This window comes from Pelophylax lessonae (genome assembly GCF_965119305.1).
Source record: "Pelophylax lessonae genome assembly, chromosome: 13".
NCBI classification, from domain to species: domain Eukaryota; kingdom Metazoa; phylum Chordata; class Amphibia; order Anura; family Ranidae; genus Pelophylax; species Pelophylax lessonae.
The window spans coordinates 199,661,892-199,806,070 of NC_138780.1; the positions used below are offsets into that span (position 1 = coordinate 199,661,892).

Below are 144,179 nucleotides of genomic sequence, written 5' to 3' on the forward strand. Positions count from 1 at the left end.
TAAAGGGAAGAAGACTGTGCACTCTGCAAAAGCAGTTGCTCCAGAGCTTAGTAAATGAGGGGAAGCTCTGCTGACTTCCATCATCCAATCACGTGCAAGCAAAAATTCATTTTGCATGGGATTGGGTACTCATTGCAAAGTGAAGCTTCCCCTCATTTACTAAGCTCTGGAGAAACTGCAGTCTATTTGCCATTAGTATATCAACCCCAAAGAGTTCAATAGCTCAAGGTGAAATTTACACACGAAACTGAATGACTCCTTACGATGGCTTTTCCAATATTAGAAGAGGGGTCAGTGATAGCCTGCAAGCAGACAAATACAGCTGTGCTTGCTATTCAGCTAACCCATTATGCTGCATGCATTCTTTACTTTACCTACTTCAGATGTAAAGTAGAGATATTGGGGTTGATTTACTAAAGGCAAAAAAACTGTGCACTTTGTAAAGTGCAATTGCACTCTGCAAATGCAGTTTCTCCAGAGCTTAAAAAGTAAATATCCAAAATATTGCGCTAAGACAAAAATAATAATCCAATAAAATATCAGATCTGAAAAAGAAGAAGAAGTGCCATAAATAATCAATATAATAAAACAATCCCAAGCAGCTAGCACATAATTCTATTGGTAACGGATGGTAGGCAATTCAATCAAATCAGCAGCAGTGCTCAAATAACAGTCCAAAAGTCCTCCAGTGACGTGAGACATATATATGTGTGATAAAAGGAATAATAGATCCACCACCAAGAGGAAGAAACCCACTGTCTCTTACCAGATTCGGGTGACTGCTGGGTTTAGCAGCAGTCAAAATAAGCTCTTTGTATAATTACTTGATAAATGAGTCCAGACTCCTTGGAAACATGAGGAAAGATTCCAACAGTGTGTAGATATGAAAATAGAAAACGATCATTGCGCAAATATCACTAAAAAACAGTTTTATTTGTGATAAAAAGAAGCTACACACAGGGTACTTACAACCTCTCCACAATGACGAGCATGTAACTGCCTCACGTGGCTGAGCTCCTCCCGACACGTTTCGTCATATGTGACATCAGGGGCGCCTGATGATGTCACATATGACGAAACACGTCAGGAGGAGCTTAGCCACGTGACGCAGTTACAGCACACCACTGGAGGTCGGCAATATTATTGGTTGGAAACAAGTCTTAGCCAGCACTTTTGTGAAACCATGCTCGTTGTTGTGGAGAGATTGCGAGTACCCTGTGTGTAGCTTCTTTTTATCACAAATAAAACTGTTTTTTTTTTTTAGTGATATTTGCGCAATGATCGTTTTCTATTTCCATATCTACACACTTGTTGGAGTCTTTCCTCATGTTTCCAAGGAGTCTGGGCTCATTGATCAAGTGATTATACAAGAGCGTACTTTGACTGCTGCTAAACCCAGCAGTCACCTGAATCTGGTACACACAGGGTACTCACAATCTCTCCACAACAATGAGCAAGGTTTCACAAAAGTGGTGGTTAAGACTTGTTTCCAACCAATAACATGCAGACCTCCAGTGGTTTGCTGTAACTGTGTCACGTGGCTAAGCTCCTCCCAATGCGTTTTGTCATATGTGACATCATCAGACGCCCCTGATGATGTCACATATGACTATACGTGTCGGGAGGAGCTTAGCCACGTGATGCAGTTACATGCTCTTTGTTGTGAAGAGATTGTGAGTACCCTGTGTATAGCTTGTTTTTTTATCACAAATAAAACTGTTTTTTCAGTGATATTTGCGAAATGATCATTTTCTATTTCCATATCTACACACTGTTGGAGTCTTTCCTCATGTTTCCAAGGAGTCTGGACTCATTGATCATGTGATTATACAACAGCGTATTTTTACTGCTGCTAAACCCAGCAGTCACCTGAATCTGGTACACACAGGGTACTCACAATCTCTCCACAACAATGAGCATGGTTTCACAAAAGTGGTGACTAAGACTTGTTTCCAACCAATAACATGGCCGACCTCTAGTGGTGTGCTGTAACTGCGTCATGTGGCTAAGCTCCTCCCGTTTTGTCTTATGTGACATCATCAGACGACCCTGACGATGTCACATATGCCGAAACGCGTCGGGAGGAGCTTAGCCACGTGATGCAGTTACATGAATACCCTATTCCATGCAAGGAAGGAAAAAAAAAGCATTTTTGCTTGGGCATGATTGGTTGATGGAAGTCAGCAGAGCTTCTGCTCATTTACTAAGCTCTGGAGCAACTGCACTTTGCACAGTCCAAAGTCTATTTGCCTTTCGTAAATCCACCCCATTGTATAGATTGATAGATTTTTTTTTAAGCATTAACTTTAAAAATATATAAATAAATATGACTGAAAACCATTATAGATTCCCTTGAGCACCGTCAGCATATATTTCTCTGACAGGTTCCCTTTCTGTACTTTGCCTAAGCGGGACCCTCCTCTACCCACCTTTACATCTTGGCTTTGCATCCCCGCCACTCCATCCAGCCACAGAGAATAGAGAGAAATACCCAATACTTGCAAGTATGGGAAGCATGTGAACTCCCTCCCATTTGGACCATGGTATAGAACTGGTGCTTGGCCATTGGTTGCTCAGGCTCCAATGCTTTTTCATGGGGTAAGAGCAACCTCTAAGTCCCAGTTCACATAAGGCGATTTGAAATCGCGGGCAGAATCGCTGCGATTCCAAATCAGCGACGTGCATTTGGCTGCCATTATTCTTTCATGGCACCTCAAACACAGCACAAGTGACAGAATCGTGCGGCAAAACACGTGTTTAAAAACCGCGCTAAGCTTGTCGTCCACAAAGACGCTTATTTTGGGCAACAAACGCAGCCTATTGAAGTGAATGGGCTGCCCTATGAACTTTAAAAATTGCGAGGGGGAACACTCATTCCCACTGCGTGAGGTCTAATTGGGACCTAAGGCACAGGAAAGAAATTCGCTCTATTCCCCTATCAGTACCAACAGTGTTGATGCGCGAATCCCTCCTGCTGGTCCATTGTCTTCTCCCGGTCAGGGGGTGCCGTCCCTGCTGGGAGAATACAGTGATTATAATTGCAAGAGAAACTGGGAGGCTGGTTGTACCCACGTTGATTGATTGATCAGCTTGGTACATTCAGCCTACCGATTATCGATTCGAATCTCAGCTGGTTCCTGCTGAACTGGCTGAGATTCAAACCATGTATGGATGGCCTTAGTCTTCTCCTTGCTCTAGGAGGCCAAATGGAGTGGCAGGGGATTAAAAGGAAGGTCATTAGAAGCATCTGAGAAGGGTGGCAATTGAGTCAATCTGTTGATTTGACTTTCATGGCCAAAGCAGAGGTCCTCTTTACAGAAATAATTAAAGATTCAGCAATTTGCAAGTTTCTAAACCGCATGTCAGTTGCAAGTGGTGATAAGTGGCTGGAGATCTAGAAGAAAAATGCCCAATTACACAAAAAAAAAGAAAGAAAAGTTTGCAAATATGTTGAGAGTTGCAGATTCTTCACTAATAAGGCGTCGTTCAGCCTGCCATCGATTTTTATTTTTTTTCCCCGCCGCGTGCATAAATTGTCAGCTGGCTCCTTCAGGGTATTTCTTTTCCATCTTCCGGACCATCAGTATTCGAGCCATAATACAAACAGAATGAAGGCGGCAATCATTTTTCTGCCTTCCGATGCTTCTACGTAAAGTACAGCAGCTTTTTCCATCTCTGTAGGCAAGGAAGCGGCCGGTACCCCTGGGCTCCGCAGAGTGTGACCGCCGCGCGTTTTAGATTATTTACACTTCACAATGAACCGTCGTTCCCGAGTGTTAAATGTTTCATGATCATTTTCTTTTTAGGTCTGACAGGGTTTAAATAATGAACGCGCTATGTACATAAATAAAAAATAATGTTTGTCTCTTGGAGCGTCTGGCATTCTCGTCTTCTTAGAAAGTGAAGGCGTAGACCACGCCGACCACCACAATGTTCCCGATGGTGGCGATGATGGCAATCCATAGCAGTATGGCGTCGTTGGAGGAGCGGGTGGGTTCTTCGGGGGGGCTCTGGGCGGTGGAGGCCGCGTGGACATTGGCAGAAGAGTTAAATAAGGAATATTCTGTTCCAAATTCCTCGTTAGGTGAATCCATGAAGGCCCCTCCCATTACGGGGAGCTGTAGGAAGAAACAGAAAAGTCAGTTTAAAATCTTTTAGAGAAAAACAAAGGATATTCAAACAGTTAGATGTTGTCTACAGATTATTCATTTAAAGTTTAAATGAACTGTGCCCCAAAAAAGTCTGGCAGAGGACAATAGGTGCGTGCACCCCAAAGCTTAAACACACATGCATATGTGTGCGTCTACATATACACAGGGCCGGTGCTACCACTAGGCGAACTAGGCAGGCGCCTAGAGCGCACTGCCACCTAGGGTGCAGCCATGGCCAGTGCCACATTCCTCTCCTGTCACCTCCTCATCCCCAGTGGACGTCACCACTAGAGAGGGGGTGTATACAGGAAGGGGGGTGTAGGGTTAAAGGGGGGCAGTGTGTATAGGAAGGAAGGTGTAGGGTTAAATTGGAGCAGTGTGTATAGGAAGGGGGGTGTAGAGTTAAAGGGGGTGTAGGGTTAAAGGGGGCCAGTGTGTGCAGGAAGGGGGTGTAGGGTTAAAGGGGGCAGTATGTATAGAAATGGGGGTGTAGGGTTAAATGGGAGCAGTGTGTAAAGGAAGGGGGGTGTAGAGTTAAAGGGGGTGTAGGGTTAAAGGGGGGAAGTCTGTGCAGGAAGGGGAGTATAGCATTAAAGGGGAGCAGTGTGTGCAGGAAGGGGGTGTAGCATTAAAGGAGGGCAGTGTGTGCAGGATGGGGGTGTAGCATTAAAGGGGGCCAGTGTGCGCAGGAAAGGGGTGTAGGGTTAAAGGGGGGCAGTGTGTGCAGAAAGGGGGTGTAGCATTAAAGGGGGGCAGTGTGTGCAGGAAGGGGAGTGTAGCATTAAAGGAGGGCAGTGTGTGCAGGACGGGGGTGTAGCATTAAAAGGGGCCAGTGTGCGCAGGAAAGGAGTGTAGGGTTAGAGGGGGGCAGTGTGTGCAGGACGGGGGTGTAGCATTAAAGCGGGCCAGTGTGCGCAGGACGGGGGTGTAGCATTAAAGGGGGCAGTGTGTGCAGGAAGAGGGTGTAGGGTTAAAGGGGGGCAGTGTGTGCAGGAAGGGGGTGTAGCATTAAAGGGGGGCAGTGTGTGCAGGAAGGGGAGTGTAGCATTAAAGGAGGGCAGTGTGTGCAGGACGGGGGTGTAGCATTAAAGGGGTATAGGGTCGGGGGGCATAATGTGCAGGAAGGGGGGCAACGTGTACAGTTTTTTTTTTTTTTGGGGGGGGGGGTGCAATTGGCTGGTCTTGCCTAGGGCACAAAATTGTCTAGCACCGGCCCTGCATATACACTATATGAATGCAGAGAAGTGCGATCTGGATGTAACATCAATGTGGTGTGCCTCCATCCCAATATGCATACAAAAACAGAAAAGCCACCGAAGTGGCTACATTTGCCCGGGGGGACTTTATATGAGGGACACTTATATTTATAAAGACAAAGTAGAATTGCATACTATAAAAATTGAATGATTTTATTGCACAAATAGCAAAAATTACATTTAGAAATTGACCCATGAGACATGTTGGACTGATCCAATAAAGCAATGATAAATTACCAATATAAGCATACACATGAAAATCATAATAAAACCCTGCATCTTAATGCACTCTACGCATTTCGCAAAGTAAGATTCGCTTCTTCAGAAGTGGATGCATGTCATGCATCTAAAAAGTAAAACAGTAGTATAAGTATTGTATATATATTATATTTTATAGGTATCTAGACTGTATCAATATCATGGGTATTGAGTCAAACATTGGACAATGAACTATCAAAGCTCTATACTCACTGAATCAGTCTGCTCAGGACAAAAACTGGAGAATGCGGTCGGCTGGGAAGTCTGACCCGGGAGCCGTGGGGGGGACCAACGAGCAAAGGGATGATGAGGAATGCAGGGCAAGTGATGCAGTGTATAGCAACTGTGTTTGGGTGTAGATGGGAGGGGGGGGAAATAGGGGAAGATCAGTATGCCAATCAGAGACCAAAAAAGTATATAAGTCAAGTATAAAAAAGTATGGGTGACCAAGAAGTAATGATAGCTGACTGGCAAAGTAGGATATGTAAAGTGTACAGTGAGGTGTGTCATTCAACAGCCAAACACTGTTGTATAATGGTGAAAATAATTACTTTTGTATATACTTTATAAGTGGGATCTATAAAACGAGTGGAAAAAATTATACGGAATTGAAATTGAAAACTTTAATTAATAAATGATATTAATTAATATCACAGCAAGTGAGTTCAGAATTTTTTCAATTTCAATTATTATAATTTTTTCCACTCGTTTTGTAGATCCCACTTATACAGTATATACAAAATTAATTATTTTCACCATTATGCAACAGTGTTTGGCTGTTGAATGGCACACCTCACTGTACACTTTACACATCCTACTTTGCCAGTCAGCATTACTTCTTGGTCACCCATACTTTTTTATACTTGACTTATATAATTTTTTGGTCTCTGATTGGCATACTGATCTTCCCCTATATTTTCCCCCTCCTAGCTACACCCAAACACAGGTGCTATACAAATTCCTTTAAATAGTGCCTGGGGGGTCCCCTAATGTGGCACATCGGTAGAATGCATTAAACATACTACAGCAAAAATTAAATTTCTAAAGAAAAAAAAACGAGTCAAATCACATTTAAAATTACTCGTGGTTACAATTGCCGGCAACCGGATATCAAAAAAATTTAACAAAAAAAAAAAATGGCGTCCCCCCCAGTCCACACCAGGACCTTATCCGGGCACACAGCCTGGCAGGTCAGGAAAGGGGAGGGGATGAGCGAGCCTCCTGAACCATACCAGGCCACATGCCCTCAACATGGGGGAGGGGTGCTCTGGGCCCCCCCTGGAAAGGATGGTTCAGAAGGGGGGGGCGCACACTCACTCGTCTCCTCCCCTTACCTGACCTGCCAGGCTGTGTGTCCAGATAAGGGTCTGGTATCAATCCAAAATGGTAAAATCTGGTGTGCTGATTCAGGCTATAGATACTCCAGCACTGCGATGTCCCTGACATAATTCCTGATTCTGTGTTTGTCCACCTGAGAGTTCTGGATGTTCTTGCCCACCTTGGTGTGTCCACGATCATCCTGTTATGTTCTCTTTGGTATAAAACAAATACAATTTCCAGAAGGGGTGCTGGGAACCCCTCATAATGGGCACAGCAGGTGTAAAGACCTGGGAACTCAGCACAAGGATAATGGGAATCCCTCATAATGGGCACAGAAGATGTACAGACCCGGGAATTTAGCACAGGGATGGTGGAAACCCCTCATAATGGACACAGAAGGTGTACCGACCTGGGAACTCAGCACAGGGATGGTGGGGACCCCTCATAATGGGCACTGCAGGTGTACAGATCCAATAACTCAGCACAGGGATGGTGGGAACCCCTTATAATGGGCACTGCAGGTGTACAGACCCAAGAACTCAGCTCAGGGGTGGTGGGGACTCCTCATAATGGGCACTGCAGGTGTACAGACCCAAGAACTCAGCTCAGGGGTGGTGGGAAAATCTCATAATGGGCACTGCAGTTGTACAGACCCAAGAACTCAGCTCAGGGATGGTGGGAACATCTCATGATGGGCATAGCAGGTGTCCAGACCTGGGAACTCAGCTCAGGGATGGTGGGAACCCCTCATAATGGGCACTGCAGGTGTACAGACCTAGGAACTCAGCTCAGGGATGGTGGGAACGTCTCATAATGGGCACAGCAGGTGTACAGACCCGGGAACTCAGCACAGGGATGGTGGGAACCCCTCATAATGGGCACTGCAGGTGTACAGACCCAAGAACCCAGCTCAGGGATGGTAGGAACATCTCATAATGGGCACTGCAGGCATGAAAAACCAGAGAACTCAGCAAAAGAATGGCAGGAATCCCTTAATACAGAGTACAGCAGATGTACAGACCTGGGAACTTGGTATAGGCATGGTAGGAACTCCTTATAATAAGCACAGCAGGTGTGAAAACCCAAAGGGGTGGCCTTTTAGGAAAATAGTAATAATAATAATAATAATAATAATAATAATAATTAAGAAAACACACAGCTATCTCTTACTGGGTCACCCTGGAATATTCTTGCAATAAAAGCTCTTTAAGATAGAGTATAATATGGGATGGAAATGAGCCAGACCTCGGGGTCAATTTAATAAATGGCCATTTGAACTCTATGGAGGAATCGTCCTGCACGCAGCTGAATGTCTACAAATTGCTTTGCAATAAGTGTCAGCAGTGTTTTATGTTGGTCGGTACATTCACATATCGCAGCGCATACGGCCGGCTACAAAATCCAATCACTGGTGGGGGAAAAAAAAAGTAGCTCTGAGCTGAGCGTGAGATCAATGATTCAAATTAAGCTCTTTATTATGGGGAACCATGCCTCTATTTTTCACGATATCCATGACACTTCGGAGCCATTTGGCAGTTACTGTGCACTTGGTGGATATATAAAGTATAGAGATCCGGACTGTACTGATGTGACCTCAACAATAAGTGCTCTATGATCATAAATGGTCCATCTAGCCAACAAATCTGAACTTTGACTGTGTTCACAGTAATGGTGAGTATATAGAGAGGCAGAGATACCCTGGCCATATGCAACACCTCCCACCCATCTTTGGGTTCATTCGATAAGCTGGCTATATGCTCAAACTTCAGCCGATTTAACAGGTCGGCATGACCGCCTCAACAAAAGCTGATATTTCAATAGACTTTTGTTGAAGGAGCCAAGTGGAAAATTGTCACCCAAACAGTGACTGCATCCAATCAGATGTATCATCCTATGTAGGAATGAACAGAACTGCCCTGGATTCGGTTTGTCTGCAGGGTTCGGCAAACATCCAAAACGTTCAGATGCCGAACCTGAACCTCAATAAAATGAAAAGAGGCTGCCTATGTCGGACCCTTAATCCAAACATGCAGCCTGGTTTGCCAGGAAAGGGGCGGAGGGAAAGATATGCAACCACCCCCCCCTCCTCCTGAAGCATGCAAAGCCACTTGTGCCCTCAAAATGGAGAGGGAGCAGTGGCGGCCGGTGCGTTGGGGGCACAGGGGCGCCGCCCCCCCTATCCATGCGTCCGGCCCCCTAATCTACATGCGGGTCGCCAGACACATGGAGTTCAATGGGGTTTTTTTTTTTTCTTTTAAAGCAGGTGATTAGAGCCAGAGGCTCTAATAGGCTTCAGAAAGTGGTGGACACGGGGCGCAGAGCACTGCGTCCTCAGCGCACCCATTGTGTGACAATGGCGAATGAATATTCGCTATTGTCACACGGATCCTCCTCCTGGCCAATCAGGAATTGGGTCCGCGACCCGTTTCCTGATTGGCCGAAAGGCGAACCTTTGCCATTGGCCAAGAAGGAGGAGGAGGACTCGGGAGACGCGGAGGACTGAGGAGAAGCCACCGCTGCATCAGGTAAGTGTACTGGTCTCTCTGCATGCTGTTCACTCTGCATTGAAGAGGGCACGCTGTTGTCACTCTACATTAAAGGGGGCAGGCTGTGGTCACTCTACATTGAAGGGGGCAAGCTGTGGTCACTCTACATGGAAGGGGGCACGCTGTGGTCACTCTACATGGAAGGGGGCACGCTGTGGTCACTATACATTGAAGGGGGCACGCTGTGGTCACTCTACATTGAAGGGGGCACGCTGTGGTCACTCTACATTGAAGGAGGCACGCTGTTGTCACTCTGCATTGATGGGGGCACGCTTTGGTCACTCGGCATTGATGGGGGCACGCTCTGGTCACTCTGCATTGATGGGGGCACGCTCTGGTCACTCTACATTGATGGGGGCACTCTGTGGTCACTCTGCGTTGAAGCGGGCATGCTGTGGTCACTCTGCATTGAAGGGGGCACGCTGTGGTCACTCTGCATTGATGGGGGCACGCTGTGGTCACTCTGCATTGAAGGGGGCACACTGTACTTTGATCACTGAAGGCCCCTTTCACACTTTTGTGACCTCAAAGTCATGCAATGTTTTGCCGCAAAGCAATGCCTATTACATGAGCACCAGCCACCACTGAGAGGGAGTACTCTGCCAAGGGTGCCCCATGGTCAAGAACCCTGTCCTCATATTAATAAGGACAAGGACCTCATCCCCTCATCCCTTCAACTCTGGCCTGGTGGTTGTCTGTGGGCAGGGGGCTTATCAGAATCTGGCCCCCAGATGCCACAACTTTCCTCACGTGAATGAGTAAGGGGGACAAAGTACCCCCCTACTCATTCTCAGAAAAAAAGAAATGTAACCTGGAAATAAAGACACCCAAACATTTGTCAAGTCCTTTACCACCTGCCAACCATCTAACTGGTAAAATATGTTAAATACCGTGGTTATGGCTGCAGCTAGATGCCATAACCCCAGTTTTTTGTTTTCCCTTAGGCGCAGCTCTTTCAGATAAAAGCGATCCCTGCAGCGCATTTGCCGCAGGATCACTTTTAGAAGCGGCGGGGAAGCCACTCGGCTGTTATTACAAGTAGCCAGAGGGGATGCCCCCCTCCTGGTGGTTCCGGGCTTACGTTACCGATCGTTGACTCCGGGAACCATCTGCCTTCGGCAGCATTGTGCCAGAGAGATAAGGGATGGCAAGATGGCCACCACTCATCTCTATGCTCCTCAAGGACCAGAGTGACTTTATGACATCACTTCCAGTTCTCTGGCCATGCAAACATGTTTTTTTTTCTTAAAGCAAAAGATTTTTTTTTTTTTTGATCGTTTGCTTTTAAAATGGTTTTAAATCCACTTTGATGACTTTTACCTGTAGGTAAGCCTATAATAAGGCTTACCTATGGGTACTGTAAATATCTCCTAAACTTGCACCGTTTAGGAGATATTTACATTGCATGCAGCCGATGAGCTCTGTAGAAACGGCCGCCTGTGCGCTGATGAATTGCGGACAGTGGGTAGGGATAACAGTGTCCCGGGACCATAGTGTTGAGAAAGGTGGTATTATGTTAATTATCCATTATAGAGACAGGTACAGTTATATGGAGTTCCACTTTAAGCACCTAACTCAAACCAGTAAGGTAATTTTTTACTGGAAAAAATGATTAGCTCCTCTAGCAATACATTTTTGCTTAAGTAGTCAATTTTAATTTAGAATTGATATTTAAAGTGCTCTGTCAGTGTTTCACACCGCCGAAACGCACGCCATGCAAAACAGTTTCGCCGGTCTTGCCTGATGTGCTAATAATCTACTCTCTGCTGGAGGATATTAATATTTCATCGCCCCGATAGCAGCTAACCATCTTCTACCGGCATACATAAATTACTGGAATATGACAGCCAATGCCGCGACCCAACGCACTCCTTCCTTTACACAACTCATTTGCATAGGGTTTTAATTAGAGAAAAATATGTAACTGCAGGAAGTATAAAGTCCTTCACATATCTAATATATATATATAAATATATATATATATATATATAAATATATATATATATATATATATATATATATGTATATATATATATATATGTATATATATATATATATATATATATATATATATATATATATATATATATATATATATGTATATATATGTGTGTGTATATATATATATATATATATATATATATATATATATATATATATATATATATATATATATATATATATATATATGTGTGTATATATATATATATATATATATATATATATGTATATATATATATATATATATATTTATATATACATATATATTTATATATATTTATATATATCTATCTATTTATTTATATATATATATATATATATATATATATATATATATATATACTGTATTTTCTGGCGTATAAGACTACTTTTGAACCTCAAAAAAATCCCCCAAAAATGGGAGGTCGTCTTATACGCCGAGTATAATATCTCCAAGGTAACCTAAGTATAAGTATTACATAATAGGGGGGTCGTCTTATACGCCCAGTCGTCTTATCGTCTTATACGCCGGAAAATACGGTATATATATATATATATATATATATATATATATATATATATATATTTATTTATATATATATATATATATATATATATATATATATATATAAACTGTATATATATTGGAAGAGGATACATTTACGAGAAGGGTTCAGTTTTCATCAATGAATAATTGAAGGCTTAAAAAAAAGCAGTCTCTTCAGAGTGAATCCGAAATGTAGGAATGGAAACTGAGAGAAATAAGCACAAATGTAAGAAACAAAGTTACAAAAAAGGAAGTTATTTTATAAATAATATATATGATGCTAGCTACTGTAAGTGATGCTATTAGAAGGCATGAGATAAGTTATAGCAACTGGAAAAAAGGAAGCGCTTCTGGTTGAGGCTATCATGTAGAATAATAAATAATAAAAAACGTAAATGGTGATACAAATGTAAGTGGGGTATCCTGAGTAAAGGCTCCACACCAGGAAGATCCAAGGTAAAACAGTTTATTAGTTAAAACGCTAGACATCAAATGATACAATACTGGATGACACTTGTTGGAGTGTCAGGTTGAGCCTGTGTACTTGCACCACTGCTGCCAGATCCTTCATAGCCGTAACACCATGAAATTAGATAAGTTATACCATAGGGACTTGTTTATTAGGGATGAGCTGGACTGCCCTGGGTTTGGTTCCATGAACTTCAAAACAGTTTGGATGTCAAAGTCCGAACCCCTGTTATCTTGCCATTAGGGCTTTATTGCTTCAATCTACACCAACAATGGGGTACTATTTCTTCCACTAACACCAGAAAATAGGACAATATTCCTTCCACTGACAATATAGATGGGGCACTATTTCTCCCACTGACACAAATGATGGGGCACTATTTCTTCCACTTATAGCAATGATGGGGCACTATTCCTCCCACTGATAACAATGATAGGGCACTATTCCTCCCACAAACACCAATGATGGGGCACTATTCCTCCCACTGACACCAATGATGGGGCACTATTCCTTCCACTGACACCAATGATGGGGCACTATTCCTCCCACAAACACCAATGATGGGGCACTATTCCTCCCACTGACACCAATGATGGGGCACTATTCCTCCCACTGACACCAATGATGGGGCATTATTCCTCCCACTGACACCAATGATGGGGCACTATTCCTTCCACTGACACCAATGATGGAGCACTATTCCTTCCACTGACACCAATGATGGGGCACTATTCCATCCACTGACAATATAGATGGGGCACTATTTCTCCCACTGACACAAATGATGGGGCACTATTTCTTCCACTTATAGCAATGATGGGGCACTATTCCTCCCACTGATAACAATGATAGGGCACTATTCCTCCCACTGACACCAAGGAAGGGGCACTATTTCTCCTACTAATACCAATAATGGGGCACTATTTCTTCCACAGAAACCAATGATGGGGCACTATTCCTCCCATTGACAACAATAATGGGGCTCTAGTCCTCCCACAGAAACCAATGATGGGACAATATTCCTCCCACTTATAGAAATGATGGGACACTATTCAACTAACACCAATGATGGGGCATTATTCTTTCCACTGATAACAATGATGGGGCACTATTCCTCCCACTGATAACAATGATAGGACACTATTCCTCCCACTTTAGCAATGATGGGGCACTATTCCTCCCCCCTCCCCAATACCAATGTTGGGGCAGTATTCCTCCCACTTATAACAATGATGGGGCACTATTCCTCCCACTGACACCAATGATAGGACACTATTCCTCCCACTGATAACAATGATGGGGACTATTCCCCCAATTATACCAATGATGGGGCACTATTCTTCCCACTAATATCAATGATGAGGCATTTTTTTCTCCTCCTACTGCCCACGGCATTATGATTTTTACACCCACTAACCACCAAGTCTAAGGTGTATTCCACCCCCGCTGGCCACAATCCAGTCCTCCCTTAGTCTGTAAGACAATAAACTGGCCCTTTGCCTAAAATGTTTGGAGACCCCCTGACCTATAGCAATGTCACAGGCCAGACAACTATTATACCCTTTGCAACAGGGGTAAACAAGAGCAACAATCATTGATATACTTCTCTATTAGGCCTGTACTCACAGTCTTCCCAATACGTGAATGCCTCCCTCAGACTCCACAGGCAGACTCCTTTGTGAAGCTTCCAGGGCAGATCCTCAGTGGCACCCTTTTTTAATTTGAAAGGGAGTTGTGCTGTATAGACCCCCAAGATTAGCACAGCTGGGATCTCGAAGGCCATGCTGGACCTTCAGCAGAATGGCCAAAAAGGGCTGGCAGCCCTTCTGGCTGGGAACCTCTCCTCCATGGAAAATAACCCTAGTCTCTTGGGTTCTGGATTATTTATGCACTGCCCAGCCAAAATCTGGGCACACCCCCCCAGGGATTGGCTGGAGCTGCATAAATATTCAGGCTGCTTATTTAATCCTCCCACCCACTATGTTCTGGAAATCTCCAGAAAAAAGGGGGAAGCAGTCAAACTTGCAGACAGCAGAACCCAGAACAGCCCAAAGCAATCACACACATTGCTCTGCTGATTACAGGAGAGCCACAGAGCAAAATTGGCCTAACCAAAACCCAGCAGCCTAGCTAGGAGGGTGCTACACTAAGATAAGTTACAGTATCAGGAGAGACAAGATTAATTAAATGTCAGAAAAAACATTTATTTTATTTTATCTGCAGCCTTGTATGGGACTAAGCCAACCAATGTTGCTCCACATTTAGTGTCCTAAAAGTGCCCTCTAAATTACTGGTCTGTGATAGTTTTAGACAAGCAACTGTAAGCAAAGTGATGCTGTAAGAAGATATGATAAATTACACCACAGGGACCCATTTATGATTTTTTTTATCTGCAGCCTTGGTTCCATTCTTTGCTAAAAATGTCAAACCTGTTCCACAAAAGATGTTCCAAAGGTGTCTTAAATGACTGGTCTGTGAGAGTTTGCAGGCCAGCAACTGTAAACTAAGATAAGTCATTAGAACAGGGGTCTCCTAACTTTCTAAACAAAGGGCAAGTTTACTGTGGGCCGGACTGTTGCCAGTGGGAGTAGAAAAGTTCCCAACGTCTGTGGGAAAAATTATATTAAGAAAAATTGCCATAAGATATGAGCCACACCCCTATGGACTGCAGACAAAATATAGGAGAAAAGTGGGGCTTTGGAGGCTCAGATGAGGTCGTCAGAAGACTTAAACGCCACACAAAATATATAAAAAAATGCATTTTATTAAGTATCAATTAAAAAAAGGCAAAAACCATGCCTAGAGACACACATATATAATGAACACATATATTAAAAATCAGAACACTACGTAGGTAACCAGATGGTACAAGTCTCAAATAAGTTGGATATGGTCCCTGTGTTTTTCCAACGCGTTTCGCTTGACTTAGCTTCTTCAGGGCTTAGGCAGGCAATCCTGTATGGATGGTATATAATATGCCCGAATATCCAGGTCTACAGGCTACGCTGTGAGAGGACACGTAAAGGGGCAACAAGTCCCTTCCATATAGTTATGGACACCCGGGATCGTGATATATAGCGTCCTGAGTTTACACAAAAATACGGAAGACCTGGATATTCGGGCATATTATATACCATCCATACAGGATGGCCTGCCTAAATTATTTTGCCCTAATGTGAAGGAAATAACACTATATAGTAGATGTACCGATACGTCTTATAATATAATTTGGATATATGGTCCATGTCTATTTAAACATATTATCTTCTACACATTGTGTCCGGATCGTTGATCTGCACCAATTCGGAACACTAGCTGGTTCTCTGGTCTCTGCCCTAAGCCCTGAAGAAGCGAAGTCAAGCGAAACGCGTTGGAGAACACAGGGACCATATCCAACTTTTTTGAGACTTGTACCATCTGGTTACCTACATAGTGTTCTGATTTTTAACCACTTAAGCCCCGGAAGATTTTACCCCCTTCCTGACCAGGGGGTATTTTGCTATTCGGCACTGCGTGACTTTAACGGACAATTGCGCGGTCGTGCGACGCTGTACCTAAACGGATTTGACGTCCTTTTTTTCCCACAAACAGAGCTTTTTTTTGGTGGTATTTGATCACCTGTGCGATTTTTTGATCATGCGCTATAAACAAAAAAAGAGCGTAAATTTTGCAAAAATATCAATATTTTTTACATTTTTTTATATGAAATTCCCCAAAAAAAAAAAAAGTAAAAATCTAATTTTTTTAACATTTTCATCCAATTTGTTTTATGCTACATATGTTTGGTGAAAAAAAAACGCAAAAAGCGTATTTTGATTGGTTTGGGCAAAAGTTATCGCGTTCACTAACAAAGGGAAAGATTTTTGTCATTTTTGTTGGGTTTTTTTTAACGCGTAATGGCGGCGATCTGCGATTTTTTTTTGCGGGACTGCGACATTGCGGCGGACAGATCGGACCCTTGACTGACATTTTTGACACTTTTGGGGTTACCAGTGACATTACTACAGTACAGGCACGCGCTCGCTCCCCAGAGCCTCACAGGCTAGTGACGTATATATACGTCACTTTGCCTGTGAGGGGCTGACCGCCGCAGTATATGTACTTGCGGTGGTCGGCAAGTGGTTAATATATGTGTCCATTATATATGTGTGTCTCTAGGCATGGTTTTTGCCTTTTTTTAATTGATACTTAATAAAATGCATTTTTAATATATTTTGTGTGGCGTTTAAGTCTTCTGACCACCTCATCTGAGCCTCCAAAGCCCCACTTTTTTCTTATATTTTATCTGCAGTCTGTGGGAAAAATAATGCCCCATTGTTGGTTTCACTGGGAGTAATTGCGCCCTATTATTGGTGTAAACAGGAGGTATTGTGCCCTATCGCTGATGTCATTGGGCCCCATCATTGGTGTCATTGGAAGGGATTGTGTCCCCTGCATTGGAGACCACTGCCTTAGAACATGAAGTGTTTAAGCTCTTTTGGTCCTACCTCTCCTGTGGGTCACAGGAGGAGTGCACTACATACTGCACTCCTATGACTCGTATTCAGTCCCACTGTCGGCTGCTGTCAGGGCTCATTTACACCACATTTGTTGGGCCACATTGGTAAGTTCAGTCTCAACTCATGAACAAGGCAAAAAGCCTCATGTCAAAAAGCTAAAGTGTTCATTGACACCAAAAATCGGCTTCAAAATAAAAAGAAAAATTTGGTTAGGTTAGACTTAGTTTGACTTTAATAAATTCTAATATCTACTATGTTCTTTTCCAGTATATGAAGTTTTTGAGATCAGAAAACCACAAATTGTTTTTTTTGGCAAGATATGACAGCCCTTATTTCACCCATTGTAACTGTTTAACTCTAAGGCCAGGGTCACATACACTAAATTGCCCAAAGTGCCCAAAGTATTGGGATGCCTGCCTTTACACACACATTACATTTATTGGCATCCCAGTCTTAGCCCATAGGGTTCAATATTGAGTTGGCCCACCCTTTGCAGCAGTTATAAGAGCTTCAACTCTTCTAGGAAGGCTGTCCACAAGGTTTAGGAGTGTGTCTATGGGAATGTTTTACCATCATTCCAGAAATGCTTTTGTGAGGTCAAGAATTGATGTTGGATTAGAAGGCCACAAAGTTGGGAGCATGAAATTGTCCAAAATGTTTTGGTATGCTGACTCCGTAAGAGTTCCCTTCACTGGAACTAAGGGGCCAAGTCCAACCCCTGAAAAACAACTCTACACCATAACCCCCCCCCCTCCCCACCCCCCACCAAATGATTCTGACCAGTGCACAAAGCAAGGTCCATAAAGACATGGAGGAGCAAGTTTGCACTGGAGTAACTTGGCTGGCCTGCACTGGATGGAACATTTTTGGGATTAATTAGAGCAGAGACTGCGAGCCAGGCCTTCTTGTCCACATCGGTCATCAATGCCTGACCTCACAAATGCGCCTCTGGAAGAATGGTCAAACATTCCCATAGACACACTCCTAAACCTTGTGGACAGCCTTCCCAGAAGAGTTGAAGCTGTTATAACTGCATAGGGTGGGCCAACTCAATATTACATAGTTGCATAGTAGGTGAGGTTGAATAAAGACAATAGTCCATCCAGTTCAACCTGTGTAGGTGTGTGTGGCTGTAATCATCTCACATAGCCCTTAATGTCCTGATCCTTGAGATGTAAGTCTAAGAGTCTTTTGAAAGCCACCATACTTCCCGCAGAAACCACCTCTTGTGGTAGAGAATTCCACAATCTTGTAGCCCTAACAGTAAAGAACCCCCTGCATTGCCTGAGGTTAAAACGCTTCTCCTCTAATCGCATTGTATGTCCTCAAGTCCTCATGCAATTCCTTCGAATGAACAGCTTTTTTTCTAAGCTGAGATCCCCATTAAGATATTTATAAATTGCTATCATGTCCCCCCTCTGACGTCTCTTGCCAGGGAGAATAAATTGAGCGATTGCAGCCGCTCTTCATAATTAAGGTCCTCCAATCCCCTAATTAGTTTAGTTGCCCTTCTCTGTACTCTCTCCAGCTCCAACACATCCCTCCTGAGGACTGGCGATCAGAACTGGACAGAATACTCCAGATGCGGTCGGACCAGAGTTTTATAAAGTGGAAGGATTATAGTCTTATCTCTGGAATACATCCCTTTCTTTATGCATGCTAATAATCTGCTGGCTTTGGCAGCTGCCGCTTGACATTGCATGCTATTGCCTAATCTATCATCAACCAAGACTCTCAGATCTTTCTCCATTTTTGATTCCCCCAAGGGTTCCCCTCCTAACGTGTATTGTGTTTTTATGTTTTTAGTCCCCAAGTGCAAAACCTTACACTTCTCCACGTTAAACCTCATTTGCCATGTCGTTGCCCACTCCGTAATTTTGTCCAGGTCATTCTGTAGGATATCTGCTTCATGCTGTGCAGTTATTGCCCTGCCCAATTTTGTGTCATCTGCAAAAACTGATAAGGAACTACTGATCCCGTCCTCAATGCTGTTTATGAATAAATTGAACAAGGTTGGTCCCAGGACTGAGCCCTGGGGCACCCCGCTTACTACCTCAGACCAGTCTGAGTATGCGCTATTTATTACCACCCTTTGGACATGGCCTTTTAGCCAGTTTCGTATCCAAGAGCAAACCCTGCTGTCGATACCTGCAGACCTTATTTTATAAATTAAGCGCTTATGGGGAACTGTATATTGAACCCTATGGACTAAGACTGGGATGCCATTAACCACTTGCCGACCAGTCACGTTGACTGTACTGCGGCAAAGTGGCTCGTTATCGTCTGGCAATGTAGACCTACGTCACCAGACATTCCCCTCTCTCGGCGGCGCGCGCGCTGCAAGAGGCTCGCTCCCGCTGTATTCAGTCACAGCGGGAGTCGGGCCAGGGGAGGAGCAGCGGTGATACACAAGCGGGCGGATCTCCTAAATGACAGGCAGGGTCAGATTGCAGGGTTCAGCATTGCTGAACCTGCGATCTGTCCCTGTGTCACTCAGTCACCTCCCCCCACACACGTCAGTAAGCACCAGGCATACATTAACCCCTCCCTCTCCAATAAAAATTAACCTCTTCCCTGCCAGTGTCATTTTTACAGTAACAGTGCATATGTATAGCACTGATTACTGTAGTAATGTCACTGGTACCCCCAAAAGTTTCAACAATGTCAGTCAAGGGTCCGATCTGTCCGCCGTAATGTCGCAGTCCTGCAAAAAAAATCGCAGATCGCCGCCATTACTCGTTTAAAAAAAAACACCAAAAATGACAGAAATCATTCCCTTAGTTAGTAAACGCAATAACTTTTGCGCAAACCAATCAAAATACGCTTATTGCTATTTTTTTTACCAAAAATATGTAGCAGAAAACAAATTGGCCTAAAATGATAAAAAATTTAGATTTTTACATTTTTTTGGGGGGGGGGGGATTTTATATAAAAAAAATGTGAAAAATATTGTTATTTTTTCAAAGTAAGTTTGAATCCTGAAGTGGTCACCTTCTTGGATTTATTTATTAAAGTTGCAGAAACTCATAGCAACCAACTGGATTTCAGACTAGGTGCTTGGTTGCTTTGTTTGAAGGAAGCTGTTTGATGGTGTCCTATGGTTCAAGGCAATGGAGTCCTGAAAGTGCACTTAGGAGGAGGCGATGTGTGAGACTAGTCTAGGTCTGATGGTGGCAATTTAGTAAAATGTTTGAATATTGATGCACTAGTCATATGGCATCCCATGATATTAAAGCTCTAATTCTGAGAACCACTTACCATTAGAGTCAATGCCCTTGTATGTGTGCCACTGAGCTAGCAAATAAATGATTGTAAGCTTGAATCCTCAGGGGGCTAACCTTTCAGATTTCGTTATTAAAGTTACAGAAACTTTATGCAACTAATCAACTTTGAGATGAAGTGTTCTTCCATATAAGTTTCTATGTGCTATTGCACTTTTTAGGCAGTAGTTGAGATAGTGCCCTGTGGTTTGTGGCAATGGACTCTTGAAGGTACAGTTTTACCAGATAGGAATTTCCTCTAGGCAGAGTGAGAGATTTGTCTAGGTCTGATGGTAGCAGTTTATTAAATTGTGTGAAAAATAATCCATGAGTCATATGGTATTTAATTAAATTAAAGGTCTAGTTTTGAGCACTCCCCACCATCTGCATCAGTGGCCTTAAATGTAAGACATTAGGCTAGCAAGCAAACTGGTTGCATGTTTGAATCCCCAAGTGACCACCTTTTCAGGTTCGTTTATTGAAGTTGCAAAAATCTAAAGCAACCAATCAACTTTGAAAGTGTCCTTTCTTATTAATTGCTGTGGATTATTGCATTTTGTAGGCAGCAGTTGAGATAGTGCCCTGTGCTCCATGGCAATGGATGTACAGTTTTACCAAAAGGGGAATTTCCTGTAGGCCAAGTGTCAGACTAGTCTAGGGCCTAATGGTAGAAAATTAGTAAAATATTCAGCCCCTAGTCATGTGTTATTTCATGATAAATTAAGCTCTAGTTTTAAGCCACACCCACCATCTGAAGCAATGGCCCTGCATGCTTGCTGCTGATCTCACAAACAATAAGTTTGCAAGTTCAAATCCTCAAGCAACCACCTTTTCATGAATAATTTCCTAAAGTTACATAAACTGAAGAAGCCCACCATAACCAATCAACTTTCACACTAGGTATTATTTCATTATAGTTGCTTTGGGTTATTTTACTTTGAAAGCAGCAATTTAGATAATGCTCAAGGTAAAGTTTTACCAGATGGGAGTCTCCTTTGGAAGGTCAACTTGGAGACTAGTTTTGTTAGATGATGGCAATTTAGTACAACGTTTAAACATTATTCCACTGATCATATGGTATGTCATGATATTACAACTCTGGTTTGCGGTTCCACCCACCATCTGAGATTATAGCCTTGGGGACATGTTGGTGATCTCACAATCAACATGATCATGGTTTCAAATTCTCAGGCGGTCACTTTTCCAGATTTATTTATTAACGGTGTACAAACTGCTGAAACCAATAGCAAACAATCCTCTTCATATTGGTTGCTATGGGTCACTACACTTTGCAGATTGGATCTTGGTTGAATTTAGGATGTATAGGCACTACTGTCAGGCATAGTCGACAGGTCTGTGGCGCAGCATGTAGGTAGGAGAAATTGAAATCTGAAGGCCATGAGTTCAGTTCCCAAAGCAGATCAAATGAGTGTCTGCTCAGAGCTGTTTGGGGGCGGAACAGCAACAATGTGCTTGGTGGCAAAGGGGCATCTCTGTGTAATGAGAGGTTAAGGAGCAGACCTTCTCACTGTGTGACCTTGAAACCATGTCAATGAAATCCAGTTATGTAACCATCAAGTGGGTGTTCTTGAAACCATGTGAATGAAAACCACAAGCAGTGGGTTCTGTGCCGCAGTGGAACAAATGGGAACTTGAACATCAAAAGTACAGGACAATTGGTACTGAAAGCTTAGGAAAGAATTCAAAGCACAACTTGTGTGAAGCAAGCATCCTAAAACCAAGGAAGGATATTATTTTTTTTTGGGCATTTTAACAATGAATCTCACATTTTTCATCAACATGCCCTTCTCCTTTGCAGGATTCCTGCCCCGGCTTTAGGGTCACTCAATCCTAACCAATGGGGGTCCACACCACCAACTTAGCCAAGTCTTGACCACTTCATTGCAGTCTTTACAATTTCATCCACCCATCACACAATTCCCAAAGACTTGATGCTACTTTGAGGAACCATCTTTGCTCACTCATGGGAATTGAACCTACAGGCCTCTGATTCAAACTTCAGGAGCTTACATGCTGCACCACAGGACATGAGGACGTGAGGAGGTGAGGAGGTGAGGAGGTGAGGAGGTGAGGACGTGAGGACGTGAGGAGGTGAGGAGGTGAGGACGTGAGGACGTGAGGACGCGAGGACGTGAGGACATAAAGACATGAAGACATGAAGACATGAGGACATGAAGACATGAAGACACAAGAACATGAAGACATAAAGACATGAAGACACAAGAACATGAAGACATAAAGACATGAAGACATGAGAACATGAAGACATGAGGACACGAAGACATGAAGACATGAAGACGTGAGGACATGAGGACGTGAGGACATGAGAACGTGAGGACATGAGGACATGAGGACGTGAGGACATGAGGACGTGAGGACATGAGGCCATAAAGACATGAAGACATGAGGACATGAAGACACAAGAACATGAAGACATAAAGACATGAAGACATGAGGACACGAAGACACGAAGACACAAAGAAGATGAAGATAAGAGGACATGAGGACATGAAGACATGAGAAATAGTTACTAGTGAACCTATATCATGTATCTAGATTCTCTAAGCATTTGGAACATAAAACTATTACCACACGAGAGTCAAGCTAAGAAATCCACAGCTTTCTGCATTTAACAGGAGCACACCAACAGCATGCACCACAGGCTCTAGCCAGCATTATAGCTTATCTGTAGAGCTATATTCCAAGAATGACATGATGGGAACAATCGAAAAACATTTAGTGGCCCTTACCACATCAGATTCAAACTAAGAAATCCAGGGCTTTCAGCATTCAAAAGCAGCGTACCAACACCATGCACCACAGGCTCTAGCCAGCAATGCAACTTCTCTGTAGAACTTTATACCAAATATGACATGATGAGAGCAATTGAAAAACATTTGGTGGCTCACGAAACACAAAGCTGTGTTCTAAGCATGCAGATTTTAACACACAACCTTTAAGCTACAAAACAAGCACTCTACACTTTGAGCTACATTAAGAGATTGCAGGCAGCCACTTGCAGACCTTTCTATTTTGGAGGACTTCCTAAATACAGTGCTCATTTTATTTGCGGCAAATTAGTGCAGGGTTGGGGATTCACTAAGCAGTAAAGAAAACGGTAAGGTTTACAGTTTCCCTAATTAGACACCAGTGGTGGCTACCTGGCAGGTTATCTTTATGGGTACAGGCTCAGTTAGGAAGCATGCTGCACATGGACATTGGATGCGAAGCATATCCAGTTTATTTTGGCCAACAACCAGACTTATTTGATATTGCTTCCCTAGCAGAAAGCTATTGGGATAAGTGCCTAGCTCAGGCCAATAAATGCATGTGGCGTTCAGAATAACACAGCACTCTGCAATACCTGACGAACATACAGGCTTTCCAATCTGAAGGTCCGTGCTTTGCAAACGCTGAAAAGCTGAGCAATCGGGAAGCCTCTGATCCCAGATTGGAAAAAAATGAAAATGTCAACTTTACCACTGATTTGGAGAATGTGCAGTGAAGCTCCCACTCTGGAGGCAAACACAGGCACCATATACTGAGCACAGGGACCCCATGGAACATTCATATCTAAGAGTACATACAGTAGGGAAAATAATTATTTGATCCCCTGCAGATTTTGTAAGTTTGACCACTTACAAAGAAATGAAGGGTCTAAAGTTTTTTTATCATAGGTGTATTGTAAATGACAGAAACAGAATATCAACCAAAAATCCAGAAAAAACACATGATACAAATGACATAATTTGAGTTGCAGTTCAATTATTTGATACCCAAGTAAAACATGACTTAGTACTTGGTGGAGAAACCCTTGTTGGCAAGCACAGAGGTAAGACACTTCTTATAGTTCGAGATGGGCTGTACAACCCCCTGTTCGGTTCGCAACAGGACTTTCGGGTATAATGAACCCCATTGAATTCTTAATATCCACTAGAGGGTATCGGTATTCAATCAGTTCCCGCTCACTGTCTATTGGCTAAAGTTCCCACTCTGGAGGTATATAAGGAGACGAGACCGAGTTTAGCACGTGATCCCTGATGACGTCATACGTTGAATGACGAAACGCGTCGGATCCCGTGCTACGCCCTACGTCACTTCCGGTTCCCTGGAACGCAGCCGGAACGCAAACCGGCTGCGGCGATACTGCAAGCTGTTCCTTGTAAACCTGAATGTAAGTGGCTACATTTTTATTTAAAATATGGAATATACATATTACACCATGAGCTTCCTCTGTTTCCTTATGGCTTGATCGTATATGGCTTGAGTGAAGTATCTAGCGGAACCCACACCAGCCCTTCTCACACAGTGGAGAAACTCCCGAGTTTTTTAAAGAGAGTGGAGAGACGAGAGTCTGGCCGAATACCGGGACTTCTTTGAAAGCTACCACTTACCCATGCTAGACCCCAAGGGGTCATCTGGTAAGTGAGTGGGGCACCTGGTGACGGATTCCTTTTTTTCCCTCATTTGCATGAAGGATGCTATTTTTCTGAACACCAAGCACTGCAATCACTTTGATTTGTTTGCTGCACAATTGTACTTGCACTTTCAAGTTTTAAGGACTATAATTTGTACTCATATTTATTTATTTATAGTTGCACAGTCACTTTATGTTTTATCACTTGGGGCAACCCATAATCAATTATTATTGCGATTTGTGTTTTTATGTATTGAATTGCACAGATATTATTGAGCGCTGTCCCCTTTTGTTTCACATTTCACAAACACATTGTTGTTTTTTGACTAGCAGCTCATTTTTCTAAATCAACTTTTATTAATTTTATTAATTTAGAATTGACACTCATTAGTCCTAGGCGCGATCACGTGAGTAACAATTAGTTACTCACACCCACTCCTTTTTCCAATTAATTACCGATGCTTAAAGCGAAACCATAAAAATGAGAAATAAAAAAAAATAAAAATGAAAAAATCCTTTTAAATATAGTGCTTGGGGGTCCCCTTAGTCTGCCTGTAAAGTGGCACATCTGTACCATATATAGAACATGCTGCAGCAATATTGACATTTTTAAAGCCAAAAAAATGACAATTCCATTAAAGCTTTCTTTATGTTATAAAAAAAACGGCTTTGGGAGCCAATATATATGATGAGGCCACAATGTAGTGCACTGGGAACAAGATTAGAGATTTTTTTAGATAAATTCTGGTGTCTCTAGATCCTAACACATTACTCAGTCCATACCAGTATAGATCCTAACACATTACCCAGTCCATACCAGTATAGATCCTAACATATTACCCAGTCCATACCAGTATAGATCCTAACACATTACCCAGTCCATACCAGTATAGATCCTAACACATTACCCAGTCCATACCAGTATAGATCCTAACACATTACCCAGTCCATACCAGTATATATCCTAACACATTACTCAGTCCATACCAGTATAGATCCTAACACATTACCCAGTCCATACCAGTATAGATCCCAACACATTACCCAGTCCATACCAGTATAGATCCTAACACATTACCCAGTCCATACCAGAATAGATCCTAACACATTACCCAGTCCTACCAGTATAGATCCTAACACATTACCCATCCCATACCAGTATAGATCCTAACACATTACCCAGTCCATACCAGTATAGATCCTAACACATTACCCAGTCCATACCAGTATAGATTCTAACACATTACCCAGTCCATACCAGTATAGATCCTAACACATTATCCAGTCCATACCAGTATAGATCCTTACACATTACCCAGTCCATACCAGTATAGATCCTAACACATTACCCAGTCCATATCAGTATAGATCCTAACACATTACCCAGTCCATACCAATATAGATCCTAACACATTATCCAGTCCATACCAGTATAGATCCTAACACATTATCCAGTCCATACCAGTATAGATCCTTACACATTACTCAGTCCATACCAGTATAGATTCTAACACATTAACCAGTCCATACTAGTATAGATCGTAACACATTACCCAGTCCATACCAGTATAAATATCCAACATGAGATTTTTCGCCATTCAGATCTGATGTGTTTTCAATGTGTTCCATTAATTTTTTTGAACAGTGTATATACTTACACATGTATGTTTGAGTTTTAGGGTGCACACATGTGACTTTAGGTCGTTTTTTTAACCACAAGTACAGATTTTAACATGTGTGGGAAAAAAATGAAAATGTTACTGCTCTTGAGCACAGGAATATTCCCTTTATTTCTTTATACTGTACGGATGGATGGATAAATGGATAGATGGATAGATAGATGGATAGATAGATAGATAGATAGATAGATAGATAGATAGATAGATAGATAGATAGATAGATAGATAGATAGATAGATAGATAGATAGATAGATAGATAGATAGATAGATAGATAGATAGATAGATAGATAGATAGATAGATAGTATATTTTATATGTATATTTTATATGTTTGATAGCACTGTGGGCCCTTCCATGGATAGGAAATTATGGAAATAGTTCATGGTTCCCAGTAAAAGGTTGATGAAATTGTGTCTCCATTATATAAAGGTGTAAAATAAATGTATATTTCTCAGTGATCCGGTGTGGGAGTCTATTTCTCGGAGCCCCCCTGAGCACGCACTCATAGATCATCGGCGGTGGAGGCCGATAATAATGTCTGGTACATCCCCCCTAATTAGCCGAGCCGGCTTTCAATGTATCTGGGGCACTCGGGCTGCAATCTCGCCTCCCAATCACATTGGATAACGCCACCGCCTCGTACGTGACCCATTGTACGGCTGTATTATCCTGATTGAATCTCCAGCGGGGCGCTGCGTGAGATGGTTGGATGATTGTATCATTTTGCTTTTTTTTTCTATCTTCTTTTCTCCCGAGGACAAAACCAGAAACCAGAGAGTGCAGCTCCTCCACTAATAATCTGCAGATTATTAATTTACAGCTCTCCGAGGGGAACTTACACGGTGCACATGGAGTGGCTTTTTTCTAAAAGGGACAGACAACTAAAATCCTGCAGCTGTGCTAAAGTTTGAAAATCTGTACGGTGAAGTCCAGCCTTGAAGTGGCTCTAGCACCAGATGTATATTTTCCATGTTAAGTACATTCATGCTAAGCAACACTTCCAGGTATTTATTACCTCTCACAGAGATCACAGGACTCCCCTTTGCCATCTTTATTTAGGCATCTTCCAGGGTTACAATTAGAGATGAGCCAATGGTTAAGACCAACACCTGAACTTTTGCCTGCTTAGCGTGAGCCAAAAATCACATACCCTGTTTCCCCGAAAATAAGACAGTGCATTATATCAATTTTTGCTCCCAAAGATGCGCTAGGTCTTATTTTCAGGGGATGTCTTATTTTTCCATGAAGAAGAATACGGTACACATTTATTGTTGTACAAAAAAAAAGGAAATGTATTAGCTGTATACGGTACGGTAGTAGCTGCCATCAGAAACCAGCAAATTACATCCTCCTGTGTCATTTTGATCCCCCCCCCCTTCTGATCCTCTTGTGTCATTTTGATCCCCCCTTCTGATCCTTCTGTGTCATTTTGATCCCCCCCCCCCCCCTCTGATCCTCCTATGTCATTTTGATTGCCCCCTCCCGATCCTCCTATGTCATTTTAAGTCTTCCCCCTCCCCCCACCCCTGTGCCAGTGGACACCTTCACCAGACATCCCCCCCCCACCCCTTTATTAGACATTTCCCCCCTACGTCAGTCAACCCTGTGTGTCCACACAATGTGCCCGACTCCTGCCCTGCACGACTCACTGTCTAATTGTGAGTCAGCCAGACTCCATCAGTGCAGAGCGAGCAGCAGGCGGCAGCTTGTCCTGGAGGCGGCGCGGGCTCTCTGATAAAAAGAGACCTCGCACTTCCTGTCTGCTCCGGCTGAGCTGCAGCCAACAGTGAGATGCGCGGCGGTGCCCGCCGCTACGGGCCAGAGTTACGGTAGCTTTGGGGGGCCTTATTATCGGGGAGACCTTATGTTTGGGGGGAGGCCTTATTATCGGGGAGGTCTTATTTTCCTGGGGATGCCTTATATTTCAGCGAGAGGCAAAACTGTAAGTAGGTCTTATTTTCAGGGGATGTCTTACTTTTGGGGAAACAGGGTATATACATACACTCGACAGCCACTTTATTAGGTACACCTTGCTAGTAGTGGGTTGAACCCCCTTTTGCCTTCATTCTTCGTGGAATAAATTCAACAAGGTGTTGGAAACGTTCCTCAGAGATTTTGCTCCATAGTGACATGATAGCGTCACGCAGTTGCTGCAGATTTGTCGGCTGCACATCCATGATGCCAATGTCCCGTTCCACTACATCACAAAGGTGCCCTATTGGATGAGATGTGGTGAGTGTGGAGGCCATTGGAGGACATTGACCTCATTGTCATGGTGAAGAAACCAGTGGTGAGATGATTGGTGCTTTGTGACATGGTGCATTATCCTGCTGGAAGGAGCCATCAGAAGATGGGGACACTGTAGTCATAAAGGGACTGACATGATCAACAACAATAGACCATGCTCAATTGGTACTAAGGGGCCCAAAGAGTGCCAAGAAAATATCCCCCACACCATAACACCACCACCACCAGCCTGAACCGTTACCCCCCTCCCCTCCTCCCCCCACACCATTGCACCACCAGCCTGAACCATTACCCCCTCCCCCTCCTCCCCCACACCATTACACCACCGCCACCAGCCTGAACCGTTACCTCCCCCCCCTCCTCCCACACACCATTACACCACCACCACCAGCCTGAATCATTACCCCCCTCCCCTCCTCCCCCCACACCATTACACCACCAGCCTGAACCGTTACCCCCCTCCCCTCCTCCCCCCACACCATTACACCACCACCACCAGCCTGAATCATTACCCCCCTCCCCTCCTCCCCCCACACCATTACACCACCAGCCTGAACCGTTACCCCCCTCCCCTTCTCCCCCCACACCATTACACCACCACCACCAGCCTGAACTGGTGATACAAGGCAGGATGGATATATGAGCCAAATTCTGACCCTACCATCTGAATGTCGCAGCTGAAATTGAGACTCATCAGGCAATGTTTTTCCAATCTTCTATTGTCCAATTTTGGTGATCCTGTGTGAATTGTAGCCTCAGTTTCCTGTTCTTAGCTAACAGGAGTGGCACCCGGTGTGGTCTTATGCTGCTGTAGCCCATCTGCTTCAAGGTTGGATGTGTTGTGCATTCAGAGATGGTATTCTGCATACCTTGGATGTAACGAGTGGTTATTTGAGTTACTGTTGCCTTTCTATCATCTGGAACCAGTCTGCCCATTCTCCTCTGACATCAACAAGGCATTTTCCTCCACACAACTGCAGCTCACTGGATATTTTCTCTTTTTTCCCCACCATTCTCTGTAAACCTTAGAGATGGTTGTGTGTGAAAATCCCAGAAATGCTCAGACCGACCCGTCTGCCACCAACAACCATGCCGCATTCAAAGTCACTTCAATCCTCTTTCTTCCCCATTCTGATGCTCAATTTGAACTTCAGCAAGTTGTCTTCACCACGTCTAGATGCCTAAATGCATTGAGTTGCTGCCATGTGATTGGCTGATTAGCAATTTGTGTTATTAAGCAATTGAACAGGTGTACCTAATAAAGTGGCCGGTGAATGAATATATCAGTGGTCCCATATATCCATAGGGACCACTGATGTCACCAGAAATCCCCACTTTTTAAGCAAAGGAGCAGGCATAGCAGTGACATCATTGCCCAAATTTAGCCACTGACCAATGATGTCACCACCATCCCTGTCCCTTCTGTTATATAGCTGATGACAGTTTAGGGAGGACTGTAGGGATTTGTTGTGTGCGCTAGATTATTATTTTTTTTTTTTCATTTTTTGTGGCGAGTCGCCAGGCGTTATGATTGTTGATGGATTTACAATCAGGGACAATTTTTTTTTTGATTAGTTGTCTTTATTCCTAGGTTTTTTTGTGAATGAGTAGGGGTTTTCATGTACCCCTACTCATTCATGTGGGGTTGGGTGGCATCTGGGGGCCCCTTAACTGCTTGCCCGCCTACAGTAGATTTACTGTGGGAGAACACCACAGGAAGGCCGGGCAATGTACTGGTTTGTTGCCGGCTTGCTTCCTGGTTTGGAGCACGCGTGCGCGCCCCCTGCAGTGCTGTGCTGTGATTGGGAACAGCACAAATTTGGCAGCTGATTTCAGCAGAAGATTTTGGCTGAAGTCAGCTGATCGACTGGCCAATCACACACAGAATTCTATATCTACAAAAACACAGAACTCTGTGTACTCTGAAATACATATGAATTGTTAAATGAAATGTTATAATGCAATATGTTAGTTTTGAAGGTTACTTCAATATGTCTTTGTGAAGGACAGAGAAACCATTTTGCAATGTATGTATTTATATTCTGAGTTTCTATGTCAATATGTTAGGTGGAGTTATGTGTCTTACTATAGACTTAAACCATATATGCAAGAGTGGGTGTTACTTTTATATTTAGAATTACTACCTTCTTGGGATACACTTTTTGCTGACATCATCTTTACTTACAGTATAAAAAAGACAACTATATCTACAGATCAAGCATAGATGAGAAAAGAACGCCCTACACTCTGAAGACACGTAACATCTCTCTCTCCTTTAAACCACTTTGAGACTGGAAGATTTGACCCCCTTCCTGACCCGGCCCTATTTTGCGATTAGGCTCTGCGTTACTTTAACGGACAATTGCGCGGTCGTGCGACACTGTACCCAAATAAAACTGACGTCTTTTTTCCCCCCACAAATAGAGCTTTCTTTTGGTGGTATTTGATCACCTGTGCGATTTTTAAATTTGTGCGCTATAAACAAAAAAAGAGCGACAAATTTGAAAAAAAAAAACAATATTTTTCACATTCTGCTGTATAACATTCCCAAAAAAAATTAAAAATCAAATTTTTTTTAACATTTTAGGCCAATTTGTTTTCTGCTACATATTTTTGGTTAAAAAAAATCCCAATAAGCGTATTTTAATTGGTTTGCGCAAAAGTTATCACATTTACTAACTATGGGAAAGATTTATGTCATTTTTAAATTTTTTTTTTTCTTACTAGTAATGGCGGCAATCTGTGATTTTTTGCGGGACTGCGACATTGCGGCCGACCGGTCGGACCCCTAACTGACATTTTTGACACTTTTGGGGGGACCAGTGACATTACTACAGTAATCAGTGGTAAAATATGCACTGTTACTGAAATAATGACACTGGCAGGGAAAGGGGTTAACACTGCGGGTGATCAAAGGGTCAAATGTATGCCTCATGCTTACTGACGTGTGTGGGGGGAGGGGGGTTCTGTGACAGAGACAGAGATCGCAGGTTTAGCTATGCTGAATCCTGTGATCTCTCCCTGTCTGTCACTGAGAAGATCCGCCTGCTTTGTTTACATAAGCAGACGGGTCTTCTCACCATTTGCACAACGATCGGGGGAGGGAGGCGGCGATTGCTGCCTCTCCTCCCCTGTCTCAACTCCCACTGTGTTTATACCGAGCACCACCGAAATCACTAGAAGTCCAGCGATGTAGGTCTACGTCACTGGACCCAGGGGAGCCGCACTGCCACAGTAGGATTACTGTGAGCAGTCGGCAAGTGGTTAAAGCGTGAAATCTTTCTGTTGTGTTCTGCTTCGTATGTTTTGCTATACTTTAGGAAAATAAACAACTTTCCTGAAGTATCGTGACAGCTGAAAGGTCTATTTCGAACATCGGTCCCCACTATTTACAGTATAGCACCTATGGCTGTGTAAACTCTAGTATATGTACCATAGTTTGTACCCACTATAACTTTCTCTAACATCCACCAGCTCTGTGATGTCATCATGGAGGAGTTGAAGAGGACTCCAGTGGCAATCTGTGAAGCTCTGGTGAACTCCATGCCCAAGAGGTTTAAGGCAGTGCTGGAAAATAATGGTGGCCACACAAAATATTGACACTTTGGGCCCAATTTGGACATTTTTACTTAGGGGTGTACTCACTTTTGTTGCCAGCGGTTTAGACATCAATGGCTGTGTGTTGAGTTATTTTGAGGGGACAGCAAATTTACACTGTTATACAAGCTGTACACTCACTACTTTACATTGTAGCAAAGTGTCATTTCTTCAGTGTTGTCACATGAAAAGATAGAATAAAATATTTACAAAAATGTGAGGGGTGTGCTCACTCTTGTGTGTGTGTGTATATTGTGTGTGTGTATATAGACATATACATACATACTTATATATATATATATATATATATATATATATATATATATATATATATATATATGTATGAAAATTCCAGTATCTACACCATAGTTTGTAGACGCTGTAACTTTTACATAAGCTAATCAATATACTCTTTTTGTTTTTTGTCTTTTACCAGAAATATGTAGCAGAATTCATATTGGTGTAAATTTATGAAGAAATTTGATTTGTTATATTTTTTTATTGGATATGTTTTATGCAGAAAGTAAAAAAAAAAATTCTTTTTTTTCAATATTGTCGGTCAGAGGTGATCAAATACCCCCAAAAGAAAGCTCTATTTGTGGGAAAGAAATTACATAAATCTTATTTGGGTACAGTGTTGCATGACCGCGCAATTGTCAGTTAAAGTAACGCAGTGCTGTATAGGACAAAATGCCCTGGCCATGAAGGGGGGGGGGGGGGTAAACTTTCCAAAGCTGAAGTGGTTAAAAATCAAATAAATTAATAAAAAGTCCCACATTTTGTAGATGCTATCACTTTTGCATAAGCCAATCAATATACTCTTATTGTTTTTTTTTTTTTTTTTTTAACATAAATATGTAGCAGAATTTTTTTAATTTTTTTTATTGGATATGTTTTATAGCAGAAAGTTAAAAATTTTTATTTTTTCAAAATTGCCTTTTCTTTGTTAATAACCAAAAAATAAAAATGCAGAGGTGATCAAATACCCCCAAATGAAAGCTTTTTTTGTTTATTTGTGGATAAAAAAAAACATACATTTTTTTTTTTTTTTTTGGGTACAGCGTTGCACGACTGAGCCATTGTCAGTTAAAGTAACGCAGTGCCGTATCGCAAAAAAATGGCCTGGTCATGAAGGGTGGAAAATAAAATAAATAAAATTTCAGTATATGTCCCATAGCTTGTAGACGCTATAACTTTTGCGTAAACCAATCAACATAGGCTTATTGGGATTTTTTTTTATACAAAAAATATTTAGCAGATAATATATTGGCCTAAATTGATGAAGAAATATGTTTTTTACATTTTTTTTATTGGATATGTTTTATAGAAGAAAGTAAAAAAAAAACTTTTTTTTTTTTCAAAATTGCCTTTTCTTTGTTTAGAACACAAAAAATAAAAACGCAGAGGTGATCAAATACCCTCAAAAGAAAGCTCTATTTGTGGGTAAAAAAATAACACAATTTTTGTTTGGGTACAGCGTTGCAGAATATCTATTTGCCTAAATTGATGAAGAAATTAGATTTTTTACATTTTTTATTAGATGTTTTATAACAGAAAGTAGAAAAAAATATATATATATTTTTTTTTTCAAAAAGTAAAAAATATTAATTTTGTTTTTCAAAATTGTCCTTATTTTTTTGTTTGTATCGCACAAAATAAAAACCACAGAGGAGATCAAATACCATCAAAAGAAAGCTCCATTTGTGTGAAAAAAGACACAAATTTTATTACTTTGTTTGTTCTTATGCATTATGGGATGTGGCATAGAGAGAGGTCCTCTAAGTGTTTTTAAAAATTGTCGTTTTTTTTTTTTGTTTATAGCACAAAAAGAAAAAACAAATTGCAGAGGTGATCAAATACCACCAAAAGAAAGCTCTATTTGTTTGTGTGTGTGTGTGGGGGGGGGGGGGGGGATAACATAATTTTTTATTTGGGTACAGCATCTCAGAATATATATTGGCCTAAATTGATGAAGAAATTACATTTTTTACATTTTTTTTATTGGATGTTTTATAGCAGAAAGTAATATATATATACAGTGTATATATATATATATATATATATATATATATATATATATATATATATATATATATATATTATTTTTTTAAAGTAAAATATATATATATATATTTGTTTTTTCATAATTGTCCTTATTTTTTTTGTTTATATCGCACAATATAAAAACCACAGAGGAGATAAAATACCACCAAGAGAAAGCTCCATTTGTGGGGAACAAAATTACATAATTGGTATTTGGGTACATCATTTCAGAATATATATTGGCCTAAATTGATGAAGAAAATAGAAAATTTACTATCAAATACTTACCGTAATTTTCCTTTCCTGATGGACTCCATGGCAGCATACGTATGGGTTAACCCCGCCTCCACTCCTCCCTTATAGGACCCTACTCCCATAAATCTTTGCTCTGAGCCAGAGGCCGCGTTCCGTAACTAGCTTACTCATGACTCTGGGTGGAAACTCCTGCTGCCATGGAGTCCATCAGGAAAGGAAAATTACGGTAAGTATTTGTTAGGAAATTTTCAGTTTTTCTGACAGACTCCATGGCAGCATACGTATGGGAAATAACTCACTGTACACATCCGGGTGGGCAATTGCAGAACCAAAAGATAAGGGTTTAATTAACACTTTCCACCAACAGGATTTGTAAACCAAAAATTAACAGAAGATAAAGAGGCCGGCTCTACACAATAATGAGCCATACATGAATTGATCAGGGACCAGAAGGTTATCCTACTGATTACATTGACAACCACATGCTGCAAAGCCACCCAAGATGTGGGCACACTCCTGGTCGAGTGAGCGGTCATCATCCCCAAAGGAGCCAAGCCTTCGGCTCTATGAGCATGTCGGATGGCCCAGACAATCCATGCCACAATCGTCCTTGATGAGGCACGTTTCCCTTTGTCTTTTCTGGAAAAAAGGATGAACAGGCCTTCTGAAGCCTCAAGGTAGCTCTAGCTCGTAGATATAACTTCACAATATCTGAGAGATTCCTAGAACCAAAGGAAGGCACTGCTGAGAGTCAAACTCAGGATTCCCTGTTTATTAGACATTTGCTTAACCAACTAAGCCACAGCGTGACCTCTCCCATGTCTAAAGGACGCAAGTTAGTACGCCAAAGGGTGGCAGAACAATTTCTTGGTTCCCATGAAAAAACGGATGTACCAATGGGTATTGAGTCAAACATAGGTAAAAGCACGGCTCGAACTGGAAGAACGTTAAAAAAAGTTCTCCATGACCAGTGAATCCATCTGAGGTTTTTTTTTTTTTTTTAATGCCGATGTGATAACCAGGAGAAAGGCAAACATGACAGAGAGGCCTTTAACGGAGACAGTCCTAGAACACTCCACTCCAATTCCCGAGAGGGAGTTGAGAATAAAGAGGGAGATTCCATTTGGAAAACTTCTGCTTACTCTGAGGTCTGAACCATTCTTGTCTTTGGGAGGACAAAAAAGGAACGTTGCCTCTGGCTCAGAGCAAGGATTTATGGGAGTGGGGTCCTATAGGTGAGGAGTGGAGGTGGGGTTAACCCATACGTATTCTGTCATGGAGTCTATCAGGAAATTTGATTTTTACATTTTTTTTATTGAATGTTTTATAGCAGAAAGTAATATATATATATATATATATATATATATATATATATATATATATATATATATGTGTATACACATATACAGTATTTCACAAAAGTGAGTACACCCCTCACATTTTTGTAAATATTTTATCTTTTCATGTGACAACACTGAAGAAATGACACTTTGCTACAATGTGAAGTAGTGAGTGTACAGCTTGTATAACAGTGTAAATTTGCTGTCCGCTCAAAATAACTCAACACACAGCCATTAATGTCTAAACCGCTGGCAACAAAAGTGAGTACACCCCTAATTATAAATGTTCAAATTGGGCCCAAAGTGCAACATTTTGTGTGGCCACCATTATTTTCCAGCACTGCCTTAACCCTCTTGAGCATGGGGTTCACCAGAGCTTCACAGGTTGCCACTAGAGCCCACTTCCACTCCTGCATGGTGACATCATGGAGCTGGTGGATGTTAGAGACCTTGCGCTCCTCCACCTTCCGTTTGAGGATCCCCCACAGATGTTCAATAGGGTTTAGGTCTGGAGACATGCTTGGCCAGTCCATCACCTTTACCCTCAGCTTCTTTAGCAAGGCAGTGGTCATCTTGGAGGTGTGTTTGGGGTCATTATCATGTTGGAATACTGCCCTGCGTCCCAGTCTCCGAAGAGAGGGGATCATGCTCTGCTTCAGTATGTCACAGTACATGTTGGCATTCATAGTTCCCTCAATAAACTGTAGCTCCCCAGTGCCGGCAGCACTCATGGAACCCCAGACCGTGACACTCCCACCACCATGCTTGACTGTAGGCAAGACACACTTGTCTTTATATTCCTCACCTGGTTGCCGCCACACACGCTTGACACCATCTGAACCAAATACGTTTATCTTGGTGTCATCAGAGCACAGGAGATGGTTCCAGTAATCCATGTCCTTAGTCTGCTTGTCTTCAGCAAACTGTTTGTGGTCTTTCTTGTGCATCATCTTTAGAAGAGGCTCTCTTCTGGGACGGCAGCCATGCAGACCAATTTGATGCAGTGTGTGGCGTATTGGTCTGAGCTCTGACAGGCTAAACTCCCACCCCTTCAACCTCTGCAGCAATGCTGGCAGCACTCATACATCTATTTCCCAAAGACAACCTCTGGATATAACGCTGAGCACGTGCACTCAACTCCTTTGGTCGACCATGGCGAGGCCTGTTCTGAGTGGAACCTGTCCTGTTAAACAGCTGTATGGTCTTGGCCGCTGTGCTGCAGCTCAGTTTCAGGGTCTTGGCAATCTTCTTATAGCCTAGGCCATCTTTATGTAGTGCAACAATTCTTTTTTTCAGATCCTCAGAGAGTTCTTTGCCATGAGGTGCCATGTTGAACTTCCAGTGACCAGTATGAGAGAGTGAGAGTGATAACACCAAATATAACACACCTGCTCCCCATTCACACCTGAGACCTTGTAACACTAACGAGTCACATGACAGTGGGGAGGGAAAATGGCTAATTGGGCCCAATTTGGACTTTGTCACTTAGGGGTGTACTCACTTTTGTTGCCAGAGGTTTAGACATTAATGGCTGTGTGTTGAGTTATTTTGAGGGGACAGTAAATTTACACTGTTATACAAGCTGTACACTCACTGCTTTACATTGTAGCAAAGTGTCATTTCTTCAGTGTTGTCACATGAAAAGATAAAATATTTACAAAAATGTGAGGGGTGTACTCACTTTTGTGAGATACTGTGTGTATATATATATATATATATTTTTTTTTTGTTTGTTTTGTTTTGTTTTCAAAATTGTCCTTATATTTTGTTTATATTGCACAAAATAAAAACCACAGAGGAGATCAAATACCACCAAAAGAAAGCTCTATTTGTGTGAAAAAAAGACACAAATTGTATTACTTTGTTTGTTCTTATGCATTTTGGGATGTGGCATAGAGAGAGGTCTTTTTTTTTTTTTTATAATAGCCCAAAAAAAAAAAAAAAAAAACGCAGAGGTGATCAAATACCACCAAAAGAAAGCTTTATTTGTGGGAAAAGAAAATGACATAATTTGTATTTGGGTACAGTGTTGCAAAATATATATTGGCCTAAATTGAAGAAGAAATTCATTTTTTTTTACATTTTTTTTTATTGGATGTTTTATAGCAGAACGTAAAATATATACATATGTATATATGTGTATATATATATATATATATATATATATATATATATATATATATATACATATGTATATATTTTACGTTCTGCTATAAAACATCCAATAAAAAATAGGCTATAAAATATCCAATAAAAAAATATAAAATTCTAATTTCTTCATCAATTTAGGCCAATATAATATATTCTGAGACGCTGTACCCAAATAAAAATTATGTCATTTTTTCCCCACAAATAGAGCTTTCTTATGGTGATATTAGATCTCCTCTGTGGTTTTGCGTGATATAAAAAAAAAAAAAAAAAGGAGAATTTTGAAAAAAAATATATAGATATTTTTTACTTTTTTAAAAATAAATAAATAAATAAATAAATATATATATATATATATATATATATAATTTTTTTTCAAAAAGTAAAATATATATATATATATATATTTTTTTTTTTTTATTTTTTTATACCGCACAAAATAAAAACCACAGAGGTGATCAAATACCTCCAAAAGAAAGTTAGATTTGTGTGAAAAAAGACACAAATTCTATTTCGGTACAGCGTCACACGACCGCGCAATTTTCAGTTAAAGTAATGCAGTGCCGTAATGCAAAAAATAGCCTGGTCATGAAGAGGGGTAATTCTTGCAGAGGTCGAGTGGCTAATTGGGATGTGGTTTCTATTTATCATCATTAATTGCCACCAATTTTTGGCCATATTACTTCACAAATTGGTAAACGGCAATTCTTTAAAGCTTCTCTCCGATTGGCTCCCTTAATCAATACTCTACTGGTTGCCCTAATTTCCCTCTTTATCCCCCGGCTCGATAATTCCGGCGTATCCGGAGGATATCGCTTAACAGAATATAATGCAGAAGCAGGGCGAGTGTTGGAGGAAAACGCTGTGAATTATGTATGGAGGCTCAGAGGATCTTTTCACATTGCATTAAATCAGTGCGGGGACTCCGCCGGATCCTGGTAAGGAGCGGTAACGTGAGTTTAATCGAATAAAACAGATGGCTGGTTATGCATTTGAAGTCGGAATAAAGCTAAATTTCGGAAGGTGATCTGCTAATTGTAGAAAAAAAAAAAATGCATCGCTGAAGGGGACCTCTGATCTTTAAAAAGCGTTTTATTTTTTAATATAAATGCAAAATTCATCAGCTTGAATCGAGACCTCTGCCAAACAACTAAATGCACAGCTAAGCCACGCAGATGTATATTACTTTTCCCGTTTATTATTTTCATATCTGTAATTCTGTTCGGCCAGTCATGTGATTTATGCTCCCCCCCCCCCTTCTCCCAACACGAACTGCAGGAGCAGCTGAAAACCTGACACAACTGGACTTTCAGTTTAAATTAGCTAAATATGTCCCCCAGGTGTATTAACCACTTCTGGACGGGAAGATTTTCCCCCTTAAAGCGGAGTTCCACCCAAAAAAGTGGAACTTCCACTTTAACCACTTAAGGACCGGGCCCATTTCTGACATTTGTTGTTTACAAGTTAAAATATTTTTTGCTAGAAAACTACTTAGAAACCCCAAACATTATTTATATATAATAGAGATCGACCGATTATCGGCAACACCGATAAATCTGCACTTTTCCCGATATATCGGAATCGGCCCCTGAGGTTACCGATATTGCCGATATTTCGGGAAAGTTCTTTGCAGCTAGAGGCATCCCCCCGGTACCGGCGTTCATAGCCAACGGTCGGCTGACTTGTAATGACAACCGAAGTGGCTGAGAAGCTGTCATTACAAGGAGCGGGAGGGGACGTCCCCCCCCTCCCGCCACCTTCCACGGCTCATCCGGGTCTCCCGTCCCACCAGGAGACCCGGGCATCCTACCTCCACTGCCGCCGCTGAAGAGAAGACCCGGTGTAGCATGAAGAAGCCAGTATCCCTGCCGCAAGTGCGCATGCGCCGGTCTCCATGTAAAAAAAACAGAAGTGATGTCATGACATCACTTCCGGGTACTCGGCGCCGAATTAAAAAAAACTGACAGCATTCAAAACAGCCAAACTTGGCGTTTTGAATGCTTTTCAGTGCCGAGGAGGGGTTTGGGGTCTTTTAGACCCCCAGATCCCTCCACAAGGAGTACCTTTAGAAAAAAAAAAAATATCTGCCGATACTGATATCCGATGACCAAAATATTGGTATCGGTATCAGCATGAAAAAAACGATATTGGTCGATCACTAATATATATATATATATATATATATATATATATATATATTTTAGCAAAGACTCTGGAGAATAAAATGGCAGTCATTGCAATATTTCAATATTTTTTGTCACGCGGTATTTGCGCAGCGGTCTTTCAAACGCCATTCTTTTGGAATTGCATTTAAAAAAACTAAACAGTAAAGTTAGCCCATTTTTTTTATATATTGCGAAAGATGATGTCACGCCGAGTAAACAGATACCTAACATGTTACAGTATAAAATCGCGCACATCCGCGGAATGGCGACAAACTACGGTCAATAAAAATCTCCATAGGCGATGATTTAAAAATTGTTAACGGTTACCAGTTTAGAGTTAGAGAGTAGCTCTTTTTGTAAATTATTGCTCTCACTCTGGCGATCGTGGCGATACCTCACATGTGTGGTTTGAACAGCGATTTCATTATTTTTTTCCTATTTATTTTATTTTTTTTTTAAATTTTAGCACAGGTTTTTAAAAAAAAATAAATCTGATCACTTTTATTGCTGTAAACATCCCTTGTGACAGTAATAGGCAGTGACAGGTACTCTTTATGGAGGGATCGGGGGTCTAAAAGACCGCAAGCCCCTTCACTGCACTTCCATGTATTCAAAATGCCGAAAACTGTATTTTTGAATACTGTCACTTTTTAAATTCGGCGCGTTTAGCAAGCGAGCAACCCGGACGTGGCGTCATGAACGCCACCTCCAGGTTACGTCATTGGAGACCCGATCGAAGCTGCATCCGGCTTTGATCGGGACTCCAACCAGCCGGCAGATGCGCCGGCTGGTTGCTTGGGTCTCCCGGTGGGACGGGAGACCCGGGCAGAGCCGCTGAAGGCGGCGGGAGGGGGGCGTCCTCTCCCGCTCGCTGGGGTAACGGTCGAGCGGCTCCCGAGCGCCATCAGTCATTACCGCCTGAAAGCCAACAGCCGGCTCTAAAAAATGGTACCAGGATGATGCCTCACCCCGGTACACCCACTTCTTGCAGCTGATGTACAGCTACGGCGATTTGTGGTAAGTGGTTAAATACTCCTGACCCCAAGACATGCCACATTTGGTATGTCCTAATTTTGGGGGGGTACCTAGATTTGACAGGTACCGGCTCCCACTTCCGCTCAGGCCACTTAGGCGGCTTGACCGGAAGTCCTCCTCTCCCCCTCCCCCCCCCTGCAATCTTCTGGGACACGTCACAGGACCCAGATGATTGCCCGGCCATTCGCAACGTGCAGCGCGACTCGCACATGCGCAGTGCACACCCGGCTGTTAAGCTGCAATCTGTCACAGCCGGGTGCCCACACTAGGGATGCCGAGAGAGGGAGAGGAGCGAGGCTTCGGGCGGCCCCATTGCTGGACCATTGGACAGGTGAGTGAGTGTTTATTAAAAGTCAGAAGATACACTTTTTGTAGCTGCTGACTTTTAATAAACACAAAAATGAGTGGAACCCCGCTTTAATGACCAGGCCATTTTTTTGCGATTCGCCACTGCGTTACTTTAACGGAAAATTGTGACGCTGTACCCAAATAAAATTGGTGTCCTTTTTTTCCCCACAAATAGAGCTTTCTTTTAGTTGTATTTGATTACTTCTGAAATGTTATTTTTTTGTGCTATAAACAAAAAAAATACCATTTTGAAAAAAAAATGTTTTTTTATACTTTCTGCTAGAAAACATATCCAATAAAAAAAATGTAAAAAAAAATAAAATTTCTTTATCAATTTAGGTCAATATATATTCTGAGATGATGTACCCAAATAAAGATGAGGTCCTTCCCCCCCCCCCCCCACAAATAGAGCTTTCTTTTGGTGGTATTTGATCACCTCCTGCATTTTTTATTTTTTGTGCTGTAAACAAAAAAAAGACCACTGGTCAGCAAGTGGTTAGGATAAAAGGTGGGCAAAGTCTTAAAGTTGATTTTATTTAAAAAGCAGCCACAATCTGAGCTGAAAAGCCTGTCCCCTGCCAGCATACTATTTAGAAGGGCCCTGGAAGCAGTGACCTCTCTGCAGAGGTCTGAAAGGCCCCCTCCTAAGTGAGAGCCGGAGCTTTCCAATCAGCTGGGAGAATGAGAGGCCACTCTGCAGAGGTCTGACACTCCCCCTCCTGAGTCAGAGCCGAAGCTTTCCAATCAGCAGGGAGAATGAGAGGCCACTCTGCAGAGGTCTGACACACCCCCTCCTGAGTCAGAGCCGAAGCTTTCCAATCAGCAGGGAGAATGAGAGGCCACTCTGCAGAGGTCTGACACGCCCCCTCCTGAGTCAGAGCCAGAGCTTTCCAATCAGCAGGGAGAATGAGAGGCGTCTCTGCAGAGGCCTGACACGCCCCCTCCTGAGTCAGAGCCAGAGCTCTCCAATCAGCAGAGAGAATGAGAGGCCTCTCTGCAGAGGTCTGACACGCCCCCTCCTGAGTCATAGCCAGAGCTCTCGAATCAGCAGAGAGAATAAGAGGCCTCTCTGCAGAGGTCTGACACGCCCCCTCCTGAGTCATAGCCAGAGCTCTCGAATCAGCTCGGAGAATGAGAGGCCCCTCTGCACAGGTCTGACACGCCCCCTCCTGAGTCAGAGCCAGAGCTCTCCAATCAGCTGGGAGAATGAGAGCCATCTCTGCACAGCTCTGACACGCCCCCTCCTGAGTCAGAGCCAGAGTTCTCCAATCAGCTGGGAGAATGAGAGCCATCTCTGCACAGCTCTGACACGCCCCCTCCTGAGTTAGAGCCAGAGCTTTCCAATCAGCAGGGAGAATGAGAGGCGTCTCTGCAGAGGTCTGACACGCCCCCTCCTGAGTCAGAGCCAGAGCTCTCCAATCAGCAGAGAGAATGAGAGGCCTCTCTGCAGAGGTCTGACACGCCCCCTCCTGAGTCATAGCCAGAGCTCTCGAATCAGCAGAGAGAATGAGAGGCCTCTCTGCAGAGGTCTGACACGCCCCCTCCTGAGTCAGAGCCAGAGCTCTCCAATCAGCTGGGAGAATGAGAGCCATCTCTGCACAGCTCTGACACGCCCCCTCCTGAGTCAGAGCCAGAGCTCTCCAATCAGCAGGGAGAATGAGAGGCCTCTCTGCAGAGATCTGACACGCCCCCTCCTGAGTCAGAGTCAGAGCCAGGGCTCTCCAATCAGCTGTATGTGTGTATATATATATAATGTTTGGGGGTTCTAAGTAATTTTCTAGCAAAAAATACTGATTTTAACTTGTAAACATGTGTCAGAAATAGGCCCGATTCTTAAGTGGATAAAGGATAACTCCACTTTTGTGGGGGAAAAAATAGCAAATAAAGAAAAAACAATATAGTGTATACAATTGTGACACAAATCATATTGTAACTGAACGTTATTAAAAATGACCTTTCCTTTTCAATCTGCAGCTGTTGTTATTTTCTGAAAATACAATATGGCCGCCTGGAGGTGTTCTGTACACAGAATGTATACTGACCACACCCCCAGAAACATCATTTCCTGCTTGTGTGATTGGCTCACCAATTTTCCCAGAAGTCTGCACTAAGATACAAGTCAGATTTCTGGCATCCCCTGCAACAGAAATGTCATTTTTGGTGAGATTCTCCCAATAGGAACACGTCTAAAGGGATGCAGGCCCAGCAGATTTCCTCATTGGAGCCCTGCAGCTGCCACAGCTGATAGATAATTATGAAACCACTCCCATTAGACCCACTCAGCACAGAGGAACAAACAATGATTTCTTCAGAATAACAAAAGGTAGGAATCTGAAACAAAGTTTGTTACAATCCCTGCAATGTACAGAGATCACCCAGAGGGGAATGTTTTTTTTTTTTCCTCAACAAAAGTGGAGTTACGCTTTAAGGAATTTTTATATTTGCATAGCTCCTCCCTACAGTAGAGCCAATCCACTGCTTACATCATGCCTGAGGACTCATGAAAGGAGTACTGAGGCGGGTGCTGTGATGTTTTCAGGAAGTTAGGTACAGCCCCCTGCTGGCCCCTCCCACCTGCCAAGATTGCATAGAGAAGGACAGAGACTCAGTGATGACATCACAGGATTTAAAATAAGGTATGCAATGAAAATAGAAAAAGTTTTATTTTTAAACATTTCCTCAGCATGTTGAAGAAGGGGGACGGGAATTCCCAGGGAAGGAAAAGCACAAGCATAGTAAACTTCAAATGTATTAGGCAGTAATAGGAATGAATTGCCATCAACACAATCAGCAAGAGATAGAAGGTGATCAATTTGTAATTAAATAAATGAAGTGTAGCAGAGCAGCAAAGCCAGTTAATTGCATTTCCTTTTTTTCTTTTTTTTTTTTTACTTTTAGTGTTTCACTATTTTGTATCAAATAAAACACTTTTATGTTTTATGGTCAGGGCCACTGATAGGGGGGGACCACCAGTCCTCCTGTAGGGGGCCCGGGCACACAGGGGGGCCCCAACAGCACAGGTAATTGGTGGAGTTGGGCAGAGCTGCAATAAAAGAAGGAAGCCCTGTGCAGCTCTCTGCAGTAGCTGAAAACCAGTTTCTCCCCTCCTGCCAGCTTTCAGCTGCTTCAGGGAGAGACACAGGCACAGGGAATCGTTCCTGTAATTCCTTCTCCGACACCGATCCCCCCTCCCTATTCTGCCTGCTCCTGACCCCCCCCCCCCCTCCCGTGTGCCCCCCTTTCAGGAAGCTACAGGCTTCCTGCACTGTAAAAAAAAAAAAAAAATGTAAAAAAAAATAATCATCAAACATTGTAATAAATAATTAAAAAAAAAATGTAAATAAAATAATTGTAAAAATGGTTACTATTTAACCACTTCCCGCCCGCCCTATTACAAATTGACGGCGGGAATGTGGTTGTGTTATCCTGACCGGACGTCATATGACGGCGGCAGGATAACACAGCTCTGGGCGCCCCCCGGGGGCGCGCAGAGCGGCGATCGGTGATGCGAGGTGTCAGCCTGACACCCTGCATCTCCGATCTCGGTAAAGAGCCTCTGACAGAGGCTCTTTACCATGTGATCAGCCGTGTCCAATCACGGCTGGTCACATAGTAAATAGGAACAGCCGTTGATCGGCTTTCCTTAGTTCGTGCCTGACAGGCACGAGCAAAGGAGCGCCGATCGGCGGCTCCCCTGACAGGGGGGGGGGGGTCAGCACTGGTAATCAGATCATTGATTACCAGTGCAGACCCTCGGGGGGGGGATGCCACTAGATCCACCAGGGATGCCCACTATGACCCCAGGGATGCCCACTATGACCCCAGGGATGCCCACTATGACCCCAGGGATGCCCACTATGGCCACCAGGGATGGCAATCAGGGCTCAGGGAGCCCCCCATTGCCCTCCCCATCAGTGATGCCCACCAGTGTCCTCCCTATCAGTGCTGCCCACAAGTGCCCATCATTGCTATCCTTTAGTGTCGCCCACCAGTGCCCATTATTGCCCACCAGTGCCGCCTATCAGTGCCCATCAGTGCCCATCAGTGCCGCCCGTCAGTGCCACCCATCAGTGCCCATCAAGCTCTATTTGTGGGGGGAAAATGACATAAATTTGGTGTAGGTACAGTGTTGCATGACTGCGCAATTGTCATTCAAATTGCAACAGCGCTAAAAGGGGAAAATTGGCCTGGGCAGGAAGGGAGGGAAGTGCCCTGTATTAAAGTGGTTAACCACTTACCGAGTTTTTCTGCGGCAGGCTGGCTCGGCTGTGCAAAACGACGTACTTCTACGTCAGTCCTGTGCGTGGTGCTGGAGGAGCGAGCGTGTGCCGCCGGCAGTGCACTCCTGCCACTACTAGACAGCAGGGAATCCCGATTCACGGGGCCGGAGGCCGTGATTGCCACCTGACACCTGCGATCGTTCCCCGCTGAGAGAGAACACCAGTCAGATGTTGTAAACACAGCTGACCGTTCTTCTCCTTGGAATGATCACAGAGCTCATGTGATCCTTCTATATAGGAACACAGGTCTCTATGATCATTTCACAAGCTCCTCCCCCCACAGTTAGTAAACACCCCCCTAGGCTTACCCCCTTCCCTGCCAGTGTCATTGTTACAGTAACAGTGCATATTTATAGCACTGATTACTGTAGTAATGTCACTGGTCCCCCCAAAAGTGTCATAAATGTCAGTTAGGGGTCCGATCTGTCCGCCGCAATGTCGCAGTACCGCAAAAAATCGCAGATCGCCGCCATTACTTGTAAAAAATAAATAAATTAATAAAAATGACATAAATCTTTCCCTTAGTTTGTAGACGCGATAACTTTTGCGCAAACCAATCAAAATACGCTTCTTGGGATTTTTTTTTTTTACCAAAAATATGTAGCAGAAAACAAATTGGCCTAAAAGGATGAAAAGTTTTGATTTTTACATTTTTTTTTTGGAAATGTTATATAGCAGAAAGTGAAAAATATTGTTTTTTTATGTTTTATAGCAGAAAGTTAAAAAAAAATATATATATATTTTTCCCCAAAATTTTCTTTTTTTTTTTTTGTTTATAGCGCAAAATGTTAAAAAAATTTAGATTTTTACATTTTTTGGGGGGAATTTCATATAAAAAAATTTGAAAAATATTGTTATTTTTGCAAAATTGTCGCTCTTTTTTTGTTTATAGCGCATGATCAAAAAATTGCACAGGTGATCAAATACCACCAAAAGAAAGCTCTGTTTGTGGGAAAAAAAGGGACATCAATTTTATTTGGGTACAGCGTCGAACGACCGCTCAATTGTCCGTTAAACTAACGCAGTGCTGAATCGCAAAAAATGGCCTGGTCATTAAGTGGGAAAATCCTTCTGGTCCAGAACTAGTTGAAAAGAAAAAAAAAATGTTTGTAAAAGGATACATTCAAAGTGTTATTAACCACTTGACCTTCAGAAGATTTACCCCCCTTTATGACCAGGCCATTTTTTGCGATACGGCACTGCGTTAACATAACTGACTATTGCTTTCATGTCGGATTGTACGGCCTATGTTCTGTTTTTCTTTGTCTTCTTGAAATTTTTTCAATAAACAGAAATTAAACAAAAAAAAAACATAACTGACTATTGCACCGTTGTGCAATTAGAGCTTTCTTTTAGGCTCCTTTCACACTTGTGCGACTTGGGACTGCCAAGTTGCATGACAAGTCGTACTCCATGATTTCCAATGAGTACCATTCATATCTGTACGACTTCAAGTCGCAACGACTTCAAAGGAGTCCCTGCACTACTTGGGGCTGATTTTAATGCGTTTTAAGGTCTGTAGACATAGGCATTGCTTCAAGTGCTGTCAAAGTCGAGGCACAATCATGTCAAAATCGCGGCAAAAAAAATTGAGGCAAAATCACAGTAAAATTGCGTGACTTTTAAGTTGCATAAATGTGGTATTTGATCGCCTCTGCGTTTTTTATTTTTTGTGCTATATACAAAAAAAAAAAGGTCAACAATTTTGAAAAAAAAAAAATGTTTTTTTACTTTCTGCTAAAAAATATATCCAATAAAAGATTGAAAAAAAAAAAAGTTTTCTTTTACATATACTTCTAATTTGATATAATATTTATTGAATTTTATAATATTTAATTTGTCATTAACCACTTGCCAACCGCCGCATGACTATTTACGTCGGCGGTCAGCCCCTCACAGGCGGAGCGACGTAGGGATACGTCGCTAGCCTGTGAGGGTCTAGGGAGCGAGCACGCGCCGCCGGAGGCACGCTTCCGCGTGGTTACGGACCCCCCCCCCCCGCGCGCGTGTGACCGTCAGACCCGATGTCCGCCGGTCACTCGCGATCGTCGGGTGGAGAGGGAGAAAGGCAGGCGGCTAATGTAAACAAACCGCCTGTCATTCTCCCCTGTGTAGGAATGGTGATCATACGGTTCTTCTATGTAGGACCGTGGATCTCTGTTCCTACCCCAAAGCCACAGCCAATCACAGTTAGAATCACGCCCCTAGGGATACACATAACCCCTCCCTCTCAAAAAAAGTTAACCCCTTCCCTGCCAGTGTAATTTTACAGTAACAGTGCATATGTATAGCACTGATTACTGTAGTAATGTCACTGGTAACCCCAAAAGTGTCAAAAATGTCAGTCAAGGGTCCGATCTGTCCGCCGCAATGTCGCAGTCCCGCAAAAAAAAACGCAGATCGCCGCCATTACGCGTTAAAAAAAAAACAACAAAAATGACAAAAATCTTTCCCTTTGTTAGTAAACGCAATAACTTTTGCGCAAACCAATCAAAATACGCTTTTTGCGATTTTTTTTTTTTTACCAAACATATGGTAAAAAAAAAATTGGCCCAAAATGTTAAAAAATTTTGATTTTTACTTTTTTGGGGGGGGGGGGGGGAATTTCATATAAAAAAATGTGAAAAATATTGTTATTTTTGCAAAATTGACGCTGTTTTTTTGTTCATAGCGCAAAAAGTAAAAATCGCACAGGTGATCAAATACCACCAAAAGAAAGCTCTGTTTGTGAGAAAAAAAGGACGTCAAATTCGTTTAGGTACAGCGTCACACGACCGCGCAATTGTCCGTTAAAGTCACGCAGTGCCGAATCGCAAAATAGGCCCTGGTCAGGAAGGGGGTAAAATCTTCCGGGGCTTAAGTGGTTAAGATATGTTTATTGCATTATGATTCGTGATGTATACTTAAAGTGGTTGTAAACCCTCCCATATACCCAGTGAAGTGACCGGCCTCAGGTGATACGCAGAGATAAAACAAATCCTCCTACATAAGTTATACCTGTTTACCTAAATAAATAAACAGTGCTGCGCGGATATATAATTAAGAATTACACTACAAATATAAAATCCGTATATAATATACAATATTAAAGTGCTAAATAGTGCCAATAAATATATAATAGTATTTATATAAAAAAGTGCAAAAAATATATATAAAAAAAGTCCAGAGTAAGATGATAAATAAACGTGCTAAAAATAAATGGATGCAGTCCAAACAATCATGAAAGTGCTCTGTGCTCCCAAAGATGTGTTACTAGAGTGTCACAGTGGATAGCCACAACTGTGCACCCCCTTGTGAATGGGTGCTCACCTCAGCTCTTTATATAAAACACATGGATACAAAGATTCTATATAAAGAGCTGAGGTGAGCGCTCATTCACAAGGGGGTGCACAGTTGTGGCTATCCACTGTGAAAACATTCATTGTACGAATATCAATTGTATTCCTGCAACCTGAATGAAATGCCACCGTATTTTTTTTCTAAGTAATAATTTATTAAATTCATAAATAAATAAATTAATTTAATTTATTAAATTAATTAGGTTAATTTATTTATTAATAGCTCCATCTAGTGGCTAAAATGCGGTAGTTTTCTCATTGAGGCATTTCAGAAAACAATACCGCATTTTGGACACTAGATGGCGCAAACTATGTTTCTATTGTGTGAGCAATAAAACATAGACAGGGGTTCTAATTCATTTTCAATGCATCCAAAACTAAAAAAAAAAAAAAAAAAAAAAGTGTTGGCTATACAAACATTTTAGGTTAGTTTTAGGTGCTATTAAATAACGGTTTGAAGGTCTCGTGGTAAGAGCGGGAGAGGTTTAAAGCCTTTTTTTTGGTGGAATGGTTCAGTATTATGGATTCAAGTAGTGGTGGGGGTTAAAGTATAAGATACGTCTTTTAGATATGATTAGTTTAGGGATAGAGTGGGGGGAGGGTTAGAACCTCATTTGGGTATTTATTGGTCATAGATTGATTTCCCTTCATTTCCCATCCCTCAATAAATCAGGAAGTGAGGAAAAAGAAGGAAAAATCTCCATCAGGGAAACAGACAGCAATACATACTGACATGGAGATCTAGCCTTTTCCTAGTTCACTAAAATTATTTATTTATTTTTTCCCCCTGTTTAACCTTCTTCGCTCTACCCAATACTAACAAACAATATTTTGGCTGGCAGTACACTTTAACTGAAAACTGCAGTAAAAAGAAATAAAAGGATAAATTGCATATTAGAGATAAAAGACAAAACCAGCTTTTGTTGCAATGTTTACTTTCAATCTAGAGCTCTTCCCAGAAATACTTCTTCTTTTCCACCATTCAACCAGCTTCCTCTGAGCCAAGAATGGTCCCGGACGAGCCCCCATATTGTGACTGAACAGTGAAAGGAGAAGCAGTACAGTGATGAGCTCATCACTCTGTCACTCTCTCCTCCTATTAGCCTGCTCCTTGTTAGCAGATGAACGGATTGTCTCCTTGTGCTGCTTCTTCCTCTCATACTGAAGTCCTATTGTACATGGACTGCAAGAAGCTGATAGCAGGTTACTTTGGGGTGCTTACACTGTTTTTGTTTTTTTTTGTTTTTTTATACCATTGACCTTTTCACACCGACCGCACACATATATGCGGCCTCAAGGAACTGGGATTTTTTTATGTGGCGCCGCATATATGCATACTTCCCTTTGTGCTGGGAGCGCACCCCACAGCGCACTCCTAACACAAAGACCGGGATCTCAGCGGGAGCCCCGGTTCTCCTACTAACGATCAGGACCTGGAACTGTTGGTTCCGGGTCACCTGATCGCTATGATAGCCTCTGATTGGCTATCACAGTGATCAGTCACTGTAAACTCGCCCCTGGGTTTTCTTCCTCTTCTGAATGAAGAGAAAAATACATGTATGAAGGAGAGGAATCGTAAACAACCCAAAAAAATAAAAAAAAATTAAAATTAAAAACAAAGAAAAATTAATTAATAAAAAAATTAATAAAAAACAAAACAAAATCAAGGTTGCCAGGGTTAGTGTAAGGGTCGGGGTCAAAGGTTACGGGCAGCATATTTTGGGTAGAATTAAATAAAAAAAAAAAAAAAAAGAAATCAGTATCAGTGTCAGTGTGTTTTAGCCAGGATAAAAAAAAATTGCAAAATGCGCACCATTCTTTCTGAGCTGTACTACGGGTACAAACAACAACTAATATACACATATGTGGTATTGCTGCAATCGCCAGGAGCAGGAGAATTTATTTTGGGTTGTTCTTTGGTGGTAAATTATGATAATAGCAAGAAATATACAGCTAAATTTAAAGCGTAACTCCACTTTTGTTGAGAAATAAACATTCCCCTATGGGTGATCTCTGTACATTGCAGGGATTGTTACAACCTTTGTTGCAGATTCCTACCTTTTGTTATTCTGAAGAAATCAATGTTTGTGCCTCTGTGCTGAGTGGATCTAATGGGAGTGGTTTCATAATTATCTATCAGCTGTGGCAGCTGCAGGACTCTGAGGAAATCTGCTGGGCCTGCATCCCTTTAGACGTGTTCCTATTGGGAGTATCTCACCAAAAATGGCATTTTTTGTTGCAGGGGATGCCAGAAATCTGACTTGTATCTTAGTGCAGACTTCTGGTAAAATTGGTGAGCCAATCACACAAGCAGAAAAAGATGTTTCTGGGGGTGTGGTCAGTATACATTCTGTGTACAGAACAGCTCCAGGCAGCCATATTGTATTAAAAAAAAGGGGGGTTATATACCAGCGCTATGGAGTTTCAGTACAAAATCAATTTTTGTGGTGTAAGCTGCCTCCAACCTACCTCTGAGGTAGTAGAGTTAGAAAAATGCAAGAAATGTTGGACCCGGCGCTACCACTTTAAATAGTATTGTGCAAATATGTGCTGTAAAAGTGCATGTGTTGCGATCAACAAAGTGAAAAGTGCTACGTGCCGTTTAAAACCAACAATAGGTATTAACCTGGGCTGTGCTCATTGTGCCATATTTAAAATGTCATATACCATACATTTATACAAAGTGCCAAGTGCTGAAAAAACCAAGTGCCACGTGTTGTGATCCGTGCTAAAACAATATAACAATATATGGCGCCGGCGGATGTTCCACCAAGAAAAGCACCGCTGCTTACCGCACTCTTAAGCCTTTGACTCGACACTTCTTGGTCACTACAACAAAGAATAAACCTCCATTGCGTAGCATTTGTTGTATAAAGCGAAAATATTTAGCATCCACTCACAGTTTGGGGAGTTCACGATCAGCTTGAATGGTGTTCGCCGGGTCGCTTCCGCGTTCCACTGGCTCAAACCACCAAAACCGGAAGTGACGTATTGACGTACACAAACCACGCCCTACGCGTTTCGTCATACGACGTCATCTGGAGCGTGCCATCTCTCACTACTCCCGGTCTTTTATAGGCTGGGATGGCGCCATCTTGGTGTACCTAATTTGAGGCCGGATACGGCGGCCATCTTGGTGCACCCATCCCATATCCTAAAGAATGTTTATTCATCATGTGAACTCCCTTCATGTTGTGTTTGCCGTACATAAAAACAACAATATACTTTATTAACCACAGCGTACGACTAAAGACAATTACTATGTTTAAAATACTATGTTTAAAATACATTTGTGCAAATAGTGATGTGTCTGGTTTAATCGGAGTGAACTGATAACCAGTGTGTGCCGTGATTGGGAAATAAATAGATATTGATTAAAATATTTTTATTATTATGTGACAAAGTGATACGTGCCTAAAACTATACTCTATACATAAAATATAATGTATAAAATCGTGGGCCCATGTGTCTATGCAATTGGTGCTAGACTATGAAAGAAGTGCCCATACATGTAACAATTAATCGGTGAGATGAAATCGTGCTGAAAAAATATTTTTTTAAAATTTGTAAAATAGTTTATATTTTTTGTAATTGAAGTCCAAAACCGGTTCTCACGTTTTTAGACGAAAATCAAAATTAAAAATAAAAATAAATAACAATGTGTATTCATTATAAGATCCAGAAAAATCCAGAAAAAACGGGGAGGACGTTAAAGTAAGAAAAACATTTGCAGTGGGACACTTGGAATATTCTTATATGATGAGGAGAGACATTGGAACAGAAAAAATATAAGAATAAAATTCCAAAAAATATTATAAAAATATATATAAAAAATATATAAAAATCTGTAAATTGCGATTATCCATAAAAGGAGAACTTTAAGGAGGACTAGATCTGCATCAGAGGAGAATGTTATCTTGCTTGGATGTATATTAAAATAAAAAATAAAAATAAAAATAAAAAAGATAAAATTCCAAAGTTAAAAGTCCAAGGCTCAAAAAACGGGAGTTTTAAAACGGGAGTTTTAAAACGGGAGTTTTAAAAATCAGTGATAAAACAGTTCAGATCAATGTCGATATTCAAGCCTTTGGGTTGGAGGGTCTGCATTTGATATATCCACTTTGTTTCGTTTTTTGACACATCAATTTTCTTGTTGCTACCTCTCCAGTTATTTTTGATTTTATCAATGGCATAGAAAACCATTACCGTGGGGTCTTGAGAGTGGTGGAACTTGAAGTGTCGTGATAAACTATGCTTCTCAAATCCCTTACGGATGTTCTTTACATGCTCTCTTATGCGGACAAATAAGGGTCTGGTGGTGCGGCCTACATACTGTAATTTACAAGGGCACTCTACCACATAGGTTACATGAGTACTGGTGCATGTAATGGTCTCCTTTATTTCATATGTTTTTCCTGTGCTTTGTGCCATAAAGGACGTTGTTTTTCTTTTCTTCTCCTTAGACGTTTTACAAGGCAGGCATTTTCCGCACCTGAAGAAACCCTTTAAACTGGTTGGGAGATTTATTTTCTTAGGAGGGTCAATAACGTTATGCACCAACCTATTCCTCAGGTTTGGTGCTTTTCTGTATATGAAGGTGGGTTTGGAAGGGAGGATATCTTTAAGTGTTGTGTCTGCTTGTAGGATTGGCCAGTGTTTTCTTACAATTTTCTCTAAGGCCTTGTGCTGGGTGTTGTATCCTGTTAAAAAGGCAAACTCACTACTCTTATTTACACTTTTTCTGTTTGGTACCTCCTTTAGCAAGTCTTCTCTATTCATTTTTTCCACTTTTTTCTTGATGTTAATCAGTTCACTTCTTTTATACCCTTTTTCCATGAACCTGTCGATCAGTAATTCTGCTTGTATTTCAAAATCTCTTATGTCACTACAGTTCCTTCTGATTCTCATCAGTTGCCCTTTGGGGATATTCCCTAACCACTTGGGGTGGTGACAGCTATTTTTGGGAATGTACCCGTTCCGATCAGTTTTTTTGAAATACGTTTTGCTGGTTAGTCTTCCTTCCTTTTTGGTTAATTCCAGGTCCAGGAATGCAATATGTTCATGGTGGAAGGTCCCTGAAAAAGTGATGCCATATATGTTCATGTTGATTTCATCAAAGAAATTCTGTAGGGATTCCTCGTTTCCTTTCCACACGATAATGATATCGTCGATGTATCGACGATAATATTTCAGGTTATTCCTCGGTACGCTGAACACTTGCTCCTCCTCCCACTTTTGCATAAACACGTTTGCCACGCTGGGGGCGTACTTGGCCCCCATAGCTACTCCTTTCTTCTGAACAAAGTAATTCCCCTTATACCAAAAATAATTTGATTCCATTGCTGTTTTCAATCCCTCCAGTATATATCCGATCTGCACCTCCTTCATATCTGTGTGGGTGTGCAGGGCCCAATCCACCGCTTGTAGGCCATCCTGTTGTTTTATGTTGGTATAGAGGGAGTTTACATCGATTGTTACCAAGATGTCACTCTCCTCTATTTCCAGATCCTTAATTTCTGCTAGCAATTGCTTGCTGTCCCTTAAATAGGATTTTCCTACTGGGACCAAAGGCTGTAGGAACTGGTCAAGATACTCCCCTAACCTTGAATGCACAGAGTTAATTCCGCTTACAATGGGGCGGCCTGGTGGTTATTGTATTATTGTATTGCACTTTCAGAAAATTACAACAGCTGCAGATTGAAAAGGAAAGGTAATTTCTAATAACATTCAAATACAATATGATTTGTGTCACAATTGTATACCTTATATAATATTTTTTTTATTTATTTGCTGATGTTTTTCCCTATGAAAGTGGAGTTACCCTTTCAATTAAAAAAATATAAAAAAATATATATAAATATATATATATATATATATATAATTTTTTTTTTTTTTTTTACTATTTTGGGGCAGTTTTTCTTCGTACTATTTACAACCAAATGAAAGCCCTATTTGTCTTGGAAAAAAATGCAGTATACTCCACCTGAATACACTGAGTAGTTGTGATGATATGTACAGTTTTACCAAAACAGCCTTTTTCAACCAGGGTGCCCAGGCACCCTGGGGTGCTTTAAAGTTTCTTCAGGGGTGCCTTGGCAAAATGTTCGAAAAAATCGATCAAAAATTGTATGCAAGCCAGCAGGTGGATGAAGCTTGCTTTGGAAGAAAACATCACCTCTAACATTGGGTGTCCTACGTATGGATGTTGCTGCATTTAGTAAAAGGATTAGAATAGTTTTTCACATTTTAGAACAGGGTGCCTCGCGACTTTCCATAATTTTAAAGGGTGCCTCGAGACTGTCCATCATTTTAAAGAGTGCCTATAGATTGCCTATCATTTTAAAGGGTGCCTTGAGAAATTATAAAGGGTGCCTTGAGACTGTCCATAATTTTAAAGGGTGCCTCGGGACTGTCCATAATTTTAAAGGGTGCCTCGGGACTGTCCATAATTTTAAAGGGTGTCACGAGACTGTCCATTATTTTAAAGGGTGCCTTCAGACTGTCCATAATTTTAAAGGGTGCCTCGGGACTGTCCATAATTTTAAAGGGTGCCTTGGGACTGTCCATAATTTTAAAGGGTGCCTTGAGACCACAATATTAACCACTTAAGCCCCGGAAGATTTTACCCCCTTCCTGACCAGGGGGTATTTGCGATTCGGCACTGCGTGACTTTAACGGACAATTGCGCAGTCGTGCAACGCTGTACCTAAATGAATTTGGCGTCCTTTTTTTCCCACAAACAGAGCTTTCTTTTGGTGGTATTTGATCACCTGTGCGATTTTTTGATCACGCGCTATAAACAAAAAAAGAGCGTCAATTTTGCAAAAATAACAATATTTTTCACATTTTTTTATATGAAATTCCCCCCAAAAAAAAAGTAAAAATCAAAATTTTTTAAAATTTTCGGCCAATTTGTTTTATGCTACATATGTTTGGTAAAAAAAAATCGCAAAAAGCGTATTTTAATTGGTTTGCGCAAAAGTTATCGCGTTTACTAACAAAGGGAAAGATTTTTGTCATTTTTGTTGTTTTTTTTTTTAACGCGTAATGGCGGCGATCTGCGATTTTTTTTGCGGTACTGCGACATTGGGGCGGACAGATCGGACCCTTGACTGACATTTGTGACACTTTTGGGGTTACCAGTGACATTTCTACAGTAATCAGTGCTATACATATGCACTGTTACTGTAAAAATACACTGGTTGTGAAGGGGTTAACTTTATTTGGAAGGGAGGGGCTGTGTGTATCCCTAGGGGCGTGCTTTCTACTGTGATTGGCTGTGGCTTGAGCTGTAAGGACACTGATCAACAGATCTACATACTAGATCCGTTTTATCAGTGTCTTTACAGCGAGGAGAATGACAGGCAGCTTGTTTACACAAGCTGCCTGACATTCTCCCTCTCCCCCGCCGATCGCCGAGTGACCGGCGGACATCGGGTCCGCTGGTCACACGCACGGGGGGGTCCGTGACCACGCGGGAGCGGGAGCGCACCTCCGGGGGCGCGCGCTCGCTCCCTAGACCCTCACAAGCTAGTGACGTAGCCCTACGTCACTTTGCCTGTGAGGGGCTGACTGCCGACGTAGATCGGCGTTAGGCAGTCGGCAAGTGGTTAAAGGCTGCCTCAAGACTGTCCATAATTTCAAAGGGTGCCTCGAGACTGTCCATAATTTCAAAGGGTACCTTGAAATTATCTGTAATTTTAAAGGGTGCCTCGGGACTGTCCATAATTTTAAAGGGTGCCTCGAGAATGTCCATAATTTTAAAGGGTGCCTCGAAGCTGTCTTTAATTTTAAAGAGTGCCTCAAGGCTGTCTATAATTTTAAAGGGTGCCTCAAAACTGTCCATAATTTTAAAGGGCGCTTGAGACTGCCTATAATTTTAAAGGGTGCCTTGGGACTGTCCATAATTTTAAAGGGTGCCCTTTGACTGTCCATAATTTTAAAGGGTGCCTTGAAATTATCTGTAATTTTAAAGGGTGCCTCAAGACTGTTCATAATTTTAAAGGGTGCCTTGACTGGAAAAAGGCTGAGAAACACTGTACTAAAACATGTCAAAGTTGCATAATTGTGCTTAGGCATTTAGATTTGTTTTACCCATAGGGGAGAAGAGGGTTAATAATAAATGAATATAAAGCTGCATTGTGCTTTTTTATCTGATTGGAGTTCAGCTTTAGCTTATTGTCTGTGGGGGGCATCAGAGCAATGGATGGGCATATTTTGGGGGCTGTCTGCCACCCATCTCACGGGGCAACCTTCTGCCAGTCAAACCTTTATAAGCCTGACCGGCTGACAGACCCTCACAACCAAAATCTGAATGCAAACTCCATGCAGGTGGTTTCCTTGTTAGGAACTGAACCCAGGGCCACAACGCGGCAGATGGAAGATTTACTCCCCACTATGCTGTCCTATGAAAGGCCTTTTTGATTTCCCCCAGCAGGAGCTTCAGCTTTCCATTTATGGTCTGTTCTGGTCGCCTGAGCAGTCAGCGCTGGCTGAGTTCATTTATTTGTGTGATTAGGAGCTGACAGTCTAAATCCTCATCATCGTATACCTCGGCACCGCCGCTGACACGCGTCTCTCTGCCCTGCAGCCGCATGCAAATCGGGACAGACTGAACTCACTCAGCGGCAATAGGGCTTCAATAACCTGATCCACTGGGAGATGTCATACTATTCAATGGGACAGTAAATGTAAGGAAGGACTCCAGTTCAATCAATCAGCAGAATATGTTTAAAGCAGTAGTAAACCGAAAAAAAAAAAAAAACTGCAAGACAATAGCATAATGTGCCAGTATGCATCACATACTAGCACATTATGAAATGCTTGCCTTAGAACGAAGCCCCCGCAGTGGCCCCTGGTCACCGCTGTGGGAGTGGACATGTTTCCTCTGCGTTTCTTCCTGGTGCGCTGTGAGTGTCCGGAGTGACGTCACTCCCATGCATGCGCGCAGCAGCCCTCTGTTCTGGCAAGGGGCTCTGAAGTTTCAGCACGATACGCCCGACCTTCACATGCGCCGCTGATGTGAGTGGCTGAATGCAGGGTGAATATCTCCACAACCGTGCAGGTTTAGGAGATATTCATTTTACCTACAGGTAAGCCTTACTAAAAATATGTAGCAGAAAACAAATTGGCCAAAAATTATAAAAAAAATTAGATTTTTACATTTTTTGGGGGGAATTTCATATAAAAAAATTTGAAAAATATTGTTATTTTTTCAAAATTGTCGCTCTTTTTTTGTTTATAGTGAAAAAAGTAAAAATCGCACAGGGGATCAAATACCACCAAAAGAAAGCTCTGTTTGTGGGAAAAAAAGGACGTAAATTTCGTTTGGGTACGGCATTGCATTACCGCGCAATTGTCAGTTAAATTCGCACAGTGCCGAATCGCAAAAAGTGGCCCAGACGTAAAACAGCAAAATCCTCCGGTGGTAAAGTGGTTAACCACTTAAGGACTGGGCCTTTTTCTGACCCTTGTTGTTTACAAGTTAAAAAAAGGGGGTTTTTTTGCTAGAAAATTACTTAGAACCCCCAAACTTTATATATTTTTATTTCTATCAGAGACCCTAGAGCAGGGGTGGGGAACCTTTTTTATGCCAAGGGCCATTTGGGTACTTATAAAATCATTTGGGGGCCGTACAAAATTACCAACATAAAAATGTGCCTGTTATATTTGGTCAAAAATTGAATTAACTCACCCCTAATGTGATGGCTGCAACTGCTTCTCTTTGGTGAGGTGTGTGATGTTAGCTGGTATTGATGATGTTGCTACTCTCAACTAGTTTTCAAGGTTTGCGTCGGTCAGTCTGGAGCGCAGTCGACTTTGTGGTGGTAAGTTTTGAAAAGAACTGCTGGTGGGTATAGCTGGCTGGTACTGCTGGTGGGTACAGCTGGCTGGTACTGCTATGGGTACTGCTGGCTCAGGCAGGTACTGCTGGCTTGTACTGTGCTGTGGGTACTGCTGGCTGGTACTGCTGGCTCAGGCTGGTACTGCTGTGGGTATTGCTGATTCAGGCTGGTATAGTGCTGTAGGTACTGCCTTGGGTACTGCTGGCTCAGGCTGGTACTGTGATGTGGGTACTGCTGGCTGGTACTGCTAGCTAGTACTGCTGGCTCAGGCTGGTACTGCTGGCTGGTATTTCTGTGGGTACTGCTGGCTGGTACTGTGCTGTAGGTACTGCTGGCTGGTACTGTTGTGGGTACTGCTGGCTCTGGCTGGTACTGCTGTGGGTACTACTGGCTCTGGCTGGTACTGCTGGTCCTGGCTGGTTCTGCTGTGGGTACTGCTGGCTCTGTCTGGTACTGCTGGCTCTGGCTTATACTGCTGTGGGTACTGCTGGCTCTGGCTTATACTGCTGTGAGTACTGCAGGTTCTGGCTGGTACTGCAGGCTCTGGCTGGTACTGCTGGCTCTGGCTGGTACTGCTGTGTGTGCTGCTTGCGGTAAATGCTGGCTAGCAGCAGTGCCGCACTGGAGGAAGAGGCGATGTTTCCTGTATTGGTCACAGGCGGAGTGCATTTGATATCACTCTGCCTGTGACTCACTCAGACTGTCAGAACGGAGCCGGAACTATACAGGAAGCATTGACTCCATTCTGACAGATCAGCTGAGAGACACAGACTCTGCATACGGCCCCCGGGACGTAGGTTCCCCACCCCTGCCCTAGAGAATAAAATGGAGATCGTTGCAATATTTTTTATCACACCATATTTGCACAGCGGTCTTCCAAACGCAATATTTTTGGAAAAAAAAAATCACTTTTTTGAATGAAAAAATAAGAAAACAGTAAAGTTAGCCCAATATTCTTCTATAATGTGAAAGATAATGTTACGCCGAGTAAATAGATACCCAACATGTCATCCTTCAAAATTGCGCACGCTCGTGGAATGGCGACAAACATTGGTACTTAAAAATCCCCATAGGAGACATTTAAAAAATTCCTACAGGTTACCAGCTTAGAGTTACAGAGGAGTTCTAAGGCTAGAATTATTGCTCTCGTTCTAATGATCGCGGCGATACCTCACATGGGCAGGACTTGTGTATACGTTCGCTTCTGTGTGCGAGCTAACGGGGACGGGCCGCTTTAATTTTTTTTTCTTTTTTCCTATTTATTTTATCTATTATTTTTTATTTCTACACAGTTTTTAAAAAAAAATTAAAAATGTGATAATTTTTATTTCTATTACAAGGAATGTAAACATCCCTTGTAATAGAAATAATCAGGAGAGGACCTCTTTAATGTGAGATCTGGGGTCAAAAAGACCTCACACCTCACATCTACACTAAAAAAGAAAGCAAAAAAAAAAAAAAAGAGTAATTTTTTTTCATGATGAAAAAAAAAATGGGCTCTTTAAATGCATTGCTAGGACATGACGTTTGACGTTGCTCCGGTCCTCCAAGGCCATCTTGCCCTCACTTGACTTTCTGCCTGTGAGTAGCGGGTCCGGTAAGCGGGGAAAATGACCGGGAAGCGGCGGGGGGGGGGGGGCACCTCTTCCGCCGCACTATAAGTGTGATCCCGCGGTAAATCCGCTGCTGGGACCACCCTTATAAGAAAGAGGACCGCTGGCAGTTTAAAAAAATACCAGAGTTATGGCAGCTATCTGGCAGCCTTGTTTTACTTCGAACGATCGCGGGCCATTGATAGGCTCCCGCTGTGTCCAATTACAGCAGGAGTGGCGCTCCGGCGGCTCGCGCGTGCCCCCCCCCCCCCAGCTTTTGCGCAGCCAAGTTGTCCTGCCACAGTATACATGTGGTGGACAGTCCAGAAGCGGTTAAATACCTACAAAAGAAAGCTCTATTTGTTGCGAAAAACAGGATAAAAATGTCTTATGGATACAGTGTTGCATGACTGAGTATTTGTCATTCAAAGTGTAAGAGCGCTGAAAGCTAAAAATTGGCCTGGTTAGGAAAGGGGGTGTAAGTGCCCAGTGGTCAAGTGGTTAATCCTCAGAGCCATGTGTCATCCTCAGAGCCATGTGATGCAACCACAGTACATTCTGGGGGACTCCGAAAACTCCCAAATGCACTGAATGACAGTGACTCTGACCAAAGCTGCAGCACTGGAACAGGGAGAAGATTAAGGCTACCAGAGAGATAATTAGGATTCCCTTTTGTAGGGAACCTTTTGCTCAACCACTTTCTGCGGCAGGCTGGCTCGGCTGCGAGAATCGCCGTACCCGTACTTCGATCCTGGGGGCGCGTGCACGCGCGCCCATTAGCCAGCGGGGAAGCTGACTCACGGGGCCACAATCGCTCCCCGTGGTGAGAGAACGGCGGTCTGCTGTTGTAAACACAGCAGACCGTTGTTCTCTCACTAATCAGTACAGAGCGCCTGTGATCCTTCTATTTAGTAACACAGGTCTCTGTATTGATTCCACAAGCCCAGCCCCCCCACAGTTCAAAAGCACCCCCTAGGCTCACACTTAACCCTTTGATCACCCCTGATTTAACCCCTTCCCCGCCAGTGTCAATATTATAGTAACAGTGCATATTTTTAGCACTGATTACTGTAGTAATGTCACTGGTCCCCCCAAAAGTGTCAAAAATGTCAGTTAGGGGTCCGCTCTGTCCACCGCAATGTCGCAGTCCCGCTAAAAATTGTTGATCACCGCCATTACTAGCAAAAATAAATAAATAAATAAAAATGGCATACAGTGCATTGCGAAAGTATTCGGCCCCCTTGAACTTTTCGACCTTTTGCCACATTTCAGGCTTCAAACATAAAGATATAAAACTGTAATTTTTTGTGAAGAATCAACAACAAGTGGGACACAATCATGAAGTGGAACGAAATTTATTGGATATTTCAAACTTTGTTAACAAATAAAAAACTGAAAAATTGGGCGTGCAAAATTATTCAGCCCCTTTACTTTCAGTGCAGCAAACTCTCTCCAGAAGTTCAGTGAGGATCTCTGAATGATCCAATGTTGACCTAAATGACTAATGATGATAAATAGAATCCACCTGTGTGTAATCAAGTCTCCGTATAAATGCACCTGCACTGTGATAGTCTCAGAGGTCCGTTTAAAGTGCAGAGAGCATCATGAAGAACAAGGAACACACCAGGCAGGTCCGAGATACTGTTGTGGAGAAGTTTAAAGCCGGATTTGGATACAAAAATATTTCCCAAGCTTTAAACATCCCAAGGAGCACTGTGCAAGCGATAATATTGAAATGGAAGGAGTATCAGACCACTGCAAATCTACGAAGACCTGGCCGTCCCTCTAAACTTTCAGCTCATACAAGGAGAAGACTGATCAGAGATGCAGCCAAGAGGCCCATGATCACTCTGGATGAACTGCAGAGATCTACAGCTGAGGTGGGAGACTCTGTCCATAGGACAACAATCAGTCGTATACTGCACAAATCTGGCCTTTATGGAAGAGTGGCAAGAAGAAAGCCATTTCTTAAAGATATCCATAAAAAGTGTTGTTTAAAGTTTGCCACAAGCCACCTGGGAGACACCAAACATGTGGAAGAAGGTGCTCTGCTCAGATGAAACCAAAATCAAACCTTTTGGCAACAATGTAAAAAACATTATGTTTGGCGTAAAAGCAACACAGCTCATCACCCTGAACACACCATCCCCACTGTCAAACATGGTGGTGGCAGCATCATGGTTTGGGCCTGCTTTTCTTCAGCAGGGACAGGGAAGATGGTTAAAATTGATGGAAAGATGGATGGAGCCAAATACAGGACCATTCTGGAAGAAAACCTGATGGAGTCTGCAAAAGACCTGAGACTAGGACGGAGATTTGTCTTCCAACAAGACAATGATCCAAAACATAAAGCAAAATCTACAATGGAATGGTTCACAAATAAACATATCCAGGTGATTTTGACATTTTTTTTTTTTATTATTGGGAATGTTATATAGCAGAATGTGAACAATATTGTCTTTTTTTTTTTTTGTTTATAAAAAATAAAAATCGCATTAGGTGATCCCATACCACCAAAAGAAAGCTCTATTTGTGGGGAAAAAAAGGACGTCAATTTATTTTTGTACAGTGTTGCACGACCACGCAATTGTCAGTTAAAGTAACGTAGTGCCGAATCGCAAAAAATGGCCTGGTCCTTAAGGGGGAAAAACCTTTCCGGTCCAGAAGTGGTTAATAAGGGGCCCTTTAAGAAAAAACAGAGTCCATGTGATTGTCTCTATATAGGCTGCCATGTAATAGCTGTGTAAATCTCTCCTTCTATTGGTTAACCAATTTATTGTGGCCCCTGGGATTTGGTTGATCTTGTATTATGCAAATGAGCAGCTCTATGAATCCCAGCGCCCTGAAAGATTTAGTGTCTGCGCCGCCGTGACTGACAGCAGCTCAGTAAAGGAAAGCAGAGAGAACTGGAGGGCTTTGTCAAATTGTTATCCCAACTATTCCTGGTAGAGAAGATCCGCTAACACCTGGCGGGACCCTGAGCTGATAGAGATTAAAATTGTCAGGAAATGTTTTTTGTTATTTTTTATTGTTCTTCTTCTTATTTTTTTATTGTTGTTATTATTATTATTGTTATATATTATTATTATTTTTTATTGTTATTATTTTTTTTTATATTGTTATTATTATTATTATTTTTTTTTATTGTCCTCGAGCTACTAGAGATTAAAATTGTCAGGAAATGTTTTTTGTTATTTTTTTTTGTTCTTCTTCTTATTATTTTTTATTGTTGTTATTATTATTATTGTTATTATTATTATTATTATTTATTATTATTATTATTATTTTTTATTGTCCTCGAGCTGCTAGAGATTAAAATTGTCAGGAAATGTTTTTGTTATTTTTTATTGTTCTTCTTCTTATTTTTTCTTTGTTGTTATTATTATTATTGTTATTATTAATATTATTTTTTATTGTTATTATTTATTTATTTTTTATATTGTTTTTATTATTATTATTATTTTTTTTATTGTCCTCGAGCTGCTAGAGATTAAAATTGTCAGGAAATGTTTTTTTGTTATTTTTTATTGTTCCTCTTATTATTATTTTTTATTGTTATTATTATTATTATTATTATTGTTATTATTAATATTATTTTTTATTGTTCTTATTATTATTTATTTATTTTTTATATTGTTGTTATTATTATTATTATTTTTTTATTGTCCCGAGCTGCTAGAGATTAAAATTGTCAGGAAATGTTTTTGTTATTTTTTATTTTATTGTTGTTCTTATTATTATTTTTTATTGTTGTTATTATTATTATTATTATTGTTATTATTATTATTAGTTTTGTTGTTATTATTATTATTTATTTTTATATTGTTATTATTATTATTATTTTTTTTTTTATTGTTGTTATTATTAATTTTAATTATTATTTTTAATTTTTGCTATTTATGATCAAACTAATCACCTGCTTAGCTTTCACACCTGTACACCCCCCATGGAGCAGAGTACCCCCCATGAAGCAGAGTACCCCCCCATGGAGCAGAGTACCCCCCCATGAACCAGAGTACCCCCCATGGAGCAGAGTACCCCCCCATGAAGCAGAGTACCCCCCCCCCCCCTTCATGGAGCAGAGTACAATTCTGCTTTGAGCCTTCTGATTGGGCAATAAAACTTTGTCTTTATTTAAAGCAGTATTAAAGTGGAAGTAAACTTCCATTGATTGTTTGTACCTATAGGTGCGCCTATAATAAGACTTTACCTATAGGTACTGTAAATATCTCCAAAACGTGCACCGTTTAGGGAGATATTTACTGTATAAATATCTATACTTTATACCTATATATCTATAACCTGCGATCGCGGGCGAGGCTCTTTACCCATGTGATCGGCTGTGTCCAATCACAGCTGATCACATGTAGACAGGGAAGTACCGTTTATCAGCTTTTCTTCTCTCACACTGACAGAGTGTGAGGTGAGGAGAGCTGATAAGTGGCATCTCCTCACAGGGAATACATGTAAAGGTATTCAGGGCATTGATCATCAGTGCCCTGATTATAATGCAGCCCCAACAGTGCCCATTAGCGAGGCCAATCTGTGCCCATTAGTTATGCCAATCAGTGATACCTTTCAGTGTCCCCTAAGCTACCTGCCCATCAGTCCCCATCAGTGCCCATCATTACCACCCATCAGTACAACCTATCATCGCTGCCTATCAGTGCCCATCAGTGCCACCTATCAGTGCTCATCAGTAATACATATCAGTGCCACCTTCAGTGCCCATCAGTGCTGCATAATATTGCCTCCTCATCAGTGCCACCCCCATCAGTGCCCTTCAGTGCTGCCTCATCAGTGCCCATCAGTTAAGCCTATCAGTGCTGTCTCATCAGTGCAGCCTTTCAGTGCCCATCAGTTCCATCTCATCAGTGCCCATCAGTGCTGCCTCATCAGTGCCCACCAGTACTGCTTATCAGTGCCCATCAGTGCTGTCTCATCAGTGCCCACCAGTGCTGCCTATCAGTGCCCGCCAGCGCAGCCTCACCAGTGTCCATCAGTGTTGCCTCATCAGTGCCGCCTCATCAATACCCATCAGTACTGCCTATCAGTGCCCATCAGTGCTGCCTCATCAGTGCCGCCTCATCAATGCCCATCAGTACTGCCTATCAGTGCCCATCAGTGCTGCCTCATCAGTGCCGCCTCACCAATGCCCACCAGTACTGCCTATCAGTGCCCATCAGTGCTGCCTCATTAGTGCCGCCTCATCAATGCCCACCAGTACTGCCTATAAGTGCCCGTCAGCGCAGCCTCATCAGCGCACATCAGTGAAGAAGAAAAATTACTTATTTACAACATTTTATGACACAAACTAAGACTTTTTTTTTTTTTTTTTTCAAAATGTTTGATATTTTTTCCTTTTTTTAGCAAAAAATAAAAATCCCACCAAAAGAAAGCTCTATTTCTTTGAAGAAAATGATAAAAATGTCATATGGGTACAGTGTAGCATGACTGCGCAATTGTCATTCAAAGTGTGACAGTGATGAAAGCTGAACATTGGCCTGAGCAGGAAGGGGGGGGGGGGTGAAAGTGCCCGGTATTGAAGTAGTTAAAGGAACAGGATACTTTTTTTTTTTGGGGTTACAACCACTTTAGTTCTTCTGGCATGCTGGTATTTGCAGTTCCCCAGCACATTTCCATTGGATCTTTGTATTCTGACCTGCCCTGAAGAAGAAGAAAGCATTGCTTCCCTTTCATGTTGCTCCTCTGAACAGCGCTCTCTCCTCTTTGAATGCCAAGCCGCCTGGAGCGCATACAAAATTCACAAAGCTGTCATCACAGGAACTCTCACTGAGCGGGACATCTGTATGATCAGAGGACCATCCTACAGAGAATCCCATCACTAGCCTCTGATATCTGCATATACCCCCCACTATCCCCCCACTACCCACTGCGAATCTGAAGCAGCTGAAGGATATAGCATTAGAAATCATGGACCTGTACAGACCCCCCCCCTCCCCTTCCCCTGGCAGTGCCACCTGCTTTGCCATAGTGCATGTTGCCTGCGCTCTTTACACACCCTGCTAAGAACATGCATTGTGCTGCCTAATAGTATTACACACCATTCATGATAAGGGTAACACATACAGTACTAGTGCGGTGCAATGCATACCTGTCAAAATGATGCAAAATTCCACACGTTTCTGCACCACTATAACGTGTATGTACCATGTCAGAGCCGCAACTTGCCTGGTTGACAGGAGCAGGGCTTTTTTTCTCAGAAAAAAGGTGCAGGAACTCAAACAGGACCCCCCCCCCCCCCCAAAAAAAAAAAAAAAAACCCTCTCCCCAAATTGGTCAAAATTTCACTAACAGTGGGAGTGTCTTAAAGGGGCATCAAATACCAGGAGGGCATTATGTACAGAGTGCAGAGTTCGGTGGGGTTACACACAGAGTGCAGAGTTCAGTGGGGTTACACACAGAGTGCAGAGTTCGGTGGGGTTACACACGGAGGGCAGGGTTCGGTGGGGTTACACACAGAGTACAGAGTTCCGTGGGGTTACACACAAAGAGTGCAGAGTTTGGTGGAGTTACACACAGAGTGCAGAGTTCGGTGGGGTTACACACAGAGTGCAGAGTTTGGTGGAGTTACACACAGAGTGCAGAGTTCGGTGTGGTTACACACAGAGTGCAGAGTTTGGTGGGGTTACACACAGAGTGCAGATTTCGGTGGGGTTACACACAGAGTGCAGGGTTCGGTGGGGTTACACACAGAGTGCAGGGTTCGGTGGGGTTTACACACAGAGTGCAGGGTTTGGTGGAGTTACACACAGAGTGCAAAGTTCGGTGGGGTTACACACAGAGTGCACAGTTTGGTGGAGTTACACACAGAGTGCAGAGTTCGGTGTGGTTACACACAGAGTGCAGGGTTTGGTGGGGTTACACACAGAGTTCGGTGGGGTTACACACAGAGTGCAGGGTTCGGTGAGGTTACACACAGAGTGCAGAGTTCGGTGGGGTTACACACAGAGTGTAGAGTTCGGTGGGGTTACACACAGAGTGCAGAGCTCGGTGGAGTTACACACAGAGTGTAGAGCTCGGTGGGGTTACACACAGAGTGCAGAGTTTGGTGGGGTTACACACAGAGTGCAGAGTTTGGTGGGGTTTACACACAGAGTGCAGAGTTTGGTGGGGTTACACACAGAGTGCAGAGTTCTGTGGGGTTACACACAGAGTGCAGAGTTTGGTGGGGTTACACACAGAGTGCAGAGTTCTGTGGGGTTACACACAGAGTGCAGAGCTCGGTGGGGTTACACACAGAGTGTAGAGTTCGGTGGGGTTACACACAGAGTGCAGTAATAGGAGTGACAGTTACTCTTTGTGGAGAGATCGGGGTAATGTGACAGTAATAGGAGTGACAGGTACTCTTTATGGAGGGATCGGGGGGGAATGTGACAGTAATAGGAGTGACAGGTACTCTTTATGGAGGGATCGGAGGGAATGTGACAGTAATAGGAGTGACAGGTACTCTTTATGGAGGGATCGGGGAGGAATGTGACAGTAATAGGCAGTGACAGGTACTCTTTATGGAGGGATCGGGGGGAATGTGACAGTAATAGGAGTGACAGGTACTCTTTATGGAGGGATCGGGGAGGAATGTGACAGTAATAGGCAGTGACAGGTACTCTTTATGGAGGGATCGGGGGGGGGGGGGGGAATGTGACAGTTATAGGAGTGACAGGTACTCTTTATGGAGGGATCAGGGGGAATGTGACAGTAATAGGCAGTGACAGGTACTCTTTATGGAGGGATCGGGGGGAATGTGACAGTAATAGGCAGTGACAGGTACTCTTTATGGAGGGATCGGGGGGAATGTGACAGTAATAGGAGTGACAGGTACTCTTTATGGAGGGATAGGGGGGAATGTGACAGTAATAGGAGTGACAGGTACTCTTTATGGAGGGATCGGGGGGAATGTAACAGTAATAGGAGTGACAGGTACTCTTTATGGAGGGATCTCGGGGAATGTGACAGTAATAGGAGTGACAGGTACTCTTTATGGAGGGATCGGGGGGAATGTGACAGTAATAAGAGTGACAGGTACTCTTTATGGAGGGATTGGGGGAAATGTGACAGTAATAGGAGTGACAGGTACTCTTTATGGAGGGATCGGGGGGAATGTGACAGTAATAGGAGTGACAGGTACTCTTTATGGAGGGATCGGGGGGAATGTGACAGTAATAGGAGTGACAGGTACTCTTTATGGAGGGATCGGGGGGGGGGGGGGATGTTACAGTAATAGGAGTGACAGGTACTCTTTATGGAGGGATCGGGGGAATGTGACAGTAATAGGCAGTGACAGGTACTCTTTATGGAGGGATCGGGGGGAATGTGACAGTAATAGCAGTGACAGGTACTCTTTATGGAGGGATCGGGGGGAATGTAACAGTAATAGGAGTGACAGGTACTCTTTATGGAGGGATCCGGGGGAGGGGAGGAATGTGACAGTAATAGGAGTGACAGGTACTCTTTATGGAGGTATCTCGGGGAATGTGACAGTAATAGGAGTGACAGGTACTCTTTATGGAGGGATAGGGAGGAATGTGACAGTAATAGGAGTGACAGGTACTCTTTATGGAGGGATCGGGGGGGGGGATGTGACAGTAATAGGAGTGACAGGTACTCTTTATGGAGGGATCGGGGGAATGTGACAGTAATAGGCAGTGACAGGTACTCTTTATGGAGGGATCGGGGGGAATGTGACAGTAATAGCAGTGACAGGTACTCTTTATGGAGGGATCGGGGGGAATGTAACAGTAATAGGAGTGACAGGTACTCTTTATGGAGGTATCTCGGGGAATGTGACAGTAATAGGAGTGACAGGTACTCTTTATGGAGGGATCGGAGGGAATGTGACAGTAATAGGAGTGATAGGTACTCTTTATGGAGGGATCGGGGGGAATGTGACAGTAATAGGCAGTGACAGGTACTCTTTATGGAGGGATCGGGGGGAATGTGACAGTAATAGGCAGTGACAGGTACTCTTTATGGAGGGATCGGGGGGAATGTGACAGTAATAGGAGTGACAGGTACTCTTTATGGAGGGATCGGGGGGAATGTGACAGTAATAGGCAGTGACAGGTACTCTTTATGGAGGGATCGGGGGGAATGTGACAGTAATAGGCAGTGACAGGTACTCTTTATGGAGGGATCGGGGGGAATGTGACAGTAATAGGAGTGACAGGTACTCTTTATGGAGGGATCGGGGGGAATGTGACAGTAATAGGCAGTGACAGGTACTCTTTATGGAGGGATCGGGGGGAATGTGACAGTAATAAGAGTGACAGGTACTCTTTATGGAGGGATCGGGGGGAATGTGACAGTAATAAGAGTGACAGGTACTCTTTATGGAGGGATCGGGGGGGAATGTGACAGTAATATGCAGTGACAGGTACTCTTTATGGAGGGATCGGGGGGAATGTGACAGTAATAGGAGTGACAGGTACTCTTTATGGAGGGAACGGGGGGTCTAAAAGACTCCAAACCCCTCCTCTGAACTTCAATGTATTCAAAACGCTGAAATTGGCATTTTTGAATACTGACAGTTTTTTAAAAATCGTTAGCAGCTGAGTAAACCGGAAGTGACACTGCTTACTACATCTGAGACCCAACCGAAGCAGAATCCGGCTTTGTTCGGGACTCCAACCAGCGGGAGTTGAGGTGCCGGCTGGTTGCTCGGGTCTCCCGGTGGGACGGGAGACCCGGGCAGAGCCGCAGAAAGGGGGGGGGGGGGCGTCTTCTCCCACTCGCTGGAATAACGACAGAGTGGCTGCTAAGCCGCATCGGTTGTTGTCTCCTGGAAGCCGACCACCGGCTCTAAAGAACGGTACCGGGGTGATGCCTGCAGCTGCAGATCATCCCGCTACAACCACTTCTCCGAGCCAACATACAGATACGTCGGTTTGTGGGAAGTGGTTAATGAAAGACATTTTTGTTTTCACCTTTTTTATTTATCCTTATGCCCCATACACACGTGCAGATTATCTGAAGACTTTTGTCTGTAGACTTACCAAAACCATATAATATGAGGTCAAACCTAAACACTTTCAATTTGTATGCAATCCGGCAGGCCCTTGCACCAGAGGCGTAACTAGAACCTTCAGGGCCCCGATGCAAGAAACCATGAAGGGCCCCCCAGACCCCTGGCCGGGGCCCTTCCCTTCAAGCCCGGGGCTCTTCCCACTAATCCTGGGGCTCTTTAATCTCATTGCATGGCCTTTTATTATGGTCCCGCATCAGGATCCTTTCACAAGTTCTGCAGTGGGCCCCCTTCCTGCAATCTTGGGGCCTCCCCACAGTGGTGAAATGCCAGGGCCCGGTCGCAAGTGTGACCTTTGAGATCCTAGAAGTTCACCCACTGGTTTGCTACCGGGCCCCCTGGAGCATGGGGCCCGGTAGCGATTGCAACCCCTGCAACCCCTGTAGTTACGCCCCTGCCTTGCACTACATAGAAAAGGTAAGTCTGCAGACAAAAGTCTGCAGATAATCTGCACGTGTGTATGGGGCATTAGTTACATTTCAGTGCTGCTGATGTCTTGCAGCCTCTTAGCAGTCATTTCCTGTCTACATGCACCCCAGCGATGGTTACAGGACATTTCTCAGGACGGGTTTCCTCCTGGTGAAATCAATGCATCGTACCTGTATTAAGTATATTTAAACAGCCATTTGTAGTGTCCATTGGAGACCTTTGTGACAGGGTGACAACTCATGAGCACAATTGGGAGATAGGAATAGAGCGTTGTCACCAGCGGCAAACAGTCCATAAGGGTCCCTAATTTCCATGCAGGGCGCCGGACTCATAGGTTTCTATGAGTTTTTTTTTTTTGAAGCACATGATTAGAGCCTGAAGCTCTAATTGGCTTCAAAAAGGTTGTGCCCCGAACCCACCCACTTGTGACATTAGCGAATCATTATTCGCTATTGTCTTCCGCCTTCTCCTCCTGGCTAATCAGGACAGGAAGCGGATCTTAAGACCGGATTAGCCAGGAAGAGAAGCCGTGACCATGCATGGGGCAAGTGCAGACCTGGCGGGGGGGGGGGGGGGGATGTTTGCCGCAAACCTACAAAAAAAAACACTAAAAATAAATGCATGGCAGGATCACCAGGGATCATTGTAATGAAAGCTGCAGATTTTAAAATATTAAAAAAATGGCAAAAAAATACAGGTAGTCAGCGTGAGTATCAGCGCTGCTCTAAAATATATGATAAAAAAATCTTCCAAGTGATAAATATATAAAGTGCCGAGCGCCAAATAAATGATCAACAATTCATAAATAGCAATAAAGATGAATAAATAAATAATCAACAATTCATGAATGGCATTAGGTAGTAGAAAATTTGCAGAGTATATAGCAGTCCTTATGGTGATATAGACATAAATCTATTGATTGAAGTGCCAGTGCTGGAAATCACTCAGTGCTTAATTTTAGTATGAATTATTGGTTATTTATTCATTTATTCATTGACATTCACATTACTGGGAGGAATTATTTATTTGTAACTTAAAGCAGCGCTGATATTTATATAATTTAATCAAATACAGGTGCATTTAAAAATGCTCCTTGTGCAGCTGAAAACAGAAGTCATGTGATCACATAAAAAAAAAAAAAAAGGGAATAAACCACTTGCCAACTGCCGCAAGTACATATACTGCGGCGGTCAGCCCCTCCTGGGCAAAGTGACGTATATATACGCGAGCCAATAGGAGGCGAGCGCGCGCTCGCCGGAGGCGCGCTCCCGCCCCCGCTCGTTCACTGTCATCCCCGTGCAAGTGACAGGCGGCTCGGATGTCCGCCGGCTACCGCCAATCATCCCCTGCAGAGGGAGAAAGGCAGGCGGCTGATGTAAACAAAGCCGCCTGTCATTCTCCCTGATCTAACTGCAGAGATCATACGATCCTGCTATGTAGGATCGTATGTCTCTGTAGTTACATGAAAAGACACACCCCTTGACAGTTAGAAGCACGCCCCTAGGGACACATTTATCCCCTGCATCTCCAATAAAGTTAACCCCTTCCCTGCCAGTGTCATTTTTACAGCAACAGTGCATATGTATAGCACTGATTACTGCAGTAATGTCACTGGTACCCCCAAAAGTGTCAAAAATGTCAGTCAAGGGTCCAATCTGTCCGCCGCAATGTCGCAGTCCCGCAAAAAAAAAATCGCAGATCGCCGCCATTACTCGTTAAAAAAAAAAAAACAATAAAAATGTCAAAAATCTTTCACTTAGTTGGTAAACGCAATAACTTTTGCGCAAACCAATCAAAATACGCTTATTGTGATTTTTTTTTCTCTTTCAATGATTTTTATTGAAAATTTTACAAAAATAGTGCAAAACATGCACACATAAAAATCAGTGCATAACAGTCGTGAACAGTGGTACAATCATGGCAAACTTTAGGTAATATGGCTATAAAAGGTCAGAACTATAACATAGCAAAGGCCAACACCCCAATATACAGTGAACAGGAACCCAAAGGTATCTGGAGGGACCGTCACCGTGGATGATCAGGGCCAGCCAACCCGAGCATTTAATCGCACTTTGTATAAGTCCCAGGGTTAGAGGCTGGATTGTGACCCTGCAGAGTCTTGCCCCAGCCTTGGGCCGGGGACATGAGGTACATTGTGATTTTTTTATAACCAAACATATGTAGCAGAAAACAAATTGGCCTACAATGTTAAAAAATGTTGATTTTTACATTTTTTTGCGGGGGAATTTCATATAAAAAAATGTGAAAAATATTGTTATTTTTTCAAAATTGTCGCTCTTTTTTTGTTTATAGCGCAAAAAGTAAAAATCGCACAGGTGATCAAATACCACCATAAGAAAGCTCTGTTTGTGGGAAAAAAAGGACGTCAATTTCATTTGGGCACAGCGTCGCACGACCGCGCAATTGTTCGTTAAAGTCATGCAGTGCCGAATCGCAAAATAGCCCCTGGTCTTTGAGCAGCCAAATCCTCCGGGGCTTAAGTGGTTAAAAATGTTTATTTATATCTATAGGCTAATGTTTTGCTTTCCATTTCTATTTGAAACTAAGCCTCGGTTCACATTACTGCGGCTGCGGCGTTCGCATGTAATGTCGGAGCGCACTGCTCCTTCATTACATGCGATCGGCTGTGCGGTGCGAGTTTAGCCATACACTTTGTATGGCTAAATTCGCACCGCACCCGCAGCAAACACGCACAGGACCCTTTTTGGCAGCCGCATCAGGATCGGATCGCACAGCGGTTCACACTTGTGTGATCCGATCCTGTGCGAACTGCAAGATCGCACTGCGATATGCGATCAAACTGGGGGTGTCGTTAAGATTACATTGACACCCCCAGCGTATCGCATATGGCAGTGTGAACTGCCGGGGGTGCGTTTGCGATGCGGGAACAGGCTGCGGATTTGCAGCCTTCCCGCATCGCATAAGTGTGAACCGGGGCTTAATGTGCTTTTTTTTTTTTTAACAAGGTTCAAATTTACAGGTGCATCTCAAAAAATTAGAATATCATCAAAATGTTAATTTATTTCAGTAATTTAATTCAAAAAGTGAAACTCCTAGATTTTTTACAGATGCGTTACACACAGAGTGATATATTTCAAGAATTTCTTTCTTTTCATTTTGATGATTATGGCTTACAGCTAGTGACACCCCATAATTCAGTATCTCAGAAAATTAGAATATTAGATAAGACCAATGAAAAAAAGATTTTTAATACAGAAATGTTGGCTTAGTGAAAAGTCTGTCCATGTACAGTATAGGATGCACTCAATACTTGGCCGGGGCTCCTTTTGCATGAATTACTGCATCAATGCGGCGTGGCATGGAGGCGATCAGCCTGTGGCACTGCTGAGGTGTTATGGAAGCCCAGGTTGCTTTGATAGCGGCCTTCAACTCGCCTGCATTGTTGGGTCTGATGTCTCTCATCTTCCTCTTGGCAATACCCCACAGATTCTCTATGGGGTTTAGGTCAGGCGAGTTTGTTGGCCAATCAAGCACAGTGATACCATGATCATGTGACCAGGTATTGGTAGTTTTGGCAGTGTGGGCGATGCCAAGTCCTGCTGGAAAATTAAATCAGAATCCCCATAAAGCTGGTCAGCAGAGGGAAGCATGAAGTGCTCTAGAATTTCCTGCTAGAGGACTGCACTTACTTTGGACTTGATAGAACACAGTGGACCAACACCGGGAGATGACACGGCTCCCCAAATCATCACTGACTGTGGAAACCTCACACTGGACCTCATGCAACTTGGATTCTGTACCTCTCCACTCCTCCTCCAGACTCTGGGACCTTGATTTCCAAATGAAATGCAAAATTTAATTTCATCAGAAAAGAGGAGTTTGGACCACTGAGCAACAGTCCAGTCCTTTTTCTCCTTAGCCCAGGTAAGACGCTTCTGACATTGTCTCTGATTCAGGAGTGGCTTGACACAAGGAAAGTGACAGGTGTAGCCCATGTCCTGGATACGTCCGTGTGTGGTGGCTCTTGAAGCACTGACACCATCCATAGTCCACTCCTTGTGAATCTCCCCCAAATACTTGAATGGCCTTTGCTTCACATTCATCTCAAGGCTGCGGTTATCCCTGTTGCTTTCTACCACACTTTTTCCTTCCACTCAACTTTTCATTAATATGCTTGGATACGGCACTCTGTGAACAGCCAACTTCTTTAGCAATGACCTTTTGTGACTTACCCTCATTCTGGAGAGTGTTAATGACTGTTTTCTGGACAACTGTCAAGTCAGCAGTCTTCCCCATGATTGTGTAACCTACTGAACCAGACTGAGAGACCATTTAGTGGCTCAGGAAACCTTTACATGTGTTTTGAGTTAATTAGCTGATTACACTATAGTGTGACACCACGAGTCTACAATATTCAACTTTTTCACAATATTCTATTTTTCTGAGATGCTGAATTTTGGGGTGTCACTCGCTGTAAGCTTTAATCATCCAATTTAAATGAAAGAAATGCTTGAAATGTATCACTCTGTGTGTAACACATCTATATAAAATATACGAGTTTCACTTTTTGAATTGAATTACTGAAATGAATTAACTTTTTGATGATATTCTAATTTTATGAGATGCACCTGTAAATTTGAACCCTCACCTTGTAAAAAAAAAAAAAAATACATTCAGTTTAAAATAGGAATGGAAGGCAAAACATTAGCTTATAGATTTAAATAAACAATATAAATGCTCTTTTTTTCCTTTTTTTATGTGATCCCGTGACCTCTGTTTTCAGCTACACAAGGGACTTGTGGAGTGGGAATGAAGACTGTAGGGAGAATGTCAGCAGGAGGCAGAGAAACAGCAGTTCACTGATCCTCTCAGTAAAGAGCTGTATAGGGGGGCATGCCAGCAAATGTCTGATTATTGGAGGACAATCAGGCTGTTCAGGGGGGTGTTTCAGCACAAGTCTTGGTCATTGGAGCACAGGCAGGCTGTGAGGGGGTGTCAGCACAAGTCTTAGCCATTGGTGGAAAGGCAGGCTGTGCAGAGGGCATATCAGCAGAAGTCTTGGTCATTGGAGGGCAGGCAGGCTGTGCAGGGGGGAGGGTGTCAGCAGAAGTCTTGGTCATTAGAGGACTGTCAGGCTGTGCAGAGGGGGGGGGGTGGGGTGTCAGCACAAGTCTTAGCCAATGGAGGACAGGCAGGCTGTGCGGTTGGGCATGTCAGCGCAAGTCCTGGTCACTGGAGGATAGGAAGGCTGTGCGGGGGGGGGGGGGGGGGTCAGCACAAGTCTTAGCCATTGGAGGACAGGCAGGCTGTGCAGGGGGTTGTCAGCACAAGACTTGGTCATTGGAGGACAGGCAGTCTGTGCAGGGGGTGTCAGCACATGTCTTAGCCATTAGAGGACAGGCAGGCTGTGCAGGGGGCGTGTCAGCACAAGTCTTGGTCATTGGAGGACAGGCAGGCTCTGCAGGGGGATGTCAGCACAAGTTTTAGCCATTGGAGGACAGGCAGGCTGTGCAGGAGGGGGGTGTAAGTTTATGTCTTAGCTATTGGAGGACAGACAGGCTGTGCAGGGGGGCATGTCTGCACAAGTCTTGGTCATTGGAGGACAGAGAGGCTGTGCAGGGAGGGTGGGTGTCAGCACAAGTCTTAGCCATTGGAGGACAGGCAGGCTGTGCAGGGGGCATGTCAGCACAAGTCTTGGTCATTGGAGGACAAGCAGGCTGTGCAGGGGGGTGTCAGCACATGTCTTAGCCATTAGAGGACAGGCAGGCTGTGCAGGGGGCATGTCAGCACAAGTCTTGGTCATTGGAGGATAGGCAGGCTGTGCAGGGGGTTGTCAGCTCAAGTTTTAGCCATTGGAGGACAGGCAGGCTGTTTGCGGGGGGGGGGGGGGGTGTCTTAGCTATTAGAGAACAGACAGGCTGTGCAGGGGGGCATATCCGCACAAGTCTTGGTCATTGGAGGACAGAGAGGCTGTGCAGGGATGGTGGGTGTCAGCACAAGTCTTAGCCATTTAGAGAACAGGCAGGCTGTGCAGGGGGGCATTTGAACACAAGTCTTGGTCATTGAAGGACAGGCAGGCTTTCAGCACAGCCAGAAAACTGACCATAATAGGATAGATGTGCCACCATGCCTAGTGTGGTCAATTTGAAATAAGAAACCAGGGAGGCTGGCAGTATCAACAGATATCTTACCCAAAGGAAGCAATACAAAGAGAACAGAAATTTGTCATACAAGTACACAGTGCAACAGCCACATATCAGGAATATGAAATGTTGGGGTAATGTATTCTTTAACATGTCGAGGCTTCCATGAGATTTTAATGATCGGACTTACATTGTACAATAACAATTTGCACAGATTATGTTATTGCTGTTTGTGTAAATATTTTTCATATTTTTAAAGGAGTCTCTGTTGCATTTGATAATGAGATCTCTCCGCATCCTCATTAAAAGGGATTCTCATCAGGAAAGCAGCCGGTGCGATTATTGTGTCCGCGCCGACACCGAGATAATAATTCTGCTCTTCATACTATCTCGGTAATGGGAATGGACTTAATGTTACTGGGTAAAAAGTATCATCCGCCGTGACTTCGCTACATCAAAGACGCAACGACAGCATCCGCTACATCAAAGACGCAGACGCAGCGACAAATGTGTTTGTTCTTAGCGGCTCTGTTTTCTTCCCTTTCTATAATATCAACAAAAAAGGGCGCTGGACCCAAAAAACAGGCGGGATGAGCTCTTTAGACCTGGATTTCAGAGGACTACAAGGGTGTTAGGAGTAGTAGTAGTATTAATATTAACCACTTAAGCCCCAGAAGATTTTACCCCCTTCCTGACCAGGGGGTTTTTTGCGATTTTTTACTGCGTGATTTAACGGACAATTGCGCAGTCGTGCGACGCTGTACCTAAACGAATTTGACGTCCTTTTTTTCCCACAAACAGAGCTTTCTTTTGGTGGTATTTGATCACCTGTGCGATTTTTTGATCATGCGCTATAAACAAAAAAAGAGCGTAAATTTTGCAAAAATAACAATATTTTTCACATTTTTTTATATGAAATTCCCCAAAAAAAATGTAAAAATCAAAATTTTTTAACATTTTCGGCCAATTTGTTTTATGCTACATATGTTTGGTAAAAAAAAATCGCAAAAAGCGTATTTTGATTGGTTTGCACAAAAGTTATCGCGTCATTTTTGGTGTTTTTTTTTTTTTAACGAGTAATGGCGGCGATCTGTGATTTTTTTTGCGGGACTGCGACATTGCGGCGGACAGATCGGACCCGTGACTGACATTTTTGACACTTTTGGGGTTACCAGAGATATTACTACAGTAATCAGTGCTATACATATGCACTGTTACTGTAAAAATGACACTGGCAGGGAAGGGGTTAACTGTATTGGAGAGGGAGGGGTGAAGTGTGTCCTAGGGGCGTGTGTATAACTGTGATTGGACATGTCTATTATTGTAAAAACAGAGATCAACGGTTCTACATAGTAGAACCGTCTGATCTCCATTTTTACACAGATGAGAATGACAGGCGGCTTGTTTACATTAGCCGCCTGCCTTTCTCCCTCTCTACCGACGATCGGCCAGTGACCGGCGGACATCGGGTCCGCCGGTCACACGCACTAACTCCTTAGTGAACGAGCCGCGGCGGGCGCGTGCTCGCCCGCTATTGGCTCACAAGCCGGTGACAGGCTAGTGACGTATATATATGTCACTTTGCCTGGCCGGGACTGACCGCCGCAGTATATTTACTTGCGGCGGTCGGCAAGTGGTTAAATTCCCAATTTTTACTTAGTCGCTGTACACTTTGACCTCTTGCCGACCGTGATCAGCCCATAAAAAAAATATGACATTTGTTTGACATTAAATATCAGGTTACGGCAGCATGCCCGTCAGACGTCTTTATTGTGACTGCCCAATGCGATGGAACTCAACCTTGTATATGCTTGATAGGCTGCTCCAGCAGAAATGTGCAGTTAACGACTACCTGTACGAATTCTGCGGCAGGACAGGTTCTGGGGAGCTTGGGTTTTTTTCACCGCGTCAGTGGCTGCTCATGCGCGACGCATGCAGACTTCTGCGCCCATTTGATGAGATCACCAAACTGGTCAGAGGAATTTACACTCACAGAGAAACAGTTGCGGGTAGCAATCCAAGAGCGCCTGCAAGAAGAGGGCGCTTTGAAGATGTGTTGGTCACTTCTGATATGAGATCATTCTTTCAGCCGACCCATCCACAGCTGTCCTCCGGATCCAGCATCAGGGAACGCCTAGACCGACAGGTGTCTGACTACATCGGGTTAACGGCCGATGTGGACGCTCTGAGAAGTGATGAACCCCTGGACAACTGTGTGGGCAGGCTTGACCTCTGGCCAGAGCTTGTAGAATTTGCAATGGAACAGTTGGCTTGCTCCCCGTCCAGTGTCCTGTCCAAAAGGACGTTCAGAGCAGCAGGGGGGATCGTGACCGATAAGCGCACTCGCCTAGCTCACAACAGTGTTGACTACCTCACATTTATAAAAATGAATGAGGCATGGATCTCGGAGGAATTCAACACATGTGACCTGTAGACCATGTTTGATTCAAATTCCTCATGACAGGCCGCAAATATTCACCACCACCCATAACAATTCATGGTCCTTGTCTTAGGTAAATACAGCAGCATAAAAGGCCTTTTATGTCCGTTGAATGCCTAATTTTTGGGGCCTGTAATGGCCAACACTTATTTATCCTGTGAATTCCTAATGTACCTCCAGCCACAGAATACAAGTTCTTTGCTGTCAGGTGAACGCCTTTTGGCTAATTTTTGGGGCCTGGAATGGCCGACACTTACTTCTTTACCCTGTGAATGCCTAATGTACCTCCAGCCACAGAAAACCAAGTTCTTTGCTGTCAGGTGATTGCCTGTGGGCTAATTTTTGGGGCCTGTACTGGCCGACACTTCATTTTTCAGACTGGCATTAAAAATCAATGGGTCTGTAAACGTTCCGCTAAATTGTGGAACGGATGCGGACTCATTTTACAGACGTGTGAATGGACCCTATATGTATTTGACATGTATTTACTGGCTGCTGTCAGTTCTGGCTGATTTAGAAAAAAAAATTAATACATTTTTGGGCTGAAAAAAAAAAAATGTTTATGGCAACTTTCCCAATAGCAATACTTCTGGTATGTCAGTGTCCATGTTGTGGGACTATTTGAGCACATCTAGTAAGTATTTTGTGGCTGCCAATATGACCTGGAGGTTTTTAATGTTCGCCTGCCATTAAAGTGAATGGGGTCCGCCGCGAACTTGCGGTTCGCGAACATTTGAGAAAGTTTGCGGATGGCGCTCGCAAACTGCCCCGTCCGATGTTCATCCATCACTATTTCCCAGTACTAAACATTTTATCCAGTTTCTAAATTGCTGCATTTGTAAATTCCAAAAGCCAATATAAAGGAATAGTAGTGGTAAAAAAGCACTTGTGGGTTTAAATAATCATTTTTTTTTTGTACAATTCTCCTTTGGGGGGGGGGGGGGGACGTGGCAGGGGGCGTTTCCTATGCTTACATAGTTTTGCTAATAGGTGACCCTCATTTCTATCTCGGAAAGTTGGGAGGTATGAAACTCTGTGCTGTGATTGGCCACAGCCAATCAGCAGGTTTCAGCAAAAATCATTGGCTGAAACCTGCTGAACAAACCTGTGCTGTGTCCAGTCACAGCACGAGTCAGCAGGGGGCGCTCGCATGCTGGCTGTGCCACCCGCTTGCAGTAAATTTAACATTGGCCGGCACCAAGTTTGTTAAATAGACCTCAGGGGCACACGCTAAAACGCATGCTATTGTGCACACACACTGAGATATTATAACTCATTGCAGTGCTTTTTTATTACCATTAAATAAATTAACAGTTCATATAGTTCTATGCTCAACAGGGCATTGTGAAGCACGGATGCATGTTGTACCTCATTTTTGTGCATTGCATGGATTGGTGCAGCACAAAGCCCCTAATGTGAATGAGCACCAAGACAATGGCTCCCCCATATTCCCTAGGTGCAGTCTTTGTAAGGCGAATATCCGTGTAAAGTAACCTGTGCTGTGCGTTGACACGTGCCCCGTACATCTGTCTCCAGATCCTGCTACTATTTTCAGAGCAAATCAAATCATTCCTTGTTCTGCCAATGCTTTCCAGGAAACTGCAGATGTGCCCAGAACGGCCAGATCGAGTGGAGCTTTATTCTGGATTCACACTCTTCGTTTCATGCTTCATGCATTTTCCATTGAAACCAAAAGAAGAATGCAATTGCATGAAAATGCATCTCAACTCTTGTGCTGAGACGTCCGTCAATGTGCGTTATGATGCATATTGACATTTAATATAAAGCTATAACATATTGAGCTGCGCTAAACAGAAATCTAATAATTAAATGAGTGAAATAATGTACAACATATACAGTATCTCACAAAAGTGAGTACACCCCTCACATTGTTGTAAATATTTTATTCTACCTTTTCATGTGACAACACTAAAGAAATTACACTTTGCTACAATGTAAAGTAGTGAGTGTACAGCTTGTATAACAGTGTAAATTTGCTGTCCCCTCAAAATAACTCAACACACAGCCATTAATGTCTAAACCGCTGGCAACAAAAGTGAGTACACCCCTAAGTGACAATGTCCAAATTGGGCCCAAAGTGTCAATATTTTTTGAGGCCACCATTATTTTCCAGCACTGCCCTAACCCTCTTGGGCATGGAGTTCACCAGAGCTTCACAGATTGTAACTGGAGTCCTCTTCCACTCCTCCATGACGGCATCACAGAGCTGGTGGATGTTAGAGACTTTGCACAATTCCACCTTCTGTTTGAGGATGCCCCACAGATGCTCAATAGGGTTTAGGTCTGGAGACATGCTTGGCCAGTCCATCACCTTTACCCTCAGCTTCTTTAGCAAGGCAGTGGTCATTCTGGAGGTGTGTTTGGGGTCGTTATCATGTTGGAATACTGCCCTGCGGCCCAGTCTCTGAAGGGAGGGGATCATGCTCTGCTTCAGTATGTCACAGTACATGTTGGCTTTCATGGTTCCCTCAATGAACTGTAGCTCCCCAGTGCCGGCAGCACTCATGCAGCCCCAGACCATGACACTCCCACCACCCTGCTTGACTGTAGGCAAGGCACACTTGTCTTTGTACTCCACACCTGGTTGCCACCACACACGCTTGACACCATCTGAACCAAATACATTTATTTTGGTCTCATCAGACCACAGAACATGGTTCCAGTAATCCATGTTCTTAGTCTGCTTGTCTTCAGCAAACTGTTTGCGGGCTTTCTTGTGCATCATCTTTAGAAAAGGCTTCCCTCTGGGACGACAGCCATGCAGACCAATTTGATGCAGTGTGCGGCGTATGGTCTGAGCACTGACAGGCTGACCCCCCACCCCTTCAACCTCTGCAGCAATGCTGGCAGCACTCATACATCTATTTCCCAAAGACAACCTCTGGATATGACGCTGAGCACGTGCACTCAACTTATTTGGTCGACCATGGGGAGGCCTGTTCTGAGTGGAACCTGTCCTGTTAAATCGCTGTATGGTCTTGACCACCGTGCTGCAGCTCAGTTTCAGGGTCTTGGCAATCTTCTTATAGCCTAAGCCATCTTTATGTAGAGCAACAATTCTTTTTTTCAGATCCTCAGAGAGTTCTTTGCCATGAGGTGCCATGTTGACCTTCCAGTGACCAGTATGAGAGAGTGAGAGCGATAACACCAAATTTAACACACCTGCTCCCCATTCACACCTGAGACCTTGTAACACTAACGAGTCACATGACACCGGGGAGGGAAAATGGCTAATTGTGCCCAATTTGGACATTGTCACTTAGGGGTGTACTCTTCTGTACAACTCTTTTGTTGCCAGCGGTTTAGACATTAATGGCTGCGTGTTGAGTTATTTTGAGGGGACAGCAAATTTACACTGTTATACAAGCTGTACACTCACTACTTTACATTGTAGCAAAGTGTCATTTCTTCAGTGTTGTCACATGAAAAGATAGAATAAAATATTTACAGAAATGTGAGGAGTGTACTCACTTTTGTGAGATATTGTATAAAAAAAGAAGAAAAAAATTTTTTCATCCAGTAAATAGATACAAAAGAAATTATTAAAAGGCATATGAGTCCACGAGAAATAAAAAGTCCTCTTCTTAAGTGCTTAAATGGTCATATAAACATAGTGAATATCAATCACCAAAGTTTAAAAGCATCTGTTTGTGAAAGCATCACCCCTTATGGAAGAAACACACGCTTACCAGCTACATATGACCCTCTAATTAAGAAAAGGTCATCAAGGCTTAGAACCAAGCAACCCAACTTAAGGTCATCAGAAGCGGCTCCAGATGTTCTCCCCAGAGGGCAAAAGGTTGTATGATAATTCTCCACATAGCATTATCCCACAGAAATTAACATAAAGGCATGGAAATAAAATGCTCCGATAGTGTAAAACCCTTGTACTTGCTTTATTAAAAATTAAAATCACACTTACATCAAAGAAATTATCATATACAGCTATACAGTAAGAATCCTTGCGGTCAGAATATGAGCAAAAAAACATCTGCACTTCCGGGAATGCGATGACGTCTGCGCGCAGCTCCGCCCTACGCATTTCCTCACAAGCAACGAAACATGTAGGTTGGAACTATGTGTTGACGGATCGCGTTCCTGGAAGTGCAGGGGTTTGCTTGCATTCAGCAGGAACTGCATCCTGGGAGGAAGTAACATGAACTCTAAAGCAGGGGTTCTCAACCACCCAGCTGTGGCCTCCCATCTTCTGGGCCTTAAGCAGATTGCCCAGCCTGCCACAGCTCCTCCCAGGTCCTTAAGTATGAACCTGCCTCCCAAAGTGGGACACATAGCCCTTCAACCGCAAAATGCCAATTGCGGTAAAAACGTGGAAAGCACAGCAAAAAGCACTACAGAAACACTCTACAGAAACATGCATAGGTGTGAATTGAGCCTAACAGGTTTGTTTTTAAAAAAAAAAATGTGCGGGGAAGATCAGCATCTGAACCCAGAGAAGGTGGAGGCTGATAGACTGGAGGTAATAGAAGGCATTACAATTACATTTACAGTAAACTTTTACCAGTATTGTGCATTATATTTAAAATTATTATATCCATGAAAAAAAAAAGTGTCAGCTTTTAGTCAGTGGCGGCCCGTCCATTGGGGGCGCAGGTGCACTGCCCCCCTATCCATGTGTCTGGCCCTCTAATCTACATGCAGGGCGCCGGACGCATGGATTCCAATGGGTTGTTTTTTTTTTTAAGCACGTGATTAGAGACAGAGGCTCTAATAGGCTTCAAAAAAGGGTGGGCTTGGGGCGCAGAGCACTGAGCCCCCCCAGTTGTATGGCAATAGCGAATGAGTATTCGCTATTGTCACAGGGATCCTCCTCCTGGCCAATCAGGAGACCCGTTTCGATTGGCTGAAAGGAGAAGCCATGCCATTGGCCAAGGAGGAGGAGACTCAGGAGACTGCTGCTGCCTGTCTGCCCTCCACATGTTGACAGGGAGTGAGTCGGCGACCGGGGGGGGGGGCTGTTATTGTATGCAGGCTGGTGTGGCTGGGGGGGGCTATAGTGTGGTCTGTCAAACCGGCCCATGGAGCACCAGCCGCCACTGCTTTTAGTACTACTTTAGTTCTACTTTAACCACTTCTGGACTGGAAGGATTTGCTCCCTTAATTACTAGACAATTATTAACAGACAATTGCGTGGTCGTGCAACGCTGTACCAAACTACAATTGATTTCCTTTTTTCCCCACAAACAGAGCTTTCTTTTGGTGGTATTTGATCCCCTGTGCGATTTTTTTTTTATTTATTGCGCTATAAACAAAAAAAGAGTGACAATTCTGAAGAAAAAACCCAATATTTTTTTACTTTCTGCTATATAATATTACCAATAAAAAAAATAAAAATCAAATTTTTTCATCATTTTAGGCCAATTTGTATTCTGCTACATATTTTTGGTAAAAAAAAAAAAAAACCTGATAAACGTATTTTGATTGGTTTGCAGAAAAGTTATCGCGTCTAAAAACTAGGGGAAAGATTTATGTAATTTTTTTTTTTTTTTACTAGTAATGGCGGCGATCACCGATTTTTAGTGGGACTGCGACATTGCGTCAGACAGATCGGACCCCTAACTGACATTTTTTACACTTTTGGGGGGGACCAGTGACATTACTACAGTAATCAGTGCTAAGAATATGCACTGTTACTGTAATAATGACACTGGCAGGGAAGGGGATAACCCTGTTGGTGATCTAGGGGTTAAATGTGAGCCTAGGGGAGTGATTCTAACTGTGTGTGTGGGGGCGGGGGGTGCGTGGCTTCTGAAATGACCATAGAGACATGTGATCCTACATAGAAGGATCACATGGGCTCTATAATCATCCCAGGGAGAAGAACGGTCAGCTGTGTTTACAACAGCCGACCGTCCTTCTCTCTCAGCCCCCTAGACTCCCCAGAGCGAGCGCAAGAGGCGACCCAGAGGCAATCAAAGGGTTAAATGTGAGCCTAGGGGGTGCTTTCTAACTGTGAGGGGGATGGGCTCATGGAATCAATACAGAGACCTGTGATCCTAAATACAAAAAAGAAGAATGCCCAAGGGACTTTTATATTCATACATATGAGAACTAAGACACTTTCATGCCCCTCATATGCCAGCTCTCCTCTGTGTTCCTAAATAGGAGGATCAAAGGGGCCCTGTGCTGATTCCGGAGAGAACAACGGTCTGCCGTGTTTACAATAGCAGGCCGCCGTCCTCTCTTCACAGGGAGCAATCGCGGGTGCCCGGTGGCAATTGTGGCCGCCTGCCCCATGGATTAGCTTCCCCGCTAGTGAGTGGGCACGCCCCCAGGATCTCTCCCGCAAACCACCGTACAGGAACGGCGATTCGCGGGCACCTTGTGACCTGCTGGTGTATAACTGCGGCGGTTGGTCGGCAAAAGTGATTAATATTAAAGATTTATATCTCCCTTCCACCCTTCATATAACTTCATGTCTGGCTCCTAGTTAAAATGCCCATATATCCTACCTCTGGGTGTATTTATTATTATTATTATATATGATATACCGTATTTACTCGAGTAGAAGCCGACCCGAATATAAGCCAAGGCACCTAATTTTACCACAAAGCACTGGGAAAATTTATTGACTCAAGTATAAGCCTAGGGTGGGAAATGCAGCAACTACTGGACCCAACTGGATCATCATGAGACCCAAAACAGGGACTGCGGGTATGGTGCAGGGGCTGCGGACATGGTACAGGAGATGCAGGGCTGTGGGCATGGTACAGGAGATGGTTCAGGTGTGGTACAGGAGATGGTTCAGGTGTGGTACAGGAGATAGTACAGGCATGGTACAGGAGATGGTACAGGCATGGCACAGGAGATGGTACAGGCATGTGCGCAGGCATGGCACAGGAGATGGTACAGGGGATGGTACAGGAGATGGTACAGGCATGGTACAGGAGATGGTACAGGCATGGCACAGGAGATGGTACAAGCATGGCACAGGAGATGGTACAGGCATGGCACATGAGATGGTACAGGAGATGGTATAGGGGATGGTACAGGAGATGGTACAGGCATGGCACAGGAGATGGTACAGGTATGGCACAGGGGATGGTACAGGCATGATACAGGGGATGGTACAGGCATGGTACAGGGGATGGTACAAGAGATGGTACAGGCATTGTACAGGAGATGGTACAGGCATGGCACAGGAGATGGTACAGGAGATGGTACAGGCATGGTACAGGGGATGGTACAGGAGATGGTTCAGGCATGGTACAGGAGATGGTACAGGCATGGCACAGGAGATGGTACAGGCATGGCACAGGAGATGGTACAGGAGATGGTACAGGCATGGTACAGGGGAGGGTACAGGAGATGGTTCAGGCATGGTACAGGAGATGGTACAGGCATGGCACAGGAGATGGTACAGGCATGGTACAAGAGATGGTACAGGTATGGCACAGGAGATGGTACAGGGGATGGTACAGGCATGGCACAGGAGATGGTACAGGCATGGCACAAAAGGTACAGGCATGGCACAGGAGATGGTACAGGCATAGCACAGGAGATGGTACAGGCATAGCACAGGAGATGGTACAGGCATGGCACAGGAGATGGTACAGGCATAGCACAGGAGATGGTACAGGCATGGCACAGATGGTACAGGCATGGCACAAATGGTACAGGCATGGTACAGGAGATGCAGGGGCTGCGGAGGAGTCTCACTTACCTTTACGCCTAACATATAAAAATGGCACCGCCCGGCGTGACTCAAGTATAAGCCGAAGGGGCTTTTTCCGCATAAAAAAAACATGCTGAAAAAGTTGCCTTATACTCGAGTATATACGGTAAGTAATATATAATATTACTTTCACTGTTTCACAGTATAAATTAACCCCTTATAGCAGCAGTTATCTGCTTTTTGTGTACTATAAAGGGTTAATTTTAGTTTTTTTAACCCCATTATGACAGGTGATACAAAAAAAAAAAAAAGCATGCTGCTGCTACTAAACGTCTTAGGCCTGGTTCCCACCTATGCGATTTTTGGTGCTTTTTTGCAGAAACACACTACAGTTCATTTACCATGGTTTCCTATGGGACACGTTAACATCCATGCTCTTCACAGCCGTTGCGTATTTAAAAAGGGTCAAGGACAATTTCCGGTGGTTTTTTTTGGTTTAAGCCCCGGAGGATTTGGCTGCTCAAAGACCAGGGCCTATTTTCCGATTCGGCACTGCGTGATTTTAACGGACAATTGCACGGTCGTGCGACGCTGTACCTAAATGAAATTGATGTCCTTTTTTTCCCACAAACAGAGCTTTCTTTTGGTGGTATTTGATCACCTGTGCGATTTTTACTTTTTGCGCTATAAACAAAAAAAGAGCGACAATTTTGAAAAAATAACAATATTTTTCACATTTTTTTATATGAAATTCCCCAAAAAAAATGTAAAAATCTAAACTTTTTTAACATTTTTGGCCAATTTGTTTTCTGCTACATATGTTTGGTAAAAAAAATCATTGAGTTTGCACAAAAGTCATTGCGTTTACTAACTAAGGGAAAGATTTTTGTCATTTTTATTGTTTTTTTTCTTTAACGAGTAATGGCGGCGATCTGCGATGTTTAGGCGGTGGGCAGATCGTACCCCTAACTGACATTTCTTACACTTTTGCGCGGACCAGTGACATTACTACAGTAATCAGTGCTAAAAAATATGCACTGTTACTGTAATAATGGCACTGGCAGGGAAGGGGTTAACACAGTGGTTGATCAAAGGGTTAAATGTAAGCCTAGGGGAGTGTTTCTAACTGTATGGAGAAAGATTTCTGTCATTTTTATTGTTTTTTTTTTTTTTTTTAACAAGTAATGGCGGTGATCTGCGATTTTTTTTTTTTTTGCGGTACTGCGACATTGCGGCGGACAGATTGGACCCCTAACTGACATTTTTTACACTTTTGGGGGGACCAGTAACATTACTGCAGTAATCATTGCTATACATATGCACTATTACTGTAAAAATGACACTGGCAGGGAAGGGGTTAACTTTATTGGTGATGCAGGGGTTAAGTGTGTCCCTAGGGGCGTGCTTCTAACTGTAAAGGGGTGTGGCTAGTGATGTAATCACAGAGATACGATCCTACATAGCAGGATCGTATGATCTCTGCAGTTACACAGGGAGAATGACAGGTGGCTTTGTTTGCATCAGCCGCCTTCCTTTCTCCCTCTCCACCCGAAGATTGCGAGTGACCGGCGGACATCGGGTCCGCCGGTCACACGCGCGGACATGTCAGGGAACGAGCGGGGACGGGAGCGCGCCTCCGGCGGCACGTGCTCGCCCCCTAGAGGCTCTCAGACGAGTGACGTAATACTACGTCACTTTGCCTGCATGGGGCTGACCGCCGCAGTCAATGTACTTGCGGCGGTCGGCAAGTGGTTAATAGAATTCAAGGGAGAAGCTGCAGAAAAAAAGGCATGTAGTGCGTTTTTGCCGCAATTATTAGTTTTTTTTAATCTGCCAAACAAATTGGGCAAAAAAACCCCATAAAAAACGCAAATCGCGTGTGCAAAAACGCAAAACACACAGCAAAAAAGCACTGCATAGGGTGTGAACCGAGCCTTATGCTGGCCATACATGTATCGATTTTCGGACAAGAATGTTCATACGAAAAATCTTTGTACATTCGCCGAATGAAAAGAATGTCGTTTGAAAATGTCACTTTCTTTTAACAATCGGTTTTAAAATGAATTACATTTCTGAACGAAAACCACATTCACTGTCTGACCGAGAAGTTTTCTATTCTGCTCCTTCCAATTTTCCTGTCACTGTGGTCAAAAACGAACGTCAATTTTACCCCACTAACGTATAGAAAATCAAACGAGCATTCTTAAAATTAAGATTTTTTTTGAAGGAAGACTTCATTGTTGAACAGAATTGTTTTTTGTATGGCCGGCGGCAGGCGCAGGAAGCTTTTATCATGCCACCTGCCTATGACAAGGGAGTCCGTCATACATAATATATCACACTTCTCTCTGAAAATCAGCAAAACACTCTTACATTTTTTTTTGTCTTTAACCGCTTCTGGACCGGAAGGATTTTCCCCCTTAACCACTAAGGCTCGGTTCACATATATGCAATGCGGGAAGGCTGCGAATTCGCAGCCTGTTCCCGCATCGCACACGCACCCCCGGCAGTTCACACTGCCATATGCGATACGCTGGGGGTGTCAATGTAATCTTAACGACACCCCCAGTTTGATCGCATATCGCAGTGCGATCGTGCAGCTCGCACAGGATCGGATCGCACAAGTGTGAACCGCTGTGCGATCCGATCCTGATGCGGCTAGAAAAAAGGGTCCTGTGCGTGTTTGGTGCGGCTGCGGTGCGAATTTAGCCATACAAAGTGTATGGCTAAACTCGCACCGCACAGACGATGGCATTTAATGTCGGAGCAGTGCGCTCCGATATTACATGCGAACCCCGCACATGCAGAAGTGTGAACCGGGGCTTAAGGATCGCCCACCGCAGCATTACTGTGGCAGGCAGCCCCTCCTGCGCGAGCCGACGTCGGTCGCGCGACTGCTAATAAGGGGCAAGCGCGTGCTGCCGGCGACACGCTCCCGCCCCCTCTCGGCAGCGGGGAAGCCGATGCATGAGGCCGGCGGCTCGGATTGCCGCTGGCCTCCCGCAATCGCTCCCCGCTGAGAGAGAAGGATGGTCAGCTGTTGTAAACACAGCCGACTGTTCTTCTCTCTGGAATGATTACAGAGCTCCTGTGATCCTTCTATATAGGAACACAGGTTTCTATAGTCATTTCAGAAGCCACGCCCCCATACAGTTAGAAACACTCCCCTAGGCTTACATTTAACCCCTTGATCAATCACTGTGTTAACCCCTTCCCTGCCAATGGCATTATTACAGTAACAGTGCATATTTTTAGCACTGATTACTGTAGTAATGTCACTGGTCCCCCGCAAAAATGTAAAAAATGTCAGTTAAGCCCCGTACACACGTACCGATGGTCGGCTTACAAATGTTCCTCTTTTCTCCCCGGGATGTCGGTGTCTGCTGAAAAGTGCAAAGACAGCACAAGGACAGCACAAGAATTTTGTCCGCCGACTGCAGAAGTGATGTCATGTAATGGTTAACTTTCCCTGTGTTTTCTATTTTCTGAGCATGCCCAGTCTTGCAAATCTGCGGTCTGTCGGCCGAATTGTGTACTGACAGGCGAACAATCGTCCGTTCTGGTGTCGGCATACAAATATTTTCATGTTTGCACGAAAGACTTTTGTCCGCGGATTGTGCGCAGACATCTGTCGGAGGCACCATACTAACACGCGTACAATCGGCAGATCCTTCGTCCACCGACGTTTGTATGCCGACGATCGGTACGTGTGTACGGGCCTTAAGGGGTCCGATCTGTCTGCCGCAATGTCGCAGTCCCGCTAAAACAACGCAGATCGCCGCCATTACTAGTAAAAAAAAAACCCAATAAAAATGACATAAATCTTTCCCCTAGTTTGTAGGCGCGATAACTTTTGTGCAAACCAATTAAACCAATTAAAATAAGCTTATTGCGATTTTTTTTTTTTTTACCCAAAATATGTAGCAGAATGCAAATTGGCCTAAAATGATGAAAAAATTTGATTTTTAATTTTTTTTTATTGGGAATGTTATATAGCAGAAAGTGAAAAATACTGTTTTTTTTTTTTTTTTTCAAAATTGTCGCTCTTTTTATGTTCATAGCGAATAATCAAAAAAACCGCACAGGTGATCAAATACCACCAAAAGAAAGTTCTATTTGTGGGAAAAAAGACATCAATTTTATTTGGGTACAGCGTCGCACGACCGCGCAATTATCAGTTAAAGTAACGCAGTGCCGAATCGCAAAAAATGGCCTGGTCATTAAGGGGGGGGGGGGATCCTTCCAGTCCAGAACTGGTTAATGACCAGGCCATTTTTTGTCATTTGCAACTGCCTTACTTTAACTGACAATTTCGCGATCGTGTGACGCTGTACCCAAAAAAAAAAAAATGTACGTCCTTTTTTTCCCACAAATAGAGCTTTCTTTTGGTGGCATTTGATCACCTCTGCCTATTTAAAAAAATAAATAAAAAATAAAAACATACAGTGGGCGCAAAAGTAAATGCATAATGTGCTAGTATGCATCGCAAACTAGCACATTATGTGAAACTTACCTGCAACCGACGCCCTAGTTGTCACCACTGGAGTGTTTAACCAGTTCTGGACCGGAGGGATTTGCCCCCTTAGTGACCAGGCCATTTTTTTGCAATTCGGCACTGAGTTACTTTAACTAACAATTGCGCGGTCGTGCGACGCTGTACCCAAATATATATATTTACTTTCTGCTATAAAACATTCCCAATAAAAAAAAACGTAAAAATCAAATTTTTTTTTTTTATAATTTTAGGCCAATATGTATTCTGTTACATATTTTTGGTAAAAAAAAAAAACCTGAAAATGTATATTGATTGGTTTGCGCAAAAGTTATCGCGTCTACAAACTAGGAGAAAGGTTTATGTAATTTTCATTTATTTTTATTAGTAATGGCGGCAATCAGCAATTGTAGCGGACAGATCGGACCCCTAACTGACACTTTTGACACTTTTGGGGGGGGGGACCAGTGACATTACTACAGTAATCAGTGCTAAAAATATGTACTGTCACTGTAATAATGACACTGGCAGGGAAGGGGTTACCACCAGGGGCGATCAAAGGGTAAAATGTGTCCCTAGGGGGGTGCTTTCTAACTGTGTGTGGGATGGGCTTATGGAATGAACACAGAGACCCGTGTTCCAAAATAGGAGGATCCCTGTATTCATTGCTGACAGAACAGCGGTCTGCCGTGTTTACAATTGCAGACCGCCGTTCTGTCTCCATGGGGAGGGTGGACATCGCGACTGCCGGACCAGCTGATCGGCTCCCCCTAGTGGCGAATGGGTGTGCAAGCGCACGCGCCCCGTGATAGCGGTCCTGTGGAGCAACGTACAGGTACGTTGTTTCGCAGGACAGAGCCGACCTGCGGCCGTAAAATTACCGCCGCTGGTCGGCAAGTGGTTAAATAAAAAATTTGATCTCTGAGTCTGATGATATTTACCAGATTCAACCTCTACTAGTATATACTGTATATCTCTTCTGTCTGTTATTCTCAGAGTGGATAAGAGATTTTGCTCCCTAACCGTATAGTTGGTCATTTGTATTTACCATTGCATAGAGATATTTAAGAATAAATTGCCTTTTTTCTTAAATTTGACATATAAACTAAATTATACACCGCACTTTTTTAAGGTTATTATCCGATTATTCGAATCAACTAATCGATTATGAAAATAATCGTTGCAGCTCTATTCCCTTAGTAGACTTCCTTCCTAGCAGTGTTTGGATCTGGTGATTGGCCACTTAAATCTGAGCACTGCATTCTGGGTGGAAGGCCTATGCTCCTCTATACCCTAAATCAATGGTTCTGTGCTACGGCCTCCCTCTTTTTTGGGCCTCAAGCATGTTCCCTAACCTGCCACAACTCCTCCCAGTTCCTATAGTTCCGCCCAGCCTCCCAACAAGGGACACATAGCCCTTCAACCTTTCACAGGGGCCCCCTGGCACCCTAAATAAGTACCCTCAGCCCCCACAGTGCCCCAAGCTTGCTGCAGAACCTACAGCCCCTTGCAGTGCCCCCGTCTTCACATGCCTGAGATGGGGGTTCTGCGAGCAGGGCTGGCCCTACCATGGGTCCCACTTGGGTCCATTGGACCCAGACAGCACTTGGAGAGGGGCAGCAAATTGCACCTTTGGGCAGCAAATGCTTGGTGTGCTGGTGACTTGCTTTGAATATCTTCAGTTTCCAGCCGCTTGATCATTGCATCACCCATTTACTAATACAGCCAACCTCAGGAACATGTGCAATGGGATGCTTCAACCTCCAACAGTGTCCCACAGTGCTCCCCATCCTCTGCAGTTTCCTCAAGTCCCCCACATTGCCTCTGTAAAGTCCCCAGCCTCCTAGAGAGATCCTCCGCCCCTTCCATGGGCACATCCTCCATCCTCCGCAGTTGCCCTCAGCTCCCTCCAGGAACTTAATCCCCTACAAGGCCAACAAGTTTGCTGTAGAGTCTAAATTCCCCCCCCCCCCCCCATCCTCTACAGCAGGCATGTCCAACCCAGAATCACAGGCAATGCGGCCCACTGCCCCCTGACAATTATTATTTTTTTGGTGGGGAGGAAGGAAGTTGAGTCGGGGGCATGGCCACAGTGGCTTCCAACTATTTGTAGGAAGAGGCTGCCTCGGAGCCTCTGTCAATGATAGACAGCACATTGGTGGCATCTATCATAGAAGCCGGTCCAGGAGGCAGGACTTCGTATGACAGCAGTCACCGGGTAAGCAGGAGATCCCTGCTCTGTATAATCCAGCGGCTCTCCTTCTCTCTTCATTACAGACTGCATTGGATGGGCACGCACTGGTGAGGCTACATTGGATGGGCACTGATCAGACTACATTGGATGGGCACGCACTGGTGAGGCTACATTGGATGGGCACTGATCAGACTACATTGGATGGGCACGCACTGGTGAGGCTACATTGGATGGGCACTGATCAGACTGCATTGGATGGGCACGCACTGGTGAGGCTACATTGGATGGGCACTGATCAGGCTACATTGGATGAGCATGCACTTGTGAGGCTGCATTGGATGGGCACTGATCAGGCTGCATTGGATGGGCATGCACTTGTGAGGCTGCATTGGATGGGCACTGATCAGGCTACATTGGATGGGCATGCACTTGTGAGGCTGCATTGGATGGGCACTGGCTGGGCATGCACTGGTGAAGCTGCATTAGATGGGATGCTTCAACCTCCAACAGTGTCCCACAGTGCTCCCCAGCCTCTGCAGTGTCCTCAAGTCCCCCACATTGCCTCTGTAAAGTCCAACTAACTGTAGGAAGAGGCTGCCTCAGAGCCTCTGTCAATGATAGACAGCACATTGGTGGCGTCTATCATAGGAGTTGGTCCAGGAGGCAGGACTTCGTATGACAGCAGTCACTGGGTAAGCGGGAGATCCCTGCTCTGTGTAATCCAGCGGCTCTCCTCTCTCTTCATTACAGACTGCATTGGATGGGCACGCACTGGTGAGGCTACATTGGATGGGCACTGATCAGACTACATTGGATGGGCACGCACTGGTGAGGCTACATTGGATGGGCACTGATCAGACTACATTGGATGGGCACGCACTGGTGAGGCTACATTGGATGGGCACTGATCAGACTGCATTGGATGGGCACGCACTGGTGAGGCTACATTGGATGGGCACTGATCAGGCTACATTGGATGGGCATGCACTTGTGAGGCTGCATTGGATGGGCACTGATCAGGCTGCATTGGATGGGCATGCACTTGTGAGGCTGCATTGGATGGGCACTGATTAGGCTGCATTGGATGGGCATGCACTTGTGAGGCTGCATTGGATGGGCACTGATCAGGCTACATTGGATGGGCATGCACTTGTGAGGCTGCATTGGATGGGCACTGGCTGGGCATGCACTGGTGAAGCTGCATTAGATGGGCATGCGGAAAGGGTGCGGCGGCGTTATATTACTTATATACCTTAACTGTAGTATATATTTTATATGCGGCCCGAGAAAATTTCTCTACACTCAATGTGGCCCAGAGAAACCAAAAGGTTGGACACCCATGCTCTACAGTGACACCCAGTCCCATCGATAGGCTTCCAGAATTTCAATACCTATTTTGTATTTGCATACATTTGTTGCGTGAATATAACATTTTATTTTTAACCGTTGGGATATGGAAGCTTTTGAAATAATTTGCCGACCCGTGTCTCAAAAAGTTTGAAAACCACAGCTTTGAGATCACAGATCAGCATTTCTCAACTGGGCTGCTGTTTGTATTCCCCCAGAAGCCACAAGCACAGGACCCAATTTGTCTCAGACCATTGTCATGACTTGCCATAGTGAGGGTGGTCTGACAGCCAGCACCATAACAACCTGGCGTTGATCTCAGTAAGGTTGAGAACCCCTGCTCTCAAACACTTGGTGCTTTTGAGGACACCAACGAAGCAACAGAGCACAAAGGTGAGTGGGTGGTGGTGGGGGATGGATTGCTCAAAAGTCCCTGCCCTTTACCCTAAATGGTTTGCTTGGTTTGGGTAAAGCAGGTGTACAGACCCAGGAACTCAGCACAGAGATGGTGGGAACCCCTCATAATGGGCACAGCAGGTGTACAGACCCGGGAACTCAGCACAGGGATAGTAGGAGCCCCTCATAATGGGCACAGCACGTGTACAGTCTTGAGAACTCACCACAGGGATGGTGAGAACCCCTCATAATGGGCACAGCAAGTGTACAAACCCGGGAACTCAGCACAGGGATGGTGGAAACCCCTCATAATGGGCACAGCAGGTGTACAGACCCGGGGATTCAGCGCAGGAATGGTGGGTACCCCTCATATTGGGCACAGCAGGTGTACAGACCCGGGAACTCAGCACAGGGATGGTGGGAACCCCTCATAATGGGCACAGCGGGTGTACAGACCCGGGAACTCAGCACAGGGATGGTGGGAACCCCTCATAATGGGCACAGCAGGTGTGCAGACCCGGGGATTCAGTGCAGGAATGGTGGGTACCCCTCATATTGGGCACAGCAGGTGTACAGACCCGGGAACTCAGCACAGGGATGGGGGGAACCCCTCATAATGGGCACAGCAGGTGTACAGACCCGGGAACTCAGCACAGGGATGGTGGGAACTCTTCATACTGGGCACAGCAGGTGTACAGACCTGGAAACTCAGCACAGGGATCTCCCCATAGAGTCCCAATAGAGAAAGAAGAGACTGTCAGCTCAGGTGGTTTAACTCTCCAGCATCTGCTCATGCTGGACTGCTCACTTGTACAACATGTGCTTGCATTGAGCTGATTTTATTACCAAAACAAGTCACTATAAATGAGAAACCAATTAAGCCATTCATTGAGCAATACAAAGGCACACCGAGGCAACTCAGAAGCAATTCAAAGCATCTAAACACCCTGTGAAAGCATACTGCCTTTGACTTGCTTTAGAGTACAATGCATATATGTAGCCCCAAGATTTTGTTATGACCTTGGATGTAATGGATGGCTGCTCTGCACTCATAGGTTAACATGCCAAGTAAAGATAATCTGCCATACCCAAAGGCTAGGAGAACAGTTGTGTCTTGGCTGGAAACAGAATATGAAGAAGAGTGGCCTCTAGTGACCAATCATGTCCCACATTGAATGGAAACTAGTCCCCTCTGCTGAGCATTTCTGGCAACTATTTATGGCTGCTATCTGGGCTCCTGGGCCTCTCAGTTATTGGCTTGGTGCTGGCCATGGCAGAACAGGAAATTCAGAAGAGACCAATTTAATATAATGCTAATTACCTACTGCTAAGTTGAAAAAAAAACGACTCATATACTGTACATACAAATGCCATGCAGATAGCGTCCCCAGTGGGCATGAAGCCCACCAAGACCTAAACTCTGCAAAGAAAAAGTGCTAACCAGTCAAGCAGTAAAATAATATAACAAAAAACACTTTTAAAGTGTATCAGAGCCCCAAAAACCAAAATGTAATATACCGATCAGCCATGCCATTATGACCACCCACCATAACCCTTTAAAGCATAGACTCCACTAGACCCCTGAAGGTATGCAGTGGTATCTGGCACCAAGCCACTGGTAGCATATCCTGTAATTTGTATGGTGGGCCTCCATCAATCAGGCTCCTGCACACCCCACAGATGCTAGATTGGATTGAGATCTGGAGAATTTGGAGGCCAAGTCAACTCGTTGTTGTGTTGCTCAAACCATTATTAAATTCATCAGACCAGTCCAGCTTCTTCCATTGCTCCATGGACCAGTTCTGAGGCTCATGTGCCTCAGAAACTCAGCACTCAGCAATTTTAGGCACTTTTGACAGTGGACACGGGTCAGCATGGGCACCCTGACTGGTCTGAGGCTACACAGCCCCATATAAAACAAAGTGCGATGCTCTGTGTGTTCTGACACCTTCCTATCAGAACCAGCATTCAATTTTTCACCTGCTTCAGCTCCAGTAGCTCTTCTATTTGATCGGACTTCACAAACCACCTCTCCCTCCCCATCCTCATCAATGAGCCTGTGCGCCCCATCTATATCAATGAGCCTTCCCTCCCCACCTCCATCAATGAGCCTTCCCTCCCCACCTCCATCATTGAGCCTTCCCTCCCCACCTCCATCATTAAGCCTTCCCTCCCCAGCTCCATCAACAAGCTTTCCCTCCCCACCTCCATCATTGAGCCTTCCCTCCCCACCTCCATCAATGAGCCTTTCCTCCCCACCTCCATCATTAAGCCTTCCCTCCCCACCTTCATTAGTGAGCCTTCCCTCCCCACCTTCATCAGTGAGCCTTCCCTCCCCACCTTCATCAGTGAGCCTTCCCTCCCCACCTCCATCATTGAGCCTTCCCTCCCCACCTCCATCATTGAGCCTTCCCTCCCCACCTTCATCAGTGAGCCTTCCCTCCCCGCTTCCTTCAATGAGCCTTCCCTCCCCAGCTCCATCAACAAGCTTTCCCTCCTCACCTCAATCAATGACTAATGCAGCAGAGGCCCCAGATGGAGGGTATTGCCAAAAATGGGTGTTTTTTCAAAGCCTAAAAATTATTGAAGTATTTTAAGCTTGTTTTTATCACATATGCAGCAAGGGCTGTAAAATTGTGTATTTAACATTCTGCTATATGACATTTTTTTTTTTTTTTGTAATATTGCTCGGTTTTCGGGTTTTAACTGACAGCAGCCGGTAAATACATGTCTAATACATATAGGGTCCATTTACACATCTTTAAATAGGTCCTCATCCATTCCACAATTTAGCGGAACGTTTACAGACCCATTGATTTTCAATTCCAGTCTTAAAAATTAGGCATTCACAGGATACAGAAGTAAGTGTCGGCCAGTACAGGCCCCAAAAATTAGCCAACAGGAGTTCACCTGACAGCAAAGAACTTTGTATTCTGTGGCTGGAGGTACATTAGGCATTCACAGGATACAGAAGTAAGTGTCGGCCACTCCAGGCTTCAAAAATTAGCCCACATGGGTTTAACTGACAGCAAAGAACGTAGTATTTGGTGGCTGGAGGTACATTGGACATTCACAGAATACAGAAGTAACTGTTGGCCATGAAAGGCCCCAAAAATTAGCCCACATGGGTTTACCTGACCGCAAAGAACGTAGTATTTGGTGGCTGGAGGTACATTAAGCATTCACAGGATACAGAAGTAAGTGTCGGCCTGTATAGGCCCCAAAAATTAGACCACATGGGTTTACCTGACAGCTAAGAACGTAGTATTTGATGGCTGGAGGTACATTAGGCATTCACAGGATACAGAAGTAAGTGTCGTCCAGTACAGGCCCCAAAAATTAGCCAACAGGCGTTCACCTGACAGCAAAGAACTATGTATTCTGTGGCTGGAGGTACATTAGGCAGTTATAAAAAAAAATGTCACTGTGTGTAGCAGAGTTAACGCAGCGAAAGAGGCAACATTTCTGCAGTACCCAAATACACTATTATGAAAGTATATTGTTATATAACACCCCGCTTCAATCTGTTGTTTTGGGGGGCCACTGGTCTATCACACCAGTTATAATACTTTTTTCTAATTTGTCACTCTTTGTAGTTGTAGTATCGCTGCAGAACTGCTGCACAATACAAATCCACTATAATAGGCTTTCTATATTAGAAAGTATATTATAAGTGTATTACACCCCTATATACTGCACACCAAACAATAGTACACCTATACCAAATACCAGTCCTTGAAAGGACTTTTGTGGACCTATTAGCTAGCAATTTGTGTCACTGACAATCTGTCCCTGCTTCACACAGCAAACCTCTCCCTACACTGACAAAAGGCAGAATGTAAAATGGCCGTCAGATCAGGTCTATTTATAAGGTAGGGGGTATGTCATGGTAGGAAGGGGGATTTAGGGAAAATTTGCTCTGGGAGGGGTATTTAAAGCGGAGTTCCACCCTAGTTATACATTTTTTTATAAAAATACCCCCGGGACAGTCAGGGCTAGCACATTCCACAATGGATAGCCTCTGATCTGTCCCGGGTTGCACTTACCTTTCAGGAGAAATACTTACCTTGAAATTGTCTTCTCCAGCGCTGCCATCTCGGGTGTGGGCAGCTTGAAGCCAGCGCGATCCTCTTCCGCGTCCTCTTCCTCCTTCTTCGGTCCCACGATGCACTGCACCGGCCCCGACGTCACTTCCGGGTCGCGCGCGTCATCCCTCCACAGCTTCTGGGCATGCCCAGAAGCTGTTTAGAAGGGAATGACGCGCGCCCCGGAACTGACGTCGGGGCCGGTGCAGGCGCAATGATTCCTGGGAGCGATGACGTTCAGCTCCCAGGAATCATTGCAAAAGCCAGGAAGTGACGAATCGCCGTGGCCGCCGAGGGGAGGAAGAAGGAAGTAAGGTGAGTATATTTTCTCTAAAAGGTAAGTGAAAAAAAAAAAAATTGCGATTATCCATTTGTTTTTCAGGTGACCGGGAGCGAGAAGATGGAGGTAAGTATAAATTTCGGGTGGAACTCCGCTTTAAAGTGTATGTGGGGGGGGGGGGAGAAGCACTGTACTAGCAGGGGAAATTTTAGGGGTAGAGAATTTGTGCTAGGAGGAGTGATTTCTTTTTTTGGAGGGGGGAAATATTTGTACTGAGAGGGGGGATTTCAGCAGGGGGCAGATTTTCACTGGGAGGAGGGGGAATTTATGCTTATGGGGTAAGCTGAAGATTAGTGCTCCTGTGTTTTTGAGGGGGGATTTTTGCTGACACAGTGCTCATACATCATGGGGGGGGCACAGTTTCGCATGTTTGCACTGGGCTCTAGATGACCTCGTCCCGGCACTGATTGTAGGGATAGGGGAGCTGCAAGTTCTTTCTACTATACTGTAAGGCTGACAGAAGTACTGACAGCAGATCAAGACTTCTGTTAGCCCAGTGCTGGAAGTGGCTGTGCTCTCTCTCTCCCTCCTCCTCCTTCTAAGCTTGCACATAATGAAAAGGGGGTGGAAGGGTGAAATTTGGCATCTTCGGGCACTGGATTATCTTGTCCCGATACTGGGTACAAGGCAAAAGCAAGATCAGGAGCAGAGTTAGTATAAATGCCAAGCAGTATCTGGCTAGCAGAGTAAAACACTGAAGTGGGAAGTACTGATAGAGGAGGGACTAAATACCCTCCCAGCAGCCAGCACCAGTCGGAATTGGAATACTGGAATCTGCTGGTTACTGGAAGACACCCGCTGGTGGACACCAGAACTACAACTTTCATCTCTGGGAACCACATTGCCACCAGCAGATGATTCGGGTCCTGACAACTAGAGACTAGAGTCTATGGTGGTTCAGTCACTGTGCTGGGAGGGTGCAGGGAGCACGCTCTCATCACAGAAACTTCAGTCGTAAAGTATCACTAAACTCACATCATAAAAAAATCAATCAATAAATGGTGTATTATAAGCTGTTTATACTCACTCAGCCACTATGAGAATCGTTTTCTGTATTCTACAAAAAACCTGGTTGATCCTGCTGCTCTCTATCTCCCCCTTCTGTCCATGGCCCCAATTAGGGATTTTGCAGCTGTGGTAGCAACTCTGCACATGCTCAGTTTTCACTGAGTTTCTATGCTGAGCATTTCCTCCCTATCACATCTGAGCAGCCCACGTGACTACAGAGTCACACATGTGGGCGTATACAGAGTGGAAAATGACAGCCCACTCCCTCCCTCCTCCTCCATGCCCACTAACCAGCTAAACACAATGGGGGTGGGGTATTACATGTAGATAATGAAGTCCTCACCTCCCTCTTTTTCTAAGACGCAGGCTGGAGGGGCATGACACTCAGAAATCCGCCCACACCATGTTATTGCCAAAAAATAATAAAGTTTTGATTTCAAATATATATTTGTATGATGATTTACAACAGTTTATTGATAAATTATTAATTTTTTTATTTTGTATTCCAAAACATGTGACCAGCAGGAGAGGACCAGAAGCTCCTCCTGCTTATGTTTCCCTGCCAGACAGGCTGGGAGAGAGCTGGGTCACGTGACAGCTGGGTATCGATTAGAAAAATTGTACTTATTGTTTATTTTTTTTTTTATATCATTATTAAAATAATTACAGTGCCATCATCCATATACGGAACTAGAAGGGACAATGTAAATTAAACAGTGTGTGTTTAGTATCACTTCAAAAGAACATCTAAGCCCCGGTGAAGGGGGAGTGTTCAGACGGGAGGGCGGGGGATTTTTACTGACACATAATGCTCATACATCTTGGGGTGGGGGGAGGGAGCACAGTTTGGCACACTCGCCCTAGGCTCTATGTAACTTTGTCCCAGCTCTGGTTGTTGCAGATGCATTTGACCACTAACATCTCACGGGGAGCGCATGCTGGGACTTGTAGTGCGGGAGAACCACGATTTCTAAATATATAGAAGCACTTGGATGTATTTGCTCGGACACCATAGGGAAAACCTGCGAGGGGTCCTAAGCTCTGGGGGCCTTTCTGCACCTAACTGCTGCAGATAATTATTCAACATGGTCGCTCCTATTCTGAATTCTGAATCCCACTCTAACATTAATCTGGACATCAATAAACCTCAATGGAGACATCATCCAATCAGTGCACAGCTGTGTGTCAAAGCTCGCTTTCCTCTCCAACAGATTCCACTTACAGCTCTAAAGTATTATATGAAATAGTAATGCCGCGCCATTTCATCTTCTTCAAATTTTCTTTTCATACCCATTTTTGCATAATTTATGTTGTTATCATCCAGTAAGACTTGTGTGGGCGGGGGTGGCCCCTGGTGTGGGCTTGAAATATTTGATTTGATTACAGGGAGCTCGAAGTGCTGGCAGTCATTACTTAATTGAAGGATTTAAATGAAAGCATCGTTAATGATGACCTTAAAGTGACATGCTGCGTGTGTGATTGTGCTTTGCTTCTAAAGTATTGTGCACAGCTCAGCGATCTACCAATCGGGGACAGCCTTTCATTCTTCTAACTGCTTAAAAGCGATATAAAACTCAAGCTAATTGGTTGCTGTAGCCAGTTGCACAGTTCTACTTTCTATTGGCCAATGGCCATCATTATTATAGAATGTGTTGTAAAAAAAAAAACTAATTATCTATTTTTGCATTTTTGCAAATATAGTTCATATATTTTAGTTATATATATATATATCTTACTTTTTTAATTATTTAATAATATTTTTATATTACTTATTATTTTATTTATAATATATATATATATATATATATATATATATATATATATATATATATATATATATATATATATAGAGATGGATATATATACATATATAGATAGATAGATAGATAGATAGATAGATAGATAGATATATGTGTGTGTGTGTATATATATATATATATATATATATATATATATATATATATATATATGTATGTATATATATATACACACACATCTATCTATCTATCTATCTATCTATCTATATATATATATATATCCATCTATATATATATATATATATATATATATATATATATATATATATATATATATATATAGATGGATATATATATATAATAAAATAATATACAAATATTATATTTATATATATATATATATATATATATATATATATATATATAAAATAATAAATAATATACAAATATTATTAAATAATTTAAAAAATAATATATATATATATATATATATATATATGAACTATATTTGCAAAAATGCAAAAATAGATAATTATTTTTTTTTTTACAACACATTCTTTAATAATGATTAGATGAATAATGAATAGATAGATGTGTGTGTATATATATATATATATATATATATATTTAATAATATTTGTATATTATTTACTACTATATATATATATATATATATATATATATATATATATATATATATATATATATATATACATATATGTGTGTTTTTTTAAATATAGTAGTAAATAATATACAAATATAGGTAGGTAGGTATATATATATATATATATATATATATATGATGTGAAGGAAAGTGCGCTGATTCAACTTGGGTGTGCTGCTACCTTAGAATGAATGTAATGAATGTGTATGAGAAATCAGGTGCGCTAACCCAAATGAAGTGGTACAACATACAAAAAAGTGTATAAACCAAATCACTTATGTCTAAGTGAAGTATGGGAAAATCAAATCCAAAACGGTGAAAAAACAGAATGCAATTCAAAAATGCAAACTAGTGGATCACCAGTGAACAACAATATGAACGTCCATAACAATAAATAAAACAGTCCATAAAGTGAAAATGCAAATATCGTGCTGTGAACATAAGCCCTTGTCATGTGACTTATATTACTGGGGAGAAGAAGGAGGATCTGTGAGTACAGAGCGGACAACTCTGATCTGTGAAGGGGCTCCTGATATATAATTGTTTTCTGGAAAAAGTTCCCTGAGACCTGAAAGTTCAAGGGTTCCTCTGAGGTTAAAGTCTGAGCTGCTGGTTGCAGTTTCTGATTATTGTAATGAAGGTCTCCTACACAGGAAGTCACAGCAGCCATCCAGAGTCCAGCTATTCCTGGCAGGATCATCTCCTATCACCATCCTAGGCTCTTTGTTTGGCGTTGTACGTCTTTGATATAGGAAGTTACAGCAGCCATCCAGAGTTCAGCGATTTCTGGCAGGGTCATCTCCTATCACCATTCCAGGCTCCTTGTTTGGCTTTGTCCGGTGTTCCGTGAGAATTACCTACCCGTGAGAAAAACCTACCCTCGTCACTTCCGGTTCACCCTCAGTGTGTGTAACGCGGCGGGTACATTAAAACAGCTGGGCTACAATATGAGTCATCTCCGCTCCTGTCCCTGTGACTTCCCTCATCTCGGCAAGTAAATATAAAAGCGGCGGCGGGTGTATGAAAACATAATTCACGGACCCGCCAGCCGCTTTTATATTTACTAGCCAAGATGAGGGAAGTCACAGGGTCAGGAGCGGAGATTACTCGTATTTTAGCCCAGCTGTTTTAATGTACCCGCCGCGTGGGTAGGTTTTTTTCACGGACACCCTCATCAATTCATGCTAGTGCGCATGCGCACTACACAGCTCCTCATCTGTTCCTATAGGTATCCGGGTCTGTGAGCATGCGCACTGCTGCGCTGCTCAGCTGTTCCTGGCCGGAAATGACGAGGGTAGGTTTTTCTCACGGGGTAGGTAATTCTCACGTTACACCGGTAAGAGTCCAGGGATCACGAGTGTGTTAGAGTGTCACCTGAGTTTCTGGGAATCCTTTCACAAGCTGCATGACCCCCGGAGCGGTTATATCCATATATGCCCTTTTATTTCCAGTCTTTGGTAAGAGGCTAAGCTGGTGGCGGGACCCTGAACCTTCCTAACACAGTTTTGCACCGTCCAGAGTTTATGTTCACAGCACGATATTTGCATTTTCACGTTATGGACTGTTTTATTTATTGTTATGGACGTTCATATTGTTGTTCACTGGTGATCCACTAGTTTGCATTTTTGAATTGAATTCTGTTTTTTCACCGTTTTGGATTTGATTTTCCCATACTTCACTTAGACATAAGTGATTTGGTTTATACACTTTTTTGTATGTTGTACCACTTCATTTGGGTTAGCGCACCTGATTTCTCATACACAGGTATATATATATATATATATATATATATATACATATATATATTTTAAATATAGTAGTAAATAATATACAAACATTTGTATATTATTTATTATTCTAATTATAATATATATATATATATATATACTGTATGAGAAGAAAGTTATATACAGTCAGATCAAGGAACTACTAAACCAAGCCCACATCCTGTTAATGATTGAGGAATTGGAGAGGTATTGGGCGGGAATATAACATATCCACCGGGTGTGGGACTAAAAACCAGGTGAAATTCCCAAAAAGGTGGACTTTAAAGGGCTGGTATAGCATTAGTGAGCAACAAAGAGATAAAATATATATATAAATTTATTGAAAGTTGTTTAAACATATAGAAAAAACACATACAAATTTCACATGTGGTAGCTAGCAGCATAAATCAAAAATCAAACATGGAGAAAAGCATATTGGTGTATTGACAATTCATCCATGTTGAAAACATTGAAGGGTATCTCTATTGGTGGTTCAATAGAGAGATACCCTTCAATGTTCAATAAATTTATATATATTTTTTATCTCTTTGTTGCTCACTAATGCTATACCAGCCCTTTAAAGTCCACCTTTTTGGGAATTTCACCTGGTTTTTAGTCCCACACCCGGTGGATATGTTATATTCCCGCCCAATACCTCTCCAATATATATATATAATTTTATCATATTTGGATATTATTTACTACTGTATATTTAAAATATATTTAAATTATATATATATATATATATAATTTTTAATAATATTTTTATATTATTTAATAATAACTTAATATTGTTGGTATTATTATAGTAAATGACTAAGATGATTATAATTTTTCACAAAATATTAACCACTTCCCGCGAATCGATATACCTGTACGTCGGTGTCGGAGAAGTGGTTGTACTGGGATGATGCCTGCAGCGGCAGACGTGTCGGCTGGTTGCTCGGGTCTCCCGGTGGGACATGAAACCAAGACAGAGCCGCGGAGGGGGGGGGGACTTTGGAGTCCCGAACAAAGCCGAATCGATCGGGTCTCTGATGTAATAACCCGGAAGTGGCGTCTTAGCTTAGCTGCCGCTCGGCCGTTATCCCAGCGGGCGGGAATGGGTCTTCCCCCCTTCCACCGCCTTCCGCGGCTCTGTCCCGGGTCTCCTGTGCCACCGGGAGACCCAAGCAACCAGCCGACATGTCTGCTGCTGCAGGCATCATCCCAGTACATCCATTTCTCTGAGTCGATGTACAGGTACATTGATTCAACCAGCCGGTGTTCTAAAATTTTCTCGGACCCCTGAAAAAATCGGACCTCGTCACTTCCGGTGATGGGAGTCTCAAGTGCGCATGCGCACAAGACATTATCTTGGTTTGGTAAACTAATATCGGGCAGTTGAATGAGAGGAGGTGGGACGGAAGACACCGCCGCGTCATCTGCAGAGCTGAATTGAGGAGGCGGGATGGAGGTGCGGCCGTGTAATAAATGCAGGACTTTAGCGACTCCTTGTTTTATTATCTTTAGCAATTATCGGATTATTTATCCTTAGGATTTCATAACATTTAGTATTTCTATAATGCAAAATAAGAAATACTAAATGTAATGAAATCCTAAGGATAAATAATACGATAATTACTAAAGATAATAAAACAGAATGAGTCGCTTAAGCCCTGCATTTATTACACGGCCTCCTCTCAATCAGCTGTCCGCTGTCTGTTATAATTTTTGCCAAACCTCGAAAAATGTCTTCTGCGCATGCTCACGGACGACTCCCATCAGCTGTTTTGTGATGCTCTGTAACCGGAAGTGACGAGGTCCGATTTTTTTCACGGGTCCGACAAAATTTTACAACACCGGCACGTCCGCAGGCTGGTTGGAGTCCCGAACAAAGCCGGATTTTGCTTTGATCGGGTCTCCGATGCAGTAACCTGTTAGCGGTGTCATGACGTCACTTCCGGTTTACTCAGCGGTTGACAGGGCTGAATTAAAAAAAACTGTCCGTATTCAAAAATGCAGATTTCGGCATTTTGAATACATTAAAGTGCAGTGGAGGGGTTTGGGGTCTTTTAGACCTCCGATCCCTCCATAAAGAGCAGTGGCGTAGCGTGGGGGGTGCAGGGGGGGCCACTGGCACCGGGCGCAACATTTAGGGGGGCGCATCCCACGCCCGCAATTGGCGGGATCAAAGTGTCCCTTTATTCTGAAGTTGCCCGCCCGGCGCCCGCCCGCACTCCACCTCTTGGCTCAGTGGCCGCCGCTTTGTGCAAGACGAGCAGCGGACCGCTGAAGGTGTCATGCGGCCAGGGGGCGGGGCTGGTCATGGATGAAGATGCCAGTCTGTGGCTCGGTGCATGTGCAGCACCGCTTCTGGAGTCTCCCCCTGCTGTCTGGTCGGCCACAAACATGCTGTCTCTCCCCTCCTCGAGTCACCAGTGTATTGGCACAGTACAAGGTAAGTGATGTCTTGCCAGCCCCCAGGGCCCAGGGAAGTGGGGGGGGGGGTGTCAGTGTAGTAGGGGGGTCAGCATAGGTGTCAGTGCAGGGGAAGTGGACATGGGAGGGAGGGAGGGAGTGAGGGAGGGAGGGGGTCAGTGTAGGTGTCAGTGTATGGGGGGGTCAGAGTATGTGGGAATGTAAGGGGGTCAGTATAGGTGTCAGTGTAGCTGTCAGTGTACGGGGGGGGGTCAGTGTAGGTGTCAATGTATGGGGGGGGGTCAGTGTAGAGGAGGGTGTGTCAGTGTAGGGGGGTCAGCATAGGTGTCAGTGTAGGTGTCAGTGTATGGGGGGGGGGATCAGTGTAGGGGGGGTCAGTGTATGTGGAAATGTAGGGGTGTCAGTGTATGTGGCGGTCAGTGTAGGTGGGTCAGTATAGGTGTCAGTGTATGGGGGGGTCAGTATAGCTATTAGTGTAGGGGTCAGTGTAGTGGGGGGTCAGTGTATGTGGAAATGTAGGGGGGAGTCAGTGTAGGGGTCAGTGTATGTGGGAATGTAAGGGGGTCAGTATAGGTGTCAGTGTAGCTGTCAGTGTACGGGGGGGTCAGTGTAGATGTCAATGTATTGGGGGGGGGGGGGCCAGTGTAGAGGAGGGTGTGTCAGTGTAGGGGGGTCAGCATAGGTGTCCGTGTATGGGGGGGGGGGATCAGTGTAGGGGGGGTCAGTGTATGTGGAAATTTAGGGGTGTCAGTGTATGTGGCGGTCAGTGTAGGGGGGTCAGTATAGGTGTCAGTGTATGGGGGGGTCAGTATAGCTATTAGTGTAGGGGTCATTGTAGTGGGGGTCAGTGTAGGGGTCAGTGTATGTGGGAATGTAAGGGGTCAGTATAGGTGTCAGTGTAGCTGTCAGTGTATGGGGGGGACAGTGTAGGTGTCAGTGTATGGGGGGGGTCAGTGTAGAGGTGGGTGTGTCAGTGTAGGGGGGTCAGCATAGGTGTCAGTGTATGGGGGGGGATCAGTGTAGGGGGGTCAGTGTATGTGGAAATGTAGGGGTGTCAGTGTATGTGGCGGTCAGTGTAGGGGGGTCAGTATAGGTGTCAGTGTATGGGGGAGGTCAGTGTAGGGGGGTCAGTATAGCTATTAGTGTAGGGGTCAGTGTAGGGGGTCAGTGTATGTGAAAATGTAGGGGGAGTCAGTGTAGGGGTCAGTGTATTGGGGGTCAGTGTATGTGGGAATGTAAGGGGGGTCAGTATAGGTGTCAGTGTAGCTGTCAGTGTAGGGGGTGTCAGTATAGGTGTTAGTGTAGGGGTCAGTGTGTAGGGGGGTCTGTATAGGTGTCAGTGTAGGGGGTGTTAGTGTATGGGGGGTCAGTGTATAGAAATGTAAGGGGGAGTCAGTGTAGGGGTCAGTGTATGGGGGGTCAGCGTATGCGTCAGTGTAGTGGGGGTAAGTGAAGGGGGGTCAGTGTAGGTGTCAGTGTATGGGGGGGTAGGTCTGTGTAGTGGTCTAGTAGGTTTGTGTAGGGGGCGCAAATTACTTGCCTTGCCCCGGGTGCTGACAACCCACGCTACGCCACTGATAAAGAGTACCTGTCACTGCCTATTACAGTCACAAGGGATGTTTACATTCCAGTTATGACAGCAATAAAAGTGATCAGATTTAAAAAATAAAAAAACAACAGTGCTAAAAATAAAAAATTAAATAAAATGTATAGAAAAAAAATAAAACATTTTAAAGCACCCCCAGTCGCTGTGAGCTAGCACACACAAGAAAACGCATACGTAAGTCGCACCCGCAAATGAAAACAGTGTTCAAACCACACATGTGAGGTATTGCCGCGATCGCCAGCGCGAGAACAATAATTAATAAATAAAATAAAAAAAGTGGGTAAAGCAGTTCGCGTTGAAAAAGTAATCAATAATATAAATAAATGAGAATGAAAAAATTGACACGGGTCCACCAGGTTCATCCTGTTGTCATAGAGAGTTCTAAAAACTGTTGATCCAGAGGAAGGTTAAGCAAAACCTCCTCTTTATCCTCGCTGGGGAAATGGTATTGCCAATAAAATACAGTTGAGCTACAGGTTAAAAACAAGGATACCTAATAAATGTATCACAGTGCAAAGGATACTTAAAAACGTATCATAGGCAAGGATTAGGTACAAGGATACTTAATAAATGTATGTATCTACAAGCAGCCAGATTTTTGTTATATATGTAGTCAGTGTAACTTTCTTGCCATTTGAATTATCTCCATCTCTTAGTCATTTTTGAATTTTATTGGAACTGTGCTGTCTCCCATTTTGTAAAGTGCTGCGCAAACTGTTGGCGTTATATAAATTCTGTATAATAACAATAACAATTTAAAGCAGTTCACGTTAACCACTTTAGCCCCGGAGGATTTGGCTGCTCAAAGACCAGGGCCTATTTTGCGATTCGGCACTGCATGAATTTAACGGACAATTGCGCGGTCGTGCAATGCTGTATCCAAACGAAATTGACGTCCTTTTTTTCCCACAAACCAAGCTTTCTTTTGGTGGTATTTGATCACCTGTGCGATTTTTTATTTTTTGCGCTATAAACAAAAAAAGAGCGACAATTTTGAAAAAATAACAATATTTTTCACATTTTTTATATGAAATTCCCCAAAAAAATTTAAAAATCCAAATTTTTTAACATTTTAGGCCAATTTGTTTTCTGCTAGATAATTTTGGTAACAAAAATCGCAATAAGCGTATTTTGATTGGTTTGCGCAAAAGTTATTGCGTTTACTAACTATGGGAAAGATTTATGTCATTTTTATTGTTTTTTTTTTTTTTAACTAGTAATGGCGGCGAACTGCGATTTTTTTTTTTTTTTTTTTTTGCGGGACTGCGACATTGTGGCGGACAGATCGGACCCTTGACTGACATTGTTGACACTTTTGGGGGTACCAGTGACATTACTACAGTAATCAGTGCTATAAATATGCACTGTTACTGTAAAAATGACACTGGCAGGAAATGGGTTAACTTTATTGGTGATCAGTGGGTTAAATGTATCCCTAGGGGCGTGTTCCTAACTGTCACGGGGCGTGGCTTGTGATGTAACCACAGAGACATACGATCCTACATAGCAGGATGGTATAGTCTCTGCCTTTACATCAGAGAGAATGACAGACGGCTTTGTTTACATCAGCCGTCTGCCTTTCTCCCTCTCCTGAGCGGGATCGTGAGTGGCCGGCGGACATCGGAGCCACCGGTCACACGCACGGGAATGCCGTGAACGAGCGGGGGTGGGAGCACCCCTCCGGTGGCGTGCGTTTGCCCCCTACAGGCTCCTGGACGAGCGACGCAGTACAACGAAGGTTTGCCCAGGATCGGCTGACTGCCACAGTAAATATACTGACGGCGGTCGGCAAGTGGTTAAATAAGTAATCAGTAATATAAATTGTAAAATGTAAACTAATGCACTTGAGCGTCAGAAACACGAAAGCAGGCTACTCACTAGGGGGGGGGGGGGCTCTGGGTGAATCTAAGATGGAAAAGGACCTGGGGGTCTTAGTGGACAACAGGCTTGTCAGTGGCATGCAATGCCAAGCTGCTGCAAGCAAAGCCAACAGAATACTGGGATGTATAAAAAAGGGGATTCACTCCAAAAATATAGAGATTATTCTCCCACTCTACAAGACTCTGGTCCGGCCACATCTGGAGTATTCCGTCCAGTTCTGGGCACCGGTCCTCAGGAAGGATGTGCTGGAACTGGAGAGAGTTCAGAGAAGGGCAATAAAAGTAATTAGGGGAATGGAGGACATCAGCTATGAGAAAAGACTACAAGCACTGAACTTATTCTCTCTGGAGAAGAGACGATTGAGGGGGGATATGATATCCATGTACAAATACTGTACTGGCGACCCTAGCATAAGGAACAAACTATTCAGAGAAAGGGAATACAATAAGACACGGGGCCACTCACTAAAACTAGAGGAAAAATGGTTTAACCTTAAAATACGTAAGGGGTTCTTCACTGTTAGAGCAGTAAGGATGTGGAATTCGCTTCCACAAGCAGTCGTATCAGCAGGGAGCATCGATAGTTTAAAAAAACTATTAGATGGGCGCCTTAAAGACAACAACATACAGGGGTATACAATGTACAACATACAGGGGTATACAATATACCACATACAGGGGTATACAATATACCACATACAGGGGTATACAATGTACCACATACAGGGGTATACAATGTACAACATGCAGGGGTATGCAATGTACGGTTAACAGCAAACACACACACATCATAGGTTGAACTGGATGGACTGATGTCTTTTTTCAACCTCACAAACTATATGTAAATTAGAATGAACAAATTGACACGGGTCCACCAGGTTCATCCTGTTGTCAAAGAGAGTTCTCAAAACTGTTGATCCAGAGCAAGGTTAAAGTGGTTGTAAACCCACTCCTAGAACTTTTACCTATAGGTAGGCCTTTAATAAGGCTTACCTATAGGTACGGTAAATATCTCCTAAACTTGCACCATTTATCGGCGCATGGGCATGACGTTTATTGGCGCATGCGCTCTGAAGAAACAGCCGCCTGTGCCGCTTCTTCAGAGCTCTGTGCCATGACCGGCCGCGCCCGCACGCATGTATGGGAGTGACGTCACATGGCTCCCGGCCAGTAGCACAGCTGGAGTCGCAAACCAGGAAGGAAGATGTTAGAAGATGGACGTGGCTGACAGCGGGGACGACGAGGGCTTCCTTTGGAGGTAAGTGTCACATAATGTGCTAGTATGTGATGCATACTAGCACACTATGCATTTTCTTTGCAGGGAAGAAAAAACCAAAAAACAAAAAAGGAAGCAAAACCTCCTCTTTATCCTTGCTGGGGAAATGGTATGCGGCGGGCTGGCGGCAAGTGGTTATTGCAGTTCACGTTGAAAAAGTAATCAGTAATATAAATGAAAATGAAAAAATTGACACAGGTCCACCAGGTTCATCCTGTGTGTCAAAGAGAGTTCTAAAAACTGTTGATCCAGAGCAAGGTTAAGCAAAACCTCCTCTTTATCCTCGCTGGGGAAATGGTATTGCCAATAAAATACAGTTGAGCTACAGGTTAAAAACAAGGATACTTGATAAATGTATCACAATACAAAGGATACATAAAAACCTATCATAGGCAAGGATTAGGTGCAAGGAGACTTAATAGGAGTATGAGAGGTAAAAACAGGAATACCCAATGTATATCACAGGTAAAAAGGATACTTACAAAATGTATGTATCTACAAGCAGATAAATTTTTTGGATAAGTTTATTGTTATATATGAAGTCAGTTTAACTTTCCTGCCATTCGAACCGTCTTCATCTCTTTCTCACTCTTGAATTTTATTGGAACTGTACTGTCTCCCATTTTGTAAAGTGCTGCACAAACTGTTAGCGCTATATAAATTCTGTATAATAACAATAATAAGTTAAAGCAAATCACCTTAAAAAAAGTAATCAGTAATATAAATGAGAAGGGGAAAAAATTGACACGGGTCCACCAGGTTCATCCTGTTGTCAAAGAGAGTTCTAAAAACTGTTGATCCAGAGCAAGGTTAAGCAAAACCTCCTCTTTATCCTCGCTGGGGAAATGGTATTGCCAATAAAATACAGTTGAGCTACAGGTTAAAAACAAGGATACTTGATAAATGTATCACGATAAAGGATACTTAAAAATGTATCATAGGCAAGGATTAGTTACAAGGATACTTAATAGGAGTATGAGAGGTAAAAACAGGAATACCTAATGTATATCACAGGTAAAAAGGATACTTAATAAATATGACTCGGGCAAGGATTAGTTACAAAGCTACTTAATAAATATATTAGGTAAAAGGATACTTAATAAATATGACTCGGGCAAGAATTAGTTACAAAACTACTTAATAAATATATTAGGTAAAAGGATACTTAAGCACAAGGATAATTGCTAAATGTATCCCCAGCAAGGATTAAATAAAGGGATACATAATAAATTTATCACAGATAAAAAGGATACTCAATAAACGTATCTCAAGCAAAGATTAGGTACAAGGATACATAATAAATATATTAGGTAAAAAAGATACTTAAGTAAAAGGATACTGGATAAATCTATCTCAAGCAAAGATTAGGTACAGGGATACCTAATAAATATATCACAGATAAAAAGGATACTTAATAAATGTATCTAAGGCAAAAATTAGGTACAAGTATACACAATAAATATATTAAGTAAAAAGATACCTAAAATATGTATCAGAGGTAAAAACAAAGACAATTAATAAATGTACCACGAGTTGTAAAAGGATACCTAAAAATTGTATCATATGTAAAAACAAGGATACTTAATCAATGTATCACCAGTTGCAAAAGGATACTTAAAGAATGTATCCGAGGTAAAAACAAAGATACTTAATAAATGTACCACCAGTTGCAAAGGGATACTTAAAAATTGTATCAGAGGTAAACACAAGGATACTTAATCAATGTATCACCAGTTGCAAAGGGATACCTAATAATTGTATCAAAGGTAAAAACAAGGATACATAAAGAATGTATCAGAGGTAAAAACAAAGATACTTAATCAATGTACCACCAGTTGTAAAAGGATACCTAAAAATTGTATCAAAGTTAAAAACAAAGATACTTAATCAATGTATCACCAGTTGCAAAAGGATACTTAGAATGTATCAGAGGTAAAAACAAAGATACTTAATCAATGTACCACCAGTTGTAAAAGGATACCTAAAAATTGTATCAAAGGTAAAGACAAGGATACATAAAGAATGTATCAGAGGTAAAAACAAAGATACTTAATCAATGTACCACCAGTTGTAAAAGGATACCTAAAAATTGTATCAAAGGTAAAGACAAGGATACTTAATCAATGTACCACCAGTTGCAAAAGGATACCTAAAAATTGTATCGGAGGTAAAAACAAGGATACTTAATCAATGTATCTTACCTGAGCGGCCATAAAGGAAAGATCCATGGTACGTGGTAGCGGTGGACCGTACGCCGTCTACAGAATCTGATCAGCTGTGTTCATCTTCCAGGGGGCTTGGAGGCGCGGGGAAGGCTCCGGAGAGCGTTCCGGTAAAGGGACCCAATTAATCCAAGCTGCTTTTTCATGACATCTCCTTGGCGTCTGCTTCCCCTTGGCCACCGTTGACCAGACAAGAGCGCGCTCTGCTTCTGCGTTCGGGCAGAATCGGGGTAAGCCTCTCGTTTAAGTGGCAGCGCGGTGCCATCCACCGTTAACCCTTTCCTACCGAGGCTTTTCTCCTAGGTGGTACTGCGAAGACTGAGCCCTCCAATCTGAGCAAAGGAAAGCTGGGTCTGACGGATTAGCTCATCTTTTAATTGTTTTTTTTTCCTCTCTCTCTCTCTCGTTTTGCAGTTGGAGACCCCTGACACAGATTCTAAGCTCGACGACGGAATAAAATGTGCGGCGAGCCCTGGTTTGAGATTCATTTATAAAGTGATGTGATAGTTAACTGTGTTCCTATGGCAACCAATGCTCCTCAGGGACGGAATGAATGAGCAGCAGTACTGACAGGGAAGTTTCAGGCAGATGCGGTCGGTATTGAAAAGTTGGTGACCGTCAATTGCAATTTCACTTAAGAGTCATGTTGGGGTTTAGAAGCTGCCGGAAGAATTAAAAAAAAAAAAAACATATAAAAATAGTGTGATTTCTAATCTGGCCGCCGGTTTGCTTATTTGAAGGAAATAATACATTAAATATACTTCACATTCCCTAATATACTCTTCTTTCAGATTTTTTTTTTTTACAACAATGACACACCATAACAGGATTTTTGAACCCGGAAGGTTTTACCCCCTTAATGATGAGGCCATTTTTTGCGATACGGCAATCGGGGCCCCCAGACCCGCAGATCAGCTTCCCCTATGGAGAATGGGTGCATGCCCATGCCTCCAGTGGCGCACGCGTGGTCCCGTGAAGTGACGTACAGTTACATTGTTTCGCAGGAAAGAGCCGACCTGCCGCAGTATATGTACTGCTGGCATTCTGCAAGTGGTTAAAGTGGTTCCACTCATCTGCTTCCTCCTCCCCCTTCTGGTGCCACATTTGGCACCTTTAAGCGGGGAACGGGTACCTGTTTTTGACAGGTACCCTTTCCCACTTCCAGGAGTCAGCACTGCAGTGCTGTCCCTCGTAAATTCTGTCCCCTTTCTCCTTCCCCCACCGCCGAGCCAATAAGAATGCGCAGCGCGTTTGCACATGCGCACTAGGGTACTGGGTGTGAAGCCGAAAGGCTTCATTTCCGGTTTCCCTTGGAGTGAATGTCGGTGGTTTCCATTAGAATGAATGGTGGCGGCAGCATCCAGCAGCCGATCCAAAAATTAGCTGGGGTGCCAACATCGCAGGCTCCCTAGATAGATAAGTGTCTATATATTAACCATTTACTGCAGCAGGCTGGTGTAACGCTCCTGCGTTTCTTATATGGTGTGGATTTTCAGCTGCAGAAATAGTTCCACGTCAGTTGTCATGTAAGAGATATGCTGAGATACCATTCCCAACCTCAATGACTCATCATGTGTGGAAGGTCTTATTTCAGCCAGTAAATACACACATAGAGTGACTTTATATATGTGGTAACACAATGATGAAGGTTTGAGGGATAGGTTGAGTGGAGGTGGTAGGTGATAGACACTTGAAGGTGAGACAGTAGCAGATGGATGCAGGAAGGTTTAACAATGTTGTATGATAGCAGATGATAGAATAGCAGGTGGACATACAAAAGAGATCAACCCAGTGCAGAAAAGTAGCAGTAGTCTCAAGAGCTAGCAATCTAGTTTATGCAGATGTGATAAACAGTCTCTACTATGCAGAGCTAGATAGTGTAAGCTTAGTATAAGTTTATAGAGAATTCCCCTGCAGGGTACTTAGCACTATTAGCGATACAGCCGAAGGGTGGTTCAGGAGAGGCGGATGATCCAGTAGCGGGATACAGGGATCAGCGCAGCGAGGTTCCGTCAGCGAAGTAAGCTTGCAAGCATGGAAGCTTCAAGCAAGGTTAGCATCCAGATAAGGGTGTTTGAACGAACACATGTGAGTGAGAGCCGACGCCTTAAATAGCCATCTAGTCCGGCGCTGAGTGATGACAGCTCCAGTCTTAAAGGTGTATGCGCACCTTTCCAAAAGTAAATGGTAGGGCGCATACACTTGTGGAAAGTGTAATTTAGGGTACCAAAGGTACCGGAACATTACAATACCCCCCCTTTAAGGCCTGCTCCTGAAGGCCTCTGGAGCTGGTTTGTCTGGGTATCTCGCATGAAAATTGCGGATTAATCTAGGGGCATGTATGTCAGAGGTGTTTAGCCAGGTGTCGTCTTGGGGCCCATAGTTCTTCCATCTAACCAAGTACTGAAGTCTTCTTCTGTAGATACGAGAATCCAGAATCTCTTTTATCTCGTATTCTTCTCCACCTTCAACTTGTACAGGAGGGGGAGGTGGAATATTAGGCCTTATTCCTTGGTCCGGAACATGGGGTTTTAGTAGCGACACATGGAAAATGGGATGGATTTTTAGGTCCATTGGCAATGTAAGCTGCACTGCAGCTTTTCCAATAAGTTTCTTGATTGGGAAAGGTCCCAAGAACAGAGGTCCAAGCTTTTTGCTAGGGATCTTCAGTCTCAAGTTTTTTGTTGAGAGCCAAACGAGGTCCCCGATAGTGTACTGTGGAGAAGGTCTTCTATGAAGATCATAGTACTTCTTTTGTTGACTGTGAGCGTGTGCAATGGTAGTATTTAGTAAACCCAGAGAATCCTTTATTTGGGAAAGATAGTCTGAGGCTACTGGGTTATTTGAAGGAAGGATGCGTGGAGGGAGAATAGAGGGATGGAACCCATAGTTCAAGTAGAACGGACTCTGCTTGGTTGTACTGTGAGTTGCGTTGTTGTAGGCAAATTCTGCCAGGGGGAGAAGATCCAACCAATCATCCTGTTGGTAAGAAGTGTAACAACGTAAATACTGCTCGATGCATTGGTTGACTCTTTCAGTCTGTCCGTTGGTCTGCGGATGGTAAGGAGAAGTGAGCTTCCGCTCAATCCGTAGTATGCGACATAGTTCTTGCCAGAATTTAGAAATAAATTGGGATCCACGGTCAGACAAAAGAGTTTTTGGGATACCATGTAATCTGAAGACATGTTTCATCAGGAGTTCTGCCGTTTGTTTGGACGAAGGTAGTCTGCGAATAGCAATGAAATGTGCCATCTTTGTCAGATGGTCCACTGACACCAAGATGGTATTAAATCCTTTGGAAGGAGGCAATTCTACGATGAAGTCCAATGACAGAACCTCCCATGGAGTTTGGGGTATTGGTAGACTGCATAGTAGGCCGGATGGCCTCGTAGTGTCAATTTTGGACCTGGCACAGACATTGCATGAAGAGACGAATTTTTGTATAGATGTTTTCATGTCAGGCCACCAGAATTGCCGAGAAATCAAATTGAAAGTCTTTGTCATACCCATATGTCCTGCCATAGGCACATCATGTGATAATTCCAAGATCTTGGTGCGTAGGGTAGGTGGTATGTAAAGTTTGTCGTTGTAGTAGAGGAAGCCTTCTGCATCGGTATTTAGTTGTGGTGGGGGTGAATCCAACCTTATACCATGCAGAACCTCTTCCTTCAAGGAACGGACAACTCCAATAATGCGTTTGTGAGGTATTATAGGGACGGAAGGAATTTCAAAGTAATTTTCTTCAGTTAGTCGTGATAGTGCATCCGCCTTTTTGTTCTTATCTGCAGGTGTGTAGGTCACTAGGAAGTTAAACCTTAGAAAGAATAGTGACCATCGTACCTGTCGATGCGAGAGAGTTTTGCTAGTCTGAAGATATTGGAGGTTTTTGTGGTCTGTGTATATAATTATTGGTAATTGGGTGCCTTCGAGTAAATGTCGCCAATTCTCCAGAGCCAATTTTATAGCAAGCAGTTCCTTCTCACCCACGGGGTAATTTATCTCGGGACTGCTCAGGGATTTAGAAAAAAAGGCGACTGGATGAAGTGGTGAAGTGTGGGTTGGTCGTTGGGAGAGTATTGCTCCTACTGCCAGGTTTGACGCATCTACCTCCAGAATGTATTGGAGGGATGGGTCTGGATGGCGTAATATGGGAGCGGAAGTAAACCTTGTCTTTAACAAGTGAAAAGCCTTATTTGCTTCTTCTGACCATTTAAATGGTATTTTTATGCTAGTGAGCTGTGTGAGGGGTCTCACAATAGCAGAAAAGTTTTTTATGAACTTCCTGTAGAAATTTGAAAATCCCAGGAATCGCTGTAGCGCCTTGCGTGTAGTTGGTGTAGGCCAATCCTGAATGCAGGATATTTTACTCATGTCCATCTCGATTCCTGTTTTGAATATGATGTAGACTAGAAAGAGTACCTCATCTTTATGGAACAAGCATTTCTTCAGCTTCACATAAAGATTATGTGCAAGCAATCTCGATAATACAAGTCTTACATGTCTTATGTGTTCAGACAGGGTCCGTGAATATATAAGTATATCGTCCAGATATACCACAACACAGACATCTATTAAGTCTTTAAAAATATCGTTTATAAATCGTTGGAAAACTGCATGGGCATTGCATAGGCCGAATGGCATCACAAGATACTCGAACAATCCGTATCTAGTTCTGAACGCAGTCTTCCACTCGTGTCCATCACGGATTCGAATGAGATTGTATGCTCCTTTCAGGTCTAATTTTGAAAAATAGGTAGCTCCACGCACCTGCTCAATGAGCTCAGGGATAAGTGGTAGAGGATAGCGATCTTTTATTGTGATAGCATTCAATTTCCTGTAGTCGATGATAGGTCTGAGACTTGAATCTTTATTGCGAACAAAAAAGAGTCCTGCTGCTGTGGAAGAAGTGGAAGGTCTAATAAAACCTTTTTCCAAGTTCTCATCCAAATAGGTTTTGAGATGGGCAAGTTCATCCTGTGAAAGAGGATAAACATGACCGAACGGCAATTTGCTATTTGGGAGTAGATCAATGCTACAATCATAGTCTCGATGAGGAGGTAATGCTTGAGCATTTTTCTCAAGAAAAACCTCAGAAAGATCCTGATAACATAGTGGTGCAATCTCATCTGTCACTACAGACAGAATCTTCCCGGAAAACGGGAGGTTACACGTTTCCTCGCAATAACAAGAAGGGAAGGTCAAGGACCGTTTCTTCCAATCTATGGTTGGTTGGTGTGTGTGCAACCAGGGAAGTCCCAACACAATGGGAAAGTGGGGTGATGGTATTAAATCGAAGGTAGAAGTCTCCCTATGAGACTCGTTAATAGTGACTAGAAGTGCTTGTGTCTGATCGGTGATCGGACCAGAGGATAACGGAACACCGGTAATAAGACTTACTGAGACAGGTTTGAGTTTAGAAATAATAGGAATTTTATTTAAAGCAGCAAAACATATATCCATATAATTTCCACAAGATCCTGTGTCAATCATGGCCTTAGTAGTAATCCTGTTCTGGTCCCACTGTAATGTCAAAAAAACAGAAATGTAGGGGTTAGTGAATGAAGTTGTCAATCCTCCTAGAGAGACATGTGAACACTCACCCTTCTTTTTGTTGACTAGGGGACAGACGTTTATCTTGTGATCCGGGGATGCACAGTACAAGCAGAGATTTTCATTTCGTCTTTTGGCTTTTTTCATAGTTGATAGCGGTGGGCGTATGGTTCCTATCTCCATAGGAACGGGGTAAACGGCCGGAATCCGAGAGGAAACGGATAATGGCATTCCCATCTTTTCAGCCTTTCTTTCTCGTAGTCTTCTATCTATGGTAATACTGAGTTGTATTAATGCATCCAGGGTTTTTGGCAGATCCGCTCGGGCGAGCTCGTCCTTAACGGCTTCTGATAGGCCAAGCCTAAATTAGGTTTTCAGAGATGCATCATTCCATTCTGAATCAAGGGTCCATCTCTTGAATTCCGCGACAAAGTCTTCTACAGGCCTCCTTCCTTGTTTCAAGGATCTTAACTGAAGATCAGCAGTACTCTGCCTATTGGGGTCATCATATAGGCTAGTGAGCTCTGCCAGGAACAAGGCATAGGAGTTGAGAAGCGGGTCGTTTTTCTCAAAAAGAGAATCTGCCCAGGCTCGAGGATCGCTTGATAGGTAAGAAATAATAGTACAAACCTTAATGTGATCAGTAAGGTAGGTACGAGGTTTTAGCAAAAAAAGTAACTCACATGCGTTTTTAAATTCGCGAATTTTTTTGCGATCGCCTGTAAATACCAAAGGGGGATTTATCTTGGGTTCAGGGGACTGAGCAGAGGTAAGTTGTGTCAGTCTAATTACCTGCTGCGACAGAGCCTGATTGTCTTCTTTTAATTCAGCAAGTGCGTGTATTAACGCAGATACTTGCTGTTTTAATTGTGTCACCTGAGTGGTTATTTCTGCTGAATCCATTTTTTAGGTTCGTTCAATCTGTAACGCTCCTGCGTTTCTTATATGGTGTGGATTTTCAGCTGCAGAAATAGTTCCACGTCAGTTGTCATGTAAGAGATATGCTGAGATACCATTCCCAACCTCAATGACTCATCATGTGTGGAAGGTCTTATTTCAGCCAGTAAATACACACAATTAGCAAGCTGGTTCCTAGAGTGACTTTATATATGTGGTAACACAATGATGAAGGTTTGAGGGATAGGTCGAGTGGAGGTGGTAGGTGATAGACACTTGAAGGTGAGACAGTAGCAGATGGATGCAGGAAGGTTTAACAATGTTGTATGATAGCAGATGATAGAATAGCAGGTGGACATACAAAAGAGATCAACCCAGTGCAGAAAAGTAGCAGTAGTCTCAAGAGCTAGCAATCTAGTTTATGCAGATGTGATAAACAGTCTCTACTATGCAGAGCTAGATAGTGTAAGCTTAGTATAAGTTTATAGAGAATTCCCCTGCGGGGTACTTAGCACTATTAGCGATACAGCCGAAGGGTGGTTCAGGAGAGGCGGATGATCCAGTAGCGGGATACAGGGATCAGCGCAGCGAGGTTCCGTCAGCGAAGTAAGCTTGCAAGCATGGAAGCTTCAAGCAAGGTTAGCATCCAGATAAGGGTGTTTGAACGAACACATGTGAGTGAGAGCCGATGCCTTAAATAGCCATCTAGTCCGGCGCTGAGTGATGACAGCTCCAGTCTTAAAGGTGTATGCGCACCTTTCCAAAAGTAAATGGTAGGGCGCATACACTTGTGGAAAGTGTAATTTAGGGTACCAAAGGTACCGGAACATTACAGCTGGCTTGGCTGTGTAAAACGACGTAGTCCTACATCAGTTGCATGCGTGGTGCTGGGGGGCAAACGTGTTCCGCCGGTGGCACGCTCCCGCCCCCACTAGGCAGCGGGGATGCCGATCCATGGTACCGGCAGCCGCGATTGCCGCTGGGCACCCGAGATCGCTCCCCGCTGAGAGAGAAGGACTCTACTATATAGGATCACAGGTCTCTATGATCATTTCACAAGCCCATCCCCCATACAGTTAGTAAACACTCCCCTAGGCTCACAATTCATTGATCACCCCTAGGTTAGCCCCTTTCCTCTCAGTGTCATTATTACAGTAACAGTGAATATTTTTAGCACTGATTACTGTAGTACTGTCACTGGTCCCCCCAAAAGTGTCAAAAATGTCAATTAGGGGTCCGATCTGTCCGCCGCAATGTCACAGTCCCGCTAAAAATCGCAGATCGCCGCCATTACTAGTAAAAAAAATTATAAAAATGACATAAATCTTTCCCCTAGTTTGTAGATGTGATAACTTTTGCACAATCCAATCAAAATACGCTTATTGGGATTTTTTTACCAAAAATATGTAGCAGAATACAAATTGGCCCAAAAGGATGAAAAATTTTGATTTTTTAAATTTTTTTGTTTTTGGGAATGTTATATAGCAGAACGTGAAAAATTTTTATTTTTTTTTTGCAGAATTGTCGCTCTTTTTTTGTTTATAGCGCAAAAAATAAAAATCGCAAAGGTGATCAAATACCACCAAAAGAAAGCTCTATTTGTGGGAAAAAAGGGCATCAATTTTATTTGGGTACAGCGTCGGACGACCGCGCAATTGTCCGTTAAAGTAACGCAGTGCTGAATTGCAAAAAATGGCCTGGTCATTATGGGGGCAAATCCTTCCGGTCCAGAACTGGTTAAAAGTCAGCAGCTACAGGATTTGTAGCTGCTGAATTAAAAATTTTTTTTTTGCACAGCTGGAACATCGCTTCAGTGAAGAAAATTAAATGGAAAAGGCAACTTACATATTTCTTTTGCCACAGGTTTCCTTTTTTTAATTCAAAATAATTCAGTTACAAGCAATGCACTATTGTCAATTTACACTTCAGCATTGTGGGAATACATGCATTACAAATGTAAATTGTGGTAACACATCTAACATGTTTTGCTGTATTGCAGTGCCTTTTTTTTTTTTTAATGGAACCACATTTTTTTATTGAATTTTGAATTGCACCCCAACACACCAAGGCAATGCCCCTGCATTATTTTAATAAAAGAAGCTGTGCTACTACTGTGCTAAATCATAATACAATATGCATCATAATGTGCCTCAAACAACTACAGTGACCATACAACAAAATATAAATTATAAATCAATCCGCAACCCTTATGATAAAGTGTCCATAGATTTTCATAATGTTCTTCAAAAGTGCTCTTCACTCCAAAAATCCACAAACTGAATGTGCTCTTCCCTCCACTACACTCCCCAGAGAGTCATGGTATACCAGCAATGTACACTCACCAGCCACTTTATTAGGTACAGCTTGCTAATACCAGATTGGACCTCTTTTGCCTTTCCACTCTGGGAACCACAGTGCCACCAGCAGGTGATCCTGGTCCTGACAACTAGATTTTATGACAGTTCGGTCACTGTACTGTGCTTGGAGGGCATGGGGAGTAGGGATGAGCTTGGAGTCAAACGTAAGTTCGACTCAAACTTTGGCTGTTTGCCCGTTTGTTGAATGACGAACAAATGGTCTTCTTTGTGGGAATTTCGAGTTCCCGCATTATCATGGACTCTGACCTCTGATTCCAATAAATCATCTGCTGGCCAGGGGAATTGAACCACATAGCCATCTCATTGCAAGCCTGGTATCCTACCACCTATGCCACCGTTAAGCCTGCTTAAGCAGAACACACTCTCCCTAAATTTTATCTCATCCACTGTGTGTAGGGTGAGATAGGAGTTAGTCAGTTAGGTAGGGAAAGTGTGTTCAGCCTAAGCGTGCTTAACGGCGGCATAGCTGGTAGAATACCAGGCTTGCATTTGCAAGGTTGTGGGTTTGAATCCCCTGGTCAGCAGGTGATTTATAAGGGGAATTCTATAGTTAATAATACATTGCTGGCAAGGAGGGAGATTTTTGCTTTTTAAAGTTTGTTGAGATCAGATAGTGCAGTGTATACCACAAAGTTATTTATATATATATATATATATATATATATATATATATATATATAGGCACTTTATATCAGTTTATTGCTGAAAAAAACAGTGTGGGGTCCCCCCGCCCAGTCCATACCACACCAAAATTTTTAAAAACGGTGTGGGTTTCCCCCTAAAATCCATACCAGACCCTTACCTGGGCACACAGCCTGGCTGGCCAGCATGGGGGTGGGGACGAGCAAGAGCCCCCCCTCCTGAACCATACCAGGCCACATACCCGCAACATGGGAGGGAGGGTGGGTGCTTTGGGGTGGGGGGGGCTCTGCCCCCCCACCCCAAAGCACCTTGCCTCCCTGTTGATCTGGACAGGGGTCTCTTCCCGACAACCGCGGGCTGTGGTTGTGGGGGTCTGCGGGGGAAGGCTTATCGGAATCTGGAAAGGGGGCCCCCAGATCCTGCCCCCCCCATGTCAATGGATATCGGGTACCTACCCTACCCATTCACCAAAAAATTGTACAAAAAAATAAAGACAAAAGCCAGTTTTGGAAAAATCCTTTACTAAAAAATAAAAAAATAGTGTCCTCCAAAGATCTGTCGCCCGCCCGCCCGAAAAATAGAAAAAAAAAAGAAGCTCCTACTTCTACGGACGCTTCCTGCGTTCTGAGCTGGTTTGAGTTTGACAGCTCTTTTATAGGGATCTGATGTCACGAGCCACCCCACAATGCACTGCTCAGGTGCAGTGAATAAATTACTGACGTCATGTAATTTATTCACTGCACCTGAGCAGTGCATTGTGGGGCGGCCCGTGAGGTCAGGTCCCTATAAAAGAGCTGTCAAAATCAAAACAGCTCATAGCGCACAAAGCATCTGTAGAAGCAGGAGCTTCTTCTTCTTTTTTTTTTTCTATTTTTCGGGCTGGCGGGCGACTGATCATTGGGGGACACAATGTTTTTATTTTTTAATAAAGTCTTTTCCAAAACTGGCTTTTGTCTTTATTTTTTTGTACACTTTTTTGGTGAATGGGTAGGGGTACGATGTACCCGATATCCATTCACATGGGGGGGCCGGGATCCGATAAGCCTCCCCCCGCAGACCCCCACAACCACAGCCCACAGTTGTTGGGAACAGACCCCTGCCCCAAAGCAAATGTTGAGGGCATGTGCACTGGTATGGTTCAGGAGGGTGGGGGCTCACTCGCCCCCACCCCCATCCTGGCCAGCCAGGCTGTGTGCTTGGATAAGAGTCTGGTATGGATTTCAGGGGGAACCACATGCTGTTTTTTTTTTACATTTTGGCGTGGGGTTTCCCCTTAAAATCCATACCAGACCCAGGGGGTCTGGTATGGATTTTGGGAAGGACTCCACAATGTTTTTTTTTTTTTTCATTTTTTTATCTGTATTGCCGGGAGCTGACATAACATTACAGCCGTGAGCAAGTGTAAATGACATTTTTTCCTTTAGAAATGTCAGTATTGCTTCAGCAGGTTACAAACATTGCACAAATGCGCCACTTTACAGGCACATTAAGGGGACCCCCCAGGCAGGATATTTAAAGGAATTTTTCATTTTTATTGTTTCACTTTAAGCATTATTAAAATCACTGCTCCTGTAAAAATTATTGTTTTAAAAAAAAATTTTGCATTAATATATGTCCCACAGGGCAGTACCCAGGTCCCCATACACTTTTTTGGGCCAATACCTTATATTTAAGCCTTTAAAATTAGGACTTTTGATTTTTCATGTTTGTGTCCCATAGACTTTACTGGAGTTCACATGTTCGCTAGAACATTTCCCCTGTTCGAGATGTTCTGGTGCGAACCGAACAGGGGGGGGGGGGGGTTTGGCTCATCACTAATGGGGAGCATGATCCCATCAAAGAAACCTTAGACATACATGGGGGTATATATAGGGCACGTAGGCATTAAAGGCCACCCTCTTTGCTGCTGCACATATGTGTTACATGGTTGGTAAGAGGCAGAGACGTGCGGTGAGGTCAGTGGCTGGTGAGGCACTGGCTAGTATCAGAGCCAGATACAACCCCCACATTATTTAGTGAATAAACCCCCACATCACCATTTAGTGAATAAACCCCCCCCCCCCCCCACATCACAATTTAGTGAATAAACCCCCCAATAGTTTACTTTTTTAACCAGCATAAGGACTTGTTTTAGCATATGTAAATGGCGTTCAAACCACACATGTGAGGTGTCGCCGCGGACATTAGAGTGAGAGCAATAATTCTAGCCCTAGACCTCCTCTGTAACTCTAAAGGTAACCTGGAAAAAAATGTAAAATCGTTGCCTGTGGAGATTTTTAAGTACTAAAGTTTGGCGCCATTCCACAAGTGTGAGAAATTTTAGAGTGAAACATGTTAGCTATCTATTTACTCAGCATAACATCATCTTTCACATTATACAAAGGTTAATACACCTCCACCTGCCCCCGTGCCCGAATCACCTGTGATGTATCCAGAAAGAGGTGCAGCTGCTCCTGAACCCAAAGTTGCATTACCTGATAAAATCAAAGGAGATCGTTCAACTTATCGAACATTTATTACCTTATGCCAGATCCTCTGTTCTCTAAAAACCTATATCTTTGCAACAGATTTTGTCGGGATACGGACTGTGATCTCTTTATTGACTAGTGAACCGCAGACCTGGGCATATCATTTATTACATATACATAGCCCTATATTGAATTCCTGGAGTTCCTCTATACTAGACATGGATGTACTATATGAAGATCCACATAAAGTAGTCTCTGCCACAGCTTTACTCCAATCCCTCAATCAAGAAAGAAGAAATGTTGAGGAATATATTACAGAACTTTGTCAAGACAAGAACGGGCCAATACTTAGGCCAGGTTCACACTAGCTGTGGCCATGGTTCCACAGTGTGTACCTGTTGCTTGCTGTGTTATTATGTTACCTGACCTTTGCTACATTTATTGACTCTTATCCTTTGCTGCCTGCCCTGACCTTATTCTACACTTGACTTTGATTATGGGCTTTGCCTTTTTGTACCACATTTTTGGAAACTGTTCTGGATTCACCTCCTGAGTATCCTTATCCAAGGTGCGTGCCCCTTCTATTGGGCTCCCCATATATAAACACAGACATAACAACTGAGCCAGTATGAAGTCCACAGGGTTAGCTGAAGCATTAGTGACATTAACTCAACAGAAAACCATGATAACAGTGTCTGTACAAGACCTACAAACTACTCAAACAAACTTAGAAACCAATCAGGCAAGATTGGACCAACTGGTTAATACACCTCCACCTGCCCCTGTGCCCCAATCACCTGTGATGTATCCAGAAAGAGGTGCAGCTGCTCCTGAACCCAAAGTTGCATTACCTTATAAATTCAATGGAGATCGCTCAACTTATTGAACATTTATTACCTCATGCCAGATCCTCTTTTCTCTACAAACCTATATCTAAGCAACAGATGTCACAAGTTAGCCTATAGTTTTGTCTGTATATTCTTACCTCCTTGCTGCAGTGCTTCTGTTTTGCCTCCCTTCACATGTGGTGTTTGGGCTTCTCTGTTTCCTATGGGCTTTCGCCTGCTCCACTGTGGGTTATATCCTGTTTCTGTCAATTACTTCCTGGGTCACCTCCCTGTTTGCTTCCCTATATATACACATGCTCAGAGCACTGTTCCTTGCTTGAGCAACATCCCTGTTCTCTGAGCTCCCATCCGTGTATCCCTTGGCTATTGTATCTGATCTCCTGTGTACCGACCCGGCTTTGTTTCTCCGTCTACGTTTGTCTGCTGCCTGTCCTGACCTCGGCTTGTCTCTTGGATCTCCTTAAAGTCTCCTGTTTACCCTGCACACGCCAGCGGTCTCCACATTCTCAGCTGGGCCTACCTGGGGGCCGCGACCTGGCTCCAGTCTGCTGCAAGTCCATCCCCACCATCAGGGGCAAGGGTGAAGAAGCAGGCTGGGGCTTAGATTCCGCGCCCTGGGGGAATCCTGAGCTGGGGATCTATAAGGGCTCACTACCACAGACGCGTTGACAACAGATTTTGTCGGGATATGAACTGTGATCTCTTTGTTGAATTCCTGGAGTTCCTCTAGGCCAGACATGGATTTACTATATGAAGACACACATAAAGTAGCCTCTGCCGCAGCTTCACTCCAATCCCTCAATCAAGAAAGAAGAAATGTTGAGGAATATATTACAGAATTTTGTCATCTGGCAGTAGAAGCCATGAAGGATGAGTTTGCCAGAGTCGGTGTTCCATCCACACTTGAAAGAACTGTCTCCTTGTGTATATAAGTTGATCGCAGATTACAGGAGAGAAGACAAGAATGGGCCAATACTTGGGCCGGGTTCACACTAGTCGGCTCGCAGCAGAGGGCCCAGTGCATCCTTGTTCTCCATTTCAGGTGCTAATCAGGTCCAAAATTTTGCCTGAATTCCGACCTGAAGCAGAGTCAAAGACGCAGAGGACCCTTTTCCAGTGCGGACTGGAGCTGTGTGAACCAGCTCTATTGGGTTGTGTGAATTAGATGCAGTGAAATCTGCATCCAATTGACATACTGTAAGTATGAACCCAGCCTCACACTATTCCTCAGAGACGCAATATAATCTCTGCCCCTTGCAATTCTGACATACCGTCTGAAGCTCCCACACATAAACCAATGCAGACTGGAAAAGCCGGAGGACCTCTCTCTGATGAAGAGAAGTCTTGTTGTAGATCTAAAGGACTATGCTTATATTGTGGAAAGCCAGGACATTAAGCGAAGGAATGTAAAGCTAAGCCAAGTTCTAGGGGAGGTAAGCAATCTAATATATCCTCCTCCTCACAACAATTGCTACATACCATGTTCTCTCATTTAATCATCTCCCTCTCTTCACAGTGGAATAAAGAGCCTGTGAATCCTAACACAATGATTGATTCTGGAGCAAGTGGCTGCTTTATGGACACTACATTAGCTAAAGCTTTGTCAGTGTCACTGCCTACTACCAATAAAGAAGTACCTACACAAATACAGGTAATAAATGGAACTCGTTTCACATCTGGTCCTATTACCACAGAAACCATTCCTCAAGAACTGACCCTAGGATCATGCCATAGAGAGACACTTTCTTTTAACCTTGTCTGTTCTTCCATTTTTTTGCTGGTATTAGGAATAACTGGTTACAGAGACACAACCCTACAGTAGACTGGCAAACTGGTGTATTAAAGTCTTCTTCTACACACTGTCTATCTATAGTTGTCCGATACCCCAAGCTGCAAATCTGACGTTGGAGCCTAATTCTAATGATAACAATACTGTATGTTAACCACTTTACCACCGGAGGATTTTCCTGCTTTACGTTCCAGGCCACTTTTTGTGATTCGGCACTGTGCGACATTAACTGACAATTGTGCGGTTATGCAACGCCGTATCCAAATGAAATTGACGTCCTTTTTTCCCCACAAACAGAGCTTTCTTTTGGTGGTATTTGATCACCTATGCGATTTTTAATTTTTTGCGATATTAATAAAAAAAGCAACACTTTTGAAAAAATAACAATATTTTTCTACGTTGACAGTTAAAAAATATCCAATATATTCAATTTTTGTCCTATATTTAGGCCAAAATGTATTTAGCTACATGTCTTTGACAGAAAAATTCTCAATGAGCGTTCGTTTAACCGCTTTAAGACCGCAAGATTTTACCCCATTCCTGACCAGGCCATATTTTGCGATTCGGCACTGTGTTAGTTTAACGGACAATTGCACGGTTGTGCGATTCTGTACGCAAATTAAATTTATGTCCTTTTTTTCCCCCATAAATAGAGCTTTCTTTGGTGGTATTTAATCACCTGTGCAATTTTTACTTTTTGCGCTATAAACAAAAATAGAGTGACAATTTTGAAATTAACAATATTTTCACATTTTTTATATGAAATCCCCCCCCCCCCCCAAAAAAAAAATGTAAAAATCAAAATTTTTTAACATTTTAGGCCAATTTGTTTTCTGCTACATATTTTTGGTAAAAAAAAAAAATCGCAATAATAAGCGTATTTTGATTGGTTTGCGCAAAAGTTATCGCAGCTACTAACTACGGGGGAGATTTCTGTCATTTTTATTGTTTTTTTTTAACTAGTAATGGCGGCGATCTGCGATTTTTTTCTTTGTGGGACTGCGACATTGCGGCGGACAGATCGGACCCTTGACTGACATTTTTGACACTTTTGGGGGTACCAGTGACATTACTACAGTAATCAGTGCTATAAATATGCACTGTTACTGTAGAAATTACACTGGCAGGGAAGGGGTTAACATTTATTGGTGATCAAGGGGTTAATGTATGCCTGGTGCTTACTAACGTGTGTGGGGGGAGGGGACTGTGTGACACAGGCACAGATCGCAGGTTGAGCTATGCTGAATCCTGCAATCTGTCCCTGCCTGTCACTTAGGATCTCCCACCTTAGGATCCACACTCGATCCCCGACGATCGGGGAAGATCCTCTGGCCTGACTCCCGCTGTGACTGAATACAGCGGGAGCGAGCCTCCGGCGGCACGCGCGCGCCACCCACAAGGGGAGGGGTTCAGCGACGTAGGTCTACGTCGCTGGACAATAACAAACCACTTTGCCGCAGTAGGGTCAACGTGAGCGGTCGACAAGTGGCTAAAGACGTGTAAAAAAAAGTATACCGCGCTAACAATGAAAACCTGCAGCCCGGAAAAAACTAATTATAATTCGTAATAACCAATGACAAAAAATATTGCAGCTGTGGTGATGTGAAAATAAATAAATAAATAACAATAAATACGTTAAGTAAGATTCAAAACATACGGATCAATATGTGCAAATGAAGCAAAAATTGTGCAAACATATATTAACCGGTTCCCGACCGCCTGCCCGCCGCCAGTTTACTGCGGCAGTGTGGCCCTCCTGCACGAAACAACGTAGACCTACGTCATCCCCCATCATTTAGACCTGGAAGCAGTGCAATTTTTTCTATGCGTTTGGAGGTGGTCCCTGAGTACTGAAGGCATTCCAGCGTCAGCAATACAGTGACAACTATTTCTCCTCTAATGCATGAGTGACCTAAAGAGTGCAGTGGTGGCTGGTGCTCAAAATTTTGGGGGGGGCACAAACAGAAAAATGTAATAGGCATTGCTTTGGGGCAAAAAACTCAGCAAAATATTGCATGACTTTGAGGTCACAAAAGTGTGAAAGAGGTCCTTCAGTAATCAAAGTATAGTGTGCCCCCATCAATGCAGAGTTACCACAGCGTGCCCCCTTCAATGCAGAGTGACCAGCGTGCCCCTTCAATGCAGAGTGACCAGCGTGCCCCCTTCAATGCAGAGTGACCAGCGTGCCCCCTTCAATGCAAAGTGACCACAGCGTGCCCCCTTCAATGTAGAGTGACCACAGCGTGCCCCCTTCAATGCAAAGTGACCACAGCGTGCCTCCATCAATGCAGAGTGACCAGCATGCCCCCTTCAATGCAGAGTGACCAGCGTGCCCCCTTCAATGCAGTGACCAGCGTGCCCCCTTCAATGCAAAGTGACCACAGCGTGCCCCCTTCAATGTAGAGTGACCACAGCGTGCCCCCTTCAATGCAAAGTGACCACAGCGTGCGTCCATCAATGCAGAGTGACCAGCATACCCCCTTCAATGCAGAGTGACCAGCGTGCCCCCTTCAATGCAGAGTGACCACAGCGTGCCCCCTTCAATACAGAGTGACCACAGCGTGCCCCTTTCAATGCAGAATGACCACAGCTGGCCCCCATCAATGCAGAGTGACCACAGCATGCCCCCATCAATGCAGAGTGACCACAGCATGCCCCCATCAATGCAGAGTGACCAGCATGCAGAGTGACCAGTGCACTTTCCTGATGCAGCAGCGGCTTCTCCTCAGTCTTCTGCGTCTCCCGCGTCCTCGACTCCTCCTCCTCCTTGGCCAATGGCAATTGTTCGCCTTTCGGCCAATCAGGAAACGGGTCTCGGACCCGCTTCCTGATTGGCCAGGAGGGGGATCCGTGTGACAATAGCGAATATTCATTCGCTATTGTCACACAAATGGGTGGGCTCGGGGCGCACTGCTCTGCGCCCCGGGTCGACCCTTTTCTGAAGCCTATTAGAGCCTCTGGCTCTAATCATGTGCTTCAGAAAAAAAAAAAAAACTCCATGCGTCCGGCGTCCCTGCATGTAGATTAGGGGGCCGGACGCATGGATGGGGGGGCGGCGCCCCTGCGCCCCCAACGCACCAGCCGCCACTAAAAGCGTGTATCCTATCCTATCCATTTGGTAAGCCACCTACTTACCTCATTTACCGGTGGTGGTCACATATACCAGAGATTATTATATTTTATTCAAAGGAGATTCTGCACTTTGCACTTTTATTGGACTTCCTACAGACAACATTGTATATATTCACCTCTTTAAACTGGATGGACTATATGCATTCAACCATCATTTATTACTTATATGCATTTTTATGACCATTATTATGGTTTATGTCACAATGCACATTAATATACCGTATGTTTGCACAATTTTTGCTTCATTTGCACATATTGATCTGTATGTTTTGAATCTTACTTCACGTATTTATTGTTATTTATTTATTTTCACATGACCAGCGCTTCATTATTTTTTTTTATCATTGCACAAGTATGTTAACCACTTCAATACAGTGCACTTTCTCCCCCTTCCTGCCCAGGCCAATTTTCAGCTTTCAGCGCTGTCACACTTTGAATGACAATTGCACGATCATGCTACGCTGTACCAAAATGAAATTTGTATCTTTTTTTTCCACACAAATAGAGCTTTCTTTTGGTGGTATTTAATCACCATTGGGTTTTTTATTTCTTACAAAAAAAAAAAAAACGACAGAAAATTTGGAAATAAAAAAGGTTTTTCTTATTTTCTGTGAGTAAATTTTGAAAATAAATAATTTTTCTCCTTCACTGATGTGCGCTGATGAGGCTGCACTGATGGGCACTGATAGGCTACACTGATGGGCACTGATGAGAGGGCACTTATGGGCACTGATGAGGTGGCACTTATGGGCACTGATGAGGAGGTACTAATATGCCGCACTGATGGGCACTGATAGGCAGCACTGATGGGCACTGAATAGGTGGCACTGATGGGAACTGAGAGGTGGCACTCATGGGCACTGAGAGGTGGCACTGATAGGCACTGAGAGGTGGTAATGATGGGTGGCACTGGTGGGCACTGACAGGCAGCACTGATGGGTGGCACTGATGGGCATGGTAATGGAGCTCCAATACCCAGCCTAGGTATCTCCGCTGTATAATCCTTGAAGCTGAGGAAGTACTAAAATACCCAAGGCAAACCCCCCCCAGTAACTGGACGACACACAGTTCTGGGAGTCAACTAGAAAGAATCAGTTTATTGAAAACACAAACACAAGAGATCTACACTCTGGGAAAACCCCTCCCTCTTCGAGCCATTACACATACACATCCCATAATAATCTTACTCAAGGCAGACAGGAACAATAGGACAATTGAATGCAGGTATTCAACAATAACAAACCCCACCCCATTAGCATGGGTCTATGAAACACTTCTGCCATATTCTAGCAATCTGCAATACATCCCCACAAATCTCCTGAGGGACACTGCTCAGAAATATTATGGTCCCAAGTGAAAGAGTCCCTCACTCTTTCAACACACCCCACACTCTCAGTGTCCATTCCGCTACAGGCACTGATGGGCGGCACTGTTGAGCACTGATGGGCGGCACTGATGGACACTGACTGGCAGCACTATGGGCACTGATGATGGGCACTGTGGGCACTGATAATGGGCACTGATTGACACTGTTTTTAAATTTTTTGTAATCAGGGCACTGATTACCTGTCCTAGTCTCCCCTGTGAGGAGGAGCCGCTGATCGGCTATCCTCACCACACACTCTGACAGTGTGAGGCGAGGAGAGCCGATAAATGGCACTTCCTCATTTACATGTGACTGCCTGTGATTGGATACAGCCGATCACATGGGTAAAGAAACATTGGCTCTTTACCAAGATCGGGGTCGCGCCGTGTCCTAGCAACACGGCGCAGCCACGATCGCCGCACTGCACACCCCCACGGACGCGCGAGAGAAGCCGTTCTGGTGCGCCATCATATGACGTGTCCCAGAACAATAGCTGCACTGCTCCGCCGTCATTTGACGTGGGAGGGCAGTAAGTGGTTTAAGATCCCTGTACACTATTTGGCCTTTGTTTTTGAGAAGAAGGGGGCTGATACTCTCCCTCCACACTGAGATTATGATTATCCTATTGAATTGTTACCAGGGACTCCGATACCTTATGGCAGAACATATCCTCTTTCTGAGCCTAAATTACAAGTTTTGAAAGGATAAATTGATGAAAATTTAAAGAAGGGTTTTATAAGATCATCTACCTCCCCTGCTGCCGCTGGGATTTTTTTTGTAGGTAAGAAAGATGGAGGCCTCCGCCCATGTGTGGATTACTGAGCACCTAATGCTATTACCATGAAAATTAAATAACCACTTGCCGACCGCCCGCCCGCCGCAGATATATTGCTGCACGAACCGCCGTACCTGTAGCGCTCTTGGGGGGTGCGCGCACCGCCGGAGGCGCGCATGCGCCCCCATAAGCCAGAAAGGAAGCTGATTCATGGGGCCGGAGGCTGTAATTGCCGCCAGACACCCGAGATCACTCCCCATGGAGAGAGAACAGCCGCCTGCTGTTGTAAACACAGCAGACCGTTGCTCTCTTAGGAATCAGCACAGAGCACCTGTGATCCTCCTATTTAGGAACACAGGTCTCTGTGTTGGTTCCACAAGCCCATCCCCCTCACAGTTAGAAAACACACCCTAGGCATACACTTAACCCTTTGATCGCCCCTGAGTTGACCCCTTCCCTGTCATTAGTACAGTGACAGTGCATATTTTAGCACTGATTACTGTAGTAATGTCACTGGTCCCCCCCCCCCCCAAAAAGTGTAAAAAATGTCAGTTAGGGGTCCGATCTGTCCGTCGCAATGTCGCAGTCCCGCTAAAAATCACTGATCGCCGCCATTACTAGTAAAAATAAATATATAAAAATGAATCAAACCTTACCCCTAGTTTGCAGACGTGATAACTTTTGCGCAAACCAGAAATCAAATGAAAATCAAAATCTGCTTATTGGGATTTTTTTTTTACCAAAAATATGTAGCAGAATACAAATTGGCCTAAAATGATGAAAAAATTTGATTTTTACATTTTTTTTTATTTTTTATTGGGAATGTTATATAGTAACAGATAGCGCAATAAATAATAGTTTATAGCGCAATAAATAAAAATCGCACAGGTGATCAAATACTGCCAAAAGGAAGCTCTATTTGTGGGGAAAAAAAAGGACATCGGTTTTATTTAGGTACAGCATCGCACGTCCGCGCAATTGTCCATTAAAGTAACGCAGTGCCGAATCGCAAAAAATGGCCTGGTCATTAAGGGGGTAAAACCTTCCAGTTCAGATGTGGTTTATTTCTGAATTAATGGAAAAATTGCTTTCTGCTACCATTTATAGCAAGATTGGTCTACCAGGAGCTTGTAACCTAGTTAGGTTTAGAAATGGAGACAAATGGAAAACTGCCTTCCGTTCTCGTTATGGACATTATGAATATTTGGTAATGCCATTTGGATTATGTAATGCTTCTGCCACATTTTAGCGGTTTGTCTAAAATGTTCTGCGGAATATTCCAGACACCTATGTAGTACTATACCTGGATGATATATTAATATACTCTACCACAGAGAAAGAACATATTGAACATGTTAAGACAGTGTTGTTAACTTGGCCCTACTAAGGACTCATCGTTTGTATGCAAAACTAGAAAAACATGCTTTCAACGTGAAAACTGTAGATCTCCTGGGGTATATTATTATTTCACCTGGTTGCATAGAGATGGACACCTCCAAGATTCAAGCCATATTATCTTGGCAAGTACCTACAAACAAGAAAGGGGTACAATGTTTTATTGGCTTTTGTAATTTCTATAGAAGATTCATATGTAATTTATCAAAAGTTGTTCAGCCAATTACAGCTCTCAAAAAACAAAAAGGGAAATCTCAATGGACTGAACAAGCCCAACAAGCTTTTGATGAGTTGAGAAGCCTATGTCCTTCAGAACCTATTCTATTTTTACCTGTACTCGACAAGCCATACTATGTTGAAGTAGAGGCTTCAGATACAGCTGTAGGAGCTGAACCGTCACAGATATCCAGTAAAAAAGAATTCCTACATCCAGTGGCCTTTTGTCACACTCCTTTACTCCTACTGAGGGAAATTACGATGTGGGGGGGAGAGAATTATTAGCAATCAAACTTGCATTAGAAGAATGGAGACATCTGTTAGAGAGCACTAGTACACCCATCACTGTTTATACAGACCATCGCAAACTTGAATACTTACAGACAGCGAAAAGATTAAAACCACGTCAAGGCCGATGGGCTCTTTTCTTCAGCCGGTTCCTCCTGCTGATAACTTACCGTCCTGGTTCTTGAAATGATAAGGCTGATGCCCATTCTCATATGGAAACTGACACATCTTCTCGAAGGCGTCAACCTTCTACTGTACTAAATAAAGACTGTTTTTTGGCTACTATGCCATCACTATGGGATACTATCAGATCTCATACTAATGTGAATGATAAACCTTCCACAAAACCCCCCCAATGAACTATCAAAATGGACTTTCATTGTACAAAGAAAGTTTATGTCCCTCCTGCTGCAGTCATTGAAGTTTTACAATATTGTCACGACACTCCTATAGGGAGGTCATGGAAGGATACATAAAACACATGAACTGATTCGAAGAATCTTCTGATGGCCTTCCGTATTAAAAGATCATGTAACATCTTATGTTTCTGTTTGTGTTTGTGCTAAAGACAGCCACAATCGCCCTCAAGGTCTTCTTTTGCCTTTGCCTGTTCCTTCCAGGCCCTGGACTGACATTTCAATGGATATTATTGTTGAGTTACCCTTGGCACATGGTTACAACACAATAGTGGTAACAGTGGGTCATTTTAGCAAAATGTCTAATTTCATAGCCACTAAGAATCTACCTACTGCCAGTCAGACGGCCACTTTATTCATACAAGAAGTGTTTCATCTTCATGTTTTACCACAATTTATTGTGACAGACAGGGGATCCCAATTTACATAGAAATTCTAGGCTGCCTTCTGTAGAGGTCTTCAAATCCAACGCTCATAGTCAACTACTTTTTATCCTCAATCAAAAGACTAAAGAGAACGTAGCAACCAAACCTTAGAACAGAACCTGTGTTGTTATACAACCTGTCTTCTAGACAATTGAGATTTATAACTGTCTTTAGCTGAATTTGCATATAAGAATCAATTCCACAGTTCCATTACCTCCTCTCCAATCTATGGTAATTATGGCTACCATCCCACTATAAAATAACAGGAGAGGTGTATGGCGCTGCCAAAATATATTAAATTAAATATTCCGTGTGTCTTACAATGATACTACATAAATATATATATAAAATGTGTCTCTCCACTGTAAATGTTAATAAAGTGTCAAGTGCATTAAAGGTGACTGGTGAAGGTAAATTTAATTATAATAAGTGATCCAACCCTGTGAGGGGTATATGATGGTGCTAAAACAATTGAAGAAAGAAAAAAGAAAAGATGGAAAGTCCAATGTGAAAAAATGTGAATAAAGGTAAAATTGATATAGGTAGTGTCAGCCTGATAAATAGGGCAATCGATAAAAAAATGGTAGGAAAATCAATTGAGTTGGATCCACTAAAAATTGCAATATTGTGAAGTGTTAGAAAAATGTATAAGAAATATGAAATACAATACTGTGAAGTGTAAAACAAGGTACTATACAATAAATAGTATCATAGACACAAAATGAAAACTCTTATAAAACCACTCTAAAATCTGACACAAATAGTCCAAGTAATGGTAAGTCCGTAATGACTAGAAAAGTCAAAAAAGAGGGAGGGTAGTCCTGAAGACGTCACTCAGACGAAACGTACGTAGAGCGTCATCACGCCACATCCACCCTCGTGGAACGCATATCCGGCCCGTGGAACGCACGGCGTCCCGGAAGTGCTCTTCTATTGCCGTTTACATGCTGTTTTTCCTTTCTTGTTTACCCTAACCCCAAAGGACCTTGGTACGCAGGACTCGGGGAGAATATTGGACCACCCTAGTAACCTGAGAAGGGGACCCCAGGAATATTTACCTAAGGCCTGATACCCCTGTAGGGGTGTTCAACTCTGGTGAGTGCGGTCCAAGGGGTGCGGGGAGCACTAAATTGTCACCGACATCCGAGCACCTCTAAAAATTCTCCAATAGAGCACCTGCACTCAAGTCACTTTTTGCTCTCTCTCTTTAAGAAGGGTATCCCATTGTGGGACTACCCTCCCTCTTTTTTGACTTTTCTAGTCATTACGGACTTACCATTACTTGGACTATTTGTGTCAGATTTTAGAGTGGTTTTATAAGAGTTTTCATTTTGTGTCTATGATACTATTTATTGTATAGTACCTTGTTTTACACTTCACAGTATTGTATTTCATATTTCTTATACATTTTTCTAACACTTCACAATATTGCAATTTTTAGTGGATCCAACTCAATTGATTTTCCTACCATTTTTTTATCGATTGCCCTATTTATCAGGCTGACACTACCTATATCAATTTTACCTTTATTCACATTTTTTCACATTGGACTTTCCATCTTTTCTTTTTTCTTTCTTCAATTGTTTTAGCACCATCATATACCCCTCACAGGGTTGGATCACTTATTATAATTAAATTTACCTTCACCAGTCACCTTTAATGCACTTGACACTTTATTAACATTTACAGTGGAGAGACACATTTTATATATATATTTATGTAGTATCATTGTAAGACACACGGAATATTTAATTTAATATATTTTGGCAGCACCATACACCTCTCCTGTTATTTTATCATTCTACTATATTTCTAGGAATATAGTGTATAGGTGGGCTGCAGCCAGTATTTATCATATCAGAGGCTTAAAATTATCCTAAGCGCGGATTTCCCATTTTTCAGTTTTCACTACCATCCCACTATGTTGCCTAGATCCCCAGTTGCTGCTACTGTACCTGCTGCTATAAACGTTTGAAAAAATTGTGAAGAGCTTTTCAGTGCTAAAGAAGACCGTAACTCGTGTCCAGATTAGGTATAAGGCCTATACGGACAGACACCGTGATCCTGCCCCTCAGTACCTGTCACGGAACCATGAACCAGACGCACAACAACAGATAAGTGAAAATAAGACAGCTTTATTGAAAAACAAGCTATAAAGCAAAAGTCCAAACGGATGGCGAAACCGATGCAGAGTCTTTGCGAAGCCAGGGGTCAGGAACCAGCAGGGTAGTCAGACGAAGCCAGGATCAGGAACCAGCAGGGTAGTCAGACGAAGCCAGGATCAGGAACCAACAGGGTAGTCAGACGAAGCCAGGATCAGGAACCAACAGGGTAGTCAGACGAAGCCAGGAACAGGAACCAGAAGTAGCAGCAGTCTAGTAGCATGTGAACACAGGAGGACCAAGCAGGGAACTGAAGCCACAGACCTCCTATATATATGAGCTAGGCATCCAGCTCCTCCCAGTGGGAAGGAGGAGCCGCAGGGTGGGAGGCTACAAGAAACCCAGAAACCAAGATGGCCGCCAGCACATGTCAAACGAAGGAGAACAGCAAGAAGGTAAGACCATGACAGTACCTCCCCCTCAAGGGCCCCTCCTCCGCGGAGTAAAGAACGGTTTCTGAGGGAAGCGTGCGTGGAAGGCTCGGAGCAAGGCAGGAGCATGGACATCTGCGGAGGGAACCCAGGAACGCTCCTCTGGACCATAACCACGCCAATGAACCAAAAACTGCACCCGACCGCGGACCAGGCGTGAGTCCAGGATATTGCTCACCTCATACTCCTCACGATTGCCCACTCGGACCGGACGAGGCCGAGGAACCGAGGAAGTGAAACGATTACACACCAGAGGCTTCAACAGGGAGACATGAAACACGTTGGAGATCCGCATGCCAGGAGGAAGCGCAAGGGCATAGGCTACCGGGTTTACCCTGCGAAGCACTCGGAAGGGACCAACAAAGCGAGGCGCCAGCTTGGGAGTGGGCACTCGAAGGTTGAGGTTGCGGGTGGACAACCATACACGGTCTCCGGCCTGGTAGGAAGGAGCAGGCGCTCGTCTGCGATCAGCCTGGAGTCTCTGGCGCAACAACCGGAGCGGAAGTAGGAGCGGACCCAGGAGCGACAACCGACCCATCGGCAACGGGAGCGAAATGAACCGTGCGTTCAAGCAGGGTTTGCAACGCCACGGCGAACTGACCCAACAGGTGATCCTGCTGATCAAGTCTGGCAACCAGCGTGGGTAGCGAGGATGGCCCTGTACCGTCAGAATTCATGGCTTGGTCCTAATGTCACGGAACCATGAAGCAGACGTACAACAACAGATAAGTGAAAATAAGACAGCTTTATTGAAAAACAAGCTATAAAGCAAAAGTCCAAACGGATGGCGAAACCGATGCAGAGTCTTTGCGAAGCCAGGGGTCAGGAACCAGCAGGGTAGTCAGACGAAGCCAGGATCAGGAACCAACAGGGTAGTCAGACGAAGCCAGGATCAGGAACCAACAGGGTAGTCAGACGAAGCCAGGAACAGGAACCAGAAGTAGCAGCAGTCTAGTAGCATGTGAACACAGGAGGACCAAGCAGGGAACTGAAGCCACAGACCTCCTATATATATGAGCTAGGCATCCAGCTCCTCCCAGTGGGAAGGAGGAGCCGCAGGGTGGGAGGCTACAAGAAACCCAGAAACCAAGATGGCCGCCAGCACATGTCAAACGAAGGAGAACAGCAAGAAGGTAAGACCATGACAGTACCAACCAGGTGATCGAGCATGGTCATCCACCTTCCTAATACTAAAATGTCCTACCCAAAAATTAGGACTGAGATATGAGGGACCCTTTGCTACTGAACATATAATTTCTCCAGCTGCAATGAAATTGAGTCTGCCTGATTTCGATAGAGTTCATTCGGTCTTTTATACTTCTCTTTTGAAGCCTGCTTTCCCAGATTCTTGTCCCTATCGCTCCCTACCTACTGCTGATCCTAATATTGTAAATGGAGAAGAAGAATATGAAGTTGAGGACATCTTGGATGCTAGATTACACCATGGTCCTCTGGAATATTTGATTCACTGGAGAGGCTATAGTGTTGAAGATCTTTCCTGTCTCTGATGTTCCTGCACTTGTGAGCTCTTTCCATAGACGCCATCCTCGCAGTTCTGTTCTTTTGCACTCCCAGAGGGAAAGCCTTGTGGGGGGGACTGTCACAATTTGCAACCTACCTGTACGAACCGCAGGTGTCCTTACACTGGCAACATGTCAGTCTTTGGCATTCTTGTCAGTGGCCTGTGACACCCCTGTGTGTGGATAATGAGGCCTCTAGCACATGTCTGATGGCATCCTCATATCAAAGGGGCAGCACTGAAGTGCTTCCTGGTATAGACAGCAATTGCACTTCCACCACACCTCCTGAGATCATTTAATGTTTGACCACTATAAAGCTGAAAGGTTCCAGAGAGAGAGTGCTCAGTTGTTTTAGAGCTGTCCACAGAGCTTACCTATTGCTTGCTGTGTGTGTTTACATTACCTGACCTTTGCTAAGTTTATTGACTCTGATCCTTTGCTGCCTGCCCTGACCTTATTCTAAGTTTGACTTTGATTAAGGACTTTCAAAAAATGTAAAACATTTTTGGAAACCGCTCCAGATTCACCTCCTGAGTATCCTTATCCAAGGTGTGTGCCCCTGCTTTTGGGCTCCCCATATCATCTAAACACTGACAGTATATCACTTTAAATTTCCTTCAATGGCTCCAGATGTAACAAATCAATTTTCCACCACTCTCAATAGGTTCCCCAGAATGATGTCAGGAAATCACAGAAAAACCATTATTGCGCAATATATTTATTACAATAAAAACTCTCAAGGTAAAATAAATGCAAACTCACAGGCCTCACACCCCCAGGGGCTGACTGGCAACTTATGACCCAGGGGGCAAGTACAAACCAGAGGCCCATGGTGCAGCGACTCGGCCCCCCTCCCACTCTCCCTCTTCCCATCCTCTTCTTAACCCTCATTCCAAGCTGAAGCCCTGCTCCAGATACTCTCTGCTTACCGGCTGAATCCGGGTTCCTGACCTGGCCAGCAGGGGGAGGTTAGGGGGAGCTGGGACAGCTCGGTCAGGTCTGGCCGGGGGAAAAAAGTCTCCAGTGGGGCATGGAACCGGCCTCTGCTTTACACCACCCATGCTGGGGGGGTGGAGGGGGCTGCGCTCTGTCCTTGTCTTAAACCCACACTCAATAGGTCAGTGGTGGGAAATTTTTACTTCTCTTCACCAGGAATCCTTTAGGCATGTCTGTGGCAGAAGCATTGCAGCCTTTTTACGGGGCATCAGAGCAGCCCGGGGGGCAATTGCCCCTCTGCCCCCTGGCCCAGTCCTTCTCTCCACACCCCACGCATGTACATGAATGAGGGTGGCCATTCATGTACATGCGTGGGATGTGGGGACATCGTTATGCCTGTGCCCGCCCCAGGCATTGGTGAGTGGACATCCCGCCGCTTTGACCTACTGGTATGATCATGCAAATTTATTATTTATAATTTATTATTTATATCTATTATGTGCCATTGAACATTGTTTTGTGATAATATGTATTAATATATATTTTGTTCCACATAATCTACCCTCCTCGTGTGTGTCTGAGTCCTGAAGAAGCCAAATATCTGGCGAAACGCGTTGACTTTACAAACATTAGGACAAGTTCACCTCATCTATACTGGACTGATATTATCCTAGTTTGTATATGTGACTTTTCCTATATAGAGAGCTACTAATATATTATTTGGAAGGTAATAGCTTGCCTACATGTGTAGGTTGCAACAATGATGATATATTAAAGATATGATTTTATTTTAGTCTAGTTTGGCCTCCTTTGCCGTTATAGTCCACATTCCTAGGTCACTGGAGATTTTTTTTCCAGCTGGTACCTACTGTATATCTTCCTCTATACAATTTTTGGATGAGGCCTATAAGTCTCTCTTTTTATATTTACAATTTTAAAGTGAAGTTCCGGCCTCAAATACCTTTTTTAACTAAAAATACCCCTATAATACCAATTTATCGCTCTTTACAGAACCACTATTCTCATACATACAAGGTGTATAGTGTTGGATTTTAGTCAAAATCTTACTTTTAAATTGTTGGAGTATTGTGAGTTTCTTTTTTGTATTGACTAATAATAAATAAACTTCAAATGTAAAAAAATCTTACTTTTAAAAACACTGTCTGGGCGCGGCCATCTTAGACGTGGGCATCTGAAGCCGCATTGTAATCTGCTGTGTCCTTCTTCCTGATTCCAGGGAGTGTTCTGGGAGTTCTTCCAGCCTGATTCCAGCCTCCTGGGAGTGATGACAAATAGCTCCCAGGATGCAATGCAAAGGCAGAAGTGATGTCGGTGGCCGTGGCCACAGAGGGGGAAGAAGGAGGAAGTACAATCAAAAATGCCCTGAAAATAAGGTAAGGGACCCCTGAAAAAAATTGCCTCTACTATTAAGGTCTTTACCCGCCTTTTTCTTTTTCTATATTTTTTGTTCTAATTTTTAACCATTCTTAATAAAGAATATAATTTTAACTAATAGTGCCTATAAAGTCCAACACCTTTTTCTCCTCCAAAATTCCTGTACTGCATTCTTGTTTAGTAAAGTGCATTAATATACTACAAGGGTTTCTGCTTCCTTGCTGTACTGTAAAGTAACCTAAAAGATACAAAATAGGTGGATGTAACTTGAGACCGATCAGCATGTAGCTTCCTAAATTAGTGTTCATGTCAGACTGACAGGGACCTCTAGATTGCGACAGAATGGTCAAATAGCAGATTATTTTTACC

The 144,179-nt window shown here is 43.4% G+C and overlaps 1 protein-coding gene across 1 annotated transcript; it reads right to left on the reverse strand.

The window, feature by feature from the left end:
- Nucleotides 1–3,558: 3,558 nt before the first annotated feature.
- On the reverse strand, nucleotides 3,559–115,164 carry LOC309569526 (uncharacterized protein C14orf132). Its single transcript, XM_082275391.1, has 2 exons — nucleotides 114,761–115,164; nucleotides 3,559–4,118 (listed from the first exon to the last, which is right to left on the reverse strand). The coding sequence occupies exons 1-2, from the start codon at nucleotides 114,785–114,787 to the stop codon at nucleotides 3,894–3,896; spliced, it is 252 nt and encodes an 83-aa protein (XP_082131517.1). The 5' UTR covers nucleotides 114,788–115,164; the 3' UTR covers nucleotides 3,559–3,893.
- Between the last annotated feature and the right edge of the window lie 29,015 nt (nucleotides 115,165–144,179).

What these genes read in the sequence shown, in the direction of transcription:
- LOC309569526 (XM_082275391.1), bottom strand. Translation starts at nt 114,787, where the DNA reads ATGGATCTTTCCTTTATGGCCGCTCAG. An exon ending in TTTCCTTTATGGCCGCTCAG is followed by an intron (nt 4,119 to 114,760) that starts GTAAGATACATT and finishes TTCTTCCTACAG; the next exon opens with CTCCCCGTAATGGGAGGGGC.